This window comes from Chaetodon trifascialis, chromosome 3, assembly GCF_039877785.1.
Source record: "Chaetodon trifascialis isolate fChaTrf1 chromosome 3, fChaTrf1.hap1, whole genome shotgun sequence".
NCBI classification, from domain to species: domain Eukaryota; kingdom Metazoa; phylum Chordata; class Actinopteri; order Chaetodontiformes; family Chaetodontidae; genus Chaetodon; species Chaetodon trifascialis.
Genome location: NC_092058.1, coordinates 22,993,888 through 23,134,281, shown reverse-complemented (window position 1 = coordinate 23,134,281; position 140,394 = coordinate 22,993,888). Strand labels below are relative to the sequence as shown.

The window sequence follows — 140,394 nt, the reverse complement described above, 5'->3', positions numbered from 1 at the left end:
GCCATTACAATTACACCTAATAGTTAGATTACCTATAGTTAGATGGGGCTGATGGACATGAATGGATTTATTTCTAGATCACTTTTTGTGAAGGAAGACTTGGTAGCTTGTTACTTGCTACATGTAAAATGTTTCCCTAGAAATAAAAGGTCATGAAACAGAAATAGTCAGAAAAAGTAAAGATACCTCAAATTTGTACTTTAGTACAGCACTTGAGTAAATGTACAGGAAATGTTGGAATGGAGGTGGAGACACGACGTGCAATGAAGGTCCCCAGCCAGAATTAAACATGGGACATTGTGATCATATGATATAAGCCTTAACCATGAGGCCACCAAGAGGCCCACAATGTATATACTGTACATTAAAATGTTAAAACACTAAAAGAGCTATGGCCCTTGCTCACCCCCATCCTTAGATTCCTACCCAAGACAACTGCCCCAGGGTAAGAGATGAATTGCCTGAATCCTGGACAGCAAGGTGCTCCCCTTCATGCTCCCCATGCTCTGTATATTGAGGAAGATTTCCCTCCTCCATCTCTACCCTCCAAAGGGTCAGGGTCTCTGATGGAGAGCATGAAACTTCTGCGAATGGGTGATATTTCAGTGACTGTGTGTTTCGTCTTTCTTCGCCTGGGAGCTTTGATTTTTTTATATATATTTTTTTTATCCTGCTGTGGCATCTTGTAATCCCTCCTCAAACACATTTGTTGGAGGAGGGATAGAAACACGATGCACAGCTATATCCTGAAAGGTTGTGCAGCATGTCAAACAACCTCAAGGAGTAAACACACAGCGTCTGCGGGGAGAATTGGAGCAGCAGTTACTGTGCATAAATATGCAGACTGGTCCACAGATAGCTTCACTGGGTGGTAATGAGCGCTGTTATTCACATACTGAATTACAGCAACTCGGTCTGGCTTCTTAATTACAAAGGAGACACCATACTTGACTGCACAGTCACTTGTGAAAGGAAGAGAACAACACAGCAGCGTGAAGAAAAGCTGCCTGTATCGTGGTTTGATGTGTTACCTTTAACAAAGAGAAACTCTTCTGAGAAGACTGTCGCTCAAAATTAGATTCAGAGCTTTATCTTATTTCTGCTATTAATCTTAAAATAGGAGGAGCTGCTTGTGATAATATCATATAATGGGTCATATCATATTATGAGTAGTAAACAGCAGTCTGACTGATGGTGTGGCTAAATGTAGCAGCAAAAACATACAAATGACCTTAATACTGTGATATAATAATCGTAATACAATACTGTAACACATTAGAGCTTAATTAAAGATGCAAAAATCCATAATTTTGTGATGTAAAAACTGACTCCATCGAATGTGAGAGAGACTTAGACTTCTTTAATGTCTATCAAACTTTACATAAAATGGACATTTGTTTTTATGACAGTGTCATAAAAACACACAAAAACACACACACATCACAGACAACGCTATGCACAATAAATATATATAAATAGAAAAAAACTATGAAATCAGTTCAGTTTGCTCCAGAGGAGTTATAAATAAATATAATATTTATATACATTGAATATATAAACATATAAATAAATAATTAGATAATGTGCCTAACTGCATACATCTATCTGACCATGGGCACTTCTTTGTTAAGAATGGTCACGGCTGATGGCCATTGGGACTGCAATTAGGACCGCAAGTCTCCGTCCTGATGGCAGCAGCTGGAAAGAACAGTGGAGGGGATGAGTGTGGGAGTTATTGTTTATGTCCAATGATCTTTCTGGCCTGGTTGACCATTTGTGCCAGTGTGTTCTTCTGTTTGACCGAGAGGTGCCCATACCATGACGTGATGTTGAATGTCAGCACACTCTCGGTCAGTGATTTGTAGACCATGGTCATTATGCGCTGGCTGGTGTTGAGGCTCCTGAGTTTCCTCAGAAGGGCCAGGCGCTTTCTCCCTTTCTTGTACACATAGCCCACATGGTTTTAGAAATTTAACTGGTTGTATATTATTGTTCAGAGGTATTTGAATTGAGTGACCTGCTCCACTTCCTGACCCTTCGTGCTGATTGGCTTGAAGGTGGGCAGAGTCTTTGTTGCCTCCTCTCTTGCTGCTTCCCAGCCACATCTCCTTAGAGATGCTGTGTGTCAAAGATTATCAGCTAACTCAGAGGCTCTGTTGCATGTTGTAGTCTTTTTTAGTTCATTCTGATGAACACATGAAATACATCTGGATTTATGCAGTAATATCTGAAGCCTGATACTGTGTGCCAAGAGAGCTTTTCAAGACGTTTCAAATAAAATGTATCTTAGTCTGGACCTCCTCTCTCAAATGCCTATGCATTAAAACAAATGATGCTATTATGGCCTGTTTTTTGTCAACAGCTTTCTCATTTTTCATCATAGACACTTGAGACCAACTTTACGTTTCTCTTGGCCTCCTCCTATAATTTACCATCCCAGTCTCATGCCAAAGTGTGTAATAGACCCGCTAATCCATGAGAGGATAGTGTGTTGGTGTGATGGTTTGCCTCGCCTATGTGTGAAAAGTGTGTATGTAGGAGCAGTACCAGAAGGGGGTGATAAAGATGGTAGTGAAGAGCAAATGTAGCATAAAGTTCAACAAAAGTTCCTTTCTTTTCCTCTTTCTTTTCTCCCTGTGTGAATCCAGTGCTGATTGTTTTAGGGAGGTGGCTGGTAAAGGAGAAACCAGGAATTTTTTCCTAAACCTAACCAAACTGTGACCGTCACCTAAAATTTTCTCAGCAAGATTCATTTTGAACATGTAACCAAATGTTGCTTTTTTTTTTTTTTTTACACACTTTGTCTTGATACTGGGCTCCATATACACAACCTCCAGTTTTGAAAGGAAATCATGCAGTATGGTCAATATGGTCAATGGCTTTTCTGTATTTTCCACTAACGTCCTGTTCTATTTCCTTAATTACCAACAGGAGCACTATCGGCTTTTATTAAGACTCAGTGTGGGTTTACATGTTGTTTTTATTTTTGTTTTCAAAGAGGAGAAAAAAGGTTCAGATATGTTGTATTATTGCATTCATTCAGGTACATGGTTAAAATATTACATAGACAGTAGAAAACAATTAATTGCAGAAAATGAATCAGTCAGAGTTAAATGAATAAGTCGCACCCACTGTCGGTATAATCCAAATACAGATATGATCACAGATACTTTTGACACATAAACAGATATGGTTGGTAGCTCGGGTTATGCCCTCATTCTGATGAAGCTACATGATACCAGACATCGTTGTATCTGTTACATGAACTACTCATTTTTTTGTGTCTCTGTGAATGAATCATACAATGAGTGAGTGTAAGTTCACAGTCAGAGGTGCGACTGTGCTAGCTCGGCTTCAGACATGACTTCTCCAGCCCAGCATGGCTCCCTAATGTTGGCATTACTGTGTCTGAACTTGTATGCTGCCCAAAACTCATTATTTATGTACAAAATAATTAACAATTATGAAATCCTGAATGGATTTCTTAAACTTTTATCACAGCAGTATTACACCATGTTATTGAACAAGCACTTAAGCTGATATTGAGGAAAATTATTGTACATGAAAATAAAGCTTTCAGATTAAATGAACCAAACTGAGGAGAATATTTTTCAATGTTTTGCTCAATCTTCAGAGCTGAGTGAGAAAGAACACATCTAAGTTTGAACACATCTAATTTGACTGAATCGATGACAAAAAGTAAAATAAAAACTCTGCTTCTATAGTGGTTATCAGGGGTGTGCAGTTATTCCCAGCTGCCCCTTCAAACACATTTCCCCTCATTCCCCTAATATTTTTAGAAAGACAATTTCCGCCCTGTACAAGGGCATCACATATATTATGCACGATGCTGTGGAATAGTACATTGCCCTTCACCTTTTATCTTCGCAGCCAATTTGATTATCCTTTCATTTTATTCTATTTCCAGGAAATCAAATTCTTCACTTTTTGTTCATTTGGCAGGAAAGTGTCTTATGAACAAAACCTTGTTTTTCACAAGCAGAACCTTCCCATCAACGGACCTGGCTCCTGGGTGGGCCCCTTACACATGCAAGGTCGACTATGGATGACTGATTCTTTATTGCTCAAGGTGGTCCAGCTGAAATACAGCGTGTAGTTTAGTTTGTGTGACCCTGAAGACACACTGTTAGCCTGAATACATGTGAATACACGTGTGCCACGAGGTGAATATGTAAATGTGCACATCATATCTCATTCCTTAATGATGTGGGGTTTGAACATCCGCATGAAAATGAGAGATGTTGAGGTTGAAATCTGAATGTTTCTCAACTCAACAGAGACTGAAACTCCAGTTTTCAACAAACCACATTTAATTAACATACGGTATATCAATAATTAAACTACCACCAACACACAATACTTTCACATTCCAATACTGACATATTGTCATGTCCCTCAGCGTCTCTTACAGATGCACAAGCTATACCTATAGTATAGCTATAGAGGCACCACTTTCAACTAACTCCAATGTGAACCCATCCATGGGAAGATTAGATGCTCAGAATAATGTGACGGAGTACAAAAGCATGAGAGTCCACATAGGGAGGAGGTCAGGTGGAGGGACGGGTAAAACACAGGGCTTTGTATCCCCTTTGAAACCAAGTCATCGACTTATCTTAGCTTCTAAACTCAACTTACAGAACATACATAAAGGTGCAACTTGTAAGAATTTTATTCTAAGATATTCTGAATGTACCTAAAATTAACTGAATGATCAACATAGCGTGAAGAAAGAACAGTTTTGACGGTATGCCAAAGGCATCTATGTATTGTGGTGCAGAGAGATTTACTAAAGTTAGCATGCTACCCACTTATCCCCGACCTGACCCGCCTTAATGCCTCCTTGTACCTCGAGAGGTGATGGTCTGATAGTTGGTTTCTGCTGTAGTGTCAGCTGGGAGATGTACGCAAGCAGCGAGTTCACTGTGTTTCACAAGCTCTCTTGTGAAATAAACTCACAACATGGTAAGAAAGGAAATAATCTGACATATTTTCCTTACTAAACAGAAAAACACAACCATACACTTTCTGAATTCAAGTTTCCCTCTTTTACCAAACCAAGAAGAGCTTAACTGCCTTATAACCTCACCATGAAACTTGCGTCATTCATGCTCAACAGAAGCAAAATAAAAGTCACAGGGATCATCTTTGTTTGTCTTTCCACTGTTCCAACAATCACCAGCTCTGGTTTGGTGAAAATAACCCCTTAATTCACAGAGCTAGACATGAAAATATTCCGGCTGTACACTCTGCCTTTTCGTGCTGGTGACCGTCCTCTTGTTCCTCTCTCACTTCAGGCCTCTCCTGTGCTGTGTCTTCGTCATCAGTCAGAGTCTTGGTCAGAGTTGCTGTAAGTCACCTGGGCCTTGTCATCAAACCAGCCTCTTTAGGTCTTGAAGGCTGTTTGGTCACGGTCTGGCTAACTGAGCTAAGCAGCTAACAGAAGCCAGCAGTCACAGTCATAGCTACAGCAAAAAGTACAGTGTCCAGCATTTAGTGGCGACTCTGGTGATATGCTGTCCGTTTGTTTGGAGTGACCTTCAACAGGTGGCCATTTCTCACGTCACACCTTAAAGTTAAATTTAAGTATGTAACTATAACAGAATTTTACACTAATCTGCATGAACCTACATTTTTAAAGACTGGTTGACATGAATTATTGTTCTAAATCCAAAATTGTCATTTCATGAAAGATTGAAATTGATTGATTGAATTGATTTTTATGCTGGTACAGGGGTTCATATTTAGCCAGAGGAAGTCCTCTACCCATGATATCAGTTGCCAACTGTTACACGTGATTTTGGATCTGTACGTTCAATACAGTTAGAGAGAATTGGCTCTCAGCCCAAGAATACAAGGCAGTTTACAGGTTGTGATTTCCACTCCCTTCATCCCTCAAATGACTTTAAATTCAAGTGTCCAGTATCCGCCACACACAGGATGGACTGTGACAGCAGCGCAGTGGGGATCAAAGATGCTCTGGAGGCAAACACTGTCCCTGTTTCTCACACTCACAATGACACATAGCCTACAGCTTTGTGTGTAACACTGATATAAAAACTCAAAGATAGCTCGGCGTGTACATGCCCACAGGGAAACAGCTGACTGCTTTGTCCTGATTCTCTGACAGACGCTGCAGTCTGTGTGGCAGATGTGCCAGTGTGACAGTCAGGAATATGAATGCAGACAGAAGAAGTTTCACGAAAGGGAAGTTGTGACAGTTATTTATATTTTCGTGTCTGCGCTTAAAGGTTGAATTGCATTTCATGCTTTTGGGCTTAAAATGGGATGAATCAGAATAGCACTATATCGTTCCTGACAGACATCCCTGGATCTGACATGGCAGGACACGCACACACACACACACACACACACACACACACACACACACACACACACACACACACACACACAGAGTGTCGTGTCTCTATCACTTTTGGGGACATTACATTGAGTTGCAATCATTTCCTGGAGAATTACCCTAACCATAACCATAACCACTACTTGCCTAACGCTAGCCTTGACCCCAGTCTACACCCGGAAATTAAATGATCTACATTGAGGGGACTTGTGTTTTGTCCCCATAAGGAAGGCGAGTCCCCACAATGTGACTGTGTATATAGATTTATGTCCCCATAACGTCTCTCTCTCTCTCTCTCTCTCTCTCTCTCTCTCTCTCTCTCTCACACACACACACACACACACACACACACACACACACACACACACACACACACACACACACACACACACACACAGCTCTAAGTTGCTAAGGTGATGTGACACTCAGAAACATTTCAAACCAAAGCCTTCGCTCTGTCACTCTGCTTAATGCGTGGAAAAAAATGTTCAAGTCATAAAAGTAAACAGTTGCTTTTTTAGGTAACGCTAAATATAAACAGCTCGGCTTGTAACATTAAAACCATATAGAGCTTAGTGTCATTATGAAAAGTCGTGGTAAATGAATTTAACACACTTAAACACATTTTTGACACATTTGAGGCTATGCTAGTGTCATTGCACACCTCTCTTTTTAGAGAATAGAAGTTAATAATACAGTATTGTTAAAATAGAATGACAATTAAGGAAATGGATGGAAAGATGGTGAAAGATACATCTTGCGGATGCGCTGGGACACATCATCAGTGATGTAACCTGGGGTCTTTGGGTGTTTCGGGTCTTTCAACATCAGACACCCTCGCCCAGGCGACCTGACCGGGGCTGATCAGATCCCAGCCTGTGTCCCAGCAGCGTTTGCCCACAGATCTGCCCTCTTGATCCATAGTCACCTTGTGGCTTTCTCTGCGGCTTCAGTTGCAGACCTGATGGCCTTCCTCTTTGGCTCCCCGGTGAGGCCCAGCACTGTGAATACTTTACAGAGGGACTGCCCTGCAAATCCTCGGCAGCCCACCTCCAGAGGTTCACAGTGGGTTTTCCAGCCTTGCCTCCTGCTCTAGTCCACCAGCTCCTGGTACTTGGCACGCTTCTTCTCATAGGCCTCATCCATACGCTCTTCCCAGGGCACTGTGAGCTCCAGAATGATCAACTGCTTGGTGGAATCTCACACAATGATCATGTCTGGTTGGAGCCGTGTAGTTTTCCTGTTATCCTGGCTGGGAACTTTAGCTGCTTGCCAAGATCCACTTCCAGTTGCCAGTCAGTGGCAGAAGTGAGGAAGCCAGACTCCGCCCGTGGTTGACTGTAGGGATTCTCTCCGGCTCTGTGGAACCTGATGGTCTTTGGCTTGTGCTGGCCCTTGATGGTGTTGATAGCCATGGCTATGCTGTCAGCAACTGCCCTAAGCACCTGGTCGTGACGCCAGCGATAGCGCCCGTCTCCAAGGGCCTTTGGGCAGCTGCTGAGGAGGTGTTCCAGGGATCCCCGTCCTGGACACTGGGGACAGGATGGTGTTTCTGTTTTGCCCCAGATGTTGGCTGGACTTGGTAGGACATATATATATATATAAAAACATATACATAAACATATATATAAACAGCCTGGTGTAAAAACCTGATGCGATGGAATATAAATACAAATAAATATTGTATTAAACAAAAATAACAATGAAATAAAAAAAAATTAAAAGATAAGAGAGTAGAAGTGCTGACAGCATTTCATAATAATGGGCTGGATTTTAAAAATGTGTAATTTCATTAGAATTTTTATTACATCTACAATTTATTGTGTAATTCATATATTCTACACCCATGTACAAAATTTTTTTTATTTTGAAAAGTCCTATTTATTTATTTACTATTGGACACTCCTGACATGGCTCCATTCTATATCTAAAGATCTTAAAAAATGTTGCCAAATACATATTTTATATTTTTAATTCACAACCTTAAACTGCTGGACACAAACACAAACAGGAGCAAATTGCACATTTGTGCATTTCAGGACTATTTTCAGCTGCGGTCTTGGCGCACTAGTTGTGTTTATGGCAGCAGGAGGTGTGTGCGGGACTGAGTCAAAATAAACTACAGTGCGGGTGTGTGTGTGTGTTCAGGACAATGAAGGAACATAACACCCAGCGCAACAGTGTTGCTCACCGAGAGGTTTTTAATAGTCATAATATATTATTCACACATTATAGTTATATATAATATGATGGTAACATTTGGCTGTGGATACACATATAATACTTGTTTGATGACAGTAAGAAAATATTGACTATCACCAGATTTATCCTATTAGAAACAGTGCAAGCCAGTGTGTGCGTGCATGTGTGTGCGTGCATGTGTGTGCGTGCATGTGTGTGCGTGTGTGTGTGTGTACAAACATGGCCATAATTCACAGGGATGTGGCATGCATGTATGTAGCTGCAGAAAGTGCAGGCAAACACATATGGTTTATTTGTCTCCTCTCCAGTCACACTGCCTCTGAACTGAAGTGATTACATCCAAGATCTCTGCACTTCACCTGCCGCAGGCCAAGTATCTGTAACGCTCTGCCCAGATGATAATCTGACTTCCTGCCTTTTTGTCAGTGTCACTCGTGCCGTTCATCAGAGTGCCTTCCTTCCATGTAGAACTCCTCTTGAGCATAGCGTCCACCTACAGCCTCTCCCAGTCCGCCTTCGCTCGCATCTGGCATCTCTTGAAAGAAAGACCCTGCTGTGTTTGTTCATGTTCGGCATAAGGGGAGTGCTCTTCAAGTACTTCCTTATTCCAGGGGTAAGTGTTCTTTTTCAAGACGCTCATGATGATGACATCTCAGTGCTGGATTCATCTATTTGGAGCAGGAAGTCAAGGACAGTTGAGCACACTGACCTATAGATACTGGTTCTCATTCAGCCAACAAAAATACTTACAATGAAAATAAAGTAATCAACATAATTGGTTCATTAAGGGAAGAACAACATTATTTGTTAATTGTATTCTGATCAAAGAGGAGGGTCTTGCTTTGCTTATTGCATTTTGTGTGACTCAGAAGGCCTTGATCAATAAATTGGATTAGACACAAGGTGAATTCACATGTTTCATGCAAATTCTTCTTCTAATTAGGAGATTAATTGAGCTTGCTCCCACTGAATTATAGGACACAACAGGGTGTCCATTTAATTAACCCAGCCTGGCTTAATATAGTAAAGCAGTTCAATAATGGTGAGCCTCAGACCAAGCACTCCCCATGAATGAGATGTCACCATATCAATGCCTCAGATGCTTTGAGGTCTGAAAATATAGGCTACATACACATACAATGGGGCTGCACGGTGGCGCAGCAGGTAGTGCGCGTGCCTCACAGCAAGAAGGTTGCCGGTTCGATCCCCGGGTCAGGCGGGGCCTTTCTGTGTGAAGTTTGCATGTTCTTCCCGTGCATGCGTGGGTTCTCTCCGGGTGCTCCGGCTTCCTCCCACAGACCAAAAACATGCTCATTAGCTTGATTGGTGACCTAAATTGTCCGTAGGTGAGTGTGAGTGTGAATGTTTGTTTGTCCTTGCATGTGGCCCTGCAATCAGCTGGCGACCGGTTCAGGGTGTACCCCGCTTCTCGCCCATTGTAGCTGGGATAGGCTCCAGCCCCCCGCAACCCCGAAAGGGATAGGCGGTATAGATAATGGATGGATGGACACATACAATGTAAATGTGATGCCTGTAGTCAACATCCCACCAGATCACATGGAAGCAAAAAAAAAAAATGCAATTCCAGCACATTGTTCGGCTAAATTGCCAGAGTGCTCCTCTAAAAATAGGGCACACAGCTGAGAGCTCCGGGGGATGTGGCACATGGCAGGAAAAAAAAAGGGCTTTCACAGAAAAGCAGGCGAAAAGAGTCTTCTAAAGCTCCAGCAGAGGGATGATGTAAACAGTAGGCTACACAGAGAAACAAATTTTCAAAATGTGTGGGGGGGAATAAAACTGCCAACAAAGCTGCTCTAAAAACCCCTACTTGCCCTTCGTATAGTCTGAATTTAAAAAGGATGGAGGTGTCCCACTGAACTGCTGGCAGGTAGCAGCTCCGACGCAATTTCCTGTGAAAAAAGATTCAACAAAGCCATCGGAGAGCACGAACATAGAGCGACAATGGTCTTTTTCTCTGAGTCAATGTGAATCAAAGGAATATTTAATGACGACTTCTAGAGCTGAGCTTGGCTCCACACTGCAGCTAATTCAATAATCACCATTAGGGGGGAGTAAAAGAACTATCTAAGAAAAAGACGTCTGTCAAAGTGGTGACAAGCATCCAGGGAAGTGATCTGGCCTACAAACAACACACAGAATGAAGAAACATCAATGTGGAAATCCAAATGGAAAAATTATTAATAGAAACAGCTTTTCTCATGAAGTTCTGCAAACAAGCTAAAGAGAAAATGACATTGGACAAGTACACTAAGATGAAGGAATCTCCAGTATGCATCAGCTAACTGTTAGCTGTTTTCATGAAAACAGTCTCCTTGAGTCTGATGAAGACATGCTTTAGTTCCAAAAGCTTTAAAAAGCTCTTACTATAACCGTGTGCTCCAGATCTGACATTATTAGATTCAGATCTTACTGACTCGTAGACATGTTAGACCTAATGCCACAAAAAAAAAGTCTTTTGTGAAATGTTTTTTTAATCTATGAGAATTCATACACTATCTGAGGGTGTATGTTTTGCTATTGGGAGCATATTTCATCCCATAAGCAACAATGGAAATTCTGAAGGTAGTGTAGTAAAGTACTGTCGATCACAGCATGGTATAGTACAGTATGAAGAAGACAGAAAGAAGTCATCGTCATTGTTCATCAATACACATTTCTCATCTACATGTGTTTCGTTTGACCAAATGAAGTCACCTACTGTGCTAATGTCATGGGGGCACTAATAGTTCCAAACACTGAATATTTCCAGCACTGACCATTCAGTTTTAGCATTTCCTAGCCTTGCTCACTAGTTTTTAATTTGACTATACTTGCAGTTAGCGTGAGCAACACTTAATTAGCCACCATATCCAGATGTCAGTTGGCCTCAATTTACTTGAAATTGCAAATTGTTGTTAAAGTTACCAACACATTGTTATAAAGAACGCTAGTTATCTCAACTAGATAATGTGACTAGCAACTAGCAAGTTTGTGCCTCGGTTAAATCAGTCATTAAACACATTGTTAGACACTGCATCAGTGATGAGTGTTAAGATCAGGAGCATAAATGTGGATGATCACAGAAGGCCTAAAAAGAAAAGCATAAACACAGATAGCCGGTTAATTATCAATCATATTTTTCTGTTGAAGAGCTGACATGTGACACCAAACCATACATCCCAGGGGAGTGTACATGAGAGACTGACTCTAATGACCTTGCAAGTCAGTTTTCTCCAAAGGATCCAAATAGCAGTCTGGTATGAAGATGTCGGAAACAGCTCTCTGTATCCTCAAATAATCGACCGTCTCATTCCTCCCTTCTCGTGGTGCATTCAGTACTGTAGTGCCATGCCCTCACACCATCACCTCCTCCAGAACGGGCAGAATAGAGTAAGTTAGTGTGTGGACACACACTGGCAGTGATAAAAAAGGCGTCTCAAGCATCAGTACAGCTACAAACATGCTAAACTGGATGAGCTTGGATAAAGTTAACACTCCTCTGTGGAGTTTGGGAGCCCAACGCACACCTTTCTTGAGACCACATTCTGGCAAAGACAGTGTTCTGCAAGCCAGTTTTGTGGTGAGTGAGCTAATTGCTATGAAGCTGAAACCCCATTCAGAAGGAGACTTTGTGAAGGAGTGCCTTGTTGCTTGCAGTGGAGCTGCTAGCACCAGATAAAGTAAAATTGTTCCAAAGAGTCTGTTTGTCTGGAATAATTCATAAATGAAGGAAATTCAGTGATAGAAAGTGTCTGTGTGATTTGGCCTTCAAGGCGAACATTAGCACAAATCCAAAATCTCAGAAACACAATAACAGGAACATTTGAGACAAACGGTACAAAGACACCAGCTTAAATACACCAGGGAGGGAGGACTAATCAGGCACAGGTGAAAACAAATGAGGGACAGGTGACACAAATCAAACAATCACAAGGGTGGGAAAACGCAGGAAGTAAAGCAAAAGAAGACACATGAAGTAAACGTTCAACATAAAACAGGAATTTCCAAAACGCAGCACACTCAGCACCATGACGAGTATAGCATAAACTAGTATGGGTTACTATAGTATATATAATATATAGTACTATAATATATCAAAGCATGGTATAGAAAACTATAGTGTAGTATAGCATAGTAAAGACTGCCATGGTATAATATAGTTTATTTGTGTTTGTGGTTTAATGTTGTTCTATGCATGTATACATCAATAAAGTTGATCACCAAAACATAAAGTCCAGATTGAGAGTTTGCTTTCCAAAACAGAGCCTGGGCCATAAACAGAGCACCTGCTGAAGTGCCACAGATCATTCTGAGCTCCAAAATCTGACAGCATGCCTCTATCCTTCATATACTGTACACCTGTCTATTATTCTTCCTGCTATTCATTCCCAACATCTCAGCTGCTTCCTTGTTATCCTCACAGTCATCGCTGTGACTGTGTTAGAGCTTTGCATAGCTTGTTTGTTCTCTCTTTATTGTTTGGAGAATTGTTCCTTTTTTGTCTTTTGTGCTTGTTTTTAGTGATTTATTCATAGACGGAGCTCACTTGGAAAATAAACTTCAGTCTCAGAGGACTTGCTTTGTGAAGAAGAAAGGATGAATAAACAAAAACATCTCTTGGATGTGATGCAACAATGTGACACAGCACAGGTGACTTACTTCTTCTAGTTCAGATAGCTGCCGAGCAATACATGTGTATTAATGAAATGTAATTAATGAAATCCAAGCACTGAGCAGACAGCGAACCTTCCAGTGGTGGACTATTTATTCTGATTTATAGTATGCCAGAGGTTTCTGTCATCCTTGAAATACTCAAACACTCCAGCGGTGAAGCAGACCATAAAACAAGTGAAGTTTTATTCTGGCAAAAAGCAACAAACTGAAAAAAGTCAAACTGCCTGAGTAGAGAGGATGTAAGAGGCATTTCCCACCTTAACAACTCCTTTATTTAGCCGAACAACGGAGTTGCACTCTGTCGAACACTGTGGGAATCGCTCTTCATGTTCTTGTGAGGATGCATTTCTCTTTCATGGATCTACCTCCTACTCTTGCCTTCAGTGTGCGATTACATTGTTCTTGGCTGATTCCCATCTCCTGTACTGTAAAGTGATGCATATACAGAGAAGTGACCACAAGGCATGACCGCAAGCCTTTGCACAGCACTTCTCTGTCTGCTGTTGTCCAACAACTGGCCCACTGTGATATCTAGCATCACAGCTGGACATTTCACAGCGAGAGGGGAAAATGAGATGATATGGAGCAGAGATCCCCTCCATCCTCTGGAGGTCTGCGTGGTGAGTACAGCACACGATTAAAGAAATGCTTGGTGTGAAACCTGATATGCATCAGTTTTTCTGTTTGCCAAAGTGGAGTTGTGCTTACTGTCTCCATCAAAAGAAGACACTTTGTTGAATATGACTCACATCTGCATATTTATTGCTTTGTTGTCCACTCACACACAACAGCTATTGCATGTCTGGGGTCCCTTGGGGTTTAGCGAGGGTCTAAGGGTAGAGGTTGTCAGACACTGCACAGATTGTAAATCCCTTTGAGGCAACTGTGTGATATTGGGCTGTATAAATATAACACACTTGACTTAACTTAAGCCTCACAGAGTTGCTGGCATGGCTGTAAACACTTTCTCTGCAGTTATGTTATGGTTACCAGACTTTTGCCTCAATTTTAATCCAGGATGCTTTCAGGACTCCCACTCTCACCTGGGAAAGCAGTCACACAGTGGGCCTCATTCTCCCCTCTCTCTCCATCTCTGTACACACTGCAAATGTACCTTTGTGTGTGGGCAATGAGCCAAAGCTGTGAGTCACTCAAAATAGTCCTCTGGCTTCCCAGGATCCTGTGCTGCTTCATCTTGTCTGCCTCTGAGGTATCTTCAGGGAGGCTGTGGCGTCAGCATGGTTAATTGAGCCGAGGATGTATCGTCAGAGAGCGCTAACGGCAAGCGTGTAACAACCATAAATGAAGCCTGACCAGCCTGCATGGGCTGAGGAAACAGACCACTCGAGTTGCTGATGCTCTCAAAGAACCACAAAGGACAACAGAGTGAAAAAACGTATGTAAAAGTGCTTCTAAAGATCTTTATTTCCTTGTTAGAATGAGGATTATTTATATGTGAATTTAACAGCTTGATGCACAATGGAAGTGGAGGTACCACTATGAAAACAAGTGCTGATACAAGGTGACTTATCAGCCTTCACAGACACACTTTTACACCGGTTTTAACAATGTCTGGCATATATTTTGATCTTAATGACTATCTCAGGTGTTGAGGAGTGAAGGTCAGGACTAAAAGAGACGATATATCTGTAACCAGGCTTGTAGCCACTAGTTTTTCCTGCATTACATAGTGTACCACATGATCAGAGCTGATCATGAGTTTGCGTGAGCACACTCAAGTATTGGGCCCACCCCTACTGAGGTCCTCTACTTCAGCCTTGTATCATTAACAATTCTGCATGTTGTTTTATGATTAAGTCCAACCAACACAGGAAGCACTGTACCCTATATGTAGGAAGGAAGGATGGATGATGTGTGGATGGCACATCAGACTGGAGTTTGCTTTCTGTGACAGATTTTTAATCAACATTTATGTTTTTAATGACCCTAACCATCTCAGCCGAGTGTTTTTGCAGCCTAACCCCAACCACACCTTAATCTAACCACATTTACTGGAACTGCAACCTTTCCCTAACCTTGACCATACTACAGCAAGGGAACTTAAAAAATATTGGCGATGGGATTGACTTAAAAGAGAGAGAGAGAGTAGGTAACTTAACATTGATATATTGTGTTTTTACTTTATTTCATTATTTATTTCTGTTAACATAAAAATGTGCAGTGACTGTTTGCCTCAAGGCCCTCTGAACCGGCTGCAATGTTGTTTTGTCATTTATTCATTATTTTTTGCATTTTTAATAATATTTTATGTCATTAAAAAACAAGCTGATATTTACATCAACTACATTTTTATGTTATGGTTTCAAATCTAATTAAATGGAAGAAATACGCCATAAACATGAAAATCATTGTAATAAAACCCTGTAAAGTTTTCCAGGTACAAAGGGGTCAGGAGTAGTGACTGTCAGAACAAAGTATTCAAAGATTTGTCACTATTAAGAAACACAGATACATCTCAGCCCTCAACACATCTTTGATGACCGAACCTGAGCGAGCAAGCTGCAAACTCAGAGAAGTCTCAGCTGCGAGAAAAAACTGTGGCAGTAACGCCAAAAGAGTTCATTCACAGTTAGCATACTTCTTTTTTATTCATTGTTTCTAAATTCTGCAAATCTGTGTCATAAAACAGCTGACCTCTTTCTGACTGTGGCTTCATTTAATATTGGTATTAGTTTATATGTCACATGTGACATATGAGGAGTAAAGGTGTACGGAGGGATGCAATTAAAAAAAAAATCTATGAAGGTGCCATAATTTCAAAGTTTGGGAGTCACTGGTCTACAGAATATCAGAATGAGGCATAAAAACCCAGAATTTGTTTGTCTGTGGAATCTAAGTTTTTCCTCAGGTGATCAAAATCTCCAACTTTTCAGCAACAATGCAGAGGACACGACCTTTGTGCTGGATGGTACAGCCCTGATCACTAATGCTGTAATGAACATGCCTCATCTACCAAGTGATGACAGGAACCTGCACCTGAGACCTGAGGCTGTTTGAATCCTTTCAACCTGTCACCACGAGGTAGAGATGAAGGAGCTTCTCTGTGGCTGCCACACACCTGGATCCCACCCCCCGAGACATGACGGTTGGACAGGAAACTGAAGAGCCTCTTAAACATTTATCACAAAGTGACGCTCCAGCACTCATTTTCTCTGTGAAATTTCATCTGACGTTACCTTCCAACACTGATCCTCAAGCAACCTCCACTACGCTAGCCTTTACTAGACAGTGTAGCTCCCTGCCTGCCACCAACACTGCCAGCCAGGATTAAATGTTTGATTTGCTGCCACGCTAAAAATTCAAGCTCTGACAGAACAGCGAGGGACTTTGAATAAAAGCAACCACCAAATGGCAGTGTGTTATGTTATATCCACATCGAAGAGAGGAACAGCAGCCGGTGTAGTGCATATTTACTCCCTGAAAATTTCATGTTTCCTTAATTGACTTGGTTTCACAGCTTGCTTCACAGCTCCAGCTGACGCTTTCAGCCACTTACATCTGACAAAGATTGCCACCACCTCCATATGCTGCATTTGCATGTGTGCATCTCGCCCATCGCACAAGTTAACATGCATGAGATGAGTGCATGTGTGTGGACGCTGCTTAAAGTTTCCATGCATGTACGTCTGCATTTATAATGCTGGTGATGGTGCACGCTTGGACAGAGGGCTGATTCCACCTCAGAGGCAGCTCAGCCAGTCAGAGAGGCAGAAAGCAGGGATGAGCAGAGGGGGAGAGAGGCAGGGGGAGAGAGAGAGAGAGAGAGTGATGAATTTGACTTGAGGCAACAGATGCCCAATTAACATATCCCCATAATTAGGATGATGTGGAAGGATGAAGATGAAGATGTAAGGGCACAGCTGTTGTTGTCCATCTCAGGCAGCGCAGAGCTGCCTGAATATTCATGTGACATTTTTATTACTTTTCAGTTTCTTGCTGCACACGACAATGATGCTATGTTCACACGACCTTGGTGCTTATGTTCATTAAAGATGAAGAAGGGGATGTGAAAGGGGCTGCCAGTGGTGAGTTGCTATAAGGGAGTTGTATGGAGCAGTGATAAAGCATAAGAAAAGGCAGGTAAGCAAGGAAAAGGCTTTTGCTTTTGGACTGTCAGGGGGATATACTGTACCCTCTCTATACAGTTTCATGTTTGCATTGTCTGCAGTGCAAATGTTTGACTCATTTCCAATTCCCCCTACAGCAATTTAATATGTGCAAATGTGTGTAAATTTATACCAACGTGCCAGAGTTCAAACATTTGTAATAATGTGGTTAAATGAAATTACGCTCCAGAACAGCGGCTGTGATCTTTAGCACACATAGGGGAGAAAACTGAAGAATGAAAGGAGCCAGCCAAACACAGCCACAAGCTCCAAAAAGCTGTGAGCTAGCAGCGGAGAGTGGAGCAGAGTGCTGCACTCACTCTTCTGTCTTTGTCAGAAACTTCTGCTCCAGTAACTCCATCCAGCACAGCTACCAGGCTTTTCTTTGTGCCCTTGTGACGCACTGGCCAGCCACTTCAACTTCCAGATCAATTATTCAGATGGCTCTCCTATAAATATCAGGACATACCCATCTGAGGGTCTTTGGAGTGCTGTGTGCGCCAAACTTAGACCAACTATTTCATGTTATTTCAAGCGGCAGATTACAGTATTTCATCCGCTGCACGACACGTCGCTTTTTGAGAGCCCACATTTAATATACAGTCGAGACATTCCAGTTATTTTAAGAAAAGCAATAGTGTGTTAATGGTGTGTTTTAAATTGTACTAATGCGATACAAATAGTTAAAATTAATGAGTGAAATGCAATTTATTCACACAGCCAAATACCACAAATCATAAAGCTGCCTCAGGAAGATTTACAATCTGTACAGCATATGACAACCTCTCATATGCTCCTTTGACCCTCGATTAACCCCTTTGACCCCAAGACATGCAATAGCTGTCATGTGTTCAGAATGGACCAATATAGCTGTAAAGCTGTAGCCTTATGTCAGCATGCTCACATGCTCACAGCGACAATGCTAACATGCTGCTATTTAGCAAATGTAACATTTGTCCTCTCACCATCTTTGTTTAGCATGCTAACATTTGCTAATTAGCACTACAATATAGTACAGCTCAGGCTGGAGGAGAGGTCCTGTCATTTTGCACATATTTGTATTACACACATGCAAAAAAACATGTGACCTGATGGCGGCGCTGCAGGATGATGGTGCTGGGGGATGACCGAAGTTGTTACATCTCAGCCTGAGGGGGGCACACATGTCGTGGCAATACAGGCAAAGTCAAAGTTGACATCTGTTTCATGCATCATGTTCCTCCAATTTGAAATAAAGTTGAGTGATTTCGTGTGCTTGTTTGCACAACATACATTTGTAAGGATGAGACTGTGAGGCCTTGATTATTTCAATAGCACAGAGCTAAATTCAAAAGGAAACCTGAATATGGCTGCAGAAACATAATGAATGCAGATGCTTCCACACAGGACACAGGGAAAAAGAAAAAGTTTCACAGTCACAAGATCACAACCACCACCGCCATCAAAAAACTGAATGAGGGAATATCTGTTGGATGAATGATCTTCACCCTCGTGACTCAGCACCTTCCTAAGTCACCTTATGTGCTGTAGGTCTTTCCTTCAATGTGACAGCATCTGCAGTCCATCAGCAGAAAAAATGGAGAATATGTGCAAAATTAGATCAAAAGGGTCTATCTGAAGGTTCCTATAACAAAAAAAGTGTTGTTGTTTTGTGTTTACTGTGTGCACATCATGATGTCTGACAGGAATATTAGTGTTCAGAGATCTTCCCTTTATTGCATCTTCAAGGCTCATTCTACGTCAGGTTAGAAAGCAAGAACGTCTGATTTTCTCTTTTGTAGAATGCAGCATCACAGCAGGCCTGTTTGCTACTTTTTGCACTCTTTATATATGACCAGCTGTAGTCTGGATATTTCCAGCAGGCAGCAGGAGACAAACAGTGGGTGAAATGACACTTCCTCTGCTGGTGAGAAAAAGGAAAGACAAGATGACAGGAGTCTGAAGAGCATCTTACAGACAGAAGTCTGCACTCCCCGATGCTCGACCCCCAGCTGAAGACAAACCCAGCCCAGCACAGTGGACTGTCTGTCAGGTCAGCTGGTGCAGAAATGAAGAGATAGCTTTTAATAAACTTGCTCTGTCACACCGAGACAGACTTGAGGAATCCTTTTTGAAACCAGCAGCACTCTAACAGTGTTGTTTTTTCTGGAGGTGCTCAAATATTCACAGCCTGTTTGATATTATGGTTTGATGATGAGGCATGGATCTAATCAAGTGAGTATGGGGAGCCTCAAAAATGACGCTGAAAAAACGGCACCATCTGACAGCAGCTCCGGTTTAGTGCCAGAGTGCTGTCGACAGACTCATAAGTGGCGCCTAATGATAATTAACATGCCAATTAGACAGCTGCTGTATTTCCAACGCTGTCTTGAGAATAATGTGTTTACAATTAAAAGGAGAGCTGAAATGAGCAAAGAGGCACACATCATCTCCCCTTAATGGCCAACGTTCAACAGGACGATGGACCCGGGTGCGACGAGTCGACCAGTCGCCTGTGATTGTTTTGTAAGTGGATGCCTGGGGAGGTTGTCATATCTGATTAAGTGGAGGGAGATTCAGGGGCCAAATGAGCTGGATGGAGCAGCAAGCACCAGGAGCGACGCATTACCACTGGGTGTCACCACTGATCACATCATATCATCACTCCCCTCCACCCATGACAACTCAATCAATGGCCTAATTGACTGGGACCGGGGCCGCTGTCACAGCAGGTTCCAGCGCTCAGGGAATAGCCAGGCTGCAGCTCTGATTTACGCCAGGATTAAAAATGGTTTAGAGCTCAGAAGCAAGGCTGGAGTTCAGGAGAAACTTCTTTTTTTCTACTTCTACTTTAACCACAAGATGGCATAGTTGGACTATAAAAAGTCACAGGCTCCTCTTTCTTTTCCTGCTGGCTGTTTTTTTTATGCATTTGTTTTATCTCACATAAAATTTTAATATTTTTAATCAATTGGTGTAGGATGGTGGTATTCTCAAACCAGTATATCAATAGTCCTGTATGTGAACATGATGCCTGAAGCAGCTGAGGTTCTGTTTTCACTTTGTGGAGAAGCATCTCTTAGCATAACGTCTTGTTAAAATTCACAGAGATTAGATCACTGCTGGCCTGCCAAACCGACACCAGTGAAGGGCTCCTCCCTTAGTTCTTATGGAGTTAAAATGCATTTTGACCTGAAGAGTACTCTATGTGAAATACGTGGCTTCCTTGAAAATTGTGCATGTACTGGATGTTATTAGAGAAAGGAATCTAAATGAAAAAAATGGATACCCAGTTTCTTCTGCAGTATCAGTCTCAAAGTTTACGCCAACATGGACAAGAAGTCCTTCAAGTGACCAATTAATTAAAACACGAACCTCTACATTTCCACAACAACTGGACGACTCCATCTACAGGAAAATTGTGCGATATGATCGCAGCTACAGTGAACTTTGTGGTGAGATTGTTTTTGCCAGTTTCCATCTCTAATTTTGACGGTTTTCACACTTTAAGAGTAGCAATAATTTGTCGTGAGTTTGCATTGACTAACACAATTTTCTAGCACCTAAAGCTAATAAAACCCTTGCAAAATGCTTGATTTAGTCCAAACTGCAGTGTCATCCAGACAAACAAGGCTAATTTTTTCAGACTCAGATAAGTCAACATCTTGGAGATACACCTGACAAGAGTGCTGGCTGACAAAATGACAGAGATGGCTCCCACAGTCAGTGGGAGTCCGACAGTTGCATGTTACCCCTAATTATTTTAGAAAGAAAATGTTTCCAAACATATTCATCAATAAAAGGTTTATTTAGAAAGTTATCAGTGTAAATCATACGGTTTATTCTGGCTTGCTTGTTGCTGGTGGTGCATGGACAATCTGGCTCTGGTTGCAGACTTAAGCCCAAGTGAATGTGTTTCCAGCTCTCCTGCTGTGCAGGCGAGAAGGAGCCTGGATTTCCACTGGTTGGCAGTGAAACAGATAAACGGTATTTGACTGATTTAGCCTTCCCTGCTTCTGTCTGCATCCTCCTTGGAAGCTTGATGGGCAGATATCTGCCAGCAAAGTCATGTTCAAGGAAAACTCCCCATCTGCCAGGTATTCTATCTCGGTATGCATATGTTTTTCTCTTTAGTAATGGCCAAAACACCAAAACACAGACACAAAGGCAGATACAGGCACGCACAGACACTTAAATGTCTAGAGAGCTAATTGTCGAACGCCTATTTTGAGGTTACTAAAACCAAATCAGTCTCTGTAGTGGTTTGCCAGTGTAATTTCTAATGATGTTAAAAAACAATTTCTTTACATACATTCTGTAAAACCCAACATGACGGTACAGAGAAATGTGCTGAGGACAATTTACAGTGTAAAATGTGCGCTCTATCTGCAGACAGCCAACAATGGACAAGCATGAATTTTTCAGGACTGTCTTTGCTTTAATGAGGGTGTCCAGGGATCACACTGTTAAGCCTCCTTGGGCAAGCCTATGCCAAAGTGCTGCAACTGAGACCGATTTGCACCTCAGATGCAGGAACAATCCAGACTCTGCCCTAAAGTTCGAGGAGAGTGGACCAGCTTTGGATGCACTTGGATGATGAGGAATTGGGGCAGTTTGTTAAGACTCCATCCATATGGCTGCAAGGCGTGCGGTCTCTTACAGTTGCGTTGGATTTTCTAACATTAAATGACATATGTTGAAGATCAGTATTGGAATGTAACAATGATGTGCCTTGTCCCCCTCTGCAGGTTATTAATTCAGGGTGTCCTTGCAGCCGCAGCTTCACCAGACTTGACTGTAATCTCCAGTGTGTGTTAGAATAATTTGCCTGAGTCTATTTGAAAGTCAGTAAGTCAAACTCTGAGGTCACTGTTCTCTGTGAGAAAACAGCAACCCCTCCCACCCAGGTGAAAGCAGAGCAGTTGCCGTACTTCAGTGGCCCAGGTTTGATTTCAGCCTAAACCCTTTGCAGCATATCATCCCCTATCTGTCTCTCCTCTGCCTTCCTGTCTCTCTTCAGATGTCCGTATTCGATCAAAACATCTTTAATAAAACGAGATACATAAAGCAGAAACAGAGATACATGAGATCTTCTGTGTCGAGCTGTTGCTCCTCCATACTGACATGAAACATGGTTTCTGTTAAGAAAATCCCTGAAGTGCTTCCGTTGTAGGAATTCCATGCAAGACCTGCTGGGAGGCAGAGACCTCAGGACAGACCTAGAAGCTACTGAGGGGACTACATCTCCCAGCAGGCTAACAAGCAAGCTTCCCTATTAACCTGACCCCAGGACTCATGAAAATAATGCATGTGTGGATAGTCCCTGCAGGTGAATCTGAATGCTGGTTCTAACAATGAAGAGCCAGAGCAGATTAGGATGGAAGAAAATAAGAACAAATGCTAGTCACTGGGAATATTGATGAGGACATAAAATATAGTGAGAGGAATGAAACATTTTCACCAGAAATGCAGGACTGAGGTTGATGAGGTTTCAGTTTGTGGTACATCATTATCTGTTGACTGCCCACCTGTGCAGGTAAAGGTACAGTTCAACAGTTTGAGGAATAGGCTCAGATGATGATCAATATCAATCTCATATCAACTCATTGGTCTGGAGTACGGAGTGAGGAGGTGATTAGCTTAGTTAAGCATTAGCGTTTACTCTGTCAAAAGTAAAAAAAAAAAAACACCTAACAGCTTCCAGCTTTCCAAAGCTCACTAATTAACACATCGTATCCTCTCTGTTTAATCCAGTGTTAAACACAAGTTGGTGTGCGCTGAGCAGTGACTTCCTGGAGTCTGCGCAGGTTGCCTGGCAACCTCCCAAAGAAGACACGCCTCCAGGAATTTGTGTTTCTGTCGTGTTTCCGTTTGTGGACAGATTAAACAAAAGAGACGCAACGTGTTCATTAGCTAGCACTGATCAATGATGAACCCTGATCATTCTGAAATGTTCCGTCATTGGCAAGCTGGTCCGCCAGCTTCCAGGCTTTATTGTCTCCTCTAATCACCTCCTGGCTCCAGCTCCATACTCAGCAGAAAGACACAAGAACAGTATCGACTTCTCATCTATCTCATCTCTCAGCAAGAAACTGTTCATTTCAAAGTGACAAGGACACCAGCGCAGGGGAGTGGGTGCACCAAGCAATGGACCCACTGACGGTGACATTGAATGACATTGCTGGCAACCTGTTGCAAAGTCAACATCCAGCAAGTGTCTAATATAACAACCCACTGGTTTGGTTGACGGTATCTCTCTATGCATGGAGCACGGAGAGAAGGAGAGAATCTCACAGGACAGACTAAAAGCCTCTGTTCAAGATTATAGATACACTGCAGTCAAATTAGAGCAACTGTTAATGTAAAAAACATAAAGCATTACAAAATCGCTGCAGACTCACTAAGATGACAGCAGTATATTAATGATTTTTGGTTAAGTGTCTATCTTCTGTTGCTGGCTGCCTCCCTGTTTCCACGGCAGCACGAAGCAGCAGAGGTGCATAACAGCACAGCAGCCTGCTTTCACATTCATAGAAATCCTAGCCATTAATTCCCAAGAATGGAGGTGAGTTCCAATGCTGATGAAATATATGAGAGGAGCAGAGGCAATTTCTATCTTTAAGCCAACAGACACCCCGTCCACTTCATTCAGGCTTGACTGGTTGGGGTGGTGTGGTGAGGTGTAGAGAAGTAGAGAGAGTGGGTCGATCATTTTTTTTTGGCGGGGGGGATTTTTTTTCTGCCTGTGAGTCTCCTGCATCTCAATCAGACTGTGAAAACGTCAGTCTGAGGCTGAAGGGGAAGAGAGTGGAGGCTGCCTGGTTGGTGATGTAAACAAAAGTGCAATTCATGACTGCCGCAAACAAAGCTGAACCACAGCATTCCCACTCTGCAGATATATTTGTCTCACCCCTAAATCTCCTTACAGTACATGGCAAGAAGTGTGTCATACAAGCGTTGGCAAGTTGGAGCGTGAACATAAATGATTCACTGGCTCGCCAACTCCGAGGGGCCCACGATGCTCTGTGGGCGCTGCAGGAGAGACACTCAATATGCAGTGCCGGTCGTGCCAGTTGGCAGCAGGGTGCCGTCGGTTGGCACCGCTCACAGCCCTTGTAGGTACTGACATCTTCAACAGGATTGTAACATCCCATATGCCCCCATTCTTCCACCCCCGCTCCTGAATCCAGACAACCATCCTCATCGGAGCCTGAAATAAGACTGGGGCTCATATGTACCACGTTCTATCTCCTCTCAACATCTCATTATGCTCCCTGCTGCAGAGAAGAAGGGCTTCCGCTGTTATATATAAGCCTTGGAATATAATCAGGCAGCAGCTAAGGCACTTTTCAATCACACCAGTGCATAACAACCACTCACTTGTGAATTAAATGTCGCTGCAGAAGCACCTTTATTTTGCTTCCCCTTAGATTTCAAATCCCCCTCCTCCTCCTCCTCCTCCTCCTCCTCCTCCTCCTCCTCCTCCTCCTCCTCTTCTCCTCCTGCATCGTCTTCATTATCAGTCACTGTTGGGAGCGCTGCAGCTGCAGCAGCGCAGGGAGCAGCTGCTGCCTTCATCGTCTCCTCCATGAAGATCAGAAGCCTCCAAATCTCTGTTTAGAACCTGTACACAGATAAACATCAGGGTGTTATGAAGAACTTCACAGGCGCTGACAGGTAAAATCCCTCACAGATTATGTTATCTGTGAGGTGATAACGTTGCACCCTTCTCCTGATATGAGGTGTTTATGAAATACTCTCCTTATGTGTCAGTCCGAAAGCACTGCTCCTTCAGCAGTCGGTGCATAAAAACGAACAGTCTCCTGCATTATTCACACTAAACAAGTCACCAAACATTTATCAGCAAGGCCACATTGATGCCTTAATCACGACTGGACATGCCGGGATTGTATTGTAGTGACAGTAGAGTGTAGTGATGTGATGAAGAAGAACATCTGCAGACTTTGGGGGTGTTTTAAGCATTTAATTTGACAGCTGCAACAGCAGCAGCAACAGAGGTGTAGCTGCAAATGTATTCTGGTGGCACAGTTGGAAAAAGACTTGAAAGTAATGCTCTCAGCACCTCATTATCTCGTCTATCCCTCAAACACCAAATGGTAAAGCTGTCAGGCTGTGTTCTTTCAGCCTAAGTAATCTTGATGATGAGTATTTTTCTGTGGATTCCCTCTCGTCCGCTGTGATATTTGGATTAGAGGGGAATTGTTCTCCTGAAGCCCAGGTTTGTCCAAGTCAATGAGTTCGAGTTAGCCTAGCTCAGGTTCCCTGGATCACTCATTAGGGGCTTGGCTGAGCACTCAAGGTTTTGTTTGGATGGCTCCCAAATGGAAACACGCATTTGGAGCCGTGCCAAGCTGTCAGCCTCGTGCATGATTTGCAGTGTGAATGATGGCCGGCTGCTTTGACAGAGCACTCCTCTGGGCCTGTCAGTGGAACAAACTTTGTGTCCGAATGAGTAAAGCACTAATCACTCAGAGCAGCTTGTTCCTACTCAAATAATCGTTAAAATTTGACACAAAACAACAGCTGAACATCAGGTTTTTCAGATATTTTGGTCAATGCCTGCAGATTTCCTGTTTACAACTGTGGGTGCAATGGGGGGTGGACAGGCGCTTGCCACAATGTCATGATGGTTTATATGTGGGCTTTTTATGTATTTAGAAAGGAGAAACGTCATAGAAACCAGTAAAGTGACTGTGGTGAGAAAGGGCAGCTAGATGCAGAGATACTGTAGCTAAAGTTGGCTCTTGCAGGTAGTGAGAAATGACCACCATCACCAGGCAGCACGAGTTAAAAGCACAGAATCCCACCTCACAGAGTATAACATAACAAAAGATTAGCATTAAGAGAATTCTTTAATGCACATCAAACTGAGCACTGAAGCACTGATCAGACACTCTGATAAACTTCTTCCACTTGTCACTAAACAGCCATAAACACACGGTAACGCTTTCAGCTGTCTTACCTCAAAACGCCAATGCAAACACCCGATCGCTCAGACACTAAAAGGCAGGAGGTTTTCCTCTTGGCGTATGAAACATTCCACATTACTTTTATTGCAGTTTATGTTTTACCCGCTCATGTGTGCGCATCTCACAATTATGTAGCTCGGAAACCTGTCAATGCATGACCCGTTTGGCAGGAAGAAAAACGGCAGCTCATATCGTTAACATGTGGAACAGGTAGGTTTACCACAGAATATTATCTGCTTTTTCCACACACTTATTTCACTATTCAGAGATTTGCATTGGAAAGTGTGTTGCTGTCCATCACATTTTGTTATAGCAGTCTACTTGGATCCGCTCTGGTTCTCATTCCTTCATCCTGGCTCCACTTACCTCTTTCTCCTGTCTTCACTGGGCTGTGCAGCCGCAGTTATTTGGAGCACAGATTAAATGGATGGCGCATCCCACGCAGTTTGGTCCTATTAATAATTAAGCAGGGCCAATATTATACAGTTCACATACTTAAAACATGGAGTTCAGTGAGTAGGTCAAGAATGATTACACACTGCAGGCTGACAGGCGGCGAGAAACCATTTATTCTGCAGTAATTAGCCTAAATGATCAAGTAATGCATCCCCATTAAGGGAGAGAAGGCAGAGCGTTCAGGAGGAGACTGAAACTGCCGACCAGCCACAACAACACAGGCAGCAGCGCAGATCGAGATCTTATGCGCCAAGACAACATAATCTATTCAATTCCGTGTTTATTCTGGGGCTGAAAAACAATGCTGATACATATGTCTGCTGATCTGAATAAAACCTACACTCAAAACCAAATAAATCCCGTGGCAGTCCTGTTTAATGTATTTATCATCTAAGTATGATGTCTAAATGGTGTCAGAAAGCAGCGAGCAGGCCCTGAGGGCAAGCTGTGACACATATCACAGGCTGAGTTTCTGACCTCCAGGTGAAGCTGCTTTACAAGCCTCTCAAAGCTCCAACGTTCATCAATAATTTACTGCACCGCCGGTCATGTTAACACTATCCTTAAGCACGCTCATTATGTACCTCTGAAGTGCGCACACACATTCAACATGCATGCACTGACTCAGACATTAAATCACTCCCTCCTCCACACACACATGCACACACAGACAGTGGACTGAGGTTCTAAAATGATCCTCATTATCCTGCATCATGTTGACGCACAGCAGATAATAACAGAGGGCAATAGCTCTTGCAACGTGGTCCATTCACAATGAGGGGGATTTAATGTCAAATATTCCAGGATGCATCGGATCGTCTGAAATGAGCTTTTCTTTTTCTGTATAGCTCTTGGCACAAAATAGGAAGAAAATATGCAGCAGCTGTAAAAGAAAAAAAATGTCCTCCCACAGACAGGCTGGGAAAAAAAGAGGTAAAGTTCTTCAACAGAGATTTACTGTTCCACTTTATGAGCACTGAGGTTGCTGCTCAATAAATCCTTTATCATTGTGCTTTTATTGGGAGATTTGATCTCAGCAGACAGATGGGGGGCAGCGTTAAAAATCCGTCTGACTTCTCTCTGGTTCTGTGTTGTTTAAGCAGACGGGCACAGGAGAATACACAGAGCACTCAATGACTAGAATCCTACATTGATTATGTCGGTGCGATGACGCTGGTGCCTGAGCAATGCTCACTCATGTGGTGAGTAATCATGGCTGAAGCTGGAGCGTCCTCGTAGACCTGTGAGTTCCCACGGCTCATGCCTGAGCTCCAGTGGGTTGTGGTGTGACATGGAGCCTGATTGAGATATCGCCTTCATCGTAATCACGTCAATAAAAAGATAGCATGGGCTGTTTAGTCAGATGTGTGGCTATAAACGCACACTCTGAAATGAGCTATCACCACCGCCTAGCCACAATTACACAGCACTGTTAGCAAAAAGAGAAATTCATTCCCTCAGAGTGGAGCTTGATGTCATATTGATTGATGGGCACAAAATAAGTGGCTCTCTCCATTGTTTACAGCTGTAAAGGTTAAATAAGGACAGCTGAGGTTTATGTTTCACAGTCTGCTTTTTATATGAAGCGTTTCCTGCCCTCACGAGCTTGATAACAGTGTTCACTGAACCTCAAGTTCAGTATAAAAGAAACTCTAGCAATAATCACCTAAGCTCAGTTTGTACAGCTGATGAATGTCAAAATGCTGCCAAGACGGCCTCGTTGCTATAATGATAATACTCGTTGAAGGGGAGATTTATCACAGAGAACAGCATACAATGGGAATTTGTCTTTATGAATGTCGAAAAGTTCCTCAGGCACAGGCTTATTAAGCCACTGCTGGTCCATACTGACTTACAGGATGTGAACTTAGATAGTTCTTTCTATTGATGGTGTGGTGGGCGAAAGTTCTTAGCTCAAATGAAGGTCTATCTGCGGCGTAAAAAATGTACAGTACAAAGCTAATCTAAAAAGATGCGGCCTTCATTTGCCAGTCATCATCTGAAATGACTCACTGCCCCCTCACACAAGTCCACTGCTTCCCCAGCATTTTTTAGTAGAAAATCGTAATAGTTTAAACCATATTATCAGTCATTTCCCAAAATAATAACAAATAAGAAGCAGGAGATTTTCTACCAACAAGCAAAGTCACCAATACAACATAATAAACATCCTCTGCTAATATTTGTGAAAAACAGGGTGGTATATGGAATGTTTGTTGGCAGTTCTTTATGGTCAACCTGTGTTAAATGACCAGGACCACCTGCCTGTAGCCAGTTCCACCAGTTCAAACATAGCTTGGGGGGGTTGCACCTTCGTGTTTCAAAGCCAAGGCTAGCACCTTCAAATTCAAGTAGCCTATCACATTCCTATCTGCCATCATTTCAGCAAACATCCCGCCAATCGCAAGCAAGCTACTTTTCATTCATTACTCAGCACGACAAGGGTAAAGGGGCACTTCAAGAGAAAAAAACAACATGGTCAAAGGCTGCAAGTCTCCTGGAGTTCACGATAGAATGCCTGGAAAACATGCGGGCCAATCAAAAGTGAGAGGACATCTGGGTTGAAATCCAAACATCAACAAGTCAGCTGGCATTGTATAGACGGTTGTCACCAGCACTGTCAGCCAGAGAGAGCACCAAACCAGCTCAGCAGCACAGAGCATGAAATGGAAGAGTCAGATACAATGTACTTTGTAGTTTTGGATATACTTCTGAGAGAGTATTCAACAAGGTTGTCGAATGCTGTCAATGGCAATGGCAAACAGTATGGATGCAGTGTTAGAATATGACTGTGGAGGTGATGATAGCCTGGTCAGACAATATGCAAGCCTCCTCCCCATCAGCCCCAAACTTGCACCGACAACAAGAATGCCAAGCATGTCCACTGAAAGAGTCAGAAGGGAACTCGTCTCTGGACGTAATCCAAACCATCAGAAATGTTTCCGGATGCCTCTCTCATTGCCCGCAACGTGTAAGAGATCATTCTCAGCAATGGTATTGATGATGATGATGCTACTCGCAGCTGGTTTCCCAGGATTGGGTCAGTCAGTCTTGAGCAGCAATTGGTCTTTTTAAGAGTCAGTTTTGAAAAGAGCTGCTTTCAGTAGTAGGTCTTTGCTTTGCAGCTCAATGATTTCATGTTGTGGTTGTGTGTTGTGTCAGCAGGAAGAAGGAGGTAGCAAATATGCTCAGTTCCCTTTGTTTACTTTTCTTGTCCTGAAACCCCTCACCAAATGTTTTCACACTCATATTCAGATGTCACAGCAGCTTAAGAAGAAGAGGAAGAAGAATTCAGAGGGACAATCCCCTTTATTTGTCACACACACTACATACACGATATCACACACCATGCATTGGTGAAATTTGTCCTCTGTTTTGACCCATCCTGGTCGTCCTTCCCTGGTGTTTCTTTTGTCACCATTGGTCAGGAGTTGATCTTCTTGCATGTTTTTAGTGTTGTTGTTTTTTTTTTATGGAGGATACCCCGGGTGAACACAGGGAGAACATGCAAACTCCACACAGAAAGGCCCCTTTTCCTCGAGCAGCAGGCACTGAAGGCATGGTGGAGGACACACCACCAGCACCCACAGCGGGAATCGAACCCGGGTCCTTCTAGCTGCGAGGCGACAGTGTTTCCACCGTGCCACCGTGTCACCCTACTTTTGCTCTTGCAGAGTAGAAAAATGCAGTGTTATCCCAAATGATTTCACATTTGAAAGCAGAGAGCTGAGAAGCTGGCTGGAGCTTGAGGTTCAGCTTTCCTTCATCTCTTCATCCAGTTCAGTATGTTTCAAGCTGTAATGATGCTTGAGGTTGGCCTTTGTCATCCCTTCAAGACACACTGGCTTTCCATTTCCTCCAACAAAAAAAATAACATGTCCATTTCTCTTGGAAAACAAGACACTCCACATTCACTGAATTCTTGACAGTCACCATAATGTAATGACATATCACTTAAGCGCACGTCGCATTCAAGGACCACTCAGATGGACATGTTCGTCTACTATTTGATGTTATTCTCCTTTATTGATGAAAAAAGTAATCGCTGTTTAGAGGGTTTTGTTTTTTGTTTTTTTTTTATTTCTGAGTTGCTTGTCATGTTTTTATGAATTGCCTCATGGGCTGGATCAAACGGTCTCAGGTTTCCCACCCCTGGGAAAACACAACCGAGGCTTGCTTATAAATGTGACGGATTAAACTCACTTTCTAACCACCTGCTGCTGCCACTTAATATTAGACCATTTTCTGATGAGCCTACGCAAGTAACTTTAGTGGCCGGCCTGCTTTTACAATGTCGTATTATTAGCTGTGTGTTATTGTTTGTGGTCAGTGGATAGAATTGCTGTTATGAACCACTGATGGACTGTGTGCACGGCTCAGTGCAGATCAGTAACTGAAACCGCTGGTTAAACTGACAGCCACTATGAGCTTATAACAGCTTCATAACAAATGATGCACATAAAAACTGATAAAGTGCCTTCACCAAGGTTTACTCAAAGTAACTTTGGGAGCTATAACTTTTGGAGCTGATTATTTTTTTAAATCAGTACCACAGGCACACGCACATTCAGAGGCAGAGTGGAATTAGAACACAAATCAAAGCTGATACAGCCTTTGACAGGACTATCATCTACATCAATATATAGTATTTTCTGTTCTTGACACATGTTCAAACATTGCTGCAGCTAAACCAAAGGAAATCAATTCAAACAGCAGGACCAGACCAGCAGTGTTTTCATACCTAACACTGCTTACGGGGAGTATGTATTCTTTAAGTGTGAGGCCAGAACAACACACACACACACACACACACACACACACACACACACACACACACACACACACACACACACACACACAGGCAGAGGCAGAGGGCAGAACAGTGTTGTGAGGACTATGGCCACACAGACCCATTAACAGTATTTAAGAAGCATTTTTTTGTTATATTTGTAGAAATTCTCTTCACGTCCTGACAGCAATCAATAAATCAAATGCTCTGACAAAAAAAAAAAAAAACACAGAGAGAGAGAGAGAGAGAGAATCCAGCATCTGAGAGTGTTGCCCATCCAATCATTTCATTCTGCCTGAATGCATTAGAAGAACCGGTCTCCTCATCACTGCTCCTCTCTCTAACGCTCTCCTGGACTCATCCTCCTGCAGTAGCCAGGCAGTGCACATGTATTTGTTTTGGGAGAGTGGCTTTGGAGGAAGGCCTGAAGGGAGGGGATGGGATTTTTCAGTTGGAAACTTTCTGTATCTATCTTATTCTTGCTGGTTTTTCCAATGTCACCGACCCCAGTTTTAAGCTAAACTTCATTTGATCCAGGGAGATGTTATCCTCAACCCCTCATTCACCAGCGTCAAAGCTCTTTTCGGACATGGTTGAGACAACAGGTCTGTGCTGCCCTTATGGCTCAGCGTGTGCATGCAAATTTTCAGTGTGCAGATCTATAATGATGCACCCACAGAGCCCCGGTAGAGAGCTGTGCATGTGTGAAATAGAACATCACTTTTAGCATCACTCTTTGCCAATGTGTCATAACCTCCATCTAGAAATGTTACACCCCAGACCGGCTCAGTATGAAGACTGCGATATCTTCTAAAGCTCTGGTGTAAGTGAGCAAGTGGACATTGAGTCGAGACTGTCAAAAATAAACGACCAAGCTCAACTTTGAAACCAACATAGACAAGAAGTCTATTATTTCATATTATGGAAATGATGTATCAGTGTGTGTTTCTGTGTGTGATTTGTGGTTTAAGTCTTCACATTCATGCATCTTTTACTTCCTTTTGGTAGTTAGATTTTCCTCTGTGAAGCACATGTGAAACATGATATTTGACTTTCTCTCCAAAATGAGTGATGTTGCAGATGGAGGAGTGTTGTGAATAAGAACTGGATGTAATGACTCACCTGAATTTGCCTCTTGGTGGCTGCAGCTCGGTGGTGAAATAGACATCGCTGAGCTGCAGTTATGATGGCACACTGCTATTTAAACCGCCTCTCTGTCTGACTACTTCCGGATCACCAGCCCCACTGTAAACACCACAGAACTTGTGGTTTGAAAGGAAATATGGCTCGCTTCACCTGCTGCTTCACACATTGCCAGTGTTCCGCATGACGCCTCTTGATTTCCTTTTGACAAAAAAACAGGTGGTTTCTTATCTGCAGATGTTCAACCCTTCCTTAATATGCAGTGTGGGCTGGTCAACTGTAATGAAAGAACATGACCTGAATGGAAATGTTCTCAGAAAAGCTTTCCTCAACCTGAGGAGGGGAGTGGGGCTCAATTTTGCTGTTATATGAACCAGAGCCACCAAAATTAAGGTCTGCATTTCAACCCCCTCCTCATAATTATTTCATAGGCTCCCGAACAATACATGAATGGATTACTGACACCCCGCCTGCTCTGTTTGGATACACTTTCACAATATTTGAGGAGGGACTTTAGGGACATCATTATGGAACCTTCAAAGCAAATGCCAACTTGTTCCATTTTCACTCCATCACATCAAATTGCAGTTTTACTTTATGGCTTTAAAGGTACCTTATATGTTAGGATTTTGCCCTTGCTACTTGGCAAGTGACCTGAGAGCAATTTTCTTTTTATGATATACTTCTTTTATCCCTCAAGGGGGAGATTCTCTGTACTCCCTCCTCAGCAGCCCTGGAGCTGGTACAGGTTAAGTATGAGGGATCAAGGATACCTGGGGATATTTAGTCAGAGGTGGGAAGAATATCAAAATATCCTGCTTGGGCTGAGGAACTATTACTTTGATGATTTTTACTCAGGTAAATTTACTGTCATGAAATTCCAAAAGTTGAATAAAAACTGGGAAAAGCACTTAAACAGTACAACTTGTGCATTCATCATTGCTTCTTCAGTGGTAATGATGCTATAAATTCCCTAAATTAGCATCTAACAATTAGCATCTAGCGAGCCAGTATAGCTCTGGATTTTAAAAAGGTGGCAAATTGTGCACCGAAACGGGTGAAGGAACTCAGGAAAAAGAAGAAGATGAAGAGGAGCCAGGATGAAGGAATGAGAGCTAAAGCTGATCCAAGTAGTAGAGCAGAGTTAACTCTGTTGTCCCCGAGGGGACAGTGATGCGGTCTGTTGCTTCACATGAAAAACATCACAACAACATGAGAGGCGTTTGACACAGTGCTAAACAGTTGCTTTGCATGAAAACATAAAAACACGTTCAGATGTAAACTTCCATAACGACAGGGGATAGACACACTACCCAACGCAAAACTGTGAATATGAAAATAGAAGTGTGGAAAAGCAGATATTATTTGCTTTCCCTCATGTAAACAACGCAGAGTGCCATTTTTCCTCCTGCCAAAAGGGTTTCGTCGCAAAGTTCTTGCGAAATACACAAAGGGGGAAAGAATTCACTGCTCTGACTGAGAGCTTATGGGGCTATGAAAATTAGAACTTTTTCCAGACAAATCGCAAAAGTTATACAGAAAATGTTCTATATACCAAGAAAAAAACTATTAGCATCCAGCGATGACTAAAATTCAGCTTCCTGGCTGACTAATACCTGCACCGCGCAATGCACTGCATTAAGCATTTCCACCGAAAGCATATTCTGTTTGGTTATTCATTTAGTTCTTGTGACGAGCTACAAAACGGGCTCACTAACCACTCTACTTGCAGTCGGTTTGTTTGTGGTGTTGTGTTGAATTGCTCTGGTGTTGATGCACCAAAAACTGAACTTCATTGGTAGTCTGGTCCTGGCTGCTTCACTTAAAGCTGGCTGCAGGCGAGATCTAGTTTTTCTGTTGCACATGCCACATGGTTAGCGTCGTTCTGCAAACCTCTGGTTATGAACATATCTATCTTTATTTAAGAAGATAAAGCAGGTGAGTACATCCACAGTCCCATTCAAGTAGCTGTGATACACTGTTACTGGTAGACACTTCCTATAAGACCTAGGTGCTGCAGTTACCCAAAATTCAATTACTTATAGTATATGAATAAATATCAAAAATGATCTGACAGGAAATCAAGGTAGCATATAAGAGTCACTGTTGCAGCCTGTGGTTCATCTGCCTGCCAGCAGCTGTAGGACTGGCCAAGTCCAAATGCCGAGACGCAACAGGGGGACAACGTCCTCTGAAAGATGAAGACTGCTGAGGTGGAGGTTCTGGATGAGGTGCAGTCACATTATTTCTCCTCATCATTTTCATGTCCAGGCTTTATGGTACTTTTTGTTGAGCTATTAGTGTTGAAATCCAAGGTGCGTGAATGTTTCATGTGTTTTGTGTCTGGCTGGAGTGTCGATGCAGCTCTGTGCTGTTTGGGCTCGTCCTGCTATGGTTGTCCTGGTTGAGATGAAGAAAGATGGAGTTCATCCCAACAGCAACACATGACCGTGAAGGAGAACGCCCTGCTGTGTGTGTCAGGGTCACAGCTTGAGAAGCACTCGTAATGGGGTTTTGAACCCTCGGCGTTGTCTATCAGATGATATTTATCTCTGTGAAGTGAACTCAGTTCTGCTTACCTTTTTGTTACCTGTTACCTGATTATTGGTTGGATTGACTGTTAAACTGTTGGCTTCTATATTTCAAGTGTCTGGTCTTTGGCTTGATTTCATATCACCACCCCCACACCAGTAGCATAAATAGCATAGTATTGGTGGATAAGACCCCACCCTCATCTTGGAGCATTAAACAGTGTAATTCCAGAAGATTTCTCTCAGGGTGGATGAACCCAAACAGGCACTCCTGAAGAGTTTTCAGATCCACTCTTCTCAGGGATGAAACTCACTTTTGTCAGTGCCTGGTACCAGAACAGACCTGTGAAAGGCAATGCCGCGTGCTGCTTCCCTTGTTCACAGTTTAGGGCTCATGCATCTGCAGATTTAACGTTTGCAGTGAAAGACTGTGAGAACTCTTTTTCCACTTTGTAAAACATGTTCACTGAGCATGAAGAAGCATGTCACACACCCCCAGAAAGCTCACTGAATTTAACTTGCTTTAGAGAAGAACCTGACCAAGAAATGCAAGACAGAGTGGACAGACAGTTTACTGAGGAGAGTCTTTTCATCTGGGAAACGCCGGCTGCAGCTTCATTAGGCCCGGCCTAATAATACGTGCAGTTAGCAGGCCACAGTCATATTAGTTGTTTCATTTTTGTCTTTCAAGTTGTACAACTGACTTGTCTTTTAGCTCTTAGGAGGATGAAAATATTGGGTCTTTTTCACTGTTTATTTGCAAATATCCAGTAATGGATATGTGAGAGTGGGATAAAATGTCCCCTGAGCCGCACGCTGTTTGTTGTCTTGCTTGTTTGATGTGTAGTGCTGTCCATGGTGCTGATGCAATAAAGCTGCTGTTTTAGTGACTTTAGGCACTAATAACTGTATTAGAGCTCACAGTGTTTGTGTATGAGTTGTTAAGTTTCATAGTGGGATGAGACTGCATGACTATAGCTTCTTTTACCATTCTAATTGACAAAAGGCTGCAAGTGTCATCATTCACATATACAATAAATAAGCATATCATTTCATGGCAGTCTTTTAACATATAAACCTGTATAATATTGGACCATTCAGTATGTATGCATTGTTGCATATCAGAAATAATTACTTTGCCAGTGGCCGCCCATTAAACCAAATGCCCGGCCAGCTACTTTCCCCTGGTGCCTGGACAGCCTACTGATGGTCTGACACATACAATTCATTTGTCGCTGCATTTGAGAGCAAACTTAGTGTGGGCTGGGTTAGCATGATTACTGCTACCAGCTGCTCTTATATGTCATGCCAGTCAGCTGGAGCCAACAGATGAGGCCAGCAGGAAAAAAGAAAGGCAAGGACAAGTGCTGTATACAAATTCACCTCTTAATAGTACTTTTACGGTTTATCAGCAAGGTACATGTAGTACTGAAAATGTTCGTGTATAACATTTATAGCATATTACATGACAGAGTAGGAAGGGCTTTCATTTCCCTGCTGTGCACACATCCTCAGGGGGACACCTGTCAATAACAATTAGACCACCAAAAAAATAAAATGAGAGCCCCGTTTTGCACAAAATGAATGGTAAAAGTGAATGCATCATAGGCTAAGTCTGTGCCAAGTCTGGATTCCAGGATAAGCTTGTGCCAGGCACGGAGTGGCCATATGGAAGTTTGGGAATTCAAGTGATCATCTGGTGTTAACTGAGTGTATCGCCCGATTTATACTTCTACAACTGCTTTTATCTGGATCTATAAAGTAGCAAAGGTATGTCTGAGCAAAACTTGTTCTTAAGACTTCTTCTGATTCATTATTTAAAGAAAAAGCTTTATTATTCATCACATTTCTTATTGTGAAATATAGATCAATGGAATTCAAAAGGGAAAAAATCCAAAATCTATACAGAATGTTTTGGAATGAAAACCTTTAAAAATGTGTTTTTAACACTGGAGCAGAAAAGGTGTGTTTGGACAAAGTGTACTAATGAATAAACCAGAGAGAAAGGGACTATCTACACCCCCCGTTGGTGAATAATGTCATCAATGAAGTGAATCTGCATCTAAAACAAAAGTGAGCAATAACTATTCTCCTCTGAGGACCTCCGTGTCTGCAGAGAGCACCAGTGGCGACAGAGGAATGCAGTCATTGGACGGAGCTTTTAGACGGCGCATCAGTGGGCTGCTAACCGGCCTCTGGAGGGAGGCATGATTGAAAGCTGTTGTCAATATGAGGGCTCCCTCATGTCATGTGTCATTGCCCTGTGGAGGCATCCTCTACTATGAACACACACACACACACACACACACACACGCACACACACACACACACACACACACACACACACCCCAGGACATCTCAATCAATAGTCTGTCGTCTCAGATCCAAACACACTTCCTGTTATCTGATAGCGTCAAGCAACAGAACACTGAGCTTGCATGTACGTGTAAATACGTGTGTGTGTGTGTGTGTGTGTGTGTGTGTGTGTGTGTGTGCAGATGAATAACAGCAATAAAGGACACAAAGCAGCCAGAAGATAGATAACTTTAACAATTTTATTTGTGAAAAACTACAAGCAAAATTCATAAATAGACATTTCTATTTGAAGCGGAGGAAAATGATCAGGTTAGCCTATAAGCGCAAAGTCGTGCACATGCCAGAAACATGTATTATTTTAACATTATAAGCTAGACAAGGAGCCGTGATCTGCTGAAAATGCTGCGTACATTTCCACACCAGGAACATAATGTGACCATTTCACAAGGGGAAACAATGACACATCAGCTATAAGTTAAAAAAAAAAAAGAAAAAAGAAAGAAAATAAAGAAAGAAATAAACAAAGAAACAAAGGAAAACTAAAACTGTATTAAACAATGAATGGATTATTGTACTGTCCCTAAAAGTTTTTTTTTGTCATTTTTTTCTTTAAACCGAGCAATAACTTTAAAAGCATTGTACAAGACATTGTTATAGGAAGAAATGAGTTTGTATAATACACTTAATTGGAAATTCACGGTTAAGGTTATACAGTCAGTAAACAAGCCTTCTATATTTGGGTCTCTGACAAACAAAGCTAAAAAATGTAACCATCTTTACACAGTAAATTAAGGTTACTGGTCGCACACAAGAACAGAACTGCTTGCGCGGAAAGGAAACAGGAAACAAAAGACTTCAGCTCCAATGCCATTATTCATAGTGTTTGCTTTTGCACCTTTTTAAAATTCTATATACAAGCAATAATTCATATACTCAGCAAATGGCCATTTGTCAATAATTTAACAATGAATCCTTTCTGTTGGAGTACTCAGTCAAGTGAACGTGGTTGCAGATAAGGCAGGTGAAAAGATGGCTTTTTGGGCCCATTTCTAATAGATTGCATTACAAAGCAGGCTTTTATTCTCAGTACAAATTGGACAAAGTATTTTTCCCCTCTGACCCAACAGTCCCACTTTTTAGTTTTATTCACATTGCTTTTCCTCACTTTGAACACTGATTCCATATTTGTATGCAATAAAGTACATAATTACATATTAACCATAGCCTAAGAGCAGAAAAAACCTCATGAACACATATCTCTTGGGCTTAAAACATTGCTTATGACACACGTGATTATCGTCCCTACGTGTGAAACTGCAAAGCTTTTAGTCGACACAGGTCAAAACCTGCCCCTCGGATCCAGAGGTTTTCAGGGCTTCTCACCCTCACCTAACCTGGTTTTAGTTGCTCTGGGAGCGGATCAATTGGCGAGTTGGCACCTCTGTTGGCTACATGTACTGTGGTAGTCCAGCAGAGTGAAGAGGGGGCTTACTAAAGCCAAAGGCTTCGACCCAGCAGACCCAGAGCTCTTCTCGGCTACCCACTCACACCCAGTCTGCTTCTCAGCGCTTGCACAATGTGGCAAGATCCACCACTGGGCGTGGAGCCGGTGGAGTTCTTCGACTCGGCTCACAGCATTGACAGCTCTCTGCCCCAGTTTAGCCGTGCACAGAGACAAGTGGACAATAAGAACACCATTTGCATGGGTTATATTAGTCTTTATTTAAACTGTTATTCATCTCACACATTAGATAATTGCATTTCAAATTGTTATTTATCTGTCTATTTATCATGTCATTATGAAATTCCTTTGGTCCTTCAATAAATAAAACTAAGATATCATATACACATTTATTCTTTATACAATTTCATACAGTTAAAAAGTAAATTATGTTGGTCTAGTATCAGCTAAGGTGAAAGTGAATTAAAACCCTTAAATATGCCTTGCTGTTCTAAAAATTGTAAGAGCAATTGTGTTCTATTATCTACTGCAACATTTTTTGCCTTCAATGACAGGAGTCTTAAATTAATAATAAAAAATAAAAAATAAGTCAATTGAATTGTCAATCTTTGCAAATTGTTCACGTCTTGTTTTCAGGTTGAGAGAATGAAGATTCAAAGTTGTCTTCAGGACCACAACAAAAGAAAAATGAAATCGATTCACAACAGCTTGACACAACAGGCCTATTTTACAGTTCGATATGGTTTTACCAAGTGGAACTGTGTGTAACCATCCTTCAGTCACAACAGAAAAACTCTGGCTCAAGAGCTGAGAGGGCAGCTCTACCTTCAGCCAGAAAACTCAATATCGAAATACGGAATGCAGAAAATATCAACAGCTTTTAGTGTTTTACACAACAGCCTACACTGTACAGTTAAGGACATAAGATACTGTATAAGAGAGTTGCTATAGCATACTAAATCAGAGACAATCTAGCTGAAAGAGTCAGGTGTGTGAACCTCAGGTGACCTTCTTCTGATGCACACTGACCTGTACAGAACAAGTAGACGGACCAGACTGAGGTCCTGACAGTGTTCAGAGTGAGACAGTGTTGTTGAGAAAAGTGAATGAGAATTTGATTCGTCAGCACTTTGTCACATTGAGTGAATGGGCAATCCCAGATCTGCAAAACCGCTTCACAGTGTATCTAGCACCAGTGTGTGTGTGTGTGTGTGTGTGTGTGTGTGTGTGTGTGTGTGTGTGTGTGTGTGTGTGTGTGCGCGTCTGTTTGTCTGTCTGTGTGACTCGTGTCTTGTCCTATCATTTTCAAACGGTAATAAAAACACTGAAGGAATGATCGATCGGCAGAGCTACACAGCAAAGCTTCAACATAAAAAGGAGAACATCAAAGTATACAGGTGCAACAGGTAATAAATAAGGGTAATAATAGTTTAAAGTTATTGAAATGATGGTGGTTATTGTGCCCAGCGGAGAATTCTTCTTTACAAAAACAAAAACAAAAAAATGTCGACTTGGCCTCACATCCACGTACAAATATAAAACAATACATACAAGTGTCTGGATGCTACCGCAGGGGAGGTTGGGGGTGGGGGCATTATTCCTTGTAGCCCAGCTCTCCTCGCCTGTGCCACGGGTGTCACCACAAGGGAAGTTCCCCCAGCAGGGCGTTTGTTTCCCCAGCAGGGGCACCACACTGTTCCTCTCAGCCAGCCAGCTCCTCTCAGCATCCAGGGTTGGTCATGGAATGGAGGCAGGGCAGCAATGGGAAAGGTGAAATCTCTCCCCCCATGGGATCCATAGTGTCCAGAAACGTGGGGAAACGGGGAGTGGAGCAGGGTGAGGACGGGGAGGCAAAGGGACAGGGGCCTCAGAACGACTCGTCGTGCCCCACAGACAGATCCCCTTTAGGTGTGGAGGCGCGTGACGAGCCCTTGTCCATGCTCTCGGAGCCGGAGCTCTGGTGCTGTTGTTCGGAGCCCGCGCTGGACGTGATGGTGGACGAGGACGTGGAGGAGGAGCGGGTCTTCTCCTTAAAGTCTGTTATGATCACTGTCACGTTCCCTACAGTGATGGCCAACTGCTGGGCGGTGCTCCGGTCAATGTTCTTCAGTTTGGGCCTGAGAGGCAGAGACGAGAAAGCGTTAATAACCAGAAATGGCAACCACAATATGTGTGTCTCAGCAACAACAAGGGGGAGGCTGCCAGCACTGTGTGGGCAGTTACACTAAATTGCTCAATTCATCGGGTGACACATGAACAGTCAGAACAAGTGTATATAAAGTGAGAGTGGGTGTTTAGTGTAAAAGATCATTTGTGAATCATTGAGGTTTCCCACTAGCCTTGTGCTGCATGATTCTGTGCTGTGCAGTCACAGATGTGAAACCATGTGTTCTGCCAAAGAGATGTGGAGTATGAGATGGTGCTACACACCTGGAAATGTGAGAGTTCTTGTTGGTCTTGGTTGCTGATTTGCCAGACTGTATGCTGTGTTTGTCACTGGGTGGGCTCTGGTGGTTGTCTGATTTGGGTCTGGAGGAAAACAGACACACCTGTGAGGATAATACCAGCACAGACAGCATCCAGAGACACATGTGAAGCCTCGACGTGTACACTGACCTGGTCTTTTTGCTGCTGGGCTTCTTTGTGACGGCTGGGCTGATGTCCTTCTCTGTGTCAGGTTTGTCTTTGATTGGCTGTTCCTTGTCGCTCTTTTCCTTCTCAGGGGTGTCTACCTCTGGCCTCACACTTTCTGGACGCTCTCCCTCTGGACGCCCCTCTCCGTTGGCGCGCTCTCCTTCGCCATCCGGGCGCTCCTTGTCTGTGCGCTCGCTCCTCTCCCTCCGCTCCTTCTTGGGCGGGGGAGGCATCGGGTACTGCTGAGCCACCTGCTGGGCAACCAGCTGGGAGTTGATCCTGGGTTTCCTGTGGAGGAGATCCAAGGCACAAACATGGATTAGCCTCGTAGTGGAGCTGTGAGCTGACTCTGGCTACGCACCAGCACCGTCACACTACGGCTCAGGAGAAGAGGTGACTGGATCTAGAGGCCGGCGGGGAAAGGAGCTACAGCTCCCGGCTGCTGCAAAGGTAGGTTAGGTTTACGCAGCCCCTTTCTACTGGAGAAGCTCTGTTTTGAGGGATAATCTCATTAGCTCATGGCTGTAATAAAATGAATGCAGAGGATCACAAGGTGGGACATTTGCAGCATGTCACTTAGATCCTCTAATCTGATTACTGCAGGGTTGGCCCCATTTGTCACAGACTGAGATTCAGTTGGACATGGTGTAGCTGCTACGCTCACTGAGCTTACCAGCAACCATAGAGATACTCTGTCCTTTCATTTGACCCATTTTCAAACACAAACATAAACATCTCATTGAGTTTGATCACTGTCATTCAGCAAAAACAATTAAAAGCAAGGGGGATACATGTCAGGTGCAGCATTCAAAAAAATCCCACTGATTTACTAACAGAGACAGTTCTCATGAAACCATCCTTTTCTGAAAATGTACTTCCCAATGTGGTGCACCACCACTGTACTGTTACAAACATGCATGGAGCAAGAGCAGCATCATAGTTCATCAGCTGTGCACATGAACAGGGCCTGAACTTTTGAGGCAAAACGCTAACCCTAAGTCAGACCGCCTGAGCCAACACACACACCTGCAGCATAATGGACACCAGCTGGCAGCATCTGGGGGAAGCAGAGGACCTCGGGGGAAAGGGAGGGACTACTGTAGCCTTCCAGAGACTCCGACTCAGCCGAGACCAAACTGCAGCCAGCAACGTGGATAATCACAGGCCAGCACTGGGCAAGCATGGTGAGGAGTAAACCACAAGTACACTCACACACACAAACATGCACTTGAAAAGCTTAGCGTGCAAACAAACAGCCTGGCACGGCTCGATGGCTGCTCAGGAGGCCTTTCAACAGGAACACAAGTTATACTAGCTAGCTGTGTATACACAACTCTTCCAAACCCAATTCTATTCTTGGCAGGAAGAGTTTTTGTGATATCCCAGCAGTGGAGAGCTCCGATATGCAGGACTGCTTAAGGGGACCTGTGGTCAAGCAGGCAGCCTTGAAAGTTGGAGACAAACTGTCAGTCTAAGCATCAGGCCAGGTAAACTGTTGGTGCTGGGAAATAAAGCGCTCTCACTAAGCTAAAAACATGTTTTTAGCTTTGCCATGGAGGTGGGCTTTAGTGAAACGAATGTGAGAGCAAATGCACGTGGCAAAAACAGAAGAAGCTCAATAGTGTCTCAGGCTGATGATGCTGATTTCAGTAGCTTGCTGTGGAGAGTGGTTTTCAGACAGCTGCTTAAGTGGCTAGCCTCAGGGTTTCAATTTGGCTGCATCATATTGCCAGTCCAGTTACTCTAATTTCTGCACTTCCATCCTCGCACGTCTTTCATGACTGACAGTCCACTCCATCAGTCCCTCTATCTTTCAGAAGCCAGGCACTTTTAAACTCTAAACAGTCCAATTCTTTTGCAACATTTTTTTTTGACTGCTCCATCAAACTCAATTAGTCTCCTCCTGCTACTACATACACACGGAGAGGGGGCGAGAGCAAGAGAGAGAGAGGGAGTGGGGGAGAGAGAGAAAGGGTGAGAAAGAGACTCTCCTTGCTGGGGGTTGGGGGGGATGCAGCCGATCAGAAGACAATCAATCGAGGCATAACAGAGTATCATGTCGTAATTCTCGCACTACGCTCCAATCAATACACCAGCTGTGGTGAATGCGGAGGAGCCCCGGGCTGTTGATCCAGTATCTATTAACTGCCTTGGGTCTCTGGAGCCTGGGGCACTTTCTATTTGCTGCCCTTGTGTGAGGCACCCTCTGGGGGGCTCCAGTGGGTGAAAGTTAAAGGGTGATAGAGGAGTGAGATTTTTCTTCCCATGCTATCCCAGCTTCATAACTGCCAACCCTGTTTCTATCAAACTGATCCCAATTCCACTTCAATCTGGAGTAATTACTTCCCGTGTTGAGCATTAAAGCACCTATTCATAGTACTTGGGTAAATCTAACTATGCTCTGCAATGCTTTTAAATGCTTAAGTGATTATGTTGATAACTAATTAATTAGCGAGTGATGGTGCTGAGTTTATAGCACTGGACTTCATCACACCATTTTGTCAAAGCACGTTTATACACAGACATGTAAATGGACTGATTTTCTACATTTACAGAGCAAATAATATACGCTATGGCTCCATGCTGAATTGGCTGTGACATTTAAAACGAATTCTGCTCAGATAAATTCCTCCAGACTTGTGTACACTTCTGAGCCGTGGTTTCCCCTGCCCTGTCACTGTCCCAATGACACAACATAGCCCTTTCCATGGGAATCTTTGGATCCTTAGAGTACCACTTGATTTCCTCGCTGATGTCAACAAGTTGAAAATCATCAATATGCTGCTGAGAAAGTGTGACAAAGAATTCAAGCTTTGGGGACACTGCTTCAGTTACAAGAGAAACCAGCTGTGAGGAAAGCTGCAATGATGACGTGTTCACTCACACATACCCCTTGTGAAAATATAAATCTAACCCACAGCCATGTGTAAACAGATTGTGAACACAAACAGCTTCCAACAGGACCAGAAATCACTTTGTCTGGCAGTGAGAGCTGTTAGCCAAGGAGGTGGTGAATGAGTGATTGATTGACTGATAAGCTGCACGCCTCTTTTGCCTGTTGCAGAGTTGGAGCCCTGGTCAGAGCCCGAGATTTGTGGCGGCAGAAGCAGCCCCGGTAGTTAAGTAGTGATTCAGTGCCAGCTGTAAGTCAGCCATGAGTTTTTGCTGGCATGATAGAATTGCTGCTCTCTTATACATTATTTATTTACTGACCACCCATCATGGTTTTGCACAGCAATGCTCTGTGGCTCATTAACATGGCTGGAAATTTTGTATGACACTATATGCATGTGTCACTTGCACATACTAAATAGTGGGGGTCCTGAACAACTGGAAAAAGTCTGCCTCTGCTCAGAAATATGCTTCATATTTAAAATGAATTACAGTTCATATTTGAATAATCTGTCAGTGTTGTTGAGCACAGCAACCTAATTAAACTACGACATTGCTGAAAATGACTCTACATCTGAACCATATCAATTTGCAAACATCCAAATCAAATAAGAAACATCTAGATTTCACAAGATGTACTGGAAATGATCCTGGGAGCACGACCAGGAGTGAACCCCAGGGTCCAATTGCAGAAATTGCTCCAACCTCCCACTGCTTCCAATATATTCCTGGGGAATCTGTGTGTGTGTGTGTGTGTGTGTGTGTGTGTGTGTGTGTGTGTGTGTGTGTGTGTGTGTGTGTGTGTGTGTGTGTGTGTGTGTGTGACTGACTGACTGAGTGTGTCAAGTGTGTAAATCCTGCTGTCGAATCATGTCCCACTGTGAGGGCTCACAGCTTATTACCTCCCCTTCGCACAACAATAGGCCATGATTGACAACTCCTCCTATGCTTGCCCCTAAATTCCACTGTCTGGAGGAGGGAGGAGTGGGGAGACTCCCTCCACGGGATGCCCTGAAATAACTATCATCATGCTTAAAAGCTCCTAATTCAGTCAGACTGACACCCATAGTTAGACTGCTCCTCTCAGCCTGAACCATCTGAGACAGACACATCTCTGCTCAGCTGGTGCTCTCACTGGCCAGGAGCAGCCGATACCGCAAGGGAAGAGCAAAGGCTGAAAATGCTGTTTCAGAGGGAACTCTTTCGAGAGAAAGCAAAAACAATGAGCCTGAGCATTTCGTGGAGAGGCAGAGTAATGAAGGGAGTGAGCAAGCGATGGAGACTGTGATAGAGTGAGAGAGAGGCACAGGAAAGCCCTCATTAACACAGCTCTTTTATTTGAAGTGCTGTGTGGAGGACAAGCAATTATTTCCTGCCAGGCTGAGTGAATGCTGTGGCGGACAGCTGAGCGAAGAGGAGAGAGAGACTGAGACAGACAACAGTATTCTTCGACCATGGACAGCCCACTGAAGAGCTCAGACTATTTATCACCACCCACTCTCTCATTCAGACTTTGTTAATAACCGCATCTACACAGCACGAACGTGGGCTCCTTGTCCTCAATGACGTACGAAGTTGCTGAGAAATATGAATCCTCAATTCATATGCATTCAGCAATGACCTGGTTTCCCCCCACACAGGACAGACAGACCATCACAGCCTCTGCCTGGAGCACCTCTCTCAGATGCAGCATGTGAGAATGCCGCAGGGCTTTAGTTTGATCACAGCACCTCCCTGTGACATGCTGGCAGCCATGTAATCAATGATCTACATGCACTCGTCTGTGTCAACACTTGCTGTATGCCTTGATCATTATGCAGAAACACGTGATGCCCCCCTCCCTCTCCCCTACCAGTATGGTGGGTGATGGAGCAGAGCCCAGAGCTGCCTGCCTGCGCTGCTTCGAATTTGTTTACCAGTTCATATATCTGTATGCTATTGTTCTTTTGTTGAATGTTGGACAATCTTTCACACAAAGATTTGAAGTATGTCTGGGAAGACCACCTCGCAGTCCCTGCCTAACCCAATTCATGGGTCTAACAACTGACAAAAGTTTTCCTGACTCGGCACAACAACAGACGTGTTCCCATCAATGTAGTTTTTGTAGAGCGTTTTGCAGTACAGCATTGGAAAAGTTTGATGGAAACAGTGAAATCTGAAAAAAAAAAAAACCCTCCAACTTTCCAATGAGGATTTTACACTCACTTGAGGAAGAAGCAGCTTTTTTGATAGCCAATAGGTCATTGTTTAACTGAAAGTGCCAAAACTTCACTGCTTCCACTTTCACAAATCTGAATGTTTGCTGGCTGTGTCCTCTCATATCGAACAAAGTTTTGGGGTGGGTTTGTACTATTGGTCACGATAACAGCAATTTAAATGCGTCAACTTGGGCTTGGCATTATCAATTCATCTGTTAATTATTTTCTTGCTTAATTAATTAGTCAAAAAACATGAAAACAATGTCAGAAAATAGTGCAAAAAAGTCCATCACAAGTTCCCTGAACCCAAGGTGACATCTTAAGATGTTTTGCTCAACCAACAGTCCAAAACCGAAAATATTCAATTTATTGTGGTGATAATAAAACAGAGAAAAGCAGCAAATCTCCATATTTCAGAAGTTGGGACCAGCACATCTTTTGATTTTGTCTTGATAAATGACTTGTTGACTCGAATTCAAATCCAGTCTAACTCCGTCATTAGCCTTTGGGCTCGTCATGAGTTGCAGACCTCTATGTCTGGAGGCATAACCTTGTGATAACCATCCAAAGATTGAGACATCAATCTTAAACAAAATCTTTCCTAAACACACCCCTATCAGTGCACGTGAACAAGCCTATTCATTTGATGTTAAATTGAAAAGTGTCAAATACAAATACCACTGGAATGTGGGAGTTGTTCTCCCTGTGAGGAAGCTCTTGACCAGTTGCAGTCTGAAGTGACTGGAGCAGGGTTGTCTCCTCCAGCCATCCATGGGTAAAGTAATCTGTGTGAGTGTGTTGTGGAGGCTGAATGTGGATAGCACCTGAAGAGCACCCTGCAGCTATGGTGCTTCTCAATTCATTCCCACTGCCCACCAGAGGCACTGAGCATTCATCGCGTCGGAAGTCCCTTCCAGTCAGGGCTTAATGTTACTGTCACATCCCCCCCTCACTCCCCTCCACCGTACACTCCTTGTGGGGGTCTGTGGATCCCCAACACGGTTTCAATCATATTTCTTTAGGTGCTCTGTATGCACAGCAGGCTCCCAGAAAGCATCTACACCCCACACATTTTCTTCCAACAGCAAAAGAGCCCAACAGTCAGGCATGACATTTAGTTCCCATGGTACAAAGTACTGACAAAACTGGACAGAGAAAAGGAATTCAGGGAAATCTCTAAAAGATATCTTCTTTTATGCAATAACTGTGAATCTTATGCACCATGCTGGCTGCTGGGGTGTCTGTTTTTCTGCTTCTCTTGACAGGCTAAAGGACTCAGACAGTCTGACTTATTGTGTTTTTGAGTGAGACAGGCAGAAGCAAGAAGAAAAGGGGATCTATGGCAGAAGAATTAAAAGAGGATATGTCTGAGTTTGTGTCTGCTCATGTGCAGAAGAGACTTCATATTCACACTGACAAGAATTTCCATTCCATGACTGACCTTTCAGACTATGAAGGACCTGGCATTGGGCAGACTGACAGCGAGTCATTGCAAAGGCACTAAGCACATATGAGCTTCTTCCATCAGCAGCAGTGTGTCACAATGCTTAGCATCACTCATCTGTTTTCCTCTTCTCCATCATTCTCTCTTTGTTGTATTCCCTGTTCTCTCTTCACTTTCTCCCAATGCATTCGGCCTGACCCCACCACCCACCCTTTTTCCCCACTGGCTTTAAGCAGGTCTCTCTTCGCACTTTTTCCTGCTTTTTGCCTATGGTGTGCGTAAGTGATCAGTAAGGCAGACCCTGCCATCTCAACTTGCTGCTGACTGACATCCTCTTGCTCATTTGCATTTTTATAAAGGGAGCGTGGTTTGAATTTGTTCAACAAATCATCAAGCAGTGCTGCCAAAAGAAACACTGCACCTTCACAGAGGGCTCTCATGTTCTATACAAGGGGAACAAGGTCAAGCAAGCAAACAAAACATCAAGTGAGGAAACCTGACACCAAGAGGTCAAACACGAAGCCTCCACTGTCTACTGCAGCCACTATTCCAACCTAATAAAAACTATTTGATTTTGGGTATATAGCGTCTCAATAATGCTCAGACAAACCATGGCGCAACAGGATCAAAACCTTTGACTCTAAGAATTAATTTTCCAAAAGATACCTAAGGAAAGTGGTCAATTGTGATTTCACTCCTAATCTCATCTGTAGCGAATGTCAAACGCTCCTGTTCTTTCCCCATGCATGGATGGTGGCGCTGGTAGAAACAGAAGAGCCTGTCCAGCCCAGCTCTCTCCCTCCCTGGGTAATGATGTGCTTCGCTCTGCTGTAGCCCCTGGAGACTCTTGGTTGAGTGAGCACATCCCCCTTGCAGCCATCCATGCCCCCCTTCCTTCAACACACACAAATGTCCAGACGCTACACTCCTCTCTGTCCCTCCTCTGCTGTTTCTCCCCTTGTCCTCTCTTGCCCTCTTCCTCTCCTTACTCCTCAGTTTGATACGACTTCACAGTAACTCCCTCACTCCTTGTCCTCATATGCCTTTTTCCGAGACTCCTCGCTCCCTCACTGTCACATTCATTTGCTCGCCTCATCTTTTTCCTGAGTGGGAGGAGCCCCGTTTCAACAGCTCTCTCAACATTTCTGTTTTGTCAGATTGCCAAATTGGCTACTGTATTTAATCACTCACACCCTGCCAAATCCCATGAAGTAATTAAGAACTTTTAAATCCGGCAATTAACATGTAAAGATTAGGGCTACCCGCTCGTGCTGAGGGTTTTAGTGCAGATGCTGATAATGCTGGATAAGCAAAAGCAGTTTCCTCTTAGTGGGGGCTGCTGTGGGGGCATGGGGTGGGCGAGGAAGTGCAGATATAAATTGAGCGCCAGCATGTCCCTCTTATGTAATTCCATTGTCCTAGACAATTTGCCTTAATGTGACAGTGGTAGAATCCACGGATTATAATGAATCTTTTCCATCATTATTAAAGACTGACACTCGAGACACACAAACACACACTGCAATCATTTTCTAATAATTGCGCAGCCTCCACACTTAAACAAAGAGAGAAATGCATTTTTACTTTTTTAGCCCCACTACTCACTCATGGCTCTAGGGTCGGGCATCATTTAGAATTTATCCATTCTCATTCTGCTAATCCGTCCTGCTTTATTTATCTGTGTATTTATGGGTTACCCATATCATCATTATGACCACAGACTCAAAGCGAAAGACATCTACATACGTAAATTAACATCAGTAAATATTTGCGAAGTCGTGGACAAATGACAGTAAGTTCCTATGGCTTACTCACGCCAAAGTTTGCCAAAGTGATAAGGAAGATATCCCGTCCTCTTAAAATCATTCACACCTGTGACAACATTTGCAGATGACATTAAATCAATCATTACAAGTTACAGGTGACTGGAAAAAAAAATGGACTTGTCATTTACAGCATGGTCCCACCTATCAGCAGAGTACAATAAAAGCTGGCTGTTGTACAGCGTGGTTGCATACACATACACAGAATATAAATGATGTGCAACAGATTGTCGTGTGCTATATGATTTAGCCCAGATCAGCATTTATTTTTTTTTTTAGGAGAAAGACTTTTTTGATAGATCAGGCTTCGTTTCGCTGAGTAATCTGGACTCCACCCTTTGAGAACAGCTGGCAAAAAATGAAATCAGATCCATCCATTTTTTCTTTTAGCCCACCTACCTACATTCATTCTATCTTAAATATAAAACTACACCACTGTGTGATCAAGTGGTAAATTATGTTTGTATAAACATTTATGAGTGGACATTCAAAACTGTAATATTGGCCTTATATCTGACAACTTTTATCTCACACTGCTGTATTCACAGTATGTCAGCTACAATGGTTCACGTTCTCTGTCCTTTCAGCAGCCTGTGCTTCAGATAAATTGGGAACAGTGTTAGTTTATTTCTAGTCAGAGCAGTGAAATTTGCAATCAAGTGAGAGACACCCAAGTGTTCTGTTTTATATAAAGCACAGATGGAAGCTACTCGAAATGGTTGACAACAGAGCAACAGCGCATAGATAACAGCACAGCAGTCAAAGACTGAGGTACCTCAAGACTTCCTGTGATCCCCACCATCAATCAACTTTAGAGGGCTCCTAATGGTTTCTCCCTAGGCCCCGAGGCTGACAGAGGTGCATACCAAACACCACCACAAAGCAAACTGATGTACAGCAACACGGTGTCACGTTCACACAGCGATCAGGTTCAGATGCCAGAAACATTTAAATATGATAGCATTCCCTTAACAGGGGATGCTAATGCAAGCCCTTCTCCAATTACCAAAGAAGGAGCCACTGAATGCAGAGGCTGAACACTTGGGCTACTTGGACTTGTAGATCAGCAGTGAGGTCAGGTGCAAAAAGCAGAGTGCTCTCTTGTTTAAGAGTCAAGGTGGCAAAGGCTAGATTTAGCCTACTTGGGTATCATGTTACATCAATGAGCTGGACTGGGTCAACGGGTTCGTTAGGCTGCGCTCGGATCAGGAGAACAGGCCTCTCCCTGCATGCTGATGCCACAGCCTCCTAATAACACACATTATTGCCTCCATCTTCACAAATCAGAGATGCATGACCCAAAGTTATCTGGCATACCCACTGCTGGCAGGAAACAAGGTGCAAGCCAAGCCTCACCAGAGTGTAAGCCACTATCTGTCAAGCAACATAGATCATGTTTATTGTGTATTCTTCATCAATAGTGGAGAAACAGCTGGTGTCTCAATGACTCAGTGCAGACTGTGAGGGGCGGACGTAACATGCTCAAGGGGATGGAAAGAGTCATCTGATCCTGAATTTCACTTTGGACAGGTAGGTATAACTCAAACTGCAGCTAGCAACCACCACACTAATGTCTGCTGACTGGTACCTGTTGTACCAACAGCTTTCAGGAATGGATGGACCTACGTGTGATTGGCTGTGATGCTGCCAAATATTTCAGCTGCATCCACCTTCTCCTTACTACACTGAAACACAGTCAATGCTGACTGACCTTTGTCTCGGGACACAGGAAAAGAAAGCTATATTTGGAGACTGTGACGACAAAGTGTGTGTAAAGAGGTAGCTTCCAGACCTTCACACCACCTAAAACAAGCCATTTCAAACATAAAGAAAAATGAACACAATTATGTCACACCGATTGCACAAATCAATACCTGAGTTCACTTCGTTGGTAGTAAACACAAATTGAAGATCGAAATCAAGCTTCGACATTGAGAAAAGAAGTGTTTTGACTCCTACCAGAAGTGAGGAACTATAATTAGTGTCCTTCTGAATAAAAGCACATTCAAAGTAGAGCCCCAGATAAAAGCAACAAGACAAACATCCACACATAGCCTTAAGTGTGAATCATTTAGCTACAAGCATGCTGCTTCATCCCATGCTTTGCTAGAACACATCAAACGGTGAAGAAAAGACAGCTAATTAGTACTCATTAGAATAAGAGGCAGCCCCACAACTAAACAACTGCATTAATCAAAGGTTAACTATTCAGATCAAACAAGAATGTGTGACAACCACTCCTGTGATGTCATGTGCTCCCATTTACCAAATAGAGGCAACTGGGCTGTTGCCAAAGCACAGTGGCAGGATGGCTACAACACGCTTGTCTCTGCTTCCTGTATTTACGCAGCAGGCTCAGTCTGCATCATCAGCTGTGGTCTTGAGCTACACGTTGCAAGGAAAAGATCATAGGGGGAGGGGAGCCAGACAATTAAGACTGAGCTCGATCTTTTGGATTCTCATCAAACCAGCGTCAGTGTGGTCTCCCCGTTTGTGGTGCGCCAGGGGTGTCAGCCGAGCCACTCATTGTAAAACCACAGCTGGAAAGGTTAGAGTGCAGGGGACTTGTCAACAAACCCACAAATGACTCATCTATCTCTCCATCTCATCATGCAACGGATGACACAAGTAAACAAACTCACACCATGGCACACGGAACTTCTCATCAAAAACATTCCCCAGAACAGAAGGAGGAGGCGTCACCGTGCACAAAAGCGAAAGGGAATCCCGTCATGACATTGAAGTTACACTGTGATTTCATCTCTGTTTCCAATAAGACACAATCTTCTGCTGACATCACAAGATGTTTTCTGAATTAACCTCAGGGGAAATGTCTGGAACATACAAGCCTCTTACTATAAATGCTCTTGATGATGATTAATCTCGAGAAATTTTCTGAGAGCAAACATGAGTGAATTCACTTGTAAACAGCTTCAGGAACAAAGCAAGTTTATGGCAGATTGAGTTTTGAAAATAATGCATCACAGATAAATGTGTGGACTGACATTTATAAAATTAAAACAAATGATTTTTTGAAAAACTGGTGAATGTGCTCTTAACACTCAGTGTCACACCAGGTTGGGCATGAAACGACATTGGCTTAAACTACATTAAAGAAGGGAGGGGGGGTCTGATGGACAAAGAAATATGAAAATGCATCTGTGGGGATTTTCTCTAACCCTGATTACGACCACTTCTCTTAACCTAAGAAATATAACCATACCCTTGCTGTACATCCACCTCGTGGACAATAAATCTGACTCATCAGAGCATTAAAAGAACCTCTGCAATCCTACAGGTAGGTGAAATGCACACACCTGTTTTGCACAGTGGAAAAAAAAGCAGCCCCTTCGCTATTGCTCTGTTGATGCACTGTAGCTGTACAGCCATCGTGAAGTATGGTCCCTCTTCCCCACCCCATCCCCCCCTCTGGCTAGTGAAGCAGCCAGCCTACCTAGACGAATGCATAAAAGCAATGCAATGTCAGTCGCATAAAATGAAAACCACGGATAATCCAGACAACGGCAGGAGATGTTTGCGAGATTGTCCATCAACAAGTCCCCATTCGCTCACAGACAAATAGGCTGTCGATCAAAGTTGTCATTCCAATAAATTGCGATGCAATGCTGCTGCAGCCAGCCAAGCAGGGGAAAAACGAGACGCTCAGACGAGAGGGAGAGAGAGAGGGAGCGCTACGTTACCTTGTGGATGTGCCCTTCCTCACATCGCAGATGCTGCATTTGAAAGCCTCGGCGGTGTTCCTGAAGGTGCAGACGCTACAGTCCCAGTAGCCGTCATCAGCGCTCTGTTTGGCTTGTCTTTTTGGCCTTACAAATTGGACAAATGTTAAGGTCAAGTTAGTTTTAGGAATACCACGAACACATTTCATCAATTAAGAAGAAAGGAGACCGTGACAAATGTAACACGGCGTGTAACACACAAGCTACTTAGTACGGCACAAATGGTGGTGGCGTTGTCATTAATATTGGGTTCGAATCCCGGCAAGTAGAGCTGCTTGATTAATCAATCCCCACAGTGGCGAAGCTCCACACCGTCCGATTGTATCGCCAGCTAACGCTCGGCTAGCAGGCAGGGAAGCATTGCTAAAAATTTCGGCATCGAAGCTTAGCATGTCGGCTAACAAAAGCAATATCAAACAATGTCCATTTCGACATTGACTCTCCAAAAGGCTTCATCGAGACGGAAGAGCGTTTCGGGGAATGCCAGGCGTATCCTCTGAAAATTTTCCCTTTGTCTGTTAAGTGACTGGGTTATAGGGAGCGAGAAGCCGCCATAGTGACTGCACTATTCTAGCTAGCGGTGGCATACCAACTGAAAAAGGGAGAAACGATCCCTGTGTGAGGAAGACGCATCCAAATATCGAGCCCAAAACGCACAAAACAATTACAAATCGACAATGGGTGGTCGCATTACCTGGTAGGGCTCTTTTTGTCGCCCATGGTGAAGAATATTCCTCGGAAATAAGAAGAAAAAGGGGCCTCCTTTAATTGTCAGTGAGTGTAGTGGGTTCCAGATAGAGCCGCTGCTGAAGCTGTTGGCAGACAGGCTCCACTCAGCGCTGGCTCGAGGCACGGCACAGCGACTGACTGCACTACGCCACGTGACCGCCGCCGAGCCAATCAGAGCGCGAGTCGGTTTAAAAGTCTGGATGGATATTTGGAAGCTATTTTGATAACTACTAGAGAAATTTGACAGACCTCACCTCAACCCACGCACGTACATAAAGATTACGGTGCTGCGATATCGATATCATTCATAATGCCTGCAATAAAGCGCATGTGTGTAGAACCTTTGCAATTACATCAAAAGCGCGTTAAAGGATAGAAGAAGAAAAAAGTGTGAAAGAAAACAATAAACAAAAAGCAAAAGGAATTAAATTAAGGAGGTAATAGAGAAAAATAAAAAAAGAGAAGGACAGGTCTGTCAAAGGTCATTATATCAAAAAGAAAATCCTGTTACAAAAGTAATAATAACACTATCATTAATAATAACAGTGCCACAGATGTATCCAGGATGGACCAACTGTTCTTGACTACAGACGCCAGGAGTTACATTTGCACACGATGATCACAGGATGCATCATACTCTGCCTGTTGAGCCTCTCCCTGCATGCACTGGATGAAAGAGAGGGAAAATCTCTGGACAGTTCTCCACTCTATTACAGACTTTAAACGTGGCCAGACGGACACATTTGCACTCAATCTCACACATATGGGCAATTTAGAGTTCCAGGTTCACCAGGACTGGGAGAGGAAGTTAGAGTAAACCCAGGAAACCTTGTGAACATGCAAACCCCACACAATGTACATAGGCTGTGATCTAAACACGTATTCCTTTTATTGTGAAGCAATGTTGAAGATCATTTGGGCAATGCATCCCACAGTTTAACTCCATGAAAGAAGATCATTTTAATTTGTTGTGTAAAAAAGTAATGAACATTTGTACAGGATATCTATTGTGTTTCACTGTAAATAGTCCTATTCCAAATCATTACCCATTAGCCCTCAAGTAGTTTTTCCCTAACAGTCTTCTGGGACATTGGGTTGAATGGGGAAGATACAGCCGTTCTGGACACACTGTTCTTCTCTGTTTACTGAAATAAATATTCAAGACCCTTAATAGGACACAGAAGACCTTCATTCAGCCAGCATTGGCTAGAGAAACTTTTAATCGCCCCTTTTCCCTCCTGGCTCTGACAGGCTGCGTCATGGAATGTGTTGGAGCAAGCACTGCACCTCTTGCGCACCTCCGCTCTGCCCAGGACAAGGCTCTCAGTGGGGGAGACCAAGAGTGAATCGTGTAGGCTCATTAGCTGCTCTCCACGGCTCCAGGTCCTATTGTGAATCCCTCGCTTATTCTGTTCAGAGTGAATATCCATGCCTCCACATAAGTCTGCCCTCCGCCCAGTGATTACCTCTGCTTAGCTCATAGCATGCTGCTCTAATTGAGCTTCATCACGGTGGCCTACTGATAACTACAATTCAGTCAAAACAACATTAAGCCCTGCCTCGCTGGTTCTGTAATGAGTTCCTGGAAAACTGCTTTTTTTGTTTGATTTAACTTGCAGTTCATACTGTATTGACATAGAATGTAGCGAGTGAAGCTCATTTGTATTCATAGCTAGGACGAGTCCTTGCAGCTACATATGTTTTTTTTTTTTTTCTTTTATTTAGAAAGACCACAATATCTGTGCAGACCCGGTTAATTCATTGATAAAACAGGGATGAACAATTGCTGAGAACAGCTGGCCTAAAGGCAAGAGGGGTGCACTTGTGGAGCAGATTCTCCACTCCCTCATCAACTACACCCTTGAGCAAGGCGCTTACATTACTCGCAGACGACTTCACAAGACAAACAGTTAGCGCTCATAAATTATTTATGAGAGGTTCGTAGCCAGGTTTGAACAGCATGACACTAAGGTGGTGAAACAAATCAAGGGTGAGGTGCACTAAAAGAACTTTGAATAATTTCATCTGACATGAACGAGTATGACAGTCGTGCTTAATCATGTTTGTGCAAAAGTGCAAGAATTCATTCCAGTCGTAGAAAGTGAGAGTCGCTGTCAGATTGTTGGTTTACCCACAACAGAAAACTGCTCAGACTGAATCCGACTGCATCCATTGTCTCAAATGGCACTTTGTCTGAAGTATGCAGCAGCCTTGAATTCCAATAACTCCAGAGGGCTGCTGAGAGCCTGACAGGAGAAGATTGAGGTTGTACTGCTCCTAACAACAGAGTAATGTCTGGTGTTTGGAGAAATCACCGATCTCTGCAGCAGCCAACGTGCTCATCAAGCATCCTCATCGCAGTGTGACAGGACATAAGCAGAGCAGTATCCTAGGCACCATGTCCATATTAGACAATTCCACACCTCTTGATTTACGTCCAATGCCAGCCTCGAGTGCCAATGCAGGAACAGGTGTGCCCTCTATATACACAGGGGGAATGTTAAGTTCAGGTTATGCTCGAAAAGAAGTAATTCAAAACGGCCACATTCAAAGGCAGCGTGAAAAGCTGGCCGTCATAGAGAGGGGAGGGGGAGGTGCAATATTGTGGATAATGCACTGCAGAAAGCGAACTGAATTCTGTAAGATGGAATATCTTAAATCAAGGCAATATATGGCCGTTTTTTTGTCAAACAAGATATATCTTCTTTAATAATTGTGGGTTGTTTCAGATATTTTAGATATTTATACTTATTTTCAAAATCTTGGGAAGCGACATTGTTTCATTCTGTTATATCTTATCTTAGGTAACATTTTCCCCATTTCATTGCTTGTTTCTCTTGTTGTTTTTGCACTGTGGTGCACAATTCTCTCTGGGAGACATTCATTGTGCTGCATGATGACAGTAGTTGTGTAAAGAATGAAAAAAGAGACGTGGAGAGAAAAGTTCACCCTTGCTCCTCTCTCACCTCTGCATGCCTGGCCAGTAACAGCTTGAGATGCATGTGAATGTTGGATTGTCAGTTTCAGGAGGTGGTGTCCGCAGCTACTCTACCGTCCGACAAGCAGTTCAGATGAAGCATACTGGCAGCTTGAAGATGTGGAGGGCAGGATGGTGATTGGACGTGCAGCAAGACAGGCTTTCATGCAGAAGATCAGAGTTTGAATCCTGTCACAGACCTGAAGTTACCATTTACCTTTTATTAACCGTAACCTTGATGTTTTAGTGTGCTCAAAAGGAACTAGGTGTTTATAGTTATTCAGGAGCATTCAAAGGCAAGATCTAAAGCCAGCAGTCATCAAGGTAGGGTTTAAACAGGGAAAACAGCAGACACTTTCAGACAATCTTTCCTCAGACACAGTCATGTGGATGCACTGATCTGTACATATGCAAAAAAAAGTAACTGAATTAACTGTGTTAAAAATGAAAAGGAGAGAAAGTCAAACCCTTCTTAGCAGTTCTGATGTAGAAAAGGTGTTGGAGGAGGGATTGTCTGTTACATGATTGACCATACATGAAGCACTCTGGTTGAAGAATACTTCTGCCTTAACCATACCATAGTTTGCTTGTGCACATGTTATAAAAAGCGTGAATTTTCAAAAAGTCGGCCATTAAAATTGTTTTTGTAATCCATGGTTTTGCAGAATGTGTAAGGGTCAAGGTGGATGTGGCCCATGATGTAATGGTTGGAGGAAAGAAGCAAAAGCCAAGCAGTTGTGTCTTTGATCTTAGAATTTGATATAATGTGATTGAGACGAATTCATTCGATCCTAATGCTTTCTGCGCAGGGATCATAGTACATTTAAACGGGGATTAAAGTGTTCACAAGCAGGATCAAATTCTCATCGCTGATGACTCTCTTGCAAACTTCACTGGCAGAACAAAAACACCATTTCCAAAAGGATCATTTTCAAAGCTTGAGCAGTAAAAGATGAGAAACTCAAGAATGTAGCAAATCAACTTTGTGAAGAATAAATCTGTTCAACATCTTAAACATAAGCCCTCTTGCTTCAAGTACTTCAGTTTGTATTGAGCATCCAACATTTGACCTGGATCTCAAAACTCCCCTGCAATTTCACCATAAGAGCCCACTCTGTAATTTCAATATGCCACTGAATCATTTATGTGGGCACACAAAAAGATGCCGTGCCACGTATCTGCCTGGCGAGCACAGCCACCCAGGAAAGGAGGCAAGAAATCAGATTTTCAAAATCTCCATCTGGGCCATTTCACCGCGTTTACATTCGCATTCAACTGAGGAGTGGAGATAAGATGGAGAGAGCGTGGCAGAAGTGGGAGAATTGGCTGCTAAAAAGGCAGCAGGACAGGACAGACTGAGGACACATCCTCTCTCTCTGGCACTGATCCATACACACAAAGGAGCAAAGTGACTTATGATTAATCATCTCTCACAGAATTCCCCAATAACACTCCCCAATCGATACGCCCCGCACGCCAGCAGAGAAAACATGGAGCTTCTAAACAAGATTTTAAATGATTTAAAGCGTTCTCTTCTCTGTCTGAATTCCAAATTTTTGTTTGACTTTTGTTCAGAATAAGTCTCCCATGGTTTCTTCCCCGCCTTGCCTACTAATTACACAGTTGATTTTGTCCTCGCAGCAATGCTGCCTTTGTCATTAAGAGGACGAGTCATCTCTCAGCTCCGTCGTGACGACACCCCGGCTGCTGTTGCGTCTGTCCTAGTTCCACTTTGTTACCGTGATTAGACCTACTTGACCTTCCACCTGCAGCTAATGCTCATGAGTCTGCCTCTGTGTTGTTCTGTCTCTCTGTATCTCACCACATTTATCAGAATTAACTGAGCCGCTTTGCCTCTCTTTTGGTAGATTTATCGCTTTTACCCGGACCTGCTGTCTGGTTTCAAAGAGCCCTGCTGCAATGTTAAACAAATTTAGTCTTCTAACAGGCACATAACAGCCCTCCAACCGCTCTCTTAGTACTCTTCACAGTGGTGTTTGCATTTCAACAAAAGCTTTCATGGATTTCCAATAAAAAAAAAAAAAAAGTACAGTAGGAAGAACCTCTCCAACAACTTATGGACAAGTGTGGCGGATGAGCACACTAAAGAGAAGTCTTTCCTTTCAGAGTTCTGCTCCAAAACCAAAATTTGGACATGATGCCACATGATGATAAATGAGGTGGAATAAGCTGATGATAGATTTCTTCATAAGAGAAATGCTCAATTCTTTTTGTAGACTCTCCCTCTCTCTCATACATACCCATGTACACACACTCTGTCTCCCCCTCACAAATAGTCACGCAAACACTCTTTCTCCCACTATTGCTGTTTGTCTCTGTCTTTCTCACACACTCACAGCCTCACAGCTATCTTCATTTCCATGTCCATGGATGTGCTGAATGCCTGCAGTTTGTGCCCGCTCTTATGTGTCCGTGCATGTTTGCGTGTGTTTGTGTGTGCTGATTGTCCAGTGGTCAAGCCCCCGGAGGAGCTGTGTGGGATGTGTGGAAGCATCTAGGGGGGATTGGAAAAGAGGGGGGAGGGCGGTTGAGGACACTGTTTCCTTCAGCGGTGGAATGTCTTCATGCGTGTTCCTGTTTGGAGAGGCTGCTCATGGCTCCCAGAAGTTGGCAGGAAACCACATGCTGCTTTACACTGGGGCCGATAAGGAGGAGGAGGAGGAGGAGGAGGGAGGAGAAGAAGTGGGGTTGTGGTGGGAAGGGAGGGAGGGAAGGGTGCTTTAGCAAACCTTCAGGAAGGTAGATTATCCCACGAAATGCTGGCAGAGCTTCAGTCTTTGTGCATGTGTGTGTGCGTGCATGTGCATGTGTGTGTTGAGTCAAGAATGAGGGTGTGTGACAAAAAGCAGCTCCTTCAGCTCTCTCAGCAGCGGAGAGTTTCAATGAATCCGGGGCAGGCTCCACAAAAGGCTGCAGAACAAAAGGCCTGCAAGCTGAGAATGTGCAGCGTAGAGGCACGGTCCAATCTCACGCTTTGTTAACTCTCAAACATAACACTGAATAAAGACTAAGACAATCATGCCTCACTTGTCAATTACCTGCCTGTTGATTACGAATCTGACAGCTTGACACCTCAGACTGCAGCATTCATACATGACTCCTGCTGCCCTGTCTTCCTGTACACTGACTTTTCATTTTGGCTCCGATCCAGTGGCTTGGATGACCAGTCGGTAGGCAAACAGTTAAATCTATTCTGTACTAGTTAGAGAGCATGTAATCAGTCTTTGCCTGCTCAATTCAAATGATTCTTTACCTGATAATAATATAACAAAACAAAATATAAATGTTCTGGCAAAAAAACACACAAATATGACCACATAGAGTTAAGCTTTTGACTCATTATGACGCTATGCTTTATTACACAGTTAATTACAGTGGATCAAATGAGATAATGAACCGAATCTTCATAATAGTCATGCATAAAGAGACGTGACAAATGGGATTGGATGAAAGGGTCATCATGGGTCACCAAATCTGCTCTTCAAAACACTGCTTTTAAGAGAGTGGATGGACCAAGAAGAATGGCAAAGACACAATGTTTAGTCCTCTTTTGGATCATGCTTCTCTGAATGTATGAGCTTTTTTACCCCTTCAACACAGTTGCCTGGGCCGAGCCCAACATGTCAAACCGCAGTCTATAGTAATTCCCACAAGTGCACACACACACAATCCAGGGGATTATAAATCACAGGCTCTTGGGAAAGGTTTCACATGACTACGGCTGGTGTTTATGGTTTTCTCTGACTGAATCCAGCTGTTTGGAGCCGCACAGGGCTCCAAGAGGCGCAGTCAATTTGGCAGATTAGCGTATTGACAGATGGTGCGCCATCCATCCAGCAATCAATATGTTTTATTTTAATCCCTTCAAATGTTTACGCAAGAATCTGGACTCAGAATGCCTCTGTCCCCAGGCTTCAGTGGCTATTATAAAGTATCTCTGTCCTCCCATTACACCACCTCCCTTCCCTCCTCCATCTTTTCTCACCCACTAGGAATGACTTTCGGACCATCCGCGCAAAAGCAACACTGTCCCCTCTCTCAGAAAGTGCAATGGGATATGCTCCCTCCTTCAAGTAGGGCAGCCAAATCGAGCAATCAGACAAGACATCCATCACTATCCTGTGGGGTGGAGTAAATGACCTTGATGCAGTCTTCACACTCAATTTCAGATACCCTTGGGCTCCATTATGGGGAGATTTAAGCAGCGAGAGCTCGGCCGGCCTTCACATTTGATTCTTATGATACTAGATGCGATAAGTGTGTGATGCTGCGCAGAGAAAGAGAGTAATACGGGAGGTGCAGGGGAGGGGGGTGGGAGATGGAGAGGGTGAGTCAGCAGGTGATGAAAGCGCAGAAGAAAATTAAGATGGAGTAAGAGGGCTCCGGGAGATGAGAAGCGGAGATGGTTGAAAAAATCTGGAAGATCGAACAGCTAGAAGGTGGCTGTGGATGGAGGAGGATAGATTGCTTTTCAAGGATTTCTCTCACCCCCCTGACACAGAGCTCTACCTCAAAAACCAACAGTCCTCCAGGTGGAGTAGACACAATATAAGGGTCGTTTACAGACAGGAAAAAAAGATATGAAGAGTGATCCGTCACAGCAGCAGCACATGAGAGAATTTAAGCATCTGTGAATGCAAAAGGCTGGTGCTCTCTGTCTCTCTTCTCCAGCGGGTTGCAAAGAAAGCCTAGTCTATGAATGGGTAAGTGCTCCCCCTCCCCCACTGCTCAACTCTCGCCGCTGGCTGGCGGGAGAAAAAAAAAAAAAACACGCACAGATGATCGCTCACAAATGAAAACATGTTTGCGTGTCAGCAATACACACAGGGATTCGGTGCGAGATATCAGATCCATTTTGACGAAGCAACGATAAAGTGACTCACCGAAAAAACAAAGCCAGCGCCCGCAGAGTATTGATGTCATTTGTATTTGAACAATGGTCTCCTTTTACTTTCACTTGTCTGATTGAGTGTGTGTTCTTCCTTTCCTACCAGTCAGGAGGAATGAGCTGCTTTCGCACAGCAGCAACGCACGGCGCTCTCCGGGGGTTTCATTCGAGAAACACCACCTGCAGGTTTGAGTGGCATCATTAACAAAGGTCAGATGTGCTCACTGTGAAATCATACACACATGAATTTCTCATTGACTTGTTAATACACCTGATTTCCTTGCCCAGGGTGACAGTTTGCCCTTTACTGCCTTCCGGAGAGTTGAATGAGAGTGCACCACATGGGCACCATGCGTTTGATTTAATTAAGAGGCTGCTGGTGACAGTTTACACTTGAGTTAAACAAGCATGTAAATAAAATCAACATCATTAACGAACCAAGCGGCAAAACAAATCAATATGGAGCATTCCGAATGTTCAGTGGATTGTGGCACGTTAATCCCTGTCTGAGGCTGCATGCTCTCATCTGTCCTTTGGGAATTGAAGAAGTTAGGTCAGTCAGTCAGTTGCTGTGCTTTGGAGTTCAGATCTTCAAATATAATCTCACAGTTTTGTTGTGATTTTTGTTCTAAGACAAAAGGTGAAGTTCTTTATATAGCTGTTAAACAAGGGTGTGTTCTTCAATGTGGATGGAATAACTCGGGCTTACATGATATTTGTCGTGCCATGGATTAACAGGTACATCATTTACTATGTTTTCCATAATTTTCATAGCAGGCTAACAATCGCTAATTAGCATTGAACACAAAGTACACCTGAGGCTGATGGGAATATCATTTGTTTTGCAGGTTCCTGTATTTGGCCATAAATCAAAGTAATGGACAAATTTAAATTTTGACCTAACCTTAGAACTGGATGAAAAATTCATCTTGAGAGGGATATTTGTAAATGTTTGTATCAAATTTTATAGTATTCCACTCAAAACCACATGAACACCTGTATGAAATTTCATGGTAATCCATCAGGTAGTTGTCAAGACATTTCAATAAAACCCCAAAAATATCAACTTCATGGTGGGGCAGGAGGGAAAGTCAGGGGATCAGTCGTTCGGATTCATCGTCTGGGAGTCATGAATGTCACTGCAAAGCGTCATGGTAATCAATCCAAAAGCTATGGAGATATGATCATCTGGACCCAAATGGTGGACTGACTGACTGAACAATATACCTACATTGCCAGACCATCCATAAAGCTGCTAACTAGACTAAATAAACAGGTTTGTGTCAAATCAATAATCAAATAAAGTTAACTCTGGAATCCACATTCAAGGAACAGGACCCTGGATTCCTGCAGCGGCTGCTCCTGCTGATGTCATACAGGGGAAACACCAATAAACTATTTACACATTTCTTATCACCAGAGAGGTCAAAGACACACTTCCAGCATCTCTCTAATGGCCCCACATAGCATGAACAATTTGCGGTCATAACACTGGGAGAAGGGCTGTCATGTGAGGAGAAACACACCATTAAGAGTCAAGCAGCTGTGTCAGATCAGACTTTTACACAGCCTGCTGCTTTGTCATGTCAGAGAGGGTTGCGGCTTGTCCTTGTCCACTGAAGCGAGTGTTTGCACAGTGGAAACAGGCCCAGGGCAGGTTGTGTGTGCTGCACTCATCCATGTAACTGTAACATATAAAACACTACACGGTGCTTCTACTTTTCTGCCTTGTGAGTAAGTGTTACATGTGGAGGCTCGTGTGGGTGAGATGTAATCATGGTAACACAGTGGAACGAGGACAGATGCAACAGCGCTGCGTGCCATCGCAGCAAGCCTTGTGTTCAGCACATGAAATATGAGTTGTCCTGCAGTGACAGAGAGAACACTGTCACAAAGGAGAAAAACTGCATAATTAGAAGATGTCATAACACAAGAAAAATATGGGGGATCATCTGAGAGAATTTAGAAACAGTGCTTTATTAACACAGGGTTTGGAGTCATCGCGGAAATCTCTGACCAGCTAGGTTTAGGGCATCGAGGAGTTAGAGTTCAGGTCAGGTTAGGGTTCATTAGGGTCAGGATTATGGTCTGTCCACTCAGGTTTCCTGGAGGGCAGGATGTCTGTCCTGTAAACTGATCCAGTCTGAGCCCGTTCCATATGTTCCAACAGAATCAGGGAGCTTCCTATCCACCTTTCTACAAGTGAACATTCTGATCAGGAGTGGATTTATATCCTGTTTGTCTGCGGGTGTCACTGAGGCTGGCAGTGTACTATGAACAAAAATATGTTCACATAAGAGAAGGAAAGGACTTGAAAACAGAATGATGTGTTGCCTTTGGCCTCACTTCTCTTAAATTATTTTACAAAACATTTGTTTATTATTGCATGTGATTATGCAGTGGCATGATTGACTGTCTCAACAACTATTTCATGGACTGCCACTAAATTTTGTGCAGACATTCATGGTCCCCAGAGGATGAACCCTACTGACATTGGTCATCCCCTGATGTTTTTCTTCTAGTGCCTCCACAAAGTTTGCATTTGTGATTTTCACTGTCATTTCTTAACACTTATTGAATAAATTGCCATGTCATTTGACATTGATCATATCCCCAGAATGAATTTTGCTCACTTTGGAGGTCCCTCATTTTTTCCTCTTGCACCATCATCACATCATAATGTTTCTTCTGCAATACTTTATGTGTTACTAATATACTAATAACATCCCATCAGCCTCAGCTGTACTTTGTGTTTACATTATATAAACACAGAACTGATTTGATGGATCAGTGAAGAAATCATCCATTCCAAGTCAACACACAGCTTCCAAATGTGTCATGTCTTACTAGATTCCTAATAAGAACCAGCCAAGTAGCCTGCCTAGTTACAGTATGTTACAAAGCTCCCACTATGTCATTCTGACTCAACCTGCTATCACTTGTTGAAATCACAGAGAGGACTCAAATTCAGACACGCACGTCCATGACGAAAGTCTATACAAAACATGGATACAAAGTAGGGCAGGGGACACAAATCGAGTGTTCGCTGTATGATTTTCAGTAAAACATCCCTCTTGATTTGATTTAAGGTCACACAACATGAACAAACATGGAGCTTATATGTAGTAATGATGCCGAACAGACATAACAATAGCTGACAAGTTGATAGCAGCGCAGCATTCTTTCCCAATTAGGTTCTAAATAGACATCATCTCATTGTTTGGAAGGTGACAAGATGATCATTTTCACTTGAAACTGCTGTACAGATTCGAAGTCTGTTCTCGATTAGAGCCTGTCACGATGCCTTCTGCCACATTCTTGCATCCTCCAACAGGCTGGATGGTTGTGAGACTGCCAAGCTGTACATTTCCAAGGATTAGGCTGTTGGCACTAGACTGTCTGCTAGGTTATATGTTGTTCTCCATGTCTCTCTCTGTCCCTGAGATGAACAGTGGGAATCATCAACGTTTTGATTTATTGACTGCAGCTTTCCTGACCCACTGAGAGAGGTGGAGTGTTTGAGTCAGTGTGAATACCGAGTGCTTGTCCAGCACAAACCATCTAGCCTGCTGTTGCAACTACACCCATTAAAGATTTTGGGAACTTTGCTTTGTTGCAGAGTGGTAGATGAGTAGTTCAAGGCTCTAATGTCTGTACGCTCAACAGAAAGCATGCTAGCAGGGCAAAACACTGGCCCAACTGTTTAAACTTTGAAGAAAAAAAACATCCACCAATGCCACTCCCTCACTAGTTAGCATTGCTATATCTTGGTTGTTTAATCCATAAGACCAAAATGTAAAAAAAGCAAGTTATGGTCTTATGGGGAGTTACACGCTGTAGCTCTTTGCACCCACTACAAACTCTTATGCTAGGCTAAGCTAACCACCTGGAGGTTATAGCTGTAAAGTCACCATACAGACAGGACAGTGGTATCAATCGTCACACCTAACTCTTAGCAAGAAGAGGAATTGGCCTGAAAGTTTTGGTGCTACTCACATGATGCATTGAGAGGCACTCGTTAGCATTATGACTTAATTGTGGTTGTTTCGTGGTATGTTGTCGAGTATGGTTGGACAGTTTCAGCTCAAAGTGTTTTACGTGTCAGCGACATAAAAGATTATCCCACTACACTACTTATTCTAATATATGAGGAGTAGTTTGTTCTGAATAAGAAGCATTTATTGTGAGCTCCACTTGATCCCCTGAGGCCAAGTGATATATTATCTCATATTTCTGTACACTTATAAAAGGTCCTGTTGTCTCCTGATAAGATTCATAACACGACATGTAGACTAGTGTCCTGATGTTACCCTTGGGCTGAGGGGAGGTGTGAGGAAGCATGCTTGCTTTGTCGACACACGAGGAAATCCACAAGTAATGCTAACATCCCACCGATGTGTGCAGGCTGGAGTCTCCTGATTCAGCCTCAGAGATGAACGTTGTGTGGGTGGGCGTGCGACTCATTGATTTTTGCGTTGGAGAGATTAGTGCGTGTAAGGGTTACGCACTCAGGGCTGGGACACATTAAAGATGAACATATGCTTTCAACCTGACTGCAAATTCCAGTCTCATATTGATGCCTGAGATCAGAAGGACTGATCTGGACTGGGCTGGACTAGGCTGAAAACCAATGTATTACCAAAATATGCATCTCAAGTCTTTTGATCGAAGAGTGACTGTTAGCATCATTCAAGGGAAAAAATGTGGGATGAAATAAATGCATATTTCTGCAGAGGTTGGCAGGCTTGCACACATTGCATGAGAAATCACCTAAAGCCCTTGCTGTTGTGTTGCCCACAACTGTTGCACATGATCTCTTGAATCCATTTGATAGTGGAATGATCATCTACAGTATATTCTGCTTGGTTTCACAATATTGACACATGATTAGGAAAGAGGTAGAAATAGAGTATGTGATCCCACAGGCACAAAACTCTTTCAGAAAAGCAAGATTTTAAGACAGAAGATGTCATTGCACTGGAAGTTGGATAGGCATTTTCTGGGTGGTAATGTGTGCAATACTGACCTAAGCAGCTTGAATCTGTGTAGAGTTAAGGGTTCAGTATGCTCCAAACAAAGTATTTCACACAAAGTGTTGTCTAGCGTTCATCTGTGGAGGGCAGAAATTGAACCCAAACACAGTGTGGCCACCACACAGGAACCGCTCTTATAACAGGAAACCAGGGCAGCAGTTAGTCTGAAACCCAGACGGATTTACTCTGTCAGTGCAGAAACTTGACCAGAAGCCACTGAAAGACTTGGATCAAAGTGGACCAAACACTGTGTAAGAAATAAGCTCTTGAACTCGTGGTGGGTGAATTGATCTGTATGCCGACAGACCGGAGAGAGTCTGCAGGACTGTAGCAGACACACACAGTCTGGAAACAGGAGAGCAGAGCAGGTCAGGAACAGGTAAGGTTGAAACCAGGAGATCAGTCCGAAGGTGAGTGCTGGAAAGTCTTGCACAACCACAGAGAACAATCAGGCAAAGAGCCAGTCAAACAGCAGAGCTTATATACTCACTTCAAGAGTGATGAGACACAGGTGTGCAGCTCAGGTGAGGAGGAGGAGGGCATGGCTAGGGAGAGCAGGTGGCAGGTAAGGTGTGGAGTGGGTGTGACATTATCTATTCCAAATGTCCACAGCAAAGCAAGGTGAAAAAATCGTAGAAATGGGCATGAGGACACACTCTGACAGTCTGTGCTCAAAGGCATTCATGGGGTTTCACTTGGACAGAAGTAGTTGTGAGACAATTGAAAAAAAGAGTGCTTGAGACAGAAGTTCACATCCTGCCTACTTCATCACCTCTGCACAACTGGCACTGTGTGAGATGGGCATTATTGTCAGTTTTGTAAAGTTAGAAATCTTGTCAGGTGCACTCCACCAATTCTGATGTAGGAAATGTGTGGAGAGATCAGCCTTTGCTGAAGCATACTGATGCCTTTACAGTGGATGACATGTTCATATCAGCATTCTGAGACATATGACCAGACACTGAGACCACCAAACCACCTGTTAAATAATACCTGACTAAATCATGTAGCATACCTTCAGAGAGATCAAAGTCCCCACTCAGCACACACAGGTATTCCATAATCATCACGTGCCATTTGCACCAGCTATAGGTCAGTTAAAGCCACCACTCTGCCAGGGTTCAAAGGTCAACAGCCTCCTTGTGTACAAGTAAATGGATCCACTGACCTTATCAACACATATCCAAGTGCAAGCTCCTTATCTGATAGCTTCCTTTCTCTTCTGAAGTGCAGTCACTCAGCTCACAGCCAGCCTGCAGATAGTTTTATTCCACATTATCACCTCTTATCTGATCTGACACCGTTCCCACCGCTTGACACGGTATTAACATACAACATGTGTATTTCATTGCTCTGATGTCAGCAAAACCCACCGAGCTGCCAGTCACGTTACAGCAGATGTCGTCAGAGCTGAGGCCCCACACTCTGTAAACTTAATGACAGTAGTCATTTTCTGCTTTTTAGCCCTTGTTAACGTGCTTGTTGGAATGTTTCTTTAGCCTCAAGTCTGGTTCTTTGATGAGAAGCAGCACAAGTCTTTCTATGAAACTAGAAATACAGTGCGAGCAGCAAGTACAGACAGCCACCTTTGAAAAGGTGTGCTACACTGACAGTGGTGTTCCTCTCTTCTCTCCCTAAGCCCCCGTTTTTTTTACCCTCTCCGCTGATGCTGTGTGTCAGCTGGGAGCCACGGCGCTGTACCATGCAGATGTAATCTACACCTCTCCGTGCCAGAGAGCAGCGATTGAATCGCGGCGGGTAGCAGATCCGTGACATGCTGACAGGATCGACATAGCGACTTGTGTGGGTATCTGCTTTCATGCAACACATCCCAAGAGGGAAGAATATGGTCAGAGGCCAACTCTTGTGATGTGTGTAAGGGCGAGAGGCGGAGGCGTTGCACGACATCTGGGTGGGACGTACGCGGGTTAGCTGACACAACGTTAAAGAGATCAGGAAAGAGAGTGAGTTTAAGCTGAGTGGAGATAAGAAAGAGGGCCGCGAGTGAGAGGGTGAGGGTGTGTGTGTAAGAGACAGAGCATGAAATAAAAAGAGCAGGTTAAAGGAAGCGCCGCGGACTATCTGGAAAGAGGGCCGTGGAAGTGCCGGGGAATAAACATGGCAGGATGAAGTCGTGTTTTGCTCCAGCGGCTGTGATCAGGCTGGGAAGTCTGTGTGTTTGTTTGCTTAGCGAATGTCAATGGAAGCACCAGAACTGACACTGCTGAGCAAATTCAGAAGAGGAGAGGAGTGTGTTTCTGTGTTTATGCGCAAGCAGAAGCTTTTATCTGTGTCAAGATCCTGTGTTGGTAATGTCAGGGGAGCTTGTCTGCAGAGCGCTTGGGGAGTACAAGCACGATAAACCTTTGTTCACTGTCTGGTTGCAACATACTAACATCCGTGAGGCATCATTAGTCTGAGGCTCAGCCTGCTCTTCTCCGAGGCAAGAGGGGCAGAAACGTGGACTTCACATGAAAACTAAAGGGCACCGTCCCGTGGACATAAGGCAGAGCAAGCACAGGCACTGCCTTGCAGCCTGAGCTCAGAGGCTTCCTCTGTTCCTCTTCTGACGAAGCTCTGATCTGCTTGCCTCTGAGAGGGAAATATCAAAGAGCACGCTCGATGATTGTTCAATCTACCGCGGCTTGAAATGAAGTGATACATCAAGCATTTGTTGACACCAACCAGGAGAGCTGTACCCAGTTTATTTTGATTTCCATCCTGCGCTGCTTTGTTTCAGAAGTCATAAAAGAGCTGCTCGCTTCCATGAAAGCAGGGCAGGATAGCGGCGAATATATACAGCAGACACAGCCGTAGAGGGAGAACGCCAGAAAGCAACAGTGTCGGTTTGTTGTTTCCAACTCCCGTAGCACTTAGAGGTTCCCTCCAGCACAGTCTCTCACTGAAATATTAATCGTGTTTGACAGCTGTTTTAGCTATGAAAACAAACACAAGACCGGAGCTTTTTTGGAAAGCGCAGAGACATACGCTCGAGCATGGACTGGCTCAGATAAGGAACAACTGTTGTGGACAAAAGGAGAGCAGGCTAGAGACAGCACAATGTGGAAGCAGCCTCATTAGAAATGTGCTGTTGTTTAGCAGTGTGAAATTTTGACAAGCTGTACTGCATCTCAGCTGTCACGTCCTGAGGGGAAGAGCTGTAATGTACTAAGTGGAGGAGTGTAGAGTTTAAAATGTACATTTAGATAGAAGCAGGTCAGAATTTGAACAGGTCGAGCCTCATTCGTGTCCATTCTCCGAGTTGATTCTCTTCTGCCTTAACACCCTGCAACCCTAACGCACTTAACAAGGTGCTATAACGATGAGAAGCTTTCCTCACTCACGCTCTCTCTCTCTCTCTCTCTCTCTCTCTCTCTCTCTCTCTCTCTCTCACACACACACACACACACACACACACACACACACACACACACAGCTCTAGGATGGCAGAGGCAATTTGCAGCATTAAGCTGCCTGATAGCACATGTCCACAGAGAGTTAGGGAGTGATTTAACGGACATTGCTCACACCAATTAGAGTGAATCAGCCAGGCAACGCTACAGACGACAAGTGGATGCCGGCGCTGTCAACACGCAGCCACACACATATACGCTTCCACACGCTGCGGAAAGGGAGTATTTCACTGTTTCTTTTGTGATTAAGAGCATGAAAATAGCCCATTTAGATAATCCCTCCCTGTCAGCACTGTCAGCCTGAGAGACACTGACACATCCCATGCACTCATTCCCTCATTACCATATGCCAGTCATTTCAAGAGGACTGACTACAAAGCTCAAAGAATGAGCTGAGGGGAACGGCCACCTGCTTCTCCTTTCGTGAGCGCCGGAGCCGCTCCTCATCTCTTCGGCGGCCAAGCCTGGAGCGACATGACACAGTACGAAGGCCACAAAAGGGAGAACCGCACCAGGCGACACAGCCGCGAGGGAAAGAAGGTGCACAAAAGGATTTCTATTTGCACGCCCATTGGAGGGGTCAGGCCCTGGAGAGCACCTGATTCATTTCTTCTTGAGGGCTATTAATCTTTTCAAGCACCAGAATCACTTTGCCTCTCAGGAATGGGAGAGGAGATTGAGTTTTCTATTACAATCAACCAGAGGCAGTGTGTCTCAGGGAGAGAGGGCAGTGACAACACTGCCCTTGCTGCTGCCTTTCCCATTTAAAACAAAAACAAGGGAGGGAATGCATTATGGCATTAGTGAGATAATTTCTACTCAGAGTGCAGGCAAGGTCACAGTTAATGCAACGCTGTCATAGAGCTTCTTTATATGAAAGGGCCGGTAATTTCACTTAATATTCACAGACATAAAACTTGAAAATAAACACAAATTATTCTCTATACATACAGCAGATGACACCTTAACTCTGAGGACATCTATGCATTCCTTGTGCAGAATGGATACAAACATTATCCTGTGTTTATATGCAATTAAGCTCATGGTTTTACAGATATTCTGTACTTTATAAGCATTCCATACGTTGGAGGTTAACTTAAAAAACACTGAAAATAATAGCGAATGGAACCAGATCTAAAGGACCAGTGTGTAGGATTTAGTGGCATCTATCTGTCCATCACAGTGAGGTTGACCAACTGAATCCCCCCCCCCCACGTCTCCCTTTCCAAGCACGCAGCTTGGACCTATGATGGCCACGAAACTTGTGAAAGGTCTCTAGACACTGTTTGGTTTGTCTCCTCTGGGCTACAGCAGAGACTTGTAAAGAGCTCATATTCTGCCAATGCACACGCTTGTCCATTGAAGGCATACCTTGATAGAAAGCTTCTTTGCTTTATTTCTTGATGAGACGTACATGGGAAGACCAATACTACTCTCATGTAGCTCAATCAATTTCAGTAAACTATGATAATGAGATGGTTAGCTTAGCTTAGCATTAAAAGCAGAAACAAGGGGAATATCAGCTAGCTAACTGTGTCCAGCGGTTAAACAAAATTCACTCAATCAATCAATAAGTGAGAAATATGAGATTGGTATTGATAAATGCCAAAATGTTGAATTATTCCTCCATACGATTTTGTCAAACGACGATATCCAAGGTCAAGAATGAGTGTCCTAGTTATTTTCGTTTAAACTGTACATAATCTAAAATCCTGCCACCAAATGATTTGACTTTTTTATTCTCCAGGTAAATATAAAGTGTGCAGGTGAGTATGTGAACACGCTGCAGCCGTTTGTCTATGCGTGTGTGCTGGTAAAAGCAAATATATCACAAGCCTTAGAAGACTTACATTATATGACATGTGCTGTTGCTAATGGGCTAATTACCACGGTGGCCCACGAGTCCTGAATGCATTACTCCACTTTCTCAGACCCCCGACGGTCAAAGGGCACGCTCACTACACGAGTAAGGGGCTGATTTATCAAATCTAAGTCAAAACAGAGCATAGACATCACATTAATTACTGCCTTGTATAATTCATCAGCTACCTTCATTAAACCAGTCTCTTGAAAAATGTCCGTCGGCGAGGAGTATTAATTGCAGAAGAACCTACTGAAGTGCAGAGCTTGGCCACGGATCCCCCGGTCAGGCTCCGAGACGGCTGCACTAATGGGAGAATATGGAGGCCACTTTAAAATGAAAAACGGCAGCAGAGCCTGGTGTCACTTAATCAATGTGAAACCCCTGTGGGGAGAGGGAACCACCGCCTGCAGGGGCCGCGCAGTCCCCGGACTCATGTCCCCAGAACGAAGGGGTTTTAAATGGGCCGACTTTCACAGCGTAACTCATCTCAGTCACAGCAATGATGGCGCTCGCTCCCAATGGGGGTGTTGCAAGGAGGATGTCTCTTCTTGGGAGGTGCTTAACAACACCATCCATCTTGGTAACACAATACCACAGACACCGCCTACCTAAGGAGCTATCATCACCAGTGGCTCCTGAGCTGCCTTCATTCTTACACAGGACGGAATTCACCTTGAGAAAAGCTTGAGGCAACACTGTGTTTGTGCCCCATCAATCACTCCCTCAGCCAGTTATGACCCATCAGGATCACAAAACCTATTAAAAAAAAAAAAAAAAACTAATTTGGCTCCTTTCTGCATCCCATCTTTCTCTCTCAGTTACAGTAATCAACCCACTCAGGGGACACAAATTAAACTGTATGTTCTTGCAGGGTAGGTGGATATGGCTGCTGCCATTGTGGATGCTTGAGCTGGCCAGACTGTCAGTTCATCTCTGCTGGCCCTCTGACGGCCCCCTGCTCCTCTATCTCGCGGCTGCCTCGGGCCCCGGGGTGCTCTTATCTCTCCAACAAACTGTTCCCGCGCCGCAGCCCCGCTCGCAGCTCTCATCTATCTGTCTGACATGTGCTTCCTTGTTTGTTTTCTCTCGCCTGCTAGACGCTGCCGATGATATTGAGCTGTGTTGACGGCGCTCCTCCATTCATGCCAGATGAATCAATCACTCCTGCGTGCTCTGCAGCCCTGTTTAGTGCCGGCAGAGTCTTTTCCACTTCCATCAGTGCTGGGGTTTTAGGAAGGGGTTAGCGCTTTTCCTACTATTTATCAGGAAGAGAATAGCTCCCTAAAAGAAGCTCTGCCAGGCACTTTGGCTGAGTGATTTACAACAACGAACAATGACAGATGTTTTGTCGCTTTCCTGGAATGACATCATGATTTTGTTTATTCGAGTCCAACATAGATATACAGGTTGAATTTGTTAACACGGAAACATGGAAATATAAATTGATAGTAAAGAAGTTTGACACTATCAGCAGACGTCAGTGAATAAAATCAAACAGTGTTGAGTTACTTTCAGCAATTAAAAAAAGCAGAAATAATGCAGACACAATCAAACACAGTATGTGCAGAGAGAAAATACAAACATATATCTGTACAGCACACAGGGCGGCTTAGATGACAGAGCGGCAGTCGCAGGAAAGTCAGATAACAAGGCAAGACAAAAGAAGAAGAAAGCTGAGCTGCGTCTTCCTCTCTCCTTCCTTTAATGAAATAAATACACATGCTCATTAAAAACCACACAGACGTGAAATAAGGATTTTAATGGTTTAGCAAGTTGATAAATTAAGAAAATATCATTCTATGTAAAATGATGTTTAGGGTTAAAGCACTGCAAGTCATATCTTGGTATTACAAACAGCAGTAAAAATGAAATTATGAAAAGCCAAATAGTCAAACATACTTTCTGACATCACTTACAGAGTTAACAGTTCAAAAAGTGGCTTTCACGTCCCACAATATGTCCTGTCAGCAGATCCAGTCACTCTCCTCAGGATCTTCCTGTGTTTGGACGATGAGCAGAGGGTTTCTGCGAGGACTCGGCTCTAAGAGAATCCCACTGCTGCTTCTCCCAGATGTTCCTTCACTTTTTGCTGCAGCGCTGTTGGGCTGTGAACAGCTTCTCTCTGCTTTGTAGCTGGAGTCTTGGGAGATTTTCAGCTCCTCTGCCACCCGCTCCCCCAGCTCCTGGATCAGCTGCCTGGAGCCTTCTGAGGCTGAGGTGAGGGCGTCTACATTTCTCTCCGCTGAGGAGAGCGCGCTCATGGGCTCCTGGGGGATGGGAGAAGCAGCGGAGCTCGGTCGGGGCTGCAGAGGGTTGTCCTTAGACGTCTCTCCTCCTCCCCCCTCGTTGGAGTCGGTGCAGCCTTGCCCCTCAGCTTCAGATTCCTCACTTTCATCAGAGGAGTCACTGCTGCTGCTGCTGCTGCTGCTGCTGCTGCTGTCACTGGAAGCGCTGCTGCTGTCACCGTGGGATATCGCAGCACTCGCTGAAGCTCCCTGCTCCTCTTCTTCTTCCTCTGCCACCATTGTCGCTGCCTCCTCTAGCTCCTCAAGTTCCAGCTCCAAGTCTTTTTTCTGCAGAGTGGCTTTTTGTAATGTTGCTGCCAAGGCTGTCATCTTCTTGGACCTGTGAAGACGAAAGAGGGACACGGGTTAGGAAAGCAAAAAGTTGCTCTCTTCAATAAACCTGCTGTATGACTATGCAAAGCGGGGAAAAATGATATATCCAGCTACAACTTCATCAGTGGTACCCAAGAGAGAGAGAGAGGCACGACGGCTGACTGATCGACCGGCTCTGCGTACTAAAGACACAGCCACGGGATAACCATCTACAAATCTAATACCCATTAACCATATCCCATTCTCATCTGAATGCTAAGTAGACCACAATTTGCTGAGGCGTGGGGGGCTCAATGAAATATGGAAATATGGATGTTTAATAATGTAGGGAGATGAGCGGCACTGATACACGGAGCTCGGGCTCTTCTCCTCCCCCACTGCTGCTCTCCCTGTGTGAGGTGATAAGAGACTGAGAGGGATTACAGAGAAGCGGACCCCTCCTCCTCCTCCTCCTCCTCCTCCTCGGCCCGCACATGCAAACACACGCACACTTTCACCTCCGCCTTCTGAGAGGCTACGCCAGAGGCTGCAGACGAGGCGAGGGGAAAGGTAGCTGCGACTTGTGACGATCAGACAAACGCTTGCGGAGGATGAGAGCATGCAGAATACATCATTATAATACACATTCTAAAGAATACATCTGCACCAGAGAGAGAGAAAAGAAAAGAGCCTTATAGTCCGATTTGAATTTTAAACTGGATATTTTACTCAACAGTCAGGCTGCAGAGGGAGCGAACAGAAGGAACCCAAACACAGTGTGAGAATAAATCCTGCAGAATAGAAGCAGCGTAACCCTGAATGGCCCAACAGACGGCAAAGTCTGACTGCAATACAGTCAATAAAAGTCTGGACAGAGAATGGCTCCAAGCTGCAGCCCCACAGCCGAATGTCTCCAAAGATAAAGAGTCAGAGAATGCCCTCATAAAGCAGCACATTAAACAATGCTCCCGTGTGGTAGCTTCACTTTTATAGTTGTGTCGCCACAGAAGACACAACAGACTCCGTGAAGAGAGAGAAGGTGTTTTATTGCTGATGAATGTCCTCCTACAAGGCCCCATTTGTGTAAAGCCATCAGATTGTTGGGAGGCCCCCGCCTGCACATTATTCACGCTGGGAATGCCTGCCATGCTGCCAGAAACTTAAGTGGTTGCTATTCGTCCCCTGATGCGGTTAGGGCGTGTGTGCTGCCCCCATTGCCATGGTGATTACAAGGTGACCTCTGCGGGTCACTGCGATTCAGACTATGTCCATTCAGAGTGGGATAAAGTGTGTGTGTTGTGTGTGTGGAGGGGCTACTCTTCCGCTGCCATTCACATTTTCACACTCGGCTCCTGGTGCCCTCTCTGGCCCAATTAACCCACTGCTGAGCACCAGGATGGCTCCTCATTACTGCGCAGTCCTAATGAGCTCGCCATTCTGGAGAGTTGTGTGTTTATGGAAGCAGCATGCAGGGGCTGTGCATCCATTTCAGACCTCAGGAGGGACTTTGTAAACAGATCTTATAGCTGTGCTGCATCATATGGACACACATTCTGGGGATTGGGGGGGGTGGAGGTGTGCAGAGACAGAATGCTCTTTCAACACACGCACCCTGTTTCTGGCAGTTTTCTCTGTCACAACGTGGCAGAATTTGAAAACAGCAGTCGATTTCCCTGCTAAGATGTTTGGGCAAGCTGCCAGCTCACAACACAGGAAAGGTCGAGAAAAACCTTCCCCTGCGCTTTGGGTCACGGAGCTGTGAGCGCCAACGAAACGTACCACTTTCTCAAGCTACAAAAACGGTGAATCCGTTCAAATGTGCCAAGCTGTTAGCGGGAATTATTTAAACAATAAAATACATGCTTTTCACCCGTGTTTAAAGATTTACATCTCCAGCAGGAATCAATGAGCTTGAGGCTGAATGTCAAAGGCAGAAAGAGAGAGACAGACTAATTGTCTTTGCCCCGTCATGTATTACATGTAAGTGCATGTTCCCAGTGGATTCATTTGAAACATGAATATTGTATTTCTTTGTCATCACGACAATAGACAAAATAATTGCTGCGTCTGAAAGTCTTCAGATTCACAGATCTCAAGCTGGACCTACTACTTGAAGCAACACACTCTAACCAACACACTGTTAACACGGGGCTGATTTTCATCTAAACGCCCACTTAGGCACAGCGATACTTTGGGATAAACACCACCGTCAGCGAGCAGGTGAAGACATTAGCGTGCCAGATTCACGTCCCCCCTCCCCTTCCCTTTGTTCTGTGCATTAGCACAAACGCCACCTGTTGCTGATTGGCTGGGACAGTGCTCTGTGGCTCGGTCCGACCCACTTTGTTGCCCATTTACAGAGCCAGGGCTGTGTACACTAACACTGTGTAACAAAAAAATTCAATAAAACATCCAGCACGCACACAGAATGGACAGCTATCAGAACAGATACTTGCTGAATTTCAAATTCAACAAAAATCAACAAAATGTATAACAAGTTATCCTGAGGGGAGCATGAATCCATGGCAATCCATCCCATAGGTGCCAGGACATTTCACTCATTGTCAGCCCTGTGGTGCCACTAGAGGAAACAAAGTCACTTGGACACATTCTCCAAGCACCATGGATATCTGGACCAACTTTGGTCAGCCGACCAACATCTGCTTAATGTCTGTGCAGGGGAAGCAGATTTTCCAATTTATTCTGGAGCACATAAAAGCACCACGCTGGCAGAGTCTCCAAATCAATCTATGCATTGCAAACTGAAGACGAGTGCTGGAGACACCTCGTCTGGCGTGAGCACTGGTTCATCTCCATAAACAATCATGTCAACACGTAAGAGGTCTGAAGAGGTGACTTATGTGTGAGCAAGAAAAAACCGCTGCATTCCTGGGATGACTGAGTGCAGCGATTTTGTGGTCTCCATGTATGGGACTCACTAAAGACAGGCACAAGTTCAGCCAAGATCGCCAAGTCCTTTTATTTACCAACTTTTTCCCCACAATGACTACGGACAAGACGTGAATGCAACCCCGGCTGATGATGATGAGTGTGTGCGGGCTGCGCCGAGCCTGTTTAGGTCCCAGGCTCTATAAACCCACGTGAGAGCTTCCTGTAGTGAGGCTGGAGCAGAAGAGCCTCCTGCAGCACAGCCACTTCAAAGACTGGCCCGTATTCTCTTTCCCCCGTGGGAAGTCATTATTGAGTTAGCATTGGGGAGGCGCGCTTGTTTTCTCTCCCCTCCCTTGCTCTGTGGTGGGAGAAGCTCGGCCTGCGGTGAATACAAAGGCTCTGTCCAGGAGGGGGAGGGATAATGTTGTACACAATCCAGTCATTACTGCACCGCTGTTGTGGTTTGCCTTCATTAAACTGAGGAGGGGTGGCTTTTTCAAGGTTGGAAAACTTCTGGTGAGACAAAGACGCTTCCATCTGCCAAAGTCTTTCTGCGAGAAGGGAAGAGAGAGGATGTGTGTGTGTGGTGTCTGTGTCTGTGAAAGAGGCGAGCTAAATTACAATCTGACATTTCTTTCATCAGGCCCGTGTTCATTGAAAGGGCAACTCATTCAGCATGTCTGTGCTCTTCAAAACATCTCAGATAAAGCTTGTCTTCAGATGCATAAATCTGTGTAATATGAGCACCAGATTTCCTCAGTGTAACTCACAAAATGCATCATTCACTGGCTGAGGGGGATAAAAGCTGACACTGGGAGACGTGATCCGTCAGTGTGACTGAACGCTGGAACGGTCCGAGGCACTGGATGCCACTTCGATTCCAGAAACGAGAAACACAGATGTATTTATTCAAAAGTCAATGTTCAGACTTATAGCTGCCGAGGAGAGATTTACTGTCCTGTACAAACGCTGATATACAGTATCACAGGTATCTGTTCACTGTCAGGACTCAGGAACTGTATTTTACTTTATTTTTACAACTTGAATTATCATTAACTCAGCAACTTTACTGCTGATATTGCACGCAGCTTTTTAGCCACGCTAGCTGCGTGACTCTAGGGACGACAATCTCATGTTTGGATGGACTGCCGTGAAATTTTGTGCAGACATTCATTGTCCCCTGAGGATAAACTGTAATAAAATCTGATGATCTCTCAACTCTTCCTGCAGCACCAGCATGATCCCAATACTTAAGTTTTAGCTCAAATACATCTAAACTAACAACATTCCCATCAGCCTCAGCAGTACTTTAATGCTAATTTAGCATGCTAACTGAACAATGATGGTAAGCAGTCTTTGCTAAACAATGTGTTAGTCCAGTAGAGTCACTGCTATGGTTATAGACTTTAAATCTTGCTTTAAACAATGAGGGATCGAATTTAGTTTAGATAATACGGCTAAACTGGCGGTTTATGTTCCTGGCCTGCTGGACTCCGCTGACGGGATGTTTCCAGGTCTCAGCTCTTACCTTGGTGGGTAAAATATCATTGTAACCAATAGAAAGAATGAACAAATCTCCAAAAACCACACTAAGTTTTCCTTTAAGGCTTTTGTGGGTTTGGTGGAGCAGAAGAAGGAATGTGGGAAAATTCTTAAAACGCCTCAAGTGACAAGGCTGCGTTGTATTTCCCACACCATCATTTATGTTTAAAAGTGGAGTTGAAATTTTTATCAACATGCAGCATGCAACATATTTCTTCTCCACTACAGGCTTTGGTTTGGTCTGCGCTCAAGAAGTCAAAGCCCTCAGGCTCGAAAGTACTGAAAGTTGTTTTTTCGAACACTGCGGCTTGAAAAGCTAAAATTTTCAGGTCAGAGTTTCACTCTATCGCTGGAATTGTCGAATCTTTACAACCAACCATGTTCAGCTCTTTACTGTCTGATTTTACTGCCTCCTCTCACCTCGTGATTTAAGCCCTATAATTGTATTAATAGTTATTCAGTCTGTCTGCGTCATATTCAACTCCTAACATCTCATCTTTCTATCTCTGAAAGTGACAAATTACATTAGGAGCAGTTGTTTAATCAGAATCTGACTGTATGCACAGGCCTTAGAGGCTGTGCAGAAAGACAAAATCCCTCCACTATAATCGCTAGTAATAACTAGCGTGGCCACTCCAAACACGGAAAGAGGAAATTATGCAAAGTCTGTGTTTAAGATGAGCCAGTGTACTCAAGAGAAAAAAGTAGAGTGGCCTCATGCTGGGAGGAAATCTGTACTACTTATCCCTGTTAGCTGGGAGACATTTGTGTCTTTGTTCTCCCCAGCAGGGCCTCCAGGATCTCCTTCAGTACTGAGGCTACCATCAGATAGAGCGGCTCCATTATCTGTTTCAAAGCCTGCAGGACAGGCGTTTGACAGTTGTCTGATGCTGCCTGGTGGGTTCCAGGGAAGTCCTCCCCAGCAAACATCTGGTTGTCACATCAGCTGTGTGTTTGGGGGGGGGGGGGGGGGGGGCACCAGGAAGCTGCCAGGCTCAGAGACAGAACAATCCCCCGTTTTCTTACACATGAGGCGCATCGCACCACAGAAACCAACTAACTTCGATTTGCTGGGAAAAACTCCTGAAAACGAAAACATTTATCACGCTACATAGCTGATGGGAAAGTCGAGGCGATAAGTGCTATGTGCTCTGCAAATGCACAGAGGTGAACCGGCCAGCTGCGCTCCACGCGGGGTGCTGGTGGTTAACACCACGCACAAGTGCACTTTCAAGGCGTCTGACCGCAGGTCTCGGCTGACACGCTGACCCCGTGCTTGACCTCGTTGCCCTGAGACTTTCTCAGTTGCTGGAACCACAGATGCTTTTCCCTGTGGGGGAGCTGCTGTCTGAGCTGCCAAATGGCCATTGTCATGAACACAATGCCAAATGAGACAAGAGAGGAAGACTCTGTGGAGAGATTGGGCTGCTTCGTCCTGCAAAACAAAGGGACGGTCTCAAGCAAAAGAATGTACACAAATTCATTCTGTAGCTGTCACGCAGTGCTTCGTCGTACTCCCTTTCTTCAGTAAAAACAACACCCATGTTTTTTGGGACCTGCTCAATTCACACCTACCATTCACAATTACTTGAGTCTGTCCATTCAGCTGTTATGGTGCGAGGCTCGGTTTGTCCCTACACCACTTCTTGTCAATTTTCCAGTCTCTGGAGCAACGTGTGATTGTCCAATTCACACGTCTTATAGACAAGTCACAAATTCACTTTTCAAAAGAAAAAAAAAACCCACACAGAACCAGTTTTCCTTTCCTCCAGTGCCTTCATATGGAAACATGAGTCTCACCTCTCTTTCCGCCTCTCAGAGGAACCCTGGAGCACACCGTATTTTACAATGCCATGTTGTTTTCTGATAGAATCTAATTGACCCAATTAATGAGGGTGGGTGGTTGCACGTGAACCAGCGCTGAAAAAAGGAAGTTGGAGCACTTCTGATTTAACTGAGGTAATGTAACACAACACCAGGCTTATAAGCTTTGTCTGTGCTGGCTGCCGTGAATCTATGTTGGCCTCTCTCCAAGCTTTTTGATAAAGGGAAAGACGACAAAGAGAGAGAAAGTGAGGCGACTCGCTTTCTCTTCGCAGCCCAGCAGCTCTGCAGGGGCTTTGGCATCTGAGGAGCTTCAAAAGCATACCCTGAAACTAATGGACTGGAGAGGCCGCTGCTCCATTTGGAATAATACTCTCTGCTAACAATTCGGATATAATTGGGACTGGGTGTGTGTGTGAGGGAGAAGTTTAAACAGTTTCCACAAAGGAAGCGTGTGTTAAATTCTGGAACAGTGACCACACTGTGGCCGAAAAGAAGTTACACATCACTGAGACAATGTGAGGAGAAATTTGCTTTGAGGTTGTGCTCTTGATTCCAATACGCAGGGTTCTGCTCCGACTGTGTGCGAGACTAAAGGGGAGCGCCTGCCCTGTGGCTTAAATCACAGTGAAGTCTTTACGAGGTTGTAAATTTGAGACCGATGCCTCGGGCAGTCAGAGGAACTTTAGGAGTAGAAATGCATGTGGGACAGCGCGGAGATTAAATAAATCAAACCTCCAGCCAGCAAACATCCATTAATCGCCGTGTCCATCATGTGCAGCTGATCGCGTATGCCGTGTCGGCTGCGAGGACTGACAAGATACAGGCACTGCACCGGGGGTACAGATTACATCTCATCTTACCGCTTGACTCCCAGAGATGGCTCACTTAGCGGAGGATGACAAATTCCACGCAGGGGAATATCTCACACTGAAGAGAACAATGCCTACACGAGCTGTCATCAAACCTGTCAGATGACTCAAAGGGCTGCCACAACAAACTGCATGTATGATGGGAGAGGCTGGTCTGTGCGAGGCGCGACCTCACAGAATAGGACTGGAATCCCCTTAGCTCCATCTAATATTATACTCCAAACATGAGCACATAGTTTCAGAAACCACAAGTGAAGACTGTACAGACTTCTATTGTGTGTGAACCAGAAGACCTTATGTGACTACAAGACGGTCACGGACCCAAACCACCGCGACATGCCAACATGAGATCCCTGTCGTATACTGTCTCCAGTACAGAAATAAAGACCTGATACTGGTACTGAAAAAGATCCTGCAGAAACGTGGAAGAGAAAGGAATGAACCCTTCTGCTTGAGGAAAAGGCGATTTGGTTCCAGACACCATCCCCTGCAAAACTCAGGCTACAATGCAAGAGAGGCAACAGAAATGACTAATCACAAACCGCAGCGAGAGCGTTGGCCACACCGGTCCCACACCCACTGAGAAGCGGAGGAAAATCTCCTGGGAGATAACCGGAGCTACAGGAAGTCAGAACCAAACCACGCACCGTGAAGGAGCTCGGGAAAAACCCCCAGCGGACGCCGCAGACGACAACCGAGGCCTCAGCGAGTGAGAGAATGGCTGAGTGACGATGATAAACTCTGGTGAGCCTTTCCTGAACAGTCTACCAGGGACTGGTAATTCCTGATGGATTTAAAAACTGCTCCATGTTCAAAGTGTATTCAGATGATTCACAAATGGCAATGGAGAGGCTCAGTGTTTGTGGATTGTTTCCGTTCCTAAGAGGGAAACTGTTCAGCTGCACTAAGGGTGTAAAAATGAGAGACCATAATCCACACGATGTTAAATTTATCAAGTCTAGGAGTCAATTAAAGTATCAAACTGATATATGGGATGCTGCTTGAGCAGGAAGCAGAGGGACAATGCTTCACAAAAACACAAACGCAGAATTTACTGGACCAATTAAAATATTTAGAAAGCAAATACATGGAACTAAATGAGCCCCATAGATAAATACAATAAAACAAAAGTCAGATCAAATATACGACAGCCGAGTGGAATGCAAAATCCAAGGTATTACGAGAATGGACTGAGAGCCAAAAAATGCTAAAGAAGCTGAAAGTTCCAGCCATAAAATTAAAGATGAGCAAGCTGGGCCATAAATTAGAAGAAATACAGCACTCCTTTGAAAAATACTACACAGCACAAAAGGCAGCGAACCTTCAGCAGATTTACCATCAATTAGAATCAAAGAAAACAGAGTAATGACACGAGAGACGGCGAAAGAGGAGAGTGTCAAGACTTCAAACAAAGCACTGGGGTCAGACGGGCATCCAGTGGAGTGGTATGACATTTAGAGACTTAATGACACCAACTAACACTCCTGAAATGCTTCAACTACACACACCTATACAGGAATAAGCAGCGATACCTGTAATTCCAAAGAGAGGCAAAGATAAGCTCATTTTGACCAATATCAATTCTAAATATAGATTAGGATGAGTCACATCATGTCATTCACAATGACACCAGTGTCATTTTGAATATGATTTTCAAAAAAACAATCAAATCCTCACAATGGCAATATTCTGACTTATTAGTGTAATGATGTCACACCACATGGCTGATCACCAAAGTCACATTGCTCCTGGCTCCATGACGGAGGAGTTGGCTGCAAACAGTGGAGCGACTGCAGTAGCATTTCACCCTGATTTCACCAAGTCAAGCTGAGGCACCCGGAGGAGTACGAGGAGAGCTCAGCAGCTAATGTGAGCTCTACACAGGACCGAGAGATGAAACAATTTTGGCAGCGGATTACAATAAAATTTACGTTGAAGCAATAAACTCTGGACATTTTTACTCGATATGGATAGATCTAACTGCCTGACATAAACACAGCAGTTTTTGGCCTGCGTGTTAATGTACACGCCCATTTCATACCTCACTGGAAACAGCATTGTTTGAGCTAACGATGAAGGAAGTGGATGTGAGTGCGAATGTCCTCTGGAAAAGAATCGAGGGGCACAAAGGCGACTTTAGCCTCTCTGTCGCTGCCTGTTAGCTCGAGGGCGAGGCTGAGCACCTCTCACACACACACACACACACACACACACACACACACACACACACACACACACACACACACACACACACACACACACACACACACACACACACACACACACACACACACACACACAGTGGACAGCAGCTTAACTTCCGAGCCCACAGCAGAGGGAATGAAACTGACTTCAGGATACGCTTTAGTAGAGTCACAGTGACAACGCTCATTATCCATAAGTGAAACAAAAGGGCGGCAGTAGGCAATTTGTCAAACACCTGTTGAACGAGCAGAAATGAGTCATCTGTGGGGACTCTGCCTGCAGTAACATACTGCCCCCTATTAATCCAGTTTAACACTGCCAAACTTTATGCTAAAGTGCTCCACATAAACTCACATCATCCTCCAAAGCTGAGGAAACTGTTGACAAAGACAGCAACATGACATCAATTGTATGGAAATGGTTTGGATATCTCAAAAGAGACAGCAAAGCGCAACTGAAAACTAGGCCTGTACTGAAGTTCAAAGTTTCAAAGCTTCATTTCTAACACTGACATTCGAACTTGTATCGTGGTATCGCAGGGCTTTGCAGAGCGTTGTTGGGGTGGGGGTGGGGGGGTCCGAGCGAAGTGGCTGCTGAGTGCGCGGAGCTGTGGAGGAGAGAGCCGGGGGCAGACCAGAGCAAACGCCTGCAGACACGCCACACCATGCTATGATCTGCAGCCGTTCACAGGCGGCTGGAGAGCGAGCTCACAGTTTACTCTTTCAACTTCAGGGATTAAACGGTGGATTTATCTCCTCTTCTACCTGTTTGCAGTGGCAAACCGCGGAGGTGCTGACCTGTACTGTAATTAGTGCCTCTTCGTTGACTGTTTACTGGAGGGGAAATGTACTTCATGTCATGAAGGTACGAAGGGGAAAGGGGAAGAAGAAAAGAGACTGGAAGAAGTGGTGTCTGGTGAGTGTGGAGTTCAGTAAGAGGCTGAACTGAAAACAAACACACACGCGCATACACACACACACACACCCTCAATGCCTGCAGTTGCTACCTCAGGGCTAATGTACAGTTTCTGGCTCTTTGGGACGGATACACACAAAAGATCCCACTGAGCTCAAACTTGCATGAGTAATGTGTGGCAAATTTTATTACTTTTCCTCTGGGGGATGACGACAGAAAACACAGAGACAGATTCTTTATTTCAGAAACCAGTGACTTGTGCTGTCCGGTTTGCACTGGTTGTACCATTTCCGTTCAACAAGTAAAGAGCTTAAATCCAGCTGATGACTTTGTTCTCCAACCTGCCATGGTCAATTTTCCAACAAACCAGTTTCAGGGGTCCAATTCAAACAAGTTATGTACCTAATTTATGTGCACTTGTTTCATTTAAGCTCAGTATCTCAGAGTCTTTAGTGCATTTGCGGTGCCACTAGTTTCTCCTAAAGCTGTTAGCACCCAGCGAACACATCATTATTTTGGGAAGTGCCGAGGCAAGCTAATGTGTATCGTTTGGTTAAGGCAGACATGGTGTGTTTGCAAAGCTAAAGGTTTCAATTTAGATGTTATTTATTCTATTCTTTATCACAAAATGTTAGATGCTTACATTTGTGTTTAACTATATTCTAAAGTTGAACTAATGGTTGAAACTAATGGTTTCATCAGGCTCCAGTCTGGATACCCAAGTTCTCAGTGTTTCCTCATCTCATCAAGAATATCATCATCCTGAAATACAGTGATATTATTTCAGTGCAATATCACCCGTCCTGAATGTAGATCACAGATTACACGCCTCAATAACTGCAAAAAGACTGGAGAGTATAATTTCATATCTCAGATCTAACTGATACAGACCACAGACAGACAGACAAGACAATGTGAGACATGCTTTACACCTGGCTGAGTGTATGAGAGGGATAATGCAAAGCCTATTACTGTCAGCCTTGAGGCAGAAAAGGCTTTGACTCAGTAGTTTGGGCACAGCTGTACTTGGTACGGCAACATTTTGGCTTCAACAGAGCAGCAGTTACATGTTTGTATCGCCCTCCCAATGCCAGGATTTAAACAGTCTTGCCAGATCAGTCTCACCTGAAAGATGATGCCACCAAAATCTGTCCCACGTGACCACTGACGTGCACTGAGCACACACATGCTGGTGTAAACAGGAAGCAGATAGTTTACTGTACTATTATTGGGCCAGTTTACAACACACCTGCACAACTTAGAGCAGGCTCACAGCTCTCATATACCAGCGAACTCTGAAACTGAATCAATCTGAATAGCATTTACACAAACACAGCTTGCTTTCTTACAGTCCCACAAAACTTGAGCATCATTCTAAGGAAATAAAATGCTGCTTCCCTGTAATAAAAGGTCTTGTTTGGTACTTAACCTTCGATCTACCTCTGTCTTTCTCACACAAGCACTCTCACTCAGAGATGAATTCAGTGAAAAAAAATACTTTTTTTGCCAAACACAGTTACAAAAAAGTGGTTTTATTTCCAATAGCCACCAACAATGATACTGTAATACTACTAGGCTGCTGGCAGGTTACGACAGCCATTAATTGCTCGCTCTCTCTCCAACACACACATCAAATCTACTTTCTTTTCATTCTTTTTTACTACATTAAGGGTCAAGAAATTCGGTCACCACACGTCTCACTTGTTGTACCTCAGTTTCAGGGTTGTCTGGTGTCGTATTAGCAGCTCTGCTGGGTGGCTGGAGGTCCCTGCCGTACTGGAGAGCAGCAGTTACGCTTTATTCATTATCTTTGTGAACTTAGTTGTGCAGAACAAAACAAGCATGCAGTAGAGGACAAAGGAATGGACCTCCATGGCCTGTAAGACAGCTCCTGCGGGGTAACTCGGCCACTGGGGTATTCCCTCATGAGGTACAGCATCAGGGGATAAACTGGATCAGCGAGAAGAAGAAAATGCAGAACTTATCTGCTGCCAGCAGCATAGGTCAGCAGCGTTTTCAAAATTCTCAATTGTCGGGGATCAATTAGAAACACCCGAGTGGTGTGGATGCTGGTTATAAAGGCAGCAAAAGTTATGTGTTTTCAAATTAAAAAGTATTAGTATGGATGCAGCCTTACTGTATTGAACTGCTCGCACAAGCAATCAGAGAAGACAGGGAAGTAACAGGGATTGTTCTTTTTTTTTGCCTTCATTGAACAGCACAGTTACAGGGTGGAAAGGCAGGAGAGAGAGAGGTGAAGAAATGCAGCGAAGAGGCACAGTGAGAATCAAAGCCAGGCCGCTGCAGGACGGACAGAGCTTTAGTGCACGGGGCGAGGTGAGCATCCTGAAGCCCCCAATAGTGCCATTCTGGTTAGACAAACGGAATACGAGATGTTTGTCCCTGGATAAAGGCTCAGTGACCCCTGACCAAGACAGCCTTAAGTCTGCCTAAGTTAACATCTCATCTAAATCTATCTGGTTCTTGAGAATCTCCGAAGATAAAATCTGAAAGAAATGCTCAAGTTGGAATATGTGACATGACAGAGACTTCAAACCTGCACAGCTGGATGGGAGGTTTACCTAACAGCTGTTTATATGTGAGGACAAAGAATCAATCTAACTATGACAGTAAAACTACTAGAGTTATACTGAAAAATACAACAGTTACTGTGCGGTCACTGCTGGAGGAAGTGTGGGAACTCTGTGGCTGATCACTTTCACATCTTCTGGGACTGCGCTGTAATTGGACCTCACTGGCTGGGAGTAGCAGCAGAGATTAGTGGTGTAAAGGAACGTAGCTGATCTGTGATTCCCCACCCCCGCCAATTTAGACATCATGGATTTTGATGTGCGTCTAATCACGCTGTTACTGTACCGGTGCTTGGAGAGGCCAAAAAGGGTGAAAGACTTGCAGTTATTTGACACAAAGTGAGGCTCGAAGACACATTTTGTTTTATGTCTGTACCTGTTCTTGTTGTTTTACTAACCCAAATGTCTTTGCCCCAGCTTATACGAGAGGCTAAAAAAACTTAAACCTCACTTCCTTTATTGAGCGAAAAGAAAAAAAAGACAGAAAGTGGAAATGTAACAATTCAATCGCAGGTCAGCGCTACGAGAGCACGAGCTAATCCATTTAATGATCGATGCAGGGCGTAGTAGGTGTCAGCATGTTAGGTCAAGCTGACATTTAGTTCCAGCGTACAGCGGAGGGAAAGAGAGGAGGAGCAGGGAGGGGGAGGCAGCGCTCCTCCACTGATAAGAGACTGATTGAGTTTTCAGTGACTTGACAGAGCGTCAAAAGCTCCATGTCATTATGCAGTAAGATGGAGAGCCTTTAAAGGCAGAAGTGTGTCTCCTCTCTGGTCAGAAAAAGATCCCGCTAACCCTAAGCTAAGCTAAGCTATCGATTTCTCCCACCCATTAAGATCCAAGCATCTGCAGCATTTTTAAGAGAAGAATTCAAGAGTTCTGCTGGAAAAATGTAGAAGAAAGAGAGAATGGGGGGGTACTAAATCCCTGCAGACCTTTTATCGTGTCTGCATCTGGGCGCCGAGCCTACAACATCAGGCACACATTTTTCAACTGGGCTTTTTCCAGACGAGCACACCACTTGGCTGAACCCTAGCCAAGAGTAAAACAGAGCTCATTACTGAGTAATGTGCTTGCAGGCTCACATTTGAAATGTGTAAGTAATTGTAAAATATGTCCGAGGAGGAGGAGAGAGTCATCAGACCTATATCACTTGGAGAAAAAGTGCAGATTCTGCATGTTTGGCTTGCGATGCCAGTGGAAGGCTACACCCAGAGAAGACATGAGGCGGCCCGGCGCACACGTGTGCTCTTCAAACTTTCACACAGAGTGAATCCGCTGAGTGCAGCTGCCTCTTTTCAGTCTCACTGATGGTGCTTTTGATACATGATAATGGAGACAAGGGAGACTGCATCTCTCGCTGGCTTGGTCATTCAATTGGCCCTGCTGTGACAAATGACTCGTCCAATCCTCTCCTCCAAAGCGCTGATGCATCATGGGGGCTGAGTGGCACTTCCCTCGGCTCTGAAGGTAATTCTCTGAAGATGAAGGCCCCTGACGTGTGCGTGCGCTGCTTTACGAGTGTGTGTTGGTGAACTTACTTGACCCTCTGGATCCAGATGCAATAGTCTGTGATGTACAGATCGTTCAGTATGTAGGCCGGGTCGTTCTCTCTGAAGACTTTGTGAATATCCAGCAGGCATTTGAGGACGCAGGCTCTCCCTGGGCACAGGAACACACCGTGGCAGGCAAATGGAAAAACAGTGTTATTCACGCTTAGTATTAAGGATGACAATGCACTCCAGCGCCTGGCAGACACAGCGTGCATCTAAAAGCTTGCAGTCATTGTTCCATACATAAAAGCCAAGGTACAGGATCAGAGGAAAATCCCAGCGAGCTGCAGAGTAATTTGATCCATACGGTTTAAGAAGAGTTCCTGGTTAAGAAGTGGTTCTTCTGAGACAAAAGAGCCACAGAAGACAATTCTATTTTTGGCATTCGTTCTGTCAATTTAATGGCGGCTCTGCTCAGGCTTTCTGTCAGAAACACGTTTGCCTTGATCTGTCAAAAATAGCGCTGAATGTTTTTGATGACTTTCCCCTCGACAGTCATTCAAGCCTGCCCATTCAGCGATTGCACAGCTTCATTACTGTCCTCATCTGAATCCATTTTGCTTGTGATCTGACAAACGTGAAGGGCCTGATTTTACATTTTACAGACATCGATGATTCAATCCAGCGAGATAGGGAACTGGAGTGTTTTTTCCGACTGCGCATGGCACCAAGGCGAACACAGGTCACGTAACCACACAGCTTGGTGCTTTAAAATCTCTTTTTCTTGACTAGCGTTCGAGGAAGTCAGTTTCTGAAAATCCTGTCTGCTTTTAGTATCAAGCTGTCAAAGCTCTCAAGCCCCAAAGTCTGTTTTTTGCATACAACACTGCTGCAGTCTTATCATGAATGTATGGATTTGCCACCCAATCTGATTTACAGCTTAATCCTTTGAACTGTTTGAATACATTTCATTTTTCCACTTCTCTACTGTGACTCAAAACCTGCTTAGAATTGGGATGTGGTATAGAATATGGACACAACTTCTGTGTTGAAGCCTGCTATTTGAATTAGCCATTGCAGAACTTTGGAAATTCCCCAGCCGGAGGAACACTGATGCTACTGGGCTTATGCTCGAGCTCGACTCGTGATTTTAACTCCCACTAATGACTCGTGATGCTGTAACGGCAATAATTAGAGTCTAAAAAACAAAAGAGTTGGAGAGATAACTTTGTTCCCTCACCCTCAGGCTGAATGCAAATGTCTCCTGCCAATGAAGATGTTTTTATGTGTTTTATGAAGCTCCTTTTTGTGTTGCTTTGAGCACTGTAAACAAACCTCCATGGAGCTGTGGTGGAGGAAGCAGAAATCAAGATGAATATTTCAAAACCTTGGCGCATGAAACTGCAATACTCTGCAGAGTTAGATACCACATACATGTTAGTGAGGAAATATGTGCTCTTTGGGAGCAACTTAAATACTGTACACCCACCAGAAGCACACACCACTCCATGTGTAGAGGATATCTTTCAGGATGTGATACATTACAGAAAATTGGATCTTAATCACGATTTAAATAAATCATCTGCCAGCCAAAGTATGCAAACTATCAAGCATGTATATCTGTTAAATGGTGGGAGTTTTCTGTTACGATGCAGATGACGTGGTTCATGGTCGACACCTGCGCTTTGGAAATAGGTTTTGAGAACATTTTAGACTGCATGCTGCAGCTTTCAACACCACCAGAGCACCACACTGAATCTCCATTTGTTATTCTGGCAAATCACTTTTCCCTGAAGTATACAACATGCCAAACTGTCACAGCACTTCTCCGTCCAATCAGGCATATAAATAGCCTTATGATGAGGCCAACAATCCACAGTGGGCAAGAGAAAATGCTCCTCTCCACCTCCGCAGAGCTGGTTGGCATTGTCCAGAGACATTCCAGCCCAATCAAAATAAACAGCGCACTCGCAGCGAGGAAAACCTTAAACAAACATTTGGTTCTCGTTTAAGCATGAGATCGTATGCAGGGAACTCTGCCCTCCAAATTCAGGACTTGGATCATGTGAGGCGAAAAAACACACTCACATCCAAGATTTGACTTCTTTTTCACAGGGAAGATTCATGAGTTGTTTGGAGAGAATCAGGGGAAAGGTTGCTCTCTGCACCAGTTCAACATTGATATTCTTGGAGAGTCGGGGTGGGGTGGAGGGAATCGATTCGGAGCTGCATCGCGATTCTCCCTCTCTCTCTCTCTCTCTCTCTAAAGATTATGTCTCAATGCAGAAAAGTAAATAATTGGAACACTGACATTTAATGGATTCAAACTGTTATTGGGAAACACTCGCTAAATCAATGATCGTGACTCAGGTGCTTTTGGAGAACGCCCCTGGCAACATGTGAGATGTGATTTTGGCTCACTGGTTAGAGGCTACTCCCCCCCGTGTGATCTGTTTTTCCAACAGTTGAATCTGTACCGGAGGAAAATAGAGTGGTTTAACATTAGAAAGGTGCTGTGTCTTCTTGATGTGAGCAAGGTTGATTAGGCAAGAGCAGGTTGTCCGATGAGTGAGGGAAGAATGTGCAATCCAAATGGACAACGGCAGTTCTTTCATGGCCGCTGAATGAGCAGGCTTGCATACAGTAGATGTAGTGGTGGGTGTGAAGGGCACCCAAAACAAAGCCTGCTGTGTCTTCTGCACAAAAATGTGGAGATTAAAAAAAGTGCAGAGGCAGCAAAGATAATGTACAGCGATCAATACATAAGAAATGAGAAGAGTGCATCAACATTCAAGTTCGCTCAGCTGGGAATCTGAATCATATTATGGATATTTTTCAGCCTTGCACTAAATATCTACCAGGTATGTTAGTTTATATTGTCTAACAGAAAAATGTGAGAATGATATCTGTTTCAGAGGGAATGCATTTCCAGCTCCATGTTCTATTTCAAGCCATGGAATCGATTTATCAGTTATCAGTGAACCGCCTTAATAAAGGACACACATGTAAAGCGAAGCATATAGTTTCATGAACCGCCAAATTCCCGGACTCTTTTCCCTCGCTGTTAAGTTTTCATTTTCATTTTGGGATGTGTTCATTTCCATATGAAGTGAGAGATTATTTTATGTAAATGTTCCCAGCACTTGGGCAGAAGGGACAAAGATAACATGGAACTGGGAAAATCTATTCTATTAATTGAAATTGACAGATAACTGATAGAGAATCAGTTAATCTGCACAATCTATCAAGCTATAATCTATCATTATTTCAGATGAGTTCTTTCTCACTGTTTTTTTCTATAGAGAAATATTTGTCTTTCCCAAGACATAAAAAATGAGAAACTACTGAAAGATTGTGATTCATACCTGCATCACGCAGATTTTCTTCATTTGACTTTGTAACTTGAAAGGAAGCTAAACTTTTTGAAAATCTCGATAATACCAAAAAAAAGATGCTGTATATCATTAGAATGAGACGCTTTATCAAAAGAATGACTTAGTGTCTCAAAACAATGAGAAACTTTCTCAAAATAACGAGTTAATATCTTAAAATAATGAGAAACCTCAGAATAATGACTTGGTATTGTAAAATAATTAAGTTTCTCAAAATAATTAGTTATTATTACAAAATATTGACCACATCTCAATGTAATGAGCAAGTTGTGATTTTGAGAACGTTTCTCATTATCATGACTGACAGGATCTTCACAATGGTACAAATGGGCTTCCATAGAGAAAGACCGCTAAACCTCGGATAGAAATAAAAGTACATCATCTGCAAATAGAGAAATGCTATGACAGACTCTGGTTTGATGGCTGAAGACTGTCTTACTGCGTGGGCTGAGGGTTACACTGATGAAAGAAATAGTACAGGGCACAGGGGATAGTACTTTCAAGAAATGTGAGAGCAAAAGATTTTGTGGCTCAGATGAACACCATTTCTCCATTTTTTTAAAGAATATTACTAATTCTGTCTTCTCATTTTTCATTTTTTGAGAGCGAGACCAGAGGCACTTTCAGATATCAGGAAAAGCAGCAGGAACTGTTCTGCCTTTGTCTGATTTTGCCACTGACGACGACGATGATGATGATGATGTGCGTGAAAGGCAGGAGAGGTACATCTTGATCCAGTGTCAGGTCCAATGTGCCAATGCAATTCAGCTATGACACTGGAACACTTCAGAGCAGTTCAGTTGTGTAGTTTGGTACATCTAGTTAAAATGAACATACAGTACCGTGGCATTCAATCTCAGCACTGTATTTCATACTTTTCCTCTTTCCTTTTTCCCTCTCGTCAAAAATGCACACACACAATCCATGCATCTCATCCAATAAAAGACCATCAGTCCCTTGAACCTAAAGTGTTCACACCATGTCCTGGTGGTAAAATGTCATCAGTCCTCCTTGATTTGCCACACTCGGTCAGAGTGCTTATTTGACCTAAAATTTGACTTCCACATATTCAATTCCCCAAATTTCCTTGCCCTCCCTCTCAGATTGCCCAAACAAAATGCCATGACCAGTGCAAAACGTGCCTGAATGAATGAGAGCAGAGGTGCATGGAGGATGGATCTGTAACAGGGGACCACATCTGGCATTTTCTTGTCTTGTCCTGTCAGTTCAATCATGAAAGCAGCACGACCAGAGGTCCCCCTCCACACATCCTTACTCTTGCTCCTCCGCCCCCCGCTTGTCTTTACCTGCCCTGTAGCTCTTTAGTTACAGCTACTTAGGAGGCAGGTGGAGGAGCTCCTTGAGAATACTCGCCATGCTGCCAGAGGGCTGTTCAAATATTTACCCCCGGATAACATTTCCTCGGAGGACTTAACCTGTGTGCTGCCATTAATGGGTTTGTTTTGCTAATACCTATGAATGTTTGCTTTCACAGCCACTTAACTGAAGTGCCTCAAACATGCAGCATGCATTTCCATTTGCTTTATCCTGACAAATTAATTAGTGTGTAAAGTTATGCTGGGAGGAAACACACCCTCAGACCCACGACAGGCCAAATTACTGGAGTGTTACAGTTCATTAAGGAAAAGCCCTATTACTCATACTTCCCTAATGCTGGCAAATAATGAAGTTTATGAGTTGTGAGTGAACGATACATTTTTTCAATGTATTAAGGAAAAAAGGCTGATTATGTCACTATTATTTTGCATAATGTTCACTCACAGACTGTATAAAAGCCACACTCATTGGCTTGTGGATCATCGTTTCGAAGCCTTGAGTTTGGCATGATGGCCATCACACCTTGGTTTGACATATTCTTACAGCTGCATTCACACTAGTTCTACAAATTGTGTACTAGATAAAATGAGACACATTCATTCAGGAGCTGATAGTAAATTCTCTGGTGTAACATTAATGTGTGAACTCAGCAGCAACAACACACAACGTTCTCTGCAGGAGTCAACATTGCCATGACAATGATGTCAACTAGAGAGAAATAAGGTACACTCAAACAAAATTCATCTGGGACAGGATCGCTGTGAATCATCTCCAGCTATGCTGAATATTAACGTCACTAATGATCTGTTGATGAACAGAACGTTTATTCCAAAATAGAAAACGTTAATCTTCATAACGTGTTGTGGCCTCTTAATAACACAAGCCAGCAGGGGTCAACTACATTTGTTCAGGGACCAAAATGTTTCTACGCAGACACTGTGGGGGCTTGACTTTTAAATAACACACACATGTATGTAGGCCTAACTAGCCTATTATTGTTTAATAATTTCACTTCCTGACAAAATTGTTATTTTCATGAGCTGATGTCAGTGTGAACAGACTCCCAAAAATCATGGAGAATAAAAATGCTATCAAACCTCCAAGGATGCAGTCAGTGCTCAGTCCAACTACCAATGAAAGAAGACCTTATCTCAACAAAAACCTCCTCCTCAGGGTCCCAGGAAGCAAACAAGAATACTCACTTTGAGACTCAATACAACAATTGGCCAACAGAAATAAACCCAAGTGCTGCCGCTTGCATCTAACAGCCAAGCTGAGTGACTCTCCATCTATTTCAGTAGAGCAGGTGAACTACGAATTGTGGACTTTTTGGCTCGTTGCCAGGGGTTGGCATGCTAACTGACGATCATCTCAGGATGGACTGGGCCTCTTCTACTGGTGAATAACGTTAGATGATGCATTTGACCTGCGGGCTGCTAGATGGTCCAGAGGTCCAGACTTTAAGAAGTCCTGTCATAAAGCATGCCCTGCTTTACTGTTGACTTTACGAACATGCTGTTGTATTAAAAAGACTTGAAACTATCAACTGAGATCACAAATTCATTCAGAAAAAGTTTACGGAGGTAGTAAATTCAATTAGAAGTAGGGTCAGTTTCTATTAGACTTCTATGCACTTGGACTTCTTTTTGCAATCAGTGAAGTCACTGTTAGTAGCTGGCCATTAGAAATCACCATCACTTTCTTATATACAGTCTATGGAGTAAACATTATGGAAAATAACAGTGAAATAATAGTTTTTTCTACACTAACACACTGAAACAAATGAGCAGAGCCTGTTATCGGTTGCTTGATTTGGACAAAGAAGGACCAGAGTATGATGTTATATGAGCTGTCAGTAGGCACTGGAACAATTTCCAGGCTCACAGCAAACATGAGAAATCTCATTACAGCAGAACAAGAGTGTCTGAGGTAAGAGAAAGAAAGGTGAGGGGAAAGAGTGGCTCCAACTGCCGTTTCCACGGCTCTTCTGATCAACTCATCTTCCTACTTAATGAGGCGCAGAAATGCTAATCTGGAGCTTAAAAGGCCTTTAATTTGCTGTCATTTACCAGCATTAAAATCATCACAAGCTGGATAATCTTAGCCCTCACACATCCTGAGTGTGTTTACACTGCACAGTTTCATCTGTCCGCAGGGGATTTTGATTTAAAGATTACTCTGGGCTTTGAGATATCAAAGTCAACAGTCCGTTCTCAACTAATCCACATTTCTCTCCCAGAAGAGGTGGGAGTCGGGCCACTCGCTCTCTGAGCTGGAGGAATATTACTTTCAAACACATGGCGTAGAATGAGCAGCATGAACCACTTTCTATAAACTGTGTGTGTCCAGCAGTCAGAGATTGTATCACGAAAGCACGCTGACTGTCTTTTTAACAGCTTACTTTAACAATGTGTGTGTGGGAGTTGGTGGTTCTAAGAGACTCACCTGACTGCAAAATCCTCGTTGTGTCACGAGCTGCCGCACAGACCATGGCAAAGTGTCGGTAGAGCGGGTAGCACAAAACCCTGCGTCCAAATGACACCAGGACATCTTTCAGGGAGGTGTACGTCTGCAAAACAGAGCACAGGAAACTTAGAACAGCATCAAGCACAAGAACAGGCCATGTTTTTACGCAACAAGGGAAGGAAATGGAAATAGACATTACAGTGCAACAGACAGTCAAGTGTTGGTTCAACCACATGTTTTCCACCCAGGAATTGTTTTCCTTTTTTCTTAGGTCGAAGACTGGCTCTTATTGGTGTGCACTGCAGTCACTGGCGCGCTAATTACTCCTAACAACCCCTCGTTTATAGAGCTGGCAAAATAGGGGCTCACAACTCTTAAACACCTCTGCAGCCTTAGCTTGTTAATTGCTGCTTCTCTTTAATCACTGCCTTAACTCTCAGATTTTCTCTGTACTAATGGACACACAGCCGGCAGACAGAAACAGAGATTTTTATCCTGCCTTTCTTTCTCCGCTCTTCTTTGGGGCTTGTTAGGGATGTGTTGCGAGCTTGCAAGTGCGTGTCATCGGGGATCATGCTCTCCCTTGGGCTTGTTTAGCAAGAGAGTAAATAAGGTCTGCTGCTGCGGGGGGAGGAACCACAGTCACACCAGCGCAGTCGACTGAGGACAAGTAAACATGCAGCAGATGGAGGGAGGAGGGGAGAGGGGATGGCAGCGGGATAAGGTGGTAGGGGAAAGGAGAATGTTCGGCATTAGTGAGGCGAGAGAGATAGACAGCGAGTGCATAAAAAAGCGATTGCAGAGAGGGAGAATGGAGTCAGGAAGCAGAGCTGATTTCAGCTGTGACACACAGACAGACAGGCAGTCAAAGACAGAGAGGAATCTATTGTAGAGCACAAGGTGAAGAGAGGAGGAGGAGGAGAAGGAGGAGGAGGAAGGGGAGACAGGGAGTGAGGGATTGAGCGAGGTGGCCTGTCAATAGGAGCTGACAGCTCTGCTGACTGACTGACGAGCAGCACAGGGCTGCCAGGCAGGTGAAGACTGTTCTTTACTCCACTGCCACCACAACAGGAAAACTACTCCCTCTCCAACTGTGGTCACGGTCTCAGCAACCAAGCTCCTCCAAGCAGCCCCGTCGACTTGTTTATAATTAGCAACGGCACGCGTCTCGGGTGATTCAATCACAAGTGCTGAGCATGTGTGCATGTCCAACACCTAATGAGGACACCATGGGATCTTATCGCTCAAGAACTATTTGAAGGTGCTCTGGGATGCACTTACCACTTCTGTAGTGCCGTGTGAATTAATGTGTCCCTGACATTAATGAAGGATCTTCTATTCAGCATCATCTGTCTTGGCAGATGTGTTCGTGCACAACTGTCAGCTGAGATTTAAGCTTGATTTATGGTTGTTCATTAAGGGGTTACGTTGGAGTGGATGCGCACCTGCTTAAAAATGACTACACTTCAGGCTACCTTGGCTGCAGAGACAGAGCTGTGAGGTGGAAAGAGGTATTATGCACGCCCCTGGTATTAAAATGTAAAGGTCCCTTTCATTTTTGCTACAGACAATGTCATGAGGCTCACAGCTGGACCACTTCTATGGTATGAAACTTTTCAAAGTTAAAGCATGAGTAGAGAAGACTAATAACTTATGAATATTGCATTCCATTTCTGCCACATTCTGGCCCCCCTAATCTTACACTGAAGTTTTTTAGTTCACTACCACTCCGATTAGCACAATTAACTGGCCTCCTTGCCGTGAAAACGGTGGTCGAGGGTCATGGCTCTTGTAGAATTTAGCCCCGTCCACCATGGCAGAATGATTTCAGACACAGGCAGTTGAAATAACTCAAAACTGACGACCATAACACAAAATGTGATCATTGAGTCCTGTGTTTCTACATTCAGTGGCATTGAAGAGATCATTTAAAGAAAAAAAGGGAAATGGGACCACAGAGTGAGAAGAACTGCTGTGAGAGAACTGTGATTGGCTGCTTGTGTTTTCTCGGAAAAGATTCTGATTCCTGCGGAGACTGTCGACAACAGGGGTGACATTAAGGAAGTTGAAGTTTCATCAAGCAAAATGTGGCAAAACCATCTGAACTGAAAACATTCTGCTCAACACCATCATTGCTCTGTCACACAGAGAGTGAAGGAACATAAAAACAGTGATGCAAGGGAGCCGTCTCCTCGTCAGTAACGAGACAGAGTGATGTCTCATTACTGACTGGATGTAATTCCAATTATACAAGTGCGTGCACAGCGCACCATCAGTGAACGTCACAAAGCTGTGACACACACAGTTACTGTGGGAACAGCAGGACATGGTCTAATCATGTTTGGTACATCAGGCTAGTCTTATGCCATCAATGTGACAGAAACATGTGAGCTAAAAGGAAAAACATACGCCATGAGCATCATGGTGGGCCTCCCATTAATCCCTTGCATCAACTATAAATCCATCTTTAGATGAAGTGCATTTAGATTTAAACCAAAAGCCTGCATGTAATCTGGGTGTATGTGGATACGGATGTGAACAGGGCCATTTGGTCCGGTGAGATGACCAGGGACTACTGCTTCCTGCAGCAATGCCCACATTGCCGCAAATGCACGGTTTCCTCTACAATCTGAGCTCCACACTAAGCTTCCTGAAGTGGAGAAATTTGAAGCAACAGCCCAGAAATGTAGAACAGACAGAAAACCATAGTGTTTGACAAAACCACACCTGCAAAGATACAATATCACAGAAATGTTCAGAAGCCAAATTTCTACCATTTCTGCCAACATCCCCGCCATTGATCATTTTGTATGTCAAACATTGTTCTCACAATGCAGAGGCCTCTTCAAAGACGCTTTTTACAGAGTAATCTGGAACCTCCTCAAATCTGGAAAAGGTCTGATGTAATAAGACCTACTCCAGGTCAGGTTTTACTCAGTTTAGTTATTTAGTTATTACTCAGTTATTTTTACTCAGTGAACCTGCTTCTTGGAACAAAACATCAAAACTGTACATTTACACTGAAGAATAAACCTAAATCACCGTTTTATACCTAACAGTAATCCAAACTGTAATGAGAACACCTGAACTTTGTGTTTGACTATTTGGAAACACTAAAATAATAAATAATGGAGAGCAGGAAACACTAGAATAAAGATGTAATGAGCCTATATCAGACTGTCAAAATGGAGCATGCTTCCTTCGGCTGCTTGCATTGGACTGGATGCATCATCAGCTCCAGGAGGAGGGAGAGGTTTAGCCACTTCCTGCTGTTATAGCACATCAATGTGGAACACAAACTTAACGATCCGGCATGAATGGAACCCAATCTGGACACAGGAACAATTTTAAAAAGGAGTGCTTTTACCATGGACATGGGCTAAGATATTAGAGTACATAAGCAAACTCCTATTGATTATATATTAAGTATAAGTCAGTATACATGTTTTACACAAAGTTTGTTTCAAAGTCTGAAATCCAAACTGAGCAAAATAATGGCATAACATAGGCAACTGTTGATCCTTTTGTTTTAACAATGTTTTCTCTTCTAGTTTGAGAAAAGAAGACATACGTACATCATTAAACAACATTGTTTCCTCAAGCAGGTACCTGCCAGCATAAACTGCCTCTGTGAGAATGCAATCATTAAGATGAAGAGCAAACCTGAACTCAATCTGAACTCTGTTTCACTTACAAAAATCTTACACGTGGTGCTGACGAGGCCACATTTCAATGGAAATCACGCCCTTTTCCCACAATGATGCATATATTTTGGTCTAAATCTTTATATCTACTATAGACTTTTGTCTATTCGCTGGCTAGCTGGGATGGGAGCAGCAGGGATGGGAATGTAATGGATCTTTATTGGGTGCTTTTTTAATTTGAGTAATTTAGCTTTCAACAACACTTGCTTACAGAATAAGCCCAGTTTTCCATATACTGGTGTCACACCATGCTGAAATGTTGTTGGCAAGTGGGACACAAACAGCAAGAGCGGTTGATGAAGACACTCCAGACGTGGTTGGGTGGTCAGGAACAGCAGCATTCCAGCTCTCAGTTGGCAACAAGACCTGCCAACATGTTCTCTAAATACACATCTGTTACTTGATGGAAACCAGTTTCATCTGTTAATGGGTCTCACTCTTAGTTGCCCACAGACAATTTAAAAAGCACAAGTGGTTAAGGATGCAAGTCAGCTGCATGATAAAACAGGAAGAAACATTTAGAGGGGGCAAAAATACAGAGAAAGTCAAAGCAGGGGAATGTGAGCAGAGGGGAACGGAGAGAGAGGCAGAAGAACCAGAGATGTCAGCTTTTATTCCACATTTTCCTCTTCATTGTCAAAACCTACAACACTCACAATGCAACCTGACCGCCAAGAGTCTGGTTGGAGATTTCAAGCAGAGATGAAGAGCGGGTAACAGAGGTCGAGTGAGCTCACTTCTTTCTAGCTCTGCACCTGACATTTGTCTTTTCAAACTCATAGTTTTTAGGCCCAACCAGCGCTGACTCAGGTGACATCACTCAGACTTGGCACAGCTCCCTTTGCAGCCACAAAAGACTTTCTACAACTTTTTTTCACATATGCAATACAGTGCATGCTTGTAAACTGTAAACAGACCTAGATGTGTGAAAGCAAAGGAGGTGAAGAGTCAGCGGACATCTGAGCAGGAAGAGCAGATAAAAATGAGCCACTTGGCCAGTCCTTGACGTCTCAAAGTTCATCTTATTTCCTTGCGTAATAACTGACTCACCTCCAGCCAGCAGAGAGTCCCGCTGAGCTTTCTGATTGTCCACGGTGACTCTACCTGCAGGGAAGAAGGGGACCACTTATCACAGCAGTAAGAGACAGGAAATATGACAAACACATACAGTACAATTAATTCTGCCTTGGCATAAATCAAAGCAGCGGCTCAGATTTCTGTTCTCAGCGAAGATCAGGCTACGGTGGAACTGAAATAAAGAAGGGAACTTGTTCTAAACTCTCCATATTAAAACATCCCACATGGAAATGAAAATGCTCACGTGATAGAAATTGTTTTCTCGGCTGGGCTTTAATCCAACATTGTGCCTTATCAAATACTTCTCGTGTTGGATTCACGCATGCTATGAACTGTCTTTTAACAATGAAATCAGCCTCGCTCACCTTACCGCTCTGCAGCTACCTTAGAGCAGTGACACAAAGAGGCCTGGACTGAGCTCTTGGATCTGCTGGTAATCTCTTAAGGCTCTGAATGAAATGGAAGGGGGTCTAAAGGATTTGAGGATAGAGGGCTTTGTCATCCAAGACTAAGTGCTGCTCAGAGGAGTTGCCTCTTCACACATACACACACTCACTCACATTGTGCTCTCCCTCTGTAGAGCGCACTTCATAGGAATAAGCCAGCAGGATGTCCACGAGGCTGAGCCACACTTGGTGACGAGACGTCTTGTCTAGCAGGTAGGAGCGGTTGGTGAATTTTCTCAGCTGCTCCTTTTCATCGTCGGTGAATGACACAGCTGCACAAGAACATGGATTTTACAGGAAAGGTTTTCATTTCAGGACAGCACAAGTCTTTTGTAAGTATTGTATTTATTTTGGATAAAAACAGCTTAATAAATTGGGTTTAGTGTCCACACTAAGCAGCTAAATGTGAAAATGCATGGCTCAGTTTTGGCCTTCTGCTATCACTAATCATGTGATTTCACACCCAGAACTGAACTTTTTGAAAACAATGTCAAGACCGGATCAATCTGAAAACACCGGCCAAGTGTGAACAGGGAAACAACATATAACTTTTAAAAATCAATGGCATGATTTGGCTGAAGGCTCTGGACTGAGATTTTTGTATTTCCTATGAATTGTCACCAAAATGAGCAGGAAGCCTGGATATTTAGCCTGACAACTACAGAACAAATGTGAGGTCCACCACAAGAACACTGTAGAGGAGGAAAGAAGGTGCAGAGGGAACGTTTGTTTTTCAGCAACTGTGTAAAAAGGGTTTTATCTGCATTTTAATTGATTCCCAGTTCAAGTGGAACATGTTTATCTGGGAATGCTTGTGTGTTCAGAAACTGAAGCTTGCAATATGCAATGACACAGATGCCCAAATCTCATGAATGCTAACCGCACAAGTGTCATGGTGTCACAGTCCAACCTTGAAATGTCATTGTTGTGGTAATATAAAAGGATCGACTGTGCAGCTGCAGCTGATTTTCATTCTAAAGCAGCAGCTTACAGTCCGGCTGTGTGGCAAAATGAAGTGGGTGGCAAAACGTGCCGAGCCGAAGCGCAACATGACAGTTGATGAGAGGCAAAGTAGGCCAAAGAGGCCGACATTAAATTAGCTCAATTAGTAAAGCCGATCTCATTTAGACGTGTTTGACGGCTGAACAGCTTTGCATTTAGAAAACATAAAGTTCCATCATATGAAAATATCTCAAAACCTCTGCGTCCCTGCTCTGCAAATTCACTAACTGTTGCCTTCTGAAAGAGGCATCTGCTTAATGGGGATCTGTGGCAAGCCTAATGGGGCGGCACAAACAGACTTCAATCCCATTTAAGCTATCTGAATCGTTCGGTATTGAAAGGCGCGCTGAATGTCTGCAGGAACACGCTGTAACTCAACAGTCTTTTTTCTTTCTTCCAGCAGCTTATAAAACAGCTGAAAGCAATTCCTCTGTCTGCATGAGGAGAGGAGAGTCCCTGCACTGAGCCCCTGATGCGTACGAAGCGCTGGTGTGTATTGGCTGCAGTGTGTACACAAATACACAAACTCACACGCTCAGCCTCGATATACATATACACACACGAGCGCGTGCGCGCACACACACACACGGTGCTTCACAGTGATCTCTGTGGCTGCAGTGGGAACTTGGCTCGGCTGGGATGGAGATTCCTGCTGCATTACGTCAGGTTTTAGCTCCCTGCAGGCGCTACCTGAGTCCCTCATCAGTGCAGCTGCAGAGCACAGCCGAGCAGAACACACACAGACGGACACAAAGAGCCACGTGCGTGTGCGCCTACGTCTGCACACACTCTTCTTCAAACAAAGACACACACTGAGAGACGGGATGAAAAAAACTGATTTAAAACACTGACTTACAGTCACAAGCAACAGATATGCACCCAGTGTGTCATGCACACATGCAAGCATTCCCACGCACACACATGGTAGACAACTGGCAGGATGCACAGGCGCTTGAAGAATAAAATATATGAGCGAAGACGTACCTAGTACACAGACGCTGACATAACGCAGTGTGTCTAGAGGTGTTTTTGTGGAACTTCATTTACACGAGGATAAAAGTGCAGCCTGTTCTGATAAAAGATGCTGCACAACACATCGAGGCTTTGCAATTAAAAGCTGACATTCACAATAACCAAACGCAAACTCTAAATGGCAACAGAACCCCGACTCGCTCGCAAGTTGGACCCGGCAGCCTGATGATGCTGATATATTTTCTATTAGTTCTGCAGCCAAAGCGGTGAGGTGAGGTGAGCAGACCTGATTGATTTACCCAACACCACATTCATTCATCTCCGCTGTGGAGCCAATCAGCTCTAATGGGCTTTAGTACACAGTGTATGAGGGCTTCTGCTGATTGCAAATTAATTTCTGACCTAATTCCTCCAGTTGGAACGGCAGCCTGGCTCTTCACTGCTCTCTACAGGTCCAGATGGCCTGATGGCGTGGAGTAAATATGCTTTGTTGAAACACTGCTGAGGGTTGGAAAACGATTCCAGAATTTCACAAATGCACGAGGCCGACATGTGACCTTGGATGGCAGAGATGGTTAATGTTGCACATACACACACTGTGATCAGGTCAAGTATGAAATCAAAGGGACATTTAATGACAGTCTGCTCAAACTGTAAACTTGGGCAGAGTGGTAGTGCTGTCTTAGTTGGCCAAAGGTCACATTTCTGCACCCAGCCATAACAAAGTGCAGCAGGTAGCGAGAAGCTGAGCTGTCAGGACCACTTAGCTGGACCAGTGTGTGTGAATGAAGGCCTCCAATGGACAGCTGTGGCCTGTCAGTGTGCTGGCCCCGACACCGGAGAGCACAGAGGGGCCAGTTTCTACTTCATTAGCACTTGTGTCCACATCCATCTGTCAGGCGACATTTATGTCAGGCTAAGTGGAGGTGAAGGAGGGAAAAAGTCGAAAAAACGCACACGGAGGAGTTGCAGTCGCCATTTGAAATATACGGCGAATAGTTAAAATCATGAGCATGCTTTCAAGATTTGACAGTAAGACGCTTAAATCTCCTGACCGACCGCCATTCTTCACACTCAGCTGAGGCTAATGCTATTCTACCTGTCAATCAAGCCATTAAGTTTAATTTGGCCCATTTATCTACGCCCGGGCTCCCGACTGAGCCGCTCTGTCTTAGAATGCAGAATGAGGCGAGGGTGCCTGCGGGGCTACAGGGAACCATAATGTTCTTCGGAGGCTAAACTAATGGCCTTTGCGTTGCTGACTGATGGCTGCTCGTCAGCGATCGGGCCCTCGCGCCGGTGGAGACGAGACCGGCAGCACTCCCTCCTGCGATAATGCTATCAGTTTAATCTAAATCCTCTCTCAAGAGTTCGACACCCATGCACTACATGTAAGCTGTGGCTGTGAGCCACACGCCTGCTTAAACAGTGGAAGTGCTGGAATTAGCAGGCTGTTAAGAGGAGCCGGATGGCACAATTAAACAGTCTCTCGCAGTGCCGAGGCTTCACGAGCTATCACTCCCATGCAAGAGGCTGAACGGAGAAATGAAGCTGGGAGGCTCCAGCCAACAAGCAGCACGTCTCAATCTAAGTAAATGAGCCATTGATTTGAAATGGATGGGAACTGATTGCGAAAAGAAAACTGAAGAAAACACAGCACAAATGCCGAGCTTGAGTTGTCACACTCTAACTGAGCAGATGTTCTTGTTTAAATTGGTCAACAGGCAGCTGAAAGATGTAGTGATTAGGGAAGGTCCAAGTTCAATCTCTCATAATGGCAAATGTCTTTCCTGCTGAAGAGCCCCGAGGCACTCTGGCAGGGAGTGCAGCTCTGTAGCAGCTCTCGAGCTGACCTTCCACTAGAAGGGGGCAGTGAAAAGACTCATGTGTCCTTTGGGGATTAATATATTGTCAGAGAACAATGTCAGTGCCTTCCAGGCGCAAGTCCCAGCCAATAGATTCCTGTTTGAATCTATGCACACGCACTATTTCAATGCTATTAATGGAAGTCGTAGAATAGCACCACTGGGGAAAGTGAAAACGCTCATCAAGGGTATTTTAATTTAGTCAATAATATTAACCAACAATGATTGCGCTCTCAATTTTTGCAACTTCATGCCACCTTCTGGTCGCCTTCAGTCACTACTTTGTTGGTTACTTTCAGCTGCTAGAAAAACTCAAATGATTCACTTTTACAGAAATCTGATAAGTATCTCACTGCAAGGGGAGAAACCTGCTCTGATGTAAAGGATTAGTTGTAGTATTTGAGCGTAACGGTGCAAAATCAGGGTGGCAAACTTCAGTTCAAGTGCAAATTCACATGCACTCCATGTCTACACTGCATACAGCATCTTTGCCTGATTTTGTATCTTGCATTAATTGTTTCTTATCATGTTACTGTTATATAAAAGCAGAAAATGCTTGAACTCACCAGCTTCTCCCTCCTGCTCTGCAGACGGACTCAGCTTTGTCCACCACGGCCTAAACTTCAGCAGCCCCTTTATCTCACCATCTTCAAACAAATCAGCCCTGCAATGACACATGGAAGTCACACACAGCAGAGGGGGGTCGTGGTTTTAATGGCGTCGAGAGGATTTGACTTTGATGAACTCACAGGTAATGGTCAGGAGAAAAAGCAGACGCCTCCGCTCCCAGCCGGGCCTGCCTCCTCTGCGCTGCTGTCGTTCCGTCTGGGTTCTTGACATCAATCACGTCGCCCAGCTCCTCCTGTCAGGACGGGCCCAACGTGTCAAATCTTGCTGTGTCATCTTCAGAAAGTTCGACTCAGCAGCTTTGCCTCATCACATTCAGAAAAGGCTTCACAGACGGAGGAAGCGATCATTATCCGTGACCTCACCTGCAATCGTGCAAACACTCCAGACCTCTGACTGCCAAAGCCGTACGTCTGCAGGGCTCTCAGCTCCTCCTCTGAGCTCTCCTTGTACACCTCCTGCTCAACCTGCCAGTCAAATTCTTCCTCGTCTTCATCTTCATCATCTCCCGTGCTTTCACTGCATTCTTTTGAAACATTAAGACGTTATGGTTAGCTAGATTAATACTGCACAACTGACACTGGTCAGGGTATACAAAACAAGTCCAGCTGATGTAAAGACTCCGCTCACCTGTGCTTAATTCCTCCACCAGTGGTTTTGCTGAACGGGAGCCTTTTGGGGCGAGGAGACTCGTCAGCATCTGAAGTCCTTCAAAGTGCTCTCCGGCGGTTTCCTTAGGGACCCGAAGAGTGAAGAGACCTACAGCAAGATAGGACATGAAGTGAGGGATGTTTAACCAGAGCAAAGCGCCTTTTTAGTAACATCACTCCACTCAACCCAGTGCTGAAACAATGAAATGACTGACAAGAAATCGAGCCCAGCTATACTGCAATTATGACGACCAATTACTGCTTCATTTACCAAACGTCAAGGAACAGCACAGATGACTTGGTGGCTACAGTGGCTCAAATGGGAGGATTTGCTTGCTTTTAAGTATCATGAGCTCAATATTTTTATTGTGACAGGATGCTCATCATCTGAGTTAGCTTTTACATTTTATGCTCAACTAATAATTTAAAAACAATGCAAAAAAAAAATCAACTTCGAGTTGAGAAGTTGTTTAATCAAAGAAATGACTAAATGCTCTTGCATGTGATATGAAGTCATTTTCATGACAGACTACTTTTTAATTGTAAAGACTAAAAACAGTGTGATTGATCACGTTTCGTACACAGATTGAAATGTGAATAACGAACAGCAGCCGATCAATCTGGCCACCTGTGCGTGCAATACTTCTAATTAAACAGTTTCTTTGCATGTGCTATTAAAAGAAAACAGGCAATCCGTGACTGATGAATCAGACTGATTTGGCCACACAACAGATATAATCTGACGGCCGCCTAAAGACCTCATAAAACTCCAATGCGCCCAAGTGTTAAAGCTTAGATGTGCTTTACGAGGGAAGCTGACTAATTGCTTGAGTTACAGGTCTTGCAGAATAGAGAGCCTGGAAGAGGGATCTTAATGATTGCTCATTATAAGTCTAAACAAGGACACTCATTAGCGGAGCTTTATTAGCAGATGTTACAGGCTTATTTGGACACAGCGTGTTAACTGGGACCATGCTGACAGACGGGCAATGAGGTGTCAGAGTCCATAAGGCAGACGCCTCCGTAAAGACAACTTCATTAGAACCGATTATGTGCAACAGAAAGTCAAAGACAGATCACAGTGACAGAGAGCGGTGTTTAGACGCTGGTAAACGTCGACCAAATTGTCGTTAGACTTTTTCATTTGCTTGCTTTATACTTAAAGACAGTCCTACATGAGCTCTCTGCCACAGTCACTATGGATAGAGATATTACAGTCCGCCTGTAGGCTGCAATCATTATGACATTACAGATGGTTCCAGTGGCCTTTTAAATGGGATGAAATCAGGGGGATCATTTACATTGGCTGACTGGCTGAAGAACAAATTAAAGACACCCCAGGGATCAATCACTGGCTGCTACTAGAACAATGTCAATCAGTGCCTTGTGAGAGAGAGTGTGACTCCTCAAATATAATGCAAAACAAGTGTATGTATGTATGTTCTTATGAGAACCACAATGCCTTAAGTTTCCAATTGCAACAATTGGATTACAGACCAGTGAGACTCGCTCTCAATGTGTTATCATTATTAACTGGAAAATAAATGTGAGCCTTCAACTTCTTATGAGTTGTCCTCAAATTAGGAAAAGGTAGTTTGAGTGGTGGTGTGCATGCTAAGTTTGTGCTGTTACTTACAAAAGAAAGAAAGAAAGAAAGAAAGAAAGAAAGAAAGAAAGAAAGAAAGAAAGAAAGAAAGAAAGAAAGAAAGAAAGATACTTTATTGATCACATCACACAGTGAGTTAGTTGCACACTACACGCCATGCTTCCCGTGAAATTATATTTCCGCATTTGACCCATCCTTGGACTGTCGATCCTCCGCGGCAGACCAGGAGCGGTGGGCTGCCAGCTGCCAGCCGATGCCGGTGCCCGCGCCCGGGGACCCATCTTTTTTTCATCACCATTGGTCAGATGGTGATCTTCTTGCATGTTTTTAGTGGGGGTTATTACGGAACACGGGTGAACACGGGGAGAACATGCAAACTCCACACAGAAAGGCCCCCTTTTTTCCTCAAGCAGCAGCACCAGAGGCATGGTGGAGGACACGCCACCAGCGCTACAGCGGGATTTGAACCGGGGACCTTCTACTGTAGCTGTGAGGCGACAGTGTTACCAACTGAGCCACCGTGCTACCCAAAGCCACGATATTGCATAAATTGGGCTAAATTTGATGCAACAGCTGCCAAAGAAATGACGTCACACTGTCTGACCTCCACTCTGTGTTATCATCATATAACAACGGGACCTACCTTTATCAATGTCAAATTTGGCCTTTTCTCTCCCATCCTCCACTATTCTTCCCGGAAGAGATAATCTGGAAATAACATTCATGCACACAGATGGTTACGGTCACTAATAACAAACACCCTCAGTGTTCTATTAATATTGATAACAATACCATGGTCAGAAAACAAATCACAGCAAATCTAAGTCTGAGATCTGAGGTGCTGTTAATTAACTGCTAAGCCCCCCCCCCCCTTACATCCAACCTCAGTTTAACAGCGGCAGCATCAGATTATGTGCATTGGTAAACTCACCTGAGAAAGTAGGGCTTGGCATAGAACTTGAAATCTGTTCCGTCAATGTGAAGGTCAAACTCTGATGTTCTGGTGTAGGGCACGCGGATGTTGAGGATCAGGTACTCGGGATCTTGGCTTAGGTCAAACGCAGGAGTTATCATTATGAATACGGATGTAATGCAGACCTGTAACATCAATGAGAGGAAGAATGTTAAGCTCCAGCTGTAAGACATAGGATCGCAATGCACAGCAGTGTCCCAGGCTGGTGGAATGAATGGCTGCCCAGCTGACTACAGCATGCCACCTTGTGGTTGACTCAAATGTTGTTTGGTTGCGATCAGCAGCCCACGTGTGTCGCACTGATGGAGAGAACTGTACACAGAGCTGATGACAACCCGACCGCTGGTTTCCCACTACAGCGAGTTACAACAAGCGTCTTTACTTGGCCTTAACACTAGCTTGTAACCGGGTCCTTCCGTTCTCTCTTGTCAGACAGACAGTCATAACGAACTGCATTCAGAAATCCTGACATTTAAACAGATTTTACTTCCTGACAGACGTGAGTGTTTCAGGACATTGTTGAACATGTTTTTCTTCATTATCATGGTCTAGAATTATGTCCGGCATAACCAACATATACCAAAAAGCTATTTACAAGGTTAACTTACATCTTTTCTATTTCATCTATCCAGCTCTGTCAGCGAAGGAAGTTATGGACTTAAAACGCATAAGAATTCTCCAAGTCTACTTGTTGTGTGTAAGAGAAGCTTTTTATTGGGCGAAATGCATCTGAATTTAACCACAGACTTTAAAAATGAGAAGACATAAAGTTGTGATCTATGAGGAGACCACATTTGTCGATGTCACACTGACCTGACGTGTTTTTCAGATGAAGTTTCAGATGATTAGCTCGCTACTAGCCTGAGAGCTGAGCTAACACATGATACTTCTCCTCGTGTATCGGCTAACAACATAGCATAGCACAGCAGCAGCGCTAGCTGCCAGATTACGCTGCTTCACACTTAGAAATGGACTGTTTCAATCACTTCAGTGACACTTACTAAAACAAAGCATCATTTAGGATACAGTTAACAAGCATACGCACTGTACTCACCAGAGAAACATTGAATTATCCCAACAAGCTTCACAGGCAGCTCTTAGATGTAGCGTCCATGTTTTACCGTATAACACATTGTAAACTGGCAGTAGAAATGTTCTGACAAAACTCACAGTTTCTTAAAAGGCAGATGCGTTCATGGACAATACACGTTTATCAGGATGTGTTATTACAGCTCAAATGGCATGCACTTGTTTCCAAACGGAGGTCCAGGGACTCATACAGGTATTTGAGAAAAAAAATTGAGAAAGAAAATGTATTTCATAATGATTTTTGCTTGCTTTTACAAGTTCATGCATGGTTTTAAAATAGTGAAAAACAAAACAAACATACAAACAAAATAAAGGAAAGTCCAATACTGGCTGTGTTGTTGGAATGTCACTGTACATTTACTTAATGACTGTACTTGAAAACAATTTTGAAGTACTACGTGATGCTTTACTTTATATCTACCTTACAACATTCAGGCACTGTAGTTTTCCCTCTGTTGCATATATTGAACAGCTATAGTTGAAATGACCAACACCTCCACTAACTACAACATTAAAATCCAGCTGACTTGCCTGACTGCCACAGACTATTCTGCTGCATAATGCACATTTACTGCTTTGCACGGTCTTGCACGACTGTGTGTTTCTATGTTTCAACACCTTGCCATACATCCATGCAATATCTTGTGCGATATTATATATTTTCATCAATATTACATTTTTAAAAATCTTTTTCATACCAAGTCTATGCATATACATATGTTTTTGTATACTGTCACACATCTTTTTTTTTATCTAATGTGCAATAGTGAAAAACAAAATCTATTTTTTTTATTGCCTTCTATGTCTCCTTTTATATTCCTGATACTGTGTTATCTTTTATCTTATCTCTTATCTTAAAGCACATTTTGCTAGTAATACTTGTGTACTTTTAGTTTTGAATGCAAGACCTTCATTTTTGTTCACTGTGGCATGGATGCATGAAACCCCAGGCACCAGGGGTTCCTATGAGCAAAGTTACTGTTAAGATTCCTTATCGGAAATACAAGGGCAAAACTTTATTATGAAAAACTGAAGAAATATGCTGAACACTCCCTTTGAAAAGACAACACAAGGGTCATTATGATGCCTTCAGAGTGAGTGTTTATCACCTCAAGGTTTATGTGAGTTCCACCAGAAGAAATAACACATCAGCTCAGCAAAGATGGTGAGGAGGGCCTTTAAAGCATATCAGTGTCCAGGGGCCCATCATTTTAGTGATTTCTCCACACATTGTGGTATTGCTATTTTTACTGAAGCTAAAAGATTCAAATATGTTTGGCTACTGATTACCAGATGGACAGTTTATTGAGTAGTGTTGAGTAGGTGTAACGGGTCCTACTGGCCCACTCTTGGCTGATATAATGTGTAATGTGAATCAATATTGTTTGGTGATAATTTGGACAGACAAATCACTAGTTGTTACGCTCAATTTAATATATGAATAAGATGATAATAATGTCTTAATGAATGAAAACTGATTTTATTGTATTTATTTGAAATTGCCTTAAAAAAAACTTCACCATGGCAAAGTAAATGTATACATGAACACCTCTCCCACCACAGAGCTCTTATCACTCTTGCGAGACAGTACTGCCATCATTACGGTAATGCTGGAGAGGCCACGCCTCCGCGGTGTAGTCCTCCATGGACGGTGAGAAAGCTCCCCTCCGCTCTCCATCATCATCTGCAGAAAAATGCGAGCGGGGAGCGGTAACAAAATGTCAACTCGGGCCGCTCTCCGTCACCAGCAGACATGAGCGGAGCCTCGTGTGCCTCTTCCAGCCGCAACAAGTCGCTCTCACCATGCGGATCCACGGCAAAGTAGTTGTGATCGCCGTGTGCTTCGGAGTTTTCCTACTTTTGTACTTTTGGGGGGGCAACGCCGCCGACGATCCGCTGTTGAAAGAAGTTGTTGAGGAGGAGGAGGAGGAGGACGGCAACTCTTCCCCGTCGCCCTCGGAGCTCGGACGCGATGTTGCAGCAAAGTTTGCGAAGAAAGCCTCAGCTGGAGGCGGCGCGCGTGCGGAGGAGCTCCTCAAGAGACGGCAAGAGGAGAGGGCGAGCAACAGAGGGGCCAGAGAGACCGCAAAGAGGTGAGTTTGTTTCTCTCTCCTCTGGCGACAAACGTGCAGCCTTTTCCTCCACATTAAAGCATCAGTAAGTACTCGGTGTCTCTCCCGTCGTCAGGAAGTTGAAGAGTGAACGTGTCAGCGTTTAATCCCGCTGTGGAGCAGACGTCTCCCTCCATCAAACAGCCCACATTGTGCTCAAGGACGCTGTCTCCACAATAGGCTGATCTGTCAAGGGACACATCCAACATGCGTATGGGCATCTGCTTGGCTGCGTTTTAATGTCCATTAGCTTTTCCTTTTTTTCCTTCCTCATTTATTGGACTGTGAATCACGCTGTAGCAATCAGGGGCAGCTCAAATAACTGCCTGAAATGTGAGTGTGGAGCATGACTAACGTGATTATGTGGAAATGTTGGCAGTGTTTGCTCAGAGGACGTCAAACAGCCGCACAGCGCAATGAGAAATCATTACCTGACCTCTAAACCTCCATCATTTGACCCTTGAGGTTTTTTTTGAGGCCTTTAATTCAGACCTCAGCTTCTATCACAGGGATTAAAGGTCACCTTGAACGACATAAACTGCAATCAATAAGGAATAGAAATGAGCACGGAGTGGTTTGGGTTTCCAGAATAGTTGCAGTGCAGCCCTGGTGAGGTATTAGTGGGAATGACAGAACGAGGAAACCCTTCCTGTTGACCGCTGTCTTGTCAAAGTCTGCCTAACAGTCCATGTGGGAGTCAGAGCTTGTCAGGTGTGATTTTCCTCTCCTCCTGGCAGATGATCTGAGTAAGTCACCATCTCTATGCGGCCTCTCAAATTTAGACAAAAGGCAGAGTTTGTCAGCTGCTATTTCCGCTCAAGGACGGGAGCGTTTTTATTATGTCTTCCAGCTTTCTAATTCCAGCCTCATCCATCCCTCGCGCTTCCTCCTGGCTTGAATGCCAGCGATGCCATAATGGCCGCGATGTGGCCGAGGAGATACCCGCTCCGCCGGCAGGCAATTATTCTACTCCAAAGCCAGACTGGAGGTTTAGGACACCGTTTGGTAGATAACAGCCATCAAGGCGTTGCATTGAGAAAAGACCTTTGCGTCCTCCCACAAACCACACTCCTCCATGTGTGCTCAGCGCTGATAAGGGAGATGGGGTGGAAGGGGTCACCGGTGGCCGTAAAGAAACACTAACAGGTTTGGAAAAGGCTCAAGACCGACTGCTGCGATTAGGGAGAAACACGCCGAGCGTCTGGCCAAAGCCTTCCAAAAAACTTTCTTTGATTAAATTGCATGAGCTAATCCGGTTTGGTGGGAAGAATAAAAGGCTCTGATGTCGTTTTCATGGAAGGCACAAACACGCCTTGGCTGTTAATGCGGTTCAAGGGGATAACGAGGACATACGTACGCACAGAGGCCTGAAGAACTGATTTCAGGGCAGGACATCCTTCATGAGCCAGGCCCGTCCATCTGTAGCTCCCCTGTGCTTTTCTCTATCTGCTGTTCAACACTCGTCTCTTTTGTAAATCTGAGCGGCGGACAGATTTCCTGTGCGGCATGCCTAATAGACAAACATCCCTGTTTTTCCTAATCATATCATTTCCTCTTGACACATCACACTGCTTCCTGTGGCCAAAAATAGAGAGGACACCATGCACATAGCGTGCGCCGTGTTTGAGACAAACATCTTTAGCCAAGGAATCATAAATCACCATTTATGGAGTGAAAACAGCGCACATGTGCAGGTTCCAGGTGGTCAAATGTGAGATTTTGCTGCTTTTCTCTGTTTTTCTCTTGTTCAGAATTGAATATCTTTGGGGTTTGGACTGGCACTAGAAAAGTCTGATGGGAATTTTTCAACTATTTTTGCCACTGAACGATGAGCCAATTGATGAAAAATATCATAAACCTGAAAACCTGTGGCTTCTAATCCTCACAGCAGAGCCTGTACCCGTAAGTCACACTTTCCTCCAGTCTGATCTCTTTACTGCCTCCAGTATCCGTGTCAGATGCAGAATAATACAAATGGAACCCCCCCGTCTCCTTTGTTACGTTGAATTAAGGTCTGCATCTCCAGGATTAGATGTGTGTCGATACTTTGTGTTGAAACAAATCCCTCGTCCTGTCACTTCAGATATAGTTAAGCTGTGTTCCTCGCAGTAAAGAAGTCACTCTCTCGCAGTGGCATTATGCATAGCTATAAAAATGTCATCTCGCATGACTGAACACTCTTCCTGCTTGGGGGGGTGTTTGGAAATCTCCCTCCTTGCCTGCGCGGCCTGACACGGTTGGAGAGGGTGCTCGGGTGAGGCCCGTCGGGGCACTTCAGTCTGTTAGATGGGCTTACTTTTAGGTTACAGGTGAGTGAGTCATAGAGGGCGTGGATGGAGAAGCTGCAAAGACAGAAAGCCTCACGTTAGGTAAAATCCAACATTTCTGAGGACGTTTCTCTGAAAGGAAACTTAGCAAGTTTCCCTGCTAACTTTATTAGCAGTTACTGATCCAGCAAATAACACCAATACAAGCAAAGCAGCAGGCTGTGATTCACGCTACTCCTTAGCGAGCCTCCCTAAACTAGGATTCAGTGGGAGCTAACAAGCTTACGTGTTATCTGTGCTTTGAGCTGTGCTCGTCGAGCTAGTTCAGCGCAAAGTCACACATTTTGTTGCTCTGGTTGGTTTTAGGTCCGGAGGCATTTTGGTCTGCCATCTGCTCTCAGAATGCGTGCACAACCTCTGGCATTTGACACTGTGCATGCATGCACGCTGAAGGCAGCTAGCTAACTGTTGTGATGTGAATGGGCTGTGGGACTAATTGACTGAACCAACAACAGGTGTGTGTGTGTGATTGCATGGAGAGCAGGAGAGACGCTGGGTGTTAAACATGAAAAGCAGTGGTGTGCCATGCCGTTCACATCACACTATTGTACCTGCTCATCAGCTACTTGAGAACAGGAGGCTTTTGTTATCGCTGTAGCAACATCCCATTCTGTTGTGTTAATGACCAATGACCAATAACCAAAAATATAATAGTTTTTGCAGAGGAGCCACAGAAAGGAAAGCATGCTGCACAACCTGCAGAAAGGAGATGGAGCTGTCTGCAACAGGGATGTTGACACTCACCAGCTGTCCGAAGGGTGAAACGACAAGTAAAAATGCAGCTTTTTTGCACATGCGGTGTATGGTACAGTGCATTTTAGGCTGGGCAGCTGCTTGATCATTTAGCATCTTGCTATCTAAAAACGCACCATTGGCACATGTACAGTACAATACAGTAATTCATGCCACATAACCTAATGCAACTGAAGCCTCAGCGATAGAGACAGTCAACATGTTATACAGTATAACCCCAATAATATCTATCATTGGGGATATATAATGAAGCATTAAGCCTTTTTTATGGTCACTTGCGAGACCGTGGCACCATCCTCTGCAGAAGGGACGTAAGGGTTAGGGTTAGCAAGCATTAAATAAGCACCATCAAAACATGCAAAGTTAATATGAACAGCTGGTAGCATCAGGCGACAACACATTTATTGACTGTAAGTGAATGTAAACTTCATTTTTCACAATTAGCTTTATAATAACAATTTAGGTGTGATGATAAAGGCTTGAAGTGCTTCAGCAGTGCTTCAGATCTTACTCTCAAAAATCTGTACCAACTCTGACATTTGTTCAAGTTTCAGAGGTTTCTTTGCTCTGTCGCGTCCTGGCAACTCGTTGAGCGAAGCGTAAGTTAGTTATGAATCCAGTTCGCCGGTCTGAAGAAGTTTCTGTATCTTCATTGGTCAGATATTTTGTGCCTGTGTTGAAGAGCTGAACTCTGTTCTGTCCTCCCTATGGAGTGACGGGAACATGTTCATCTTCATACCTTTGATACACTCTGGCTCAAACCAAAGAGAACATATTGGATACAACTCCACCGAATGACCCAGTTACAGTCTCTGCTGATTAATTAAATGCCTTCAAGGTGTTCTCTGGTGTAGTTTTTACTCTGTGCGCACCCGTTTTTCTTTGACAGTATCTTTGAAGGTGCTGCTTTTTTTCCTCTCCTCACATGATTTGAAAGGGCTGGCTGTGGTGCTTTGTAGGCAGAGGGCTCCTCTTATGCTCGCTCTGCAGCCAGTAATGAATTCAATCCTTTTGTACCACTTCTGTGCTTTCTGACTGCTTCCAGATGTGGGGAACAGTGCCATGACACAAAACATCATGTGTGCAGCCCGTGCTTTGTGCAGCAAAGGCATTTTTTTGGGTTTTGTTTTGTCATCCCGTTTTATCATTTCAGGGGCATTTATTTTGCACGACTAAGTGCAACGTGATTACCGTTGTGTAGGAGATACGGCTTGCATTTTCTGCGGGGGGAAAAAAGGAATGTGTGTTCGACAACCTTGACAGAGCGTCAGCCTTTGAAGCGTGGCAGACAGATTTCTCAGCACCTTCTAATCTGCGGTTCATCATTGTCCCTCAGCCATGCAGAAAACGAAGTGTCACGCTTGGAGACTGCCCTGCAACCCACCTGTCAAATTTCACTCTACTCTCTTCCCATCCGTTTAACGGTGCACTCTTTGCTTCCTCCAGGCTCAGAGCAAATCCACGCCTTTCGGTAGATGCAGTGTTCAGTCGTAAAAGCGCTTAACACTACATGCTGAAGAAAGGCTTCCTATGTTCTTTTCGCAGTCTTGTGTCTCTGGCAACATTCATGTTGAATGTGTTATTACAGCAAGCCCGTGCAGTGTGAGCGTGTGGAGGACAACTCCAAGATGTCGGCCCTAGCTTCAGGCTCCCCCGCTGTACAAATGTTTCCTTATCGTAGTGGGAGATACTGCACGGCTCAGTGTGTTTTCGCTCTACAGCAGCACCAGCTCTGCAGAGAGAGCAAATTCTTCCACCAGATAAACGACCTCCTTGCCTTTGAGCGTGGCAGAACAAAGTGGGAACAGAGCCACAGAAGAAAAGAACTGCTTGTGCGTACGTGCGGCGGTCTGTGCAGGCGGCGTCGAACGCTAGACGGAGGCACAGATGTCACGTCTTTGAGGAGGGCCGTCGACGTCGCACCTTGTCCGTCTGACGGGAGGATGAGCGTGGAAGAATTTATTCTGCAACTGTCGATCTCACCAGCTGTACTGAGGAACCGGCTAGTCAGCTGTACCCAATTACCATGAATTCCATGAGGTGTAGTGTTATGTGTACTTACACAACTCGCAGTATTTACACTCAGCCACAGACTGAAGCACCACTCTGTCGTATTCTGAAGAGTGAAATGAGTGGACTGGTTTTGCCCGATCATAGTGGTGGATAGTGAACAGTAGTCTCTATGTTCCGGCTAAACCTTCATTGTTTTGAGTGTATCGCTTTCAGATGTCTGAATCATGACCTGCAGCGTTAGTCGCTGTGAAGCAGCTGGTCCCGTCAGTCTGTGAGCGCAAACTAATGTGACACAGAGACGGTGAGATGAGTTAACGTTGGCAGACATGACTTATGTGGCAACTTTGGAGCTGTTCTGAAAATACCTATTTATAGCTTTTTTTAGTATTGGGTAAAATCAAGTGTACTACTAACACACAGTTGTGATTATTTGGTTATATTGGGTGGGCCACCAACACAGACCCTGGGTTTAATCTCAGTGTTGGTGTGAAAGAATCATATTTAGGAGAACTTGCTGAAATAGTTCTGCCCTGCTGCTTTCTTTGTAGTTCTGCCAGCGAGTCTGTAATTACAAATGCATGCTGAGCTTTGTTCACTAAAGCTAAAATTGTCAGTTGTCTCATTGTCATTGAAACATGCCAGGCTGAATGTGTGTAGAAGCAGCGCACAACACATCATTTTCCATTTGATGGAATCACGCAATCAGAAAAAGTGGCGCCTTGGATTTGAATGGCGTCTTTAGCAGGAGCCTGATATTGCCGCAGTGAAGCGGATAAATGTTTCTGTGCGGTGAAAAAAGAATCTCTGTTTAACATTTTGAAGCAAAAGGCAATTTTGATTGGAATTTTCGAGAGCAGGAGGTTAGTAATTACCCCAGTAGGAGGGTTTAAGATGTTCAAGTGCTGTTTTATAGGATTTTCAAAGTGTAGGGAGAAGTGCTGAACTGCTGTATGATTTGGAGGATTATAAGTATTTTATAAATAAATCAGATATATGGGTTTCATCCTTCAAAATTCTGCACTGCTCGGTACAGTTCAGTACATCTGCTGTGGAGAACACATTGTTCTTCACAGGCCAGCTTACGGGCGACGAGTGAGAGAAACGAGCTGTGAGAACTCAGTGATTGTCCGCAGATCCACTCTCTCACCACATGGCGTGGACCCATTTAGATCTGAAGAGAAACTGCTCATCGAGCACATTTGTTCAACTAATGTCCCGAAAACATGCTGTACCGGTTCCCCCCGTGTTCAGTTTAAACCATGACTCATGCATTTTCCTTTCTTTTTAGTCCACTTTTCAGCCCTGTCCTTTGTATGTCTTTAGTAAACCCAGAGGTCGTGTGGCGCGACCCGTGACCAAGCGCAGGCGGGCGGAGGAGGTCATGCACCTGGCCGTGGTGGCTTGTGGGAATCGTCTGGACGAGACCCTCACCATGGTCAAATCAGCCCTCCTGTTCAGCCTCAAGAGGATCACGTTTCACATTTTTGCCGAGGACCCTTTGGCCCCACAGTTTGAAGAACGGGTAAGAATCCTCCGGTGGGCGGACGCCCAGAGGTCTGCGGTGCAGACTTTCAGATGTGGCACCGTCGAAGCTTTACCTATAAGCTTCACTCTTTTTGGTTGTGTATGCTCATTCAGTGGCTTCTGATTTAATCCAGCTCATGTTAAACATTCCTACTCTCTTTGTGATAGATGATATCAAGATCAGAGCAGCTTTAGCTCTGCCTCTCTGACTCACTCATAGACCCTTTTATCTGCAGGCTGGGCTGTAATATATCACCAGGACACCCTGCTTTTTCTCCAGGTCTGTGCATGGCTTCAAAGTCACCTTTACAGAGGTGCATGGCATGCTTTTGATCACTTCCACTGATTGTAACTAACAGTCTATTAACATCACTTAAACAGCTTTAAATCCAAACCTGTGAGCTTGACTGAACATACACAATGTTGAATCACTGCCACTCCTCCACCTCTACCTGTGTGTGACGCTACCTTGCTGAGCTGCTGCAGTGCTACTGCTGCCAGCCCCATATGTCACTGTAAATTGAGTTTGCCTTTGATAATGGCCATTAATAGAATTTTTCATTACGGTTCTGTCCACAGAAAGGCTAGAGGGCTTTTAATCAGAAATGGAGAGAAGAGTCTTGAGTAAATTTTTGGGAAATATTCTATAGATATAAACACTGAAACTGGAGTGAAAGGTGTAATATGACTGTCAACAGATCGCCGTCACTGTTTGTTTTTGCTGAGAACTGCCAGCGTCACACATAAAAAATAGGCGACATGCAGGGTCTCTAGTTGACGTGCCGCTGCTGCTGGGCCCCGAAATGAAAAGCAAGAGGTTCCACAACGCACACACGCTGCTCGGGGAGGCAGCGTTTCCCGGCCGTTTTGTAGTACATATGCTTGCTATGTGCAAAGAGGAGCCGTGTCCAGCCGCAGCGTTAAGAGACACGGTGAATGTGTGTTGAGGGACGTGGAAATGTTGTCTCTCCTTTGCTTTCTTGTCCTCGTCTGCACAAGCTCTGCCAATTGCTCGCGGCGCTCTCGCTCTTTTCAGGGCCAAACTGTTAAACTGATGATTACACAAGGACTTGGCGGCCAACGCGTCGGATAACACGAGCTTTAGCGATACACTCTGGACTTAAAGAGGGTGCCCTCCCTTGTTTAGACTGTAGCTTCTTAATAAAACAACAGCTGGCGGCTGCATGTGTTCCGAGCAGAACTGCGCGGCACCACGAGACGTGACTTCACTGTTTTAATGGCCGTCTTTACGAGCCAGTTTATGTCGCTAAGTCTGTGAAAAGACAGAGATTAGCTTTCAGAATAAGGGTTGTTTAGAAAATCTCACACTCCCAGTAAGACGTCCATGAGATGCTTCCTCTGTATAATCTGTGTTGCTTTTCCTTGCAGCTGAAGCAGTGGCCTCCCTCCATCTCAGCCAAGTTCCAGTACAGCATCTACCCCATCACCTTCTCTGTGGGGAACGCTGACGAGTGGAAGAAGCTCTTCAAGCCCTGCGCTGCTCAGAGACTCTTCCTCCCTGTAAGGCGGCAGCACTTATCTCCTCTCATATCCTCGCCATGCATAATGTCATAAACCAGTGTGAAGAAAAAAATGGCATTAATCCATTTCATTTCTACTTCAACAGCATTTTCCCTGCCTTCATTTTATCCCGCTGCATGGCACTAATTAATTTCTTGTGCGATTATTGACGATTTCACACCTTTTCTGCAGCATTTACTTAACAAATGAGCTGTCTCCAGAGACTCAATCCAGTAATTTCATCAAGCTCTGCTCGGCTATTGATTTTCTTTTTCTGCTGGTGTTCATTGAAATAACCGCCAGCTTACTTACCATGTAATGAACATATTGCAGGTCACACAGATCCATAGATGTTTTCTCTTGCTGAAAGCTTGCAATGAATATTCACTATTGAGTGTTAGGAATACCTTTTGCGAACCTTGAAGGGGTCTTTCTGCCTCTGGAATAGCCTGAATTATGTGAAGAAGACTGTGTAGGTCCATCCTGATACAGAGCTGTCCTGTTGATGTTTTGCCAGTCACATCCACCAGGTCTAGGGTTAGGGTTAGGGTTGCCTCCTCTGCCTCATTTGGATGGTAAGGTAGCAGGTGAGTCCACAGATTTGTTGTTGTTTTTGCGCAAGGTTGCTGCTTATCCTTTTTACCGACTAAGGTGTAGAACCTCAGATATTTCCACACACCACTCGAGATGCTTCGGTGTCTCGATTACGAGACGGCTCCGCTCTCTGGTGTCTGCCTCCATTTTTATGTAATAGCTTAGTTTGCCGCTCAATAGGCCATGCAGTGGGTCAGGCTGATTGAATTATAAGAACACCCTCTGCTGGACCACAAGGAAAGCTACTTCAAAAGGTCTGTCGTGCTCATAGACTGTCAATTTTGAATCGAGTCTTCGCCCGCACCTCCTCATGCTCTGAGGCAGGAGAGACTCCAGCAGCGGGCTGGTTTGATGGTTACTCAGCAGAGAGAGAGTGGTGTCCCGAGGGACTCTCCAGGCTGCGAATGTCTGCACCTTTGGCCTAACATCTGAAGCTGTGTCACCTTTTCAATTAACGCATAACCAAGACTTTCCAGTTTGTAAAAGTCAGTGGCACAAAGCAGAACACTTCAGCCGAGTGATGTGGAAATACTTCTGGCCAGTCTTTAATTGGATGAATAGAAGAAGAAAAACTTGTTCAGCTCAAGTTTTTTACTACACAAGTCTGACGTCAGAGAAGAAATAGGTGTAGCATTCATGTCACACCAAAAAGTAACAGTAACATCACATTCACTCAGCTTTATACAGTGCATCATACAGTCTGGGCTGCACGGTGGCGCAGCAGGTAGTGCGCGTGCCTCACAGCAAGAAGGTTGCCGGTTTGATTCCCGGGTCGGGCCTTTCTGTGTGAAGTTTGCATGTTCTTCCCGTGCATGCGTGGGTTCTCTCCGGGAACTCCGGCTTCCTCCCACAGACCAAAAACATGCTCATTAGGTTGATTGGTGACTCTAAAATTGCCCCTAGGTGTGAGTGTGAGTGTGAATGGTTGTATGTCTGTATATGTTGCCCTGCGATCGGCTGGCGACCGGTTCAGGGTGTACCCCGCCTCCCGCCCGTTGACAGCCGAGGTAGGCTCCGGCCCCCCCGCAACCCCGAAAGGGATAAGTGGCATAAAAAATGGATGGATGGATGGATCATACAGTCTGCTCACATATGCCACGCGTGAAGGACAGCGAGGTCCTCTCAGCGTTCTCCTGCAAACAGGGTCTTTAAGGTTCAGCTCACGAAGCTCCAGGTTAAGTTCATTTGGTGGGAAAATGTTGAGCTGGTGTTCATACAGTTCAGAACAGAGAGGAGCTGACTTCATTTTGATAACAGCTTTCTGTTTAACCGGCAACACTAAGCTGCTTTAGATAGATACACAGGATTTACTCATTTCAGGTCATCGTGGATACGAGCTTTAAGAAAAAAGTGTGATTGTAATTATGTGGGCAGCCTGTGTGTTTTTGTGGGTTGTAGTCCAGTAAGGGCGTAACCGCACCATTTGCAGCACAGCATTCATACTGACAGAGAAGTTTGTGTTTCCCCGCTCAGGGAGCCTCGTCCACAGGGGCTGTTATTGCATAGCTGTGGATATACAAGCAGAAAATGAGGCTGCTGAAACAGTGGGTTACTGCTCTGCTCAGGCTTGCTGGTATTGATTGCTGCTTTGTCACAACATAACAAAAAGCGCAAGCACAGTCAGTCTATGGTCAAACACTGCGAATAGGCTTCTTGCTGGCACCCAGCTCTACCCACTGGCTTTGACTGGTCCTGTCTGTATTGACTACGCACCTCAGACTCCACCAGCATGGCTGTAACTCTACCACAGCGGCAGCCTCAACCCCCGTTTGTGCTGCATATTCTAAACGGTATATTGTGACTGCGACATGAACACTTTGTGACAGCATGTGCTAAACAGTGAAGTCATGCATAACTTACTCTGTCCTCACTGTATGCGGCTAAGTCCCTCTGGCTGTCTGAAATCTGGCTGTGTGAAGACACAAAACCAAATCTTAACTCAGCCAAACTGGCCCTGTAGTCTTTGTGCCATGCACTGACAGTACAAATCATCAGGGGATTCAGAAAGTAATTATCTCATCTTTACCTCTATGTATTGTTCTGAGCAGAAAGTGGAAGTCAGCGTTTGCTTTTTCTCCCACTAAACTGTATTCTGGAGTCCTTTAAAACACTCTTTTTCCACATATTTAGCTGATCTGATCTGGACTGATAATCTTGAGGCTGTCTGCATGGTTCAGAGTTTTCTTTTATCAGATGCACAGATATAGAGTTTCACAGGCAGTAATCACCAGTGATTAACTGTGTTTTGTGTGGCCAACGCCAATAAGATAACAGATAATATTCATCTTACAAATGCAAACAGGCGAAGAGGAAAGCGTAGATATATATTTTTAGTTTATTTTTTGTATTGCAGCACATTTAGAGAGCCTCCACCATCCCTTGAATACAGAATACATTCATTTATTGTCAACTTGTTTGGAATAACCTTAATTTATGTTTTAATATATGGCTAATTAATACCAAAAGTATTAGAAAAACTTTGTCTACCAACACTGCTTCACGGTTAAACCCTTGGATTCACGCTTGCCTGTGTGCTAACAGCTCTTTGGCATCATTCATCCTCTCCTCTGATCTCCACCGTGTGTGTGCATGTGTGTCCACTGGACCTAATTACTGGCTGAAATTCCATTATTGGAGCAATGAAAGTAATTTAATTTTCGTACTTGTCAGCCACCGATATGTCATGCATCTCTTATTAATATGCGGGAGAATCAGTGTCTTGGAGAGCGAGCTGTTTGTGCAAACAGGGAGGTGTACCATGACACTGTCAGACAGTATCTGTGTAGTTTTTTTGTATTAAGCATTTAAGAACACATAACAACAGCTTTTACTGTTTCAACTACATGTCTAGCCAAGCTATCAGTCAGTCCGTCTCTTCGATCCAGGCTGAAACGTGTCTGACTGCACTTGCATGTACTGTGGTGATATTTCACAAGCACCAACATGACAAGTTTGGTTTTTAGTCAGATGTTTTGATATCTACTGAATGGATCATCATGAGCTGTGATTGGTCTGGTGGTCCCTTAACTTTTCATCTAGCGCCATCATCAGGTCAAAACTTTCATTTGTCCAGCACTTTGGTTTATGGCCAAATACACCAGCCTCTTTTGCACTTTGTGTTTTGTTCTGTTTAGCGTATGTTACTATGCTAACAAGCTAAACGGAGATGTTAGTAATGTCATTGTGAGCATGTTAGCATGCTGATGCTAGCATTGATCAGCCTCACAGAGCTGCTAGCCCGGCTGTACACATTTATCTTTGATGCTGAACCCGACTTTTTCCCCAGTCAGACACTGAGTTGATCTGATCTGAACCGAACCTCTTGATGCGTTCAGCATACTTTATAGTTATGGTTTATTAAAATGTGAGTCGTTGTCTGGGAGAGCATGCTGTCTGTGCAAAAGGAGGTGGTGCACGTGACATGCTGGAGACAGTGTAGCCTAATACTGTGAGAAAATATGTGTTTTTTCCATGTGACGAGGTTAATGAATGTTGTGGTCATAAATTCCATAGTATAGAAACTATGATGGCAATATCTGTAATTGTGTCCTCCCAGGTCATCCTGAAAGATGTGGATTCGTTACTCTACGTAGACACGGATGTGCTGTTCCTGCGGCCCATGGATGATATCTGGAGTCTCCTCAAGTCCTTTAACAGCACCCAGCTGGCAGCAATGGCCCCAGAGCACGAGGTCCCAAAGATTGGCTGGTACAGCCGCTTCGCACGCCACCCTTTCTATGGAGTCACAGGGGTCAACTCTGGTGTCATGCTGATGAATCTCACAAGGATCCGCAGCACATTGTTCAGAGTAAGGTCAAAACATCGGCGTGTTTCCACACACTCTGATCGGTAGAAAGCTAAAGAGAGCTGTGATTTTCCCTTTTGCATTCTGAAGTGTTTTTTTCTGTGAGCCCAAGTCACAGGCTGAGTGCTCTGAGTGGGCTGTGATTGAAGCTTTCTGATTTCCACGCTAGCATCACAGACTTCTGCCCTCAGAACTCAATTTAGCAGCTCTCCAGCTCTTAATGCTGCCAGCAGATTGCAAATGGAAATGGGAATGTAAATGCGCTCCTCCTTTGATGATGTGTCTTTGGGGTGGGGGGCTGCTCTCGAGCTGTTTGCGAATGAACGTTGTTTGGTATTTCAGAACAGCATGATCCCCAGTGGCCTGTCATGGGAGGATCTTTTACATCCACTCTATCAGAAGTACAAGAACCACATCACCTGGGGAGACCAGGACCTCCTCAATATTATCTTCCACTACAACCCAGGTACAGTCCTTTCCACCTGTGTCCTCACTCACCATCTGCAACCATCATAACACATATTCCGATCACACTGAAGACACATCATTTATCCCCAGGACGAGGCTTTCAAATGCTCTATTAAAACATAACCAGAATATCAAACTGTGTATACAAATGCATTTTGAATTACTCATCTGCGCTCTTTCAACGCGGCCGTTTCACACTCTCATCATGTCCACATAAATTGTGTCTTATTGCCGTGTTAATAAACCAGTCCACATTATGAATCTGGATCAGTAAACACATGAGGCTGTGGCTGTAGGCAACAGACAGAGTTCCAGCTGCAGCGGCCAGATGTGGGCATTAAGTGCTCAGAGCCGCCGGTCGGGCTGGCATCGCCAGTGTTTGCTTGAAAACGCAGCCAATGAAGTGTTTGTTTTACATTGTACGGTTTGGAGCTCTCTGCTCTCTCCAGAGAAATACTCCCGTTAAGTCTGTAATGTTCTGAGCTCTCTTTGCTTGCTCTGTAACCAGGAAACAAGACTGTGATCTCTCTTCAGATCAGGACAAGGGGATTGAAATGGAGCTGATGATTTCATTGTTTTATGTAAAAATGCAAGAAAATATCTGTATATTTGTATATTATTTACATTTCTGTTTAGCCTGGTACTATACATCCCATAAAAGCACCAGACCTGACACTGCTGGATACTGATGTCACTATATGCATACAGCGTGTACACACTCCCATCATGCAGCTGTGGTGTAAGATTAGCGGCCTTCCTGTGGCACACTCAAGCAACCCACAACAAGAGCACGCTCAGACTTGCTAACAGCATCTCTTCTGACTCCTCGCAAGTTTTAAACAGACAATACCGACTTCTGCCCTCCAACAGGCGATTTAGAGTCCTTCCATTTAAACATAACAGGCTGAAGAATTCTTTCATACATCAGTGTATTCTGCCGTTCAGTCAGAATCAGCGTGCTGCCACCTGAGATCTGAATCCAGAGGATAAATTGTAATGTGATAGGTAGAATTGTCATCTGTGTGTGAATCTCTTTAATGGAGCTGCCTGCGGATGCTAAATGAATTTCACTGTCAACTGACAATAAGGTTGTATTGTAATAAGCATCAGCCACTGAGCTGCTGTGCTGGAGCAGCTGGAGCTTGATTGGTCCGCTCAAGCGTACCTCGCAGTGTAAACAATTTAGTGTGTTTTCAGAAGTCTCTGCTTAGGTGCAAATAACAGACAGATAGATGGGAGGAAAGAGACGATCAAACTGACTGTCTGCACAGTCTGCAAGAGGGTGAGGACATTTCCCTCACTCTGTTCCCAAACAGTCCCACTTTCACGAGTTACTGTACACGCTGTGTCCTGTGTGTTTACAGGAGATGCAGTGTTTGCTGTAATATGTAGCAATGATGTGTGTGTCACTCTTTCCAGAGTCTCTCTTCATCTTTCCCTGCCAGTGGAACTACAGGCCCGATCACTGTATGTATGGGAGTAACTGTAAAGGGGCTGAAGAAGAGGGCGTCTCCATCCTCCATGGCAACCGTGGAGTGTATCACGACGACAAGCAGCCGGCGTTTAAAGTCGTCTATGATGCAATACGGGATGTGAGTATCCCTGTGGTCTGTTCAGGCTTTACTGACACAATATTAGATGATAGAAAATGTCAATCCTCATGCCCAGTTCATTTCCATAAGTCATTCACACTTATTTAGCGTAGATGGGAAACCCTCTTTGTGTTGAATAATCAAAATGACGAAACATTGAGGTGAGGTAAGAGATTTAGCCCAAAAGAGGGGCTGCAATAATAGAGCATTTCACAGCAGACGTTTTGAAACGTTACAGCAGGAAAACAGAGGCGTAATCACATTAACGACGGCTGCGTTCCATTTAAGTGTGTCAGGTTCCAGGACCCTGTGTTATTCATTGTTAATGTTATTAGTTTCACCTGTGCGTTTGCTGCCGTGGCACAACAAAACATGGGCTGTAAATGAGGTCGACTAAGGTTATGCACTATATTGGAAGAGTGATACAATGAATATTAATAGTATTCATGTGTATATGTTTATATACATGAAATATAGAGGAATAAATGCACTCATATATTGGTAAATATACTTGTTCACTATTTAACCAGAGCTCACCAGCACCTGAAAAGCTGTTGATATCAGTCCTGTCATCTGACTCTAGGCAATACTAAGATGCATTTTTTCCCAAAAATGTTGGACTGTTCCTTTAAGGACTTGAGGAAAAGAGTAGCTTTAAGTATTTTCTCTGTGATACAAATTGACTCTTGCTTGCATTAAACAATCTGGGTCAGTTTTTAAATTTAGAATTTGTTTTCTCCGGCAGCAGAGTCAGTCCCCCCCTGCTCTGCCGAGATAAGCCTCTTAAAGACGAGCCGGGTCGTAATTTATGATTGGAACACCGCCACCCCACCCCAAACGCCTCACTGTGTAAATACCATTTAGCGTGTGATACGCGCCATCAGAAAGTGATCAAACTGAAACATCTTTGGGATCAATGTCTCTGTTCCTGCAGTTTCCCTTTGAGGACAACATGTTCCAGTCGCTGTTCTACCCCATCCAGACCAAGTTCCTGGACACGGTCAACACGCTGTGTGGTCGCATTCCTCAAGTCTTCCTCAAGCAGATAGAAAAGACCATGAGGAAGGTGTTTGAGGAGAAAGTGGTCCGACACGTCAGACCGCACAAATAACTGACGGAGAGACTGACTCCGTGTTTTTTATCTGACAACACAGCCGACCGAGTTGCTGTGGATTATGTGTCACACCAGCATCTCCCAGACTGAACTGCCAGCTCTGCGTTTGCAGCACTTCAGCACGTAACACTTCCTGGAATAGTCTAATGAACATGATGATCATCCAGCGATGGGATGGGGAACAGGCCTACATATACAGAGAAGCATACAGTGCTGGTCAGTGATGCTGTAGAATAGGTTTGCCTTATTGTTGTTCTAAACCTTTCACATCCCAGCCATGAGACGTTGGAAAGATCGGAGAGGGGGGAAAAAAGACTGCATGAATTCTGTTTATGTCAAGAATTATGAAAATATCAGCTCTTCATCTCAAGTGTCGGTTAAAAGCAATATTGCAGGCATATTTGTGTCAGTGGAGCGTTTAAGAAAAGTATCTACCTTCTTTATTGTTGCTCATGAACATGGTATACACTACACAAAGTCGGCTTTGGACTTTGGGAAGCTTTACTACTTGAGGTAGTAGATTCATAAACCACTCCTCTAAAATCATGTGAATGTTTTACCAGCAAATAACTTGAACTGTGAGTTTGTGTGAATGAGAAGAGCTGCCAGCTCTTGGCCTGTTCTGCAGTTGCCAGATGCCACCGACAGTATTAACTCCAGCACAACAGAAGAAATATGGACTTTTGCGTTCCATAGCGAATGTTAAAATGCACTTTCAGAATGATATTAGGTCTGGATGGTTGTTTGTACGCAACATGTCCACATTAGATGCTACGCTGCCCCAGTGAATCACAACCAAAAGTGCTGGCATTTAAAGGCAGTGACATACTCCAGCTGAATATGTGCCATATGAATATTCATGTCTGCCATGTTTACTGTTACAAGAAAAGACGTGTGTGTTTGAGGCGGTATCTTAGTTTGTGATATGATGTGTGGTCTGTTGTAAACAGGTGTCATATGTTTTAGCAGCACCACTTTGTGATGTCATGATTTAAATACATCATTCAAACTGGAAACTGAAAATGGCTGAACAGTCAACATGTGTTTCTAAATAAAGCGATGCAATGTACTGAGTGTCATTTAATATAATAAATATACCAAAGCCACACCAATGGAGGAAATGCGTTCTTCTCAGAAGTGTGTGTCATGCAGTGAGGTGAGACATGTTTTAGGTCCAAGGTGATGCCTGACCAATAGCAAACGTGCAAAACTGCTTCATCACAGTGCTAAAGATTTTTTATTTAGATATTTAGTTTGATGCTAAACTTGATGTGATGACATAATTTGCTTGTTTTGAAGCTGGACTTTAACTGAACGCATCACTGTATGTGCTGCACCAATGGCTCATAGCAGTTTTTTCAAGTCTTGGTTGTTTGGAGAAAAAGACAACAGGTTTGGAGTCCCCCAGTTCTCCATGTCAGGGGCCTCGGGAACAGCAGATTAGCAAAACCAATATATCAGTGTGGTGAGAGCACAGGGCAATAATCTCACTTTGTCATTAGCTGCTGTTTGTCCCTGGAGTGACAAACATTTGTTCAGTTGCACAGTAATATTCAGCACACTATCATTTCTTCATTTTTATCAAATCAGTACATGTTTGTAGTTCTGATCTTGAATGAACTGAATTGAAATGATTGTCAAAACTTGTTCCATAAAAACATAAAACTCATAAATTTGAACATGCAGATTTGTGTGTGTGTGTGTGTGTGTGTGTGTGTGTGTGTGTGTGTGTGTGTGTGTGTGTGTGTGTGTGTGTGTGTGTGTGTGTGTGTGTGTGTGTGTGTGTGTGTGTGTTAAACTATGTCACATTATCAGGCAGACAGTTGTTGAAGGATGCACGTTAGTGTACAGATGTGTTAATATAGCACTGAATGTAGATAGGTCAAACATATTGTGATACAAAAAAAGGACTTAATGTTACATTTAATTGTATTTCAACAAAACTTTTAATCACGCCTAATGCATTGCCATAATATTCTTTATTCTTATTAGATAACAATCAAATATTACTCTATTTTATTTTAGAGGTAATAATTCCGTATGGTGTCAGAGCACATCTGGTCCCTTCGCCGCTCTGTTGCTCTTCCTGTGTGCTGCCTTGTCTGTTGCTGAGCAGGCAGTGACCTCACGGCGCCATATTAAAATGCTCCCTCCGCTTTGCCTGTGAGATCGTAGCTTAGCAGCAGCAGCTAGCCGCCAGTCTGCTTTTTACATCCACAAGGCTGACAGAGGGCAACGACGTGATGGAAATTGACTCGCTTCAAGAGGCGCTCAGAGGTCACTTCACTTTATTTCGATAGTTTTTGTGTTCATCGAGACCACGTGTTAGACGTGTGCTTCTGTAATTGTCATATTATAAAAAATAAACGGATTGGAGCTCACAAGCTAATGTCTCTAGCTAGCTGCTTCTCAGGACGAGCTAACGCTACAAGCGGTTACACGGAAATGGTTAGCTGTCGTCCAATTCATTAGCCAGACAAGAAAGCTAACTATAATACAATGCTTTTCTTAATCCATATTTCTTAACATATGTGTGTTTCCCTCAGTATTTGACTAGTTACTGAAAGACATTTTTTTTGCCTGAGATGAAGTAACTGGCCAGTGTCACCGGCTCTTGGTACACTACCGTTTGCCGGCTACGCTGTTGCCGCTAACTTAACATGCTAGCCAGTGCGCTAAACTTAAACCAGTTGCAGGTAGCAGGCGACCTAGCTAGCTAGCTAGATAGCTTCTACTAGCCCGCTAACGCTACGTTATGTAAATAGCTAACGTTAATTAGGAAAAGTGTCATCAGAGACCAGCTCGCAAGCTTCATTTAGTTGGTTGAAGTAGGGAATCATTGTAGGTAGCCAAAACACACATGCTTTATAGCAGAGTTATCACATCTGAAGGGTGAGATAGGTTAGCTAAATCAAAGCCTGTTCATCTCTGATCAGGCCAGTACAGAATGTAATATCAGTGTATGTGTAACGTTATTTACGCCGTGTTTTTGTCTCCTCAGATTTTGAGAAGAAAGCAAAGAAGGAGGCATGTCCTCTGCTGGAACAGTTTCTATGTCACATTGCCAAGACTGGAGAGACCATGTAAGTTAACATTGCAGGCCTGATAATTCCCCTTCATAACTCTTTACAGCACACACGACCACACATTTCATTATTTTGTTGAGGAAAGGGGCTTTAAATGTTTTCATAATGTTTGTATATGTGCAGTCCAGGAATAATTTTTGTTTGCAGAATCATTCCTCTCTGTGTTGTTGCACATTCTTGATGTCAGTGTAACTGTAGTTTCGTGTTTCCTCTTAATTTAAATGTTACCATGGCCTATGCAGCATCCAGTCACTGTATTCTTTTGACCAGTTTTCCTGTATTCTCATGCATTATGGCAAATGTGTTGAGCCTTCTTCTGTTACCGTTTTCTTCTAGGGTTCAATGGTCTCAATTTAAGAACTACTTCCTCTTTAAATTGGAGAAAGTGATGGATGACTTTAGAGCCTCAGCACCTGAACAAAGAGGTCCTGCAAATCCCAACGTGGAGTCAATCCCATTTGAAGATATGAAGGAGAGAATCCTGAAGATTGTGAAGGGGTACAATGGGTAGGTGCCCAGCTTAAGTAGCACATTTCCCCATGGCAATGATAGTAGCAGGCTGATTAGATGGATGGAGAAGCCAGATTGAGCATGTCTGGTTCCCTAACACACGCCATATGTGTCCTCTAAGTCACCGTATTTGCTCCACACATATCTGTAGTCAATATCAGTTTTACGGCTTTCCTTATCATGTGTTAAATCGTAAGGGCAAGAGTAATGATGATTTTATCGCTCATGCAGAGTAGCACCATGTCTTGAAGCTTTCCATTGTGTCTCAAACTGGAACTTGAAGGGACTTTTTCTCCCTCTTTGTTTCTCTCTAGTCATTTTCAGGCAAAACTGTCAGGATTTGAATATTAGGACAGTAAGACTAGAACACTTCAAGGGTGAGAGATTTTGAAATTGATGAAAACAGATTGTGTAACTCAAATTCAATGTGCATAAATCAATTTCACAATAAAAAATACCTCACCCAAAAGAGACCTGAGGACGGACACACCTGGTTCAAAATAGAGGTGACCAAAAATGTGGTCAGTTTGCACCCAGCTGGCAAGAGAACACCAACACTTGCTGCAGCAGCAGCAGCATGGTGTGTCAGAAATTAAAGGGAACCTTTGCCAAATTTCAATCAGCTTTGTATCATTACTATCTGGAAAATATATGCAAATGAACTGTGTTAAATGTCCGTGTCCATGTTGCCTGCACTCCCTGCTTATTTTCTAGCAAAATTCTGCTGGATGACAGTAGAGATTGTATGCTTGCCTCTACAGACACAGAGAGTTTAGAAGTCAGAGAGAGCCCCACCCACCCTCTCTCTGATTGACAGAGGGGCAGCTCATGACACGAAACTCAGTTCAATTCTGTTACTGCATCACCTGTTTCTTCCCACAGCTGTTTTCAGAAACATATTGTAGTGTACAGTTAAGCCATAATACAACAAAGTTTGTGACAAGGACACCGTTGCTTGAAACTGGACGAGCTAAAATCAAGCACTGCCCAACCTCACCCACCCATTGTGGTGTGATGCATTTTGGTTGTATCTTTCTACTGCGCAGACAGTCGGGTTCTATGAAAAGACCTTGCTTCCAGTGGCAAAATGCTGCTTTAATGAGCAAGAAGGAGTTTGTCCAAAGAGAGATTTGCTGCTTTTCTGTGTTTTTATCATAGTAAACTGAATATCTTTTGGGTTTTGGAGCGTTGGACAAAGCAGAATATTTAAAGATGACTCTTTGGGCTCTGGGAAAGTGTGATGGACATTTTTCATTTTTCACTCTGGGTAATATGTTAAATGGGTATAAAGTACTCAAAACACAATCATTTGACAACTGTCCTGTCTTCTTGCTACAGTAATACACTTAATATCTTTCTAGTGATGTTGATGTGCAGCTTGGCTGAAACTGACTTCTCCCAAAGCTCCCAATATCCCTGAGTACTCCGCAGACGGACCAAATAAAAGACTGAGACAGAATGTTAGGACAGTTCTTAATAAAAGACCACCTGAATGACACATTGTCTTGTTACTGTATACTGAGCGCTGTCTTTGTTTCTCTCTCTCGTAGAATTCCATTTACGATCCAGCGCTTGTGCGAGCTGCTCACAGAACCCAAGAGGAATTACACAGGAACAGATAAGTTTCTTCGGGGGGTGGAGAAGGTACGTCCTAAGCAGCATAGCCATTTTCCATCATTTGTAAACCTGCTGACACCTTCTTTCACCTAATTGGCAATTCTTGTTTCCCTCTAGAATGTAATGGTGGTAAGCTGTGTGCACCCAACCTCAGAGTAAGTGTCCTGTCCAAATGAACAGTTTTTGGAAGAACCACATAATATGTTGTTATGTAATAATAACATTATGGCAATTATATTTTCCACTGGATGAAGAGTTTTTTTTTTTTTATCTTGCTTTTGCAGGAAAAATGGATGCAGTGCTGTTAATAGAATGAATGGAGTGATGCTTCCCGGGAACACATCTGCTTTTACAGAGAGGTTGTGCAGGGGACACATTTAGTCCTTGATCCCGAAATTCACATAAATTAAACTACAACAGCTAATATTTTTCAGTATTGTTAAAAAAAAAAGACAACTTTTTTCTATTCCCTTTTCTCTCTGTTTTTATTCCCTTATTTATGTTTTTACTTTATTTTTGGTTGGCTTTTTATTAGGAAAGTGAACGGCCCTGGAACTCCTCGACCGCTGAACCGACCGAAGGTGTCTCTGGCCAACTCGCTAGCAGCTAATGGCCTGCCAGACAGCACAGACAACAAAGACCTCAGCACAGAGCAAGAAGACGATAAAGACTCCACGTATGTCGGAAGCTGTAACACACCACAAAATCTGTTCTCCATGTTCCACATAAACCCGCTGCAATCACATCTCGATCTCTTGTTTCTTGTTTGTTTGTCAGTGAGGTTTCAGCGTCGGGAGGCTCCCTGGGGAGCTCGGTGAAGAACAAACACCCCGACGCAGAAGAGGACATGGAAGCTGAGCAGCAGGAGGTGAAGAGACTTAAGTTCAGCAAGGACGAGGAGGAAGAGGAAGATGAAGAGGATGATGAGGAAGAGCAGGAGGTGGACACACTGAGGCCTTTACATGCCACCTGCCTCTCAAAAGAGGCAGAGGCCATGGTCCAAGAGGAGGAGGAGAAGGTCGGGTACAGCCAGGAGAATGAAGCCTCCAGCAGCGCTGCTGCCACTGAAGACCAAGGTAGAGTTTTTCTTACGTGCCGTGTGTTGATTGGTAAGTGGTTTCTTCATGGTGTGATGAGGGGAAGTTATATCATGGGCTGTTCAGGCGCATTCTTGAAAAGCGTTCAAACAGGTAGTATATGGTAAATGAGCTTTAATGGCTGCATATTGCACTCAATTGTGAGTTCATTAGGTACAGTCAGCAAAAATTAATGGAGTCTTATACAACAGGCCTGCAGTAGTTTTCCATTCAACTTTATGGTCATTTTGGAGGTTGTACTTTGTGGTGCTATTGAGTTTTACTGCCTTATGCTGAGTAATGATTGTGTTTTGTGTGGGGAGGCTAAATAACAGAAACACCTCTCTGTATAACAGTACAGCTCAACAGGACCGCAAACTGCAGCCCCCTAAATGACTGTAAAGTTGAAACGAAGCCTCTCTAAAACAATTTTAACACAAACTGAACAGTGTTACCTTATGAAGGCAGGATTTATTGCACGACTGTTGTATTAGACTGCAAAAGTTGTAACCAGGCGTCCCTCATAAACCTGTATGTCAGCTTTGTTACACCATCTCATCTGCAAATCACATCTGCATAATTCGATTTTTCACTTGCTCAGAAGTTTTCTCTCATTTCCCCCAGTTTGTAAACATGCGTCAGAACGTTCCCACGGGAGAACCACTGAAGGGACCGGAACATTACTTCAGCTTGTTTGCAGCGAGTTCCAAAGAAAATGTGATGCACCATTTTATTGTTACACTTCATTAGCAGTTGGGCTGAAAAATTGGATTTAATTTAAATGATCGTTAACGTCCTTTACTAACAGTGGATCAGTACGTCAGTACTGAAGGGTTTCCCTGACATTTCTTTCTTAAGTCTGAATCGGGACGAGTCATGACTTCATGGTGTTTCAGATTGTTGTGGGGGCGTTCGTGTGTCACATGGACAAAGTTCCTTGTCAGTCTCTGGCAGTTACTTCGAATGTGAATCGCTCAGCTGCGGTTGAGGACGGCCTCATTCCAACCAGTGCTTTCAGTGTTTTAACATACAGCTTCAGCGTGATTTGCTGTCAAAACAAGTTCAGCTGTGACTGGTTTCCTCAACTTTCACAGGAAAATGTCAGAACATCAGCAAAGACGTTCGTGTCAGATAGGAGATGGGTAGCTGGTTGATCAGTTGCATGTGACGTCGTACAGGGAGAGAATCGAGTTGTGCAAAAAGTCTTGTGACTTAATATTCTGTACTGTAAATTTAATCCAGATTCTTCAGAGTAATGACAGGAAACATTGAATTCATTTTGTATGCTTATGTGAGCTAATGTGGCAAGTTCTGTTGAATGACAAATTAAGTAGTGTGTGTGAAGGCAAGCGAGCCAGTCATTCATCTCTCTGAAGCTGTCTGGAAAGATTTGGGTCATTTCACAGTCTGAAGAGGCCTAGACCATCACTCAGAACATACTCCGTGGCGTATATTAACATCTGTTTCCACTTTTTCATCACAGAACCAACGAGCAGCACCCAGGCCGAGGTGTGTGCAGGCTCCGTTCAGGAGGCCGAGCAGGCTGAGAGGGAAGTGCCGTGCGGCTCCCAGGAGGAGGGCAGTGACATGGATCAGACCGAGCAGCAGGCACCCGCCGGCGTCCTAGAGAGCCCTGAGACCAGCAGGGACAGTGAGGAGAGCAACAGTGACCCAGTCAGCAGCAGCAGCAGCAGCAGCAGCAGCAGTAGCAGCAGTGGTAGCAGCTGTAGCATAGAGGAGAGTGCAGAAGCAGCCAGAGAAGACGTAGCTCTCGCTCCCTCCAGCAGTACGACTGAACCTCCTACAGAGGGCGCCATGGAAAGTGCCACCTTGAACACTGGGACCACTGAGGAGCCCATGGAGCAGGACTAGACTGAAGGCCCCCTTACAGCCACGTGTGACCATAAACCAGCTTGTCCTTGAATCCAGCTTGACTGTCACTGGGAATGAGGATAACTGCACCTCGTACACAAGGCGAACGCCTCGTCCCGCTTCTGGACACTCCTCCAAAATGGCTACCTGGCATTGATGTGGGCATACAAATAAATTTTCATTTGAAGTTTTTTTTTTGTTTGTTTTGTTTTTTTTTTGACTGGAATATTTTATTGATCTTCTTAGCCTCTATTTTTAAGTTTCCCTAAAAGGGATTGGTTTCAGCTGTCTTGACTTTCTTGGCTGGATTTTTTTTTTTTTTTTTTTTTTGTGTAGGCAGTGGGGTTGTTCAGATACCAGGGTGGTCTCTTTCTTTTCTTATGCCACTCACGCCAACCATTTGGACATGTCACAAGATTGGTAGTCTATGTTGTGTACCCTTTAAGCCACACTACCAGGGTCAGAACAGAGCCATGCCAGCCCCTCATTATTTATGAAACAATGAGCTGCCACCACCGTTTCTGTTCCTGACTGAAGCTCATGTACAAATGTTTTTTAGTCCAGCAGTGACCTGAACCTAACACCCCACCACCACTTTGTTGTTACTCCACCAAGTTCCACCTGGCTGTTGGAAACATGAGTTGTTTTTAAATCAATGTCTCCGTCATCATGAGATGGGAGACGTATTTTTTCCATTGTGTCCTTATATTATTTTAACCATATTTTGCAATGATACACTACCAATCCCACTGAACAATACTATGACATGCTACCTTGTCGAGGAGTCTTCTGTAAAATGATATATTTTGGATGCATAAAACCACCATAATTTATATGATCATTTCAATTCAGTGAGTTCTTTTGGAGTATGTTTTTGTTTCGTCTGCCAGTTGTAGTTTCCAAAACCAGCTGTAAGTACAAAGATGACTTCCGCTTTCTTTGTATCGTGATGTCACCATGTTGTCTCACCGACCGATATCCAGAGCAGTTTCTGGTTCCAGTTCTACACCTGTTTCTGCAGCTGTACTTTTTGATATTTAGAATTTTAAATTTCTGTAAAGTAGATTTTTGTAGATTGTAATACAGTATGTGTTCACTGCCTTTGTGAAACCATATATTATTGTATAATTTCTGTGTATACTCTGAATGCTTTTGCTTTCAGTGCGGTATTCAGAAACAGCAATAAATGTTAACATTTTTATGCGAGGTGGTCTTGCTTACTTTCACACAGCACCTCATTTATTCTGTTCATTTACTGCGAGCGTGCACAATGTCCGGTCGACCGTTTTCACAGCAGACATTGTTACAGCAGGGAAACACAGCTGTAATTAATATGTTTAATTTAAAGTCAGCTCCACGGTGCTGGTACGGCGGCTGGAACGTTTAACAGCACGGGTCTGTCAATGTCATTAGTCATGCCTTTCTTGCTATGACAGGTCAAAATGTCTGCCATGAAAACATGTTTTCTGGACTGCTGTTTTGGATATTACACAGAAACCTCCTCTGTGGCCCAGTTCCACACTGCTCACTAATTGCTTATAGTTTGCACCCGTGTACTTAACGGTGCTAATGTCAGCTGACATCAAGCTGTGACTTCAGAGCACTAATGCCCATGAACAGATCTTAAAAGAAAAAGCAGTGTTTTTCAAAAAATTGAATACTTTTACCAGACTGCTCCTGCTCTTGTTAATTGTAACCCAGGTGTATTTTGGATTCTGATCGGTTGGCTGCTTCTGAACAGCAGAAGAGATGTTGACACGCTTTGACTTGTCATAGCCAGAAAAGCACTGGTGTAACTAGTAAGAGTAATGATGGCTGTATTTCACTAAGCCATTCACCCAGCATGCACAGCACTGAGATCACAGGAATGACCTAAAAATGAAATATTAATGTTTACACCTGTGTTTGATGAGTTATTTTGCTGTATTAATCCTTGTGTCTGTTGCCTGTCAGGTGTTCCTACATTTAACATCCACAAGCACATTATTTAGGCAGCAATGGTGCTAAAAAAGCTGGAACATTTGGTGGCATTTCAAAAGAACGTGGTAAGACTTTGAGTGTGTCTGACTCTGCTCATCATTGCAAGCAATGAACCCATCAGCACTACTGTTGTCCCTGTGTGTCACATGTCAGAGGGCACATGAAGCATGATTGGAAAATGATGATTTGGGTGGTTTTTAGGAGGCGGTGAAACCGCACAAGACGGGTTTAGCATGCTCCCTCTGTAGAGGCGCCCCATCTGTTATGGGGCTGTGGTCATAATCAAAATACGCAGTGCTCCAAACCTTTGCCCTTTAAATAAAGACAACTTTTCATGTCAATTTGTTCAGCAAAGCTCTAAGACGTGTTCCTTTGGGTCAGTTCACAATATGGTTTGTCACTGCTGCCTTTTGACAGCTGAAATTTGCCCAGGCTCCCTGAGGAAATAAAACTGCATTCATCCATGCGGCACTGTTTAAACGGAGGGCTTTTAAGACTTGTCTCCAGGGAAACAAATGCCCGGGCAGGAGGGATATTAAAAGCAGCTTGACACCAAATGATTTTTAATCTGACCCCAGCTTTCTGAATGGCAGATGATATGCACGGAGGAGGATAGCGGTTTGAAGAGTTCACAGACTTTTGAATCTTTTAAGCGAGTCGCCTGCAAAAATGTCTCCTCAGACTTGTAACACAGTTGTTTCTGTATCTTAGGTACTCCTCAGTTTATGTGTCATTACTGCACTTGCAGACATTGCTTCGGGCCTCAGACGATATATTTGCTGTCTTGCGTGTCTGCAGGCATGAGGAGCAGGACTCTATTAGCAAGGGATGAAACTTTTGAAAGGTAAACACAGCAGCCTGTCGTCTGCAATGACAAAGGCTGCCTCTGGCCTCCCTGAGAAGAAAAAAAAATCAAATTAAAGTGAGAATAAAAGAAAACACACTGCAGGGATATATCTTGAAAGTGCTGCAGCATCACTTTTCTTTGCATTCCAGTTTTTTCAGAATCTTTCAAAAAAATGCATAAAAAGTTTGGATTTTGTTGTCACAGGTTTACCTTTACAAACCCTGTACTGCAGGTCCTATCAGCTAATTCACTGTAATTCTGTATCAAAGTATAATTATGATAGTGATAGCTGTGGTGAGTAGAATGAAGCCTTTGATCTGACTCATCTGTAAAATAACTGTGAAATTAAACCCTTCCTCATTTTCCTTCTGACCCTGCCTGGAGCCCCCTTTTGGACCCCTGGGGGCCTCTGGACCAAACTTAAACTGCTGCACTGAACTTCATGCTTCACCACCTGCCTCAAGAGAAGAGCTTTTAAATGGATCTGTGGTCAGCAGCAGTGCATGCCAAATCAAGCTAATTGTCTCCAGTCATCGTGTTGAGGGAAGCGCTTCAGTGCTGGACACACTCGGTGACACTGACGGGATTAAAGCGAGAAATGCACCAAGTCAGAACAAAGTCATTATAACATAGGAGCCGGTCTTTTAGTTGAAGTGCGTCACTTGTGCAATGTGAGTGCACTGAGTGGTTCAACAGCACTGAAAGTTCATAGATGGAGCTGCAGCAGCACCTCCACCAC

At 43.9% G+C, this 140,394-nt stretch overlaps 4 protein-coding genes across 5 annotated transcripts; 2 read left to right on the top strand and 2 right to left on the bottom strand.

Annotated features, from left to right (window-relative positions):
• Positions 1-39,286: 39,286 nt before the first annotated feature.
• rybpb (RING1 and YY1 binding protein b) lies at positions 39,287-54,617 on the bottom strand. Its single transcript, XM_070958851.1, has 5 exons — positions 54,477-54,617; positions 53,744-53,869; positions 41,668-41,973; positions 41,482-41,580; positions 39,287-41,168 (listed from the first exon to the last, which is right to left on the bottom strand). Exons 1-5 carry the CDS (start codon positions 54,500-54,502, stop codon positions 40,919-40,921), a joined length of 807 nt encoding a protein of 268 aa, XP_070814952.1. The 5' UTR covers positions 54,503-54,617; the 3' UTR covers positions 39,287-40,918.
• A 19,437-nt stretch (positions 54,618-74,054) lies between these two features.
• On the bottom strand, positions 74,055-110,892 carry shq1 (SHQ1, H/ACA ribonucleoprotein assembly factor). The gene is made up of 12 exons (XM_070958981.1): positions 110,811-110,892; positions 109,715-109,881; positions 109,427-109,491; positions 107,158-107,286; positions 106,893-107,053; positions 106,650-106,762; positions 106,467-106,564; positions 102,176-102,333; positions 101,589-101,642; positions 96,814-96,937; positions 89,687-89,807; positions 74,055-75,332 (listed from the first exon to the last, which is right to left on the bottom strand). The coding sequence occupies exons 2-12, from the start codon at positions 109,855-109,857 to the stop codon at positions 74,672-74,674; spliced, it is 1,827 nt and encodes a 608-aa protein (XP_070815082.1). The 5' UTR covers positions 109,858-109,881; positions 110,811-110,892; the 3' UTR covers positions 74,055-74,671.
• A 1,634-nt stretch (positions 110,893-112,526) lies between these two features.
• Positions 112,527-130,335, top strand: gxylt2 (glucoside xylosyltransferase 2). 2 transcript variants are annotated; one of them, XM_070959032.1, is made up of 7 exons: positions 112,527-112,938; positions 119,373-119,571; positions 120,963-121,094; positions 125,245-125,496; positions 125,836-125,959; positions 127,381-127,553; positions 128,488-130,335. In XM_070959032.1, exons 1-7 carry the CDS (start codon positions 112,649-112,651, stop codon positions 128,662-128,664), a joined length of 1,347 nt encoding a protein of 448 aa, XP_070815133.1. In that variant the 5' UTR covers positions 112,527-112,648; the 3' UTR covers positions 128,665-130,335. The 2 variants fall into 2 exon arrangements, with proteins under 2 accessions (XP_070815133.1, XP_070815134.1); XM_070959033.1 differs by lacking the exon at positions 112,527-112,938 and adding an exon at positions 118,010-118,076 and having other exon boundaries at positions 128,488-129,773.
• A 467-nt stretch (positions 130,336-130,802) lies between these two features.
• ppp4r2b (protein phosphatase 4, regulatory subunit 2b) lies at positions 130,803-138,034 on the top strand. The gene is made up of 9 exons (XM_070959534.1): positions 130,803-130,944; positions 131,669-131,750; positions 132,090-132,260; positions 133,814-133,907; positions 133,998-134,035; positions 134,165-134,239; positions 134,416-134,556; positions 134,658-134,956; positions 136,440-138,034. Exons 1-9 carry the CDS (start codon positions 130,911-130,913, stop codon positions 136,826-136,828), a joined length of 1,323 nt encoding a protein of 440 aa, XP_070815635.1. The 5' UTR covers positions 130,803-130,910; the 3' UTR covers positions 136,829-138,034.
• Positions 138,035-140,394: the final 2,360 nt, after the last annotated feature.

Bases quoted from the DNA above. Each gene is read 5' to 3' on its own strand.
- rybpb (XM_070958851.1), bottom strand. From the start codon at position 54,502: ATGGGCGACAAAAAGAGCCCTACCAG. The intron at 53,870-54,476 runs GTAATGCGACCA...CCAATTTGTAAG, and splicing joins GACAAAAAGAGCCCTACCAG to GCCAAAAAGACAAGCCAAAC. The intron at 41,581-41,667 runs GTCAGTGTACAC...GTTTTCCTCCAG, and splicing joins CCCAGCAGCAAAAAGACCAG to ACCCAAATCAGACAACCACC.
- shq1 (XM_070958981.1), bottom strand. From the start codon at position 109,857: ATGATAACTCCTGCGTTTGACCTAAGCCAAGATCCCGAGTACCTGATC. The intron at 101,643-102,175 runs GTGAGTGAGTGT...TCTTCCCTGCAG, and splicing joins CTACAGAGGGAGAGCACAAT to GTAGAGTCACCGTGGACAAT. The intron at 96,938-101,588 runs GTGAGTCAGTTA...TCTGTTTTGCAG, and splicing joins GGACTCTCTGCTGGCTGGAG to ACGTACACCTCCCTGAAAGA.
- gxylt2 (XM_070959032.1), top strand. From the start codon at position 112,649: ATGCGGATCCACGGCAAAGTAGTTGTGATCGCCGTGTGCTTCGGAGTT. The intron at 119,572-120,962 runs GTAAGAATCCTC...TTTTCCTTGCAG, and splicing joins CCCCACAGTTTGAAGAACGG to CTGAAGCAGTGGCCTCCCTC. The intron at 121,095-125,244 runs GTAAGGCGGCAG...GTGTCCTCCCAG, and splicing joins CTCAGAGACTCTTCCTCCCT to GTCATCCTGAAAGATGTGGA.
- ppp4r2b (XM_070959534.1), top strand. From the start codon at position 130,911: ATGGAAATTGACTCGCTTCAAGAGGCGCTCAGAG. The intron at 131,751-132,089 runs GTAAGTTAACAT...GTTTTCTTCTAG, and splicing joins GCCAAGACTGGAGAGACCAT to GGTTCAATGGTCTCAATTTA. The intron at 133,908-133,997 runs GTACGTCCTAAG...GTTTCCCTCTAG, and splicing joins TTCTTCGGGGGGTGGAGAAG to AATGTAATGGTGGTAAGCTG.